General features: G+C 35.4%; 9 protein-coding genes across 11 annotated transcripts in view; 4 read left to right on the top strand and 5 right to left on the bottom strand.

Annotated features, from left to right (window-relative positions):
- LOC120629815 (microspherule protein 1) overlaps window positions 1–25156 on the top strand; it is a 38901-nt gene extending 13745 nt beyond the window's left edge. The window contains exons 7-8 of the mRNA XM_039898874.1: window positions 22472–22687; window positions 25040–25156. Coding sequence (XP_039754808.1) covers window positions 22472–22687; window positions 25040–25129 — 306 coding nt within the window. The 3' untranslated portion in view covers window positions 25130–25156. The remainder of the gene's footprint in view (window positions 1–22471; window positions 22688–25039) is intronic.
- Window positions 25157–29944: 4788 nt separating this feature from the next.
- On the bottom strand, window positions 29945–38219 carry LOC120629291. Its single transcript, XM_039898193.1, has 2 exons — window positions 38136–38219; window positions 29945–38001 (listed from the first exon to the last, which is right to left on the bottom strand). Exon 2 carries the CDS (start codon window positions 37890–37892, stop codon window positions 30360–30362), a length of 7533 nt encoding a protein of 2510 aa, XP_039754127.1. The 5' UTR covers window positions 37893–38001; window positions 38136–38219; the 3' UTR covers window positions 29945–30359.
- Window positions 38220–38550: 331 nt separating this feature from the next.
- On the top strand, window positions 38551–49359 carry LOC120632520 (cleft lip and palate transmembrane protein 1-like protein). Its single transcript, XM_039902341.1, has 8 exons — window positions 38551–38889; window positions 39008–39197; window positions 39900–40036; window positions 40846–41128; window positions 42815–43003; window positions 44371–44582; window positions 45602–45853; window positions 47090–49359. The coding sequence occupies exons 1-8, from the start codon at window positions 38621–38623 to the stop codon at window positions 47181–47183; spliced, it is 1626 nt and encodes a 541-aa protein (XP_039758275.1). The 5' UTR covers window positions 38551–38620; the 3' UTR covers window positions 47184–49359.
- A 2782-nt stretch (window positions 49360–52141) lies between these two features.
- Window positions 52142–74973, top strand: LOC120633424 (putative phosphoenolpyruvate synthase). Its single transcript, XM_039903635.1, has 23 exons — window positions 52142–52161; window positions 52528–52639; window positions 56171–56425; window positions 56977–57145; window positions 57493–57603; window positions 58384–58626; window positions 59256–59383; window positions 60266–60436; window positions 63038–63219; window positions 64033–64181; window positions 65175–65311; window positions 65669–65810; window positions 66698–66845; window positions 67546–67812; window positions 68449–68730; window positions 69187–69351; window positions 70633–70858; window positions 71388–71629; window positions 72015–72163; window positions 72959–73186; window positions 73637–73826; window positions 74118–74235; window positions 74401–74973. The coding sequence occupies exons 2-23, from the start codon at window positions 52528–52530 to the stop codon at window positions 74559–74561; spliced, it is 3975 nt and encodes a 1324-aa protein (XP_039759569.1). The 5' UTR covers window positions 52142–52161; the 3' UTR covers window positions 74562–74973.
- On the bottom strand, window positions 53744–54880 carry LOC120633435. Its single transcript, XM_039903646.1, has 2 exons — window positions 54558–54880; window positions 53744–54078 (listed from the first exon to the last, which is right to left on the bottom strand). The coding sequence occupies exons 1-2, from the start codon at window positions 54664–54666 to the stop codon at window positions 53876–53878; spliced, it is 312 nt and encodes a 103-aa protein (XP_039759580.1). The 5' UTR covers window positions 54667–54880; the 3' UTR covers window positions 53744–53875.
- Window positions 74974–75465: 492 nt separating the features above from the next.
- Window positions 75466–115308, bottom strand: LOC120630273. The gene is made up of 58 exons (XM_039899443.1): window positions 115230–115308; window positions 114338–114494; window positions 113151–113325; window positions 111932–112035; window positions 111102–111248; window positions 110474–110591; window positions 109864–109939; window positions 109370–109558; window positions 108725–108792; window positions 107516–107534; window positions 106798–106909; window positions 106510–106634; window positions 104878–104989; window positions 102927–103051; window positions 102479–102529; window positions 101902–102013; window positions 101157–101281; window positions 101027–101077; window positions 100264–100366; window positions 99819–99943; window positions 99193–99243; window positions 98707–98827; window positions 98238–98362; window positions 97269–97319; window positions 97064–97166; window positions 96795–96919; window positions 96226–96334; window positions 96040–96152; window positions 95575–95625; window positions 95394–95496; window positions 95057–95181; window positions 94389–94439; window positions 94059–94131; window positions 92805–92882; window positions 92293–92346; window positions 91841–92004; window positions 91770–91784; window positions 91116–91236; window positions 90153–90295; window positions 89478–89528; window positions 88932–89043; window positions 88286–88473; window positions 87318–87398; window positions 86427–86535; window positions 85671–85804; window positions 84700–84750; window positions 84223–84334; window positions 83754–83884; window positions 83339–83389; window positions 82313–83077; window positions 81413–81562; window positions 80771–80889; window positions 79655–79768; window positions 79358–79413; window positions 78161–78270; window positions 77648–77783; window positions 76690–76780; window positions 75466–76045 (listed from the first exon to the last, which is right to left on the bottom strand). The coding sequence occupies exons 1-58, from the start codon at window positions 115306–115308 to the stop codon at window positions 75782–75784; spliced, it is 6774 nt and encodes a 2257-aa protein (XP_039755377.1). The 3' UTR covers window positions 75466–75781.
- A 2535-nt stretch (window positions 115309–117843) lies between these two features.
- LOC120634677 lies at window positions 117844–124108 on the bottom strand. The gene is made up of 6 exons (XM_039905438.1): window positions 123906–124108; window positions 121846–121879; window positions 121574–121707; window positions 120332–120584; window positions 119547–119785; window positions 117844–118507 (listed from the first exon to the last, which is right to left on the bottom strand). Exons 2-6 carry the CDS (start codon window positions 121859–121861, stop codon window positions 118115–118117), a joined length of 1035 nt encoding a protein of 344 aa, XP_039761372.1. The 5' UTR covers window positions 121862–121879; window positions 123906–124108; the 3' UTR covers window positions 117844–118114.
- A 1766-nt stretch (window positions 124109–125874) lies between these two features.
- LOC120634652 lies at window positions 125875–136643 on the top strand. 2 transcript variants are annotated; one of them, XM_039905387.1, is made up of 5 exons: window positions 125875–126012; window positions 126731–126864; window positions 127715–127979; window positions 129831–130072; window positions 136175–136643. In XM_039905387.1, exons 1-5 carry the CDS (start codon window positions 125994–125996, stop codon window positions 136484–136486), a joined length of 972 nt encoding a protein of 323 aa, XP_039761321.1. In that variant the 5' UTR covers window positions 125875–125993; the 3' UTR covers window positions 136487–136643. The 2 variants fall into 2 exon arrangements, with proteins under 2 accessions (XP_039761321.1, XP_039761324.1); XM_039905390.1 differs by lacking the exon at window positions 125875–126012 and adding an exon at window positions 126132–126356.
- A 5562-nt stretch (window positions 136644–142205) lies between these two features.
- Window positions 142206–144179, bottom strand: part of LOC120627904 — an 8988-nt gene continuing 7014 nt past the window's right edge. For both annotated transcript variants that reach the window (XM_039896035.1, XM_039896027.1), the window contains one exon: window positions 142206–142833. In XM_039896035.1, coding sequence (XP_039751969.1) covers window positions 142456–142833 — 378 coding nt within the window. In that variant the 3' untranslated portion in view covers window positions 142206–142455. The remainder of the gene's footprint in view (window positions 142834–144179) is intronic.

Raw genomic sequence — 144179 nt, 5'->3', positions numbered from 1 at the left:
AGAATACGCGAAATGAGAGGGTTCCGTAATCCATTAGCATTAGAGGTTACAACAAACTAATATTTTGCTGTTAATTGTACGAACAGAAGTTTTAGTATAAAGATTCAAAGAAATTTTCGTTCTTGTCCGTTTCAAAGTAAACTTGTCGAAATGCACAATAAAAATAAATTTACGATCCTGATAACGAAACGTTGCATTATACGGTTGAACATTAACATTGGTTTTATACTTATATATACCAAATATACTAACAGATGATATATTGTAAATACATTTGAAAACCCAACTTCACTACGAGTTTAATTTATTATTTATTAAGACCTTTGTTATGAAATGTTTAAAAATTTAATTATCTTCCTTGGTGCCCTTTGATAATCCATATCCTTTTCCTTTAATCTTAAAACATATATGTACATACAAATGAACCAGTGAAATTACTCGAAACGTCCGGGTAATCAGTCCGATTCAGTAGTTTGGATTTTTAATTTCAGTTTACTAGAAAAAATGGCATTTTTTACTTGGTTGGCACCAAGTAAAAAAAAATTGCGTATTTTTTGTGAAGTCCCATTTATATTTTTTCCAAATAGATACTACTATTTCGTTACGACTCCAAGAGATTAATCATCTCTACTAATCTTGATAACTCTCTTATTTGAATAATTGAAAATGATCCAATCTGTAATTTGTATTCATATATTTATTCTTCCTTGATGGCCTCCAACAATAAAAAAACATTCTTTTTTAAACCTCATTCGAACCAAATGGTAGGAAAATGTAAATATTTATGTATCCATGTCTTATCAAGATCATCCTTAACCTTTTTTGTTAACAAACAAACGGCAAAAACTCGAGTGTTTTTTCCTTCAACACGATTATTGTTTGTTAGTTTTCCAACTTGCATCAAACGCGTAAGTAGTTGGTAAGCGTCAAAAATTGTCTGTGTCGGTATTAATAATATGATTTAAAAAAAAAATAATCCTAATATCTTTATACCTACTGTCTTAACTATTACACTGAATGCGAGCGATTTAATATGCTTTGACATTATTATTTAAATGAGAGTAACTTTGCAGTATGCGGTGAAGTATATGCAATCGAAATAGTTGTAGTAGATCTTTTTATGACAGCTGGTCCGGGAAAGTACGCCATGCTTATTTCTGCCGCCAAGCAGCATTGTTGCAATGCTGTGTTCCGGTCCGAAGGGCGTGGGTGCCAGACGTCAGTGTAATCACACGCACATGAGGATTAACACCTACGCCTCACGTTGATGGACACGGAGTGCTAATTTGTTGGACGTGTTCCTTGCATGCCCTGAATTTCTCCGATTATGGGCGGTTGTTTGTACCATCGGCACGTATAGCATGGGCAGGAGACAATATCTCCCCGGGGAAAGGATAAAAATTTACAATCCCCCACAGCTTTATCAACTGTCAGAGCACTGGTGCACAAGTGGAAATAATATCCAAATACAGTCAAACCTGGGTAAGTGAGAACTGGATAAGTGAGAGTAATAGCCAGGACCCGTCATTTTAAGCTCCCAAAACCTCTATTAGCGATAAACAGAAACCTTTGTAAGAGAGAGTCGTTTTTCCCTCACGGACCTCCGTAAGTGAGACTGCTACTTATCTATACCTCTACTAGCTGTTGCCCGCGATTTCGTCTGCGTTTGATTTTGTTTTTAAAGTATTCAGTATCGTTAAGCCTTAAATGAGTATAGTAGTATATATATGTATAACATGTGACTGTCAATTAATTAAAGACAAATAATTTGCAATAAAATAAAATTGCGACTATAATTAAAGATCTAAGCTATCCTATCTCTTAAGTTGGAGCAGACTGCTCATGGTGTGCCAATTTAATTTAAAATCGGTTAAGTAGTTTAGGAGTCCATCGCGGACAAACATCGTGACAGGAGATTTATATATATACCTCTATAAGCGTCAGTCGAGCAAGCAATATTCGACAAAATTTATGAGTTAGAGAAAAACATTCAAAATACAAAAACAGAAACCCAAACGAAATTCACGGATTTTTTTAAATGTAAATAAGTTGTAAATAAAATAAAATTACATAGTGCATGAATATATGTCTTGTTATTGCTACCTCTATAAGAGAGAAACGCTACCCATGTACCTGCATTAGCGAGAAACTCGGGTTAGTGAGAATCCTCTATAAGCGAGAATGGGATTGTGCTCCCTTGAACTCTCGCTTATCCAGGTTTGACTGTATATTATTTGTAATAATAAACGGGGGTGAACTTCTCCTATTCCATGTTCCCGTGCCGAAGCAGGTGGGCACTCTAATTATATCCGGTCTCAGGGTGCATGTATTTTTTGTCCCCTGTCTGTGCTAGCCCTGAACGTGGGCCATCTGATTGGTCTGTCAATTTTTACTATAAAAAAAAATGTAACTGATCACCTCCTAATATTCGATATCAGTTGAAAATATCCTTCTGCGCTAAGGTTTAATAATTTGGAGGCCCCAGGTTCGATTGCTAGCAGGCTCCGGTCTGGTGTTAGACTCCGGTCTTTGAGACATCAAATATTGTTTGTAGTCGGACTATAGCTGGGGTATTTAAAGCTGTTTTCGAGAGTCATTACAAATCGTTCATCTCGTAGGTTTGACGACTTCCAGCCTCCCGAACAAGCCGGTTTCCGTAAGGGCTTTAGCCATAGACCTATTCATACGCTGCGGCAGGTTATCAACTCTCAGAGCACTGGTGGGCGCACAAGTGGAAATACTATCCTAATAAACGGGTAAACTTCTATCCTCTGTTCCAATCCTTTAAATTAAACTTACAATATGTTATGTTTGTTGAACAAACGTTTGGTTTTTCTGGTAAACGTTATTTCTTGTGCTCTTCCTATTAGCACCTAACTGTGGTTACTGTGTGGTAAGTGGTTTTGTCGCAGTAACGTAGAATAACTGTCGAGTCTATTAGACATGCTCTTCTAATTCGCGGATGCTCTCCTTACCAGCGACTTGACAATTTACTAATTTCCTATGTATTATTCACCGTTTAAGAACAGTTCGAATCCTATATCGTCGTTTAGCTAACAATAACGCGCATGTCCTATGATCATTGTTTTTGGAGATGCAATAAACAGTTAAAAAAATCGCATGATAAAACCTGTCTATAATGTAAATAAGAGGACTTGGTAAACAAAAAAGAACGACTTCTATAATTTATTTTTTTGACTGCCCTTATTTGTCTATGTTAAACTACGTTACGTGGTTAGCATGTTAAACTACGCATCACGAGGTACTGGGTTCGAGTGTCAGGTCGGGCTAAATTATATAATGTGTTGTATTTTCTATTAAAGAATTTTTGAAAAGTCTGCAGTGTCGGTTTTGGAGAACACGTAAAGCCCGGTTTTTGTCACTTAATTGTGGTAATAGTCGTTAAAGCCTACCAACCCGTATTAGAGCAGCGTGACGGGTCTATGCTCTATAACCGCCTTTCCTATGAGAGACGAGGCCTTTGCCTTACGTTGATAGGCAGCGGATGATGATAATACTTTTTTTTCCAAATAAGAAGTAAATAGATTTTTGAATAAATCAAGCTATGTAACAAATACTTTTCAGTCGTGTCGATAAATATTTTCTATTTATAATTACTAACCTAAATGCGAATTTTTGTGTCTCTCACTTCAATAACGTAGGACTTTCATACAAATTTCCAGCCCCTATTTTACCCATTTAAAGGTAGATTTGATTAAAAAAAAATTAAACTGATATCTAAGCTTTAAAAGAATCCTATTTTCTGAATTTCAGGCTTGTCAACTTTAAGGTGGAATTATACAAAATAATTTATATAGATTTTCATTTTTTAAAGCTGAAATAACGCATTTATGTTACATATTTTTGCGTATCTAACTTCGAAAACATAGGACTTTAATACCAACTTACAACCCCTCATTCCCCCCTTGGGGGCGTAGTTTCTCAAAACCTTTCTTAGCTAGCACCTACATCCTAAAAGGAACATACATTTTAACTTTAAACTAGTACGCTTTATAGTTCTTGAGATCTCGTGATGAATCAATAAGTCAGTGAATCAGTCTGTGACCTATCGCTTTTATATAACGTATAGAGAAGCTTCCTTTGGAAAATTTATAATTTGTCGCTTATGCTAATTCGGCGATATTAAGCCGTAGCACGTTGAAATACATTTTACACATTACCATGTGTAGTAGTGTTCGGCGATAATTTGATAATTAATATGTTATGACGGCCGGTTGGCGCAGTGGGCAGCAACCCTGCTTTCTGAGTCCAAGGCCGTGGGTTCGATTCCCACAACTGGAAAATGCTTGTGTGATGAACATGAATGTTTTTAAGTGTCTGGGTGTTTATCTGTATATTATAAGTATTTATGTGTATTATATTCATAAAAATATTAATCAGCTATCCTAGTACCCATAACACAAGCTACGCTTACTTTGGGGCTAGATGGCGGTGTGTGTATTGTCGTAGTATATTTATTTATTATTTAATGATGATGTTGATGGACTTCAATTATAAATTTAAAGGGATTATTAATGGCAATGGGCGGTAGAGATGGACGTTGGGTTCCCGAAGTGGTTAAAAACCGATCTCGTACCGGTAAACGCTACTTTGGCCCGCGGCACCCAACGCATTAGACAAGCGTTCAGTATGTCTCTCTCTTATACAAGAAAGGTTGAAGTTCTAGTTTTCATACAAATTGATGAAATGAGGTTTCATTATTTAAACTTCAGAAGGCGTGGTACACTGATCTATATTAATGTCATGGATTTAGCGCATTATTATAATATGCAGTATTATTTGGCTACAATTTGTTTTTGCAGAACATAATACCAATAATGAGTTTATGTATAATTAAACTATTGATTGTTTAGGTATAAATTATGTACCTACCCATATTTGGAACCGGTTACCGTGTTGTTATTATCTCTTCGAGCGCAAACAGATATCGATCTGTGTTGTTCTAAGTTATATTTTATCCAACTACAGTCTGCAGCAAAGAAAGGTATGGTTATGGATAAGTAGTCTAATTGTGATAGAGCTCATTCGGGGAAGTACTAACGCCATTGTTATTTCTGCCGCCAAGCAGCATTATACGGTCTGAAGGGTGTGGTTGTCGGTGTAATAACTGGCACATGCGGCTTAAATCGATGGACACAGTGAGGCACTTTGTAGAATATGTCTCTCGCAGGTACTGCGAAGTGTTGCTCTGTTTAAAGTCGATGTTTTCCTCTAACCAGCAGGTGGGCTATTTGCTTGGTCTGTCATTACAATAGAGGGTTCTTTTAGCGTAGCTTTGAGCTTAGTTTACGAATGTAATTATCACCATCATTTCAATACCATCTATAATAATTTACGCATCAAAAGGGCCTTGAATCGGCCTAATCAACTAAAAAAAAAATTTACTTTGACTTTGGTTACAACTAGTCAGATTTCGGTCAGACAGGTAATTTTAGCTCGTTTTCACTGATTTTTAAGTATGAGGTAAGGCTTTAGAGCCTTTACAGATCACATCCTATGGCTTTACCTTAGGGTAAGTTCGGAGAGAAAGGAAAAATGCCCTAGCAATTTACTGGCTTCGATGGAAATAGGACTGTATTACAATAGCCTGAAGGTACGTGTCGGAATCGCGAGAATGCGTGAGCTGAACGTATCAATATTTGTACAATTCCTTTCTTTAAGCTATGGTAATCATCGTAAAACCAATACCGGTCCACTACAGGAAAAGGGTCTTCTTTCAGAATGAGACGTGTATATGCCGTAGTCTATCACGCTGGCGATGTGCGGATTGGTAGACTTCACACGCCAATGGAAAGATTATGGAGGCATGCAGGTTTCCTGACGAAGTTTTCCTTCAACGTTAAAGCAAGTGATAGGTATTTAAATGCTTAAAACGAACACTACTTTCAAATGGGATCGAACTCGGTCCCCCAAAAGTGCTTCCGCTTCACCTACGGCCCTATGTGTAATGAAATCAGTGAATTGCTCAGGAATTTTTAGCTCCGACCGAGCTAAAAATAAAAATAACAGATTTTTCATTATTGAAATTGGGATCCGACGCGCGACGTCATATTCGAAACTATTGAAAGTTCAGACTTTACCAGCACACACGGCAACCAACCAGCAGGGCTAATACAGGCAGGATACAAAAATTATGTTTCCCAATTATATCCCCTGACAGGGGATACACTTTTAGTGTACACTACATAAACATAATATAGTAAAATTATAAGTAAAAATTTAACAAAAAGTATACAATTTGGCGGCCTTATCGCTACATAGCGATCTCTTCCAGGCAATCAAAGGCGTTATATAATTAACGTGTCCTCCTGCTAAATCACGGAAACATGGAATAGGAGAAGTTTATATTATTTGGTTATTATTTCGACTTGTGCGCCAGTGCTCTGCAAGTTGATAAAGCTGTGGAGGAATATACATTTTTATCCCTTCCCCGGGGATATAATTGTCTCCTGCCCATGCTAGCCGTGCTTGGAGGTTAAACTACAATTTATATGGTAGTTATTATAGTATTGAAGGAGCGCCATCTAGGTAAAATATTGAAAAACCGTGCTGTCGGTGTAGCTGTGTCGGGTAGGTGGCGCTCTTTAGATCTCATATAAATCGCAGTTAGCCTTCACGCGATCGAACAAGTAAACGTAGGTAGAAATACTCGCACTCGACACTCAGGCTCGGGCGCCACTGCTATTAGGTACCTACCTTGGTCGCACGGTTTATAAATAAATTGCAATTCAGTAACATAAGCGTTCTTCGAAGAATCGCGGATCGGGTTGTGCTAATGCTGAATAATATAAATACAAGTCTTATATTTCATCTAATAAGTAGGTTAGGTATTTATTTCACAAAAAGCAGTCTATCTTTAATACATTTTATTTTATAAATTAAGTATTGTTTTTTACAGAACGCATTTATTATTTTATATTCAAATAAGTCGATGTTGTGCAAACGGCCGTATTAAAAAACCAAGTTTAGCTATGAGAACTTACTTGCACTAAAACATTTTGTTATTTTTATACACAACAGTGTGGTATAGTATATTTTTTTATAAAATGTAACTATAACAAATGTGGCTCATTTCGTCCAATAAAAAAAGCTCCATTTTTATGCTACATAGGTATCTTATTTTAAAATTATTAATCGATTTCCATAATGATACATTGTAGGCAAATTTCATTTTCCCCGTATGGGCGTGTAATAAATTGATATACTTAGTTTAAAATATATCTAGATGTAGCAGGGAAACCGATACAAGCACAATTCTGTTACTATCCCATCATACTAAAATGACTTTGGTACTTACTTCGTTTTAAGGATAAACCAAGGAATTATCTATAAATTATATTTATACAAAGGAAAAGCGTAAATTAACACAGGATACTTTTAAACCCTCCACAAAAAAAACCTACATGTATTAGACAAGAAAGTTAGTTTAGGGTTGTCACGAAGATAATTTCGTATGATCTAGCACATTTAGTGTGTTACTTTTTTGTTCCACTATTACCGCTGTTTCACTTGGCATTGGTTAGTGCAGATGCAGTCTTACATGTTAGCGAGCTAACCTGTAAATACGTTTGCAGTTTAAATAAACCCACATCCTTTATCAGTGTCTAGTACGGCAAAGCACCGAAACGCTAAAATAGCTTGGCAAGTCTTAGTTGGTAGGGCGGTAATTAGCCACGGCCGAAGCGCCCTACCAGACCAGACCAAAAAAACTTCACAAATGGAAATTTGCCGGGGTTCAAACCCGGAAGCTCACACTTATAAAACTTTAGCGCTCGCCACTGTGCCAGGGTGTAGGGAAATAGGTTTACGAAAACTTATCCTTCTTACGCTGTTATTATTAATTAACGAGGCCTATTATATATACTAACATTTTTTTAAATTCCTCTACAAGTTAGCCCTTGATTGCAATCTCAGCTGGTGTTGATGCAGTATAAGATGGTAGCGGGCTAACCTGTTAGGGAATATGGTAGTCATACCCCTAATCGGTTTGTACACGACATCGCACCGGAACACTAAATCGCTTAGCGGCACGTCTTTTTCGGTAACTAGCCTCAGCCAAATTTCCCACCAGACCAGACCAGAGAAAATTCAGAAATTATAAATTCCCGAATTGCTCCTGCCGAACCCGGGGCCTCCTGCCTAAATTCGCAGCGCTCACGTTTGCGCCAGGGCCACAAACAAAACAAAACATGTTATATTAAAGCGATAAGTGACAACCCTATTTACAATCTTTGCCTACCGAATTAAGTAGTTATCTAAAGATATCACTGTTATCTCGACTTATTTCTTCATATCTACATTTCCTAATTACATACCATTGTGTATGAACAAAAGATAATATATGGATTACGGAGTGATATGATATCGTCATTTTTATTTTTGTACGATTCATTGATTAGGCAACAATGTTTTACGTATTAACGTTTTGTAAGTAGCCGATTACCTATATCGAATATTGATTCGGCCTAATTAATTAGGATTGGGCACAGGCAGTGGCGTGCATACAGGGTATGGACAGGGTATGCAGATGATATAAAATTAAGAAAATCTCCAATACGAGTTATAAATACTTAAAGGTAGGCTTTTAAAACTCTTACTGGAGGTTTTCTTCTTTTTATATCACCTGCATACCCTGTGCATGCCATCTGTGCAACCCATTGGGCACAGGGTTCAGGTAAGTAGGTACATTTCTCACAGAAAGAGGTAAATCACCGAATTCAACCCGAATGAGCGGAGTTTTGTCCCGTAGTGCTTAAAAGCTCTACGATACAAAAAACCGGGCATACCTCAAAATATTTAGCCGTGCTTCTTCGCCATCTGATATTTTATAGGTTCTGGCAAAAGTTATTCCGAAGTAACGCCGGATTTATTGAAAATACCCATTACGTTTTTATTTATTTACTTTACTACAAAATAAAAGAACAATGTACATTTTGGACTAGGCAAAAAATAAAGTGCTATCGAGATGAAACCTAAATATAACACAATACAAAGCACACTATAAATTAAAAGTTCGTTAAACGCACACAAGAATAACATTAGGTGTAGCTTAGCCGACACAGATCTTGCTTCCAGAATAACGTTGGTCCGCCTAGAGGGTCTAGCAACGCTGCGTTTTACAGTGCACTGTAACCACTTCAGAATCTAAGGACTTCGACGTCCACAACTGAGGAAAATGTACCCTACATATTTCATAGGAATTCCACTGACAATTTCGATTCGAAAATCGATGAGGTTGTTCGGAAACTTTGATACTTCTACCAGTGGCCGAGATAACTATTATATTAAGGCACCGAAATATATTGGATGGGGCCTCAAGCAGGTCAACATGTTGTATTACAAATTAACAAAGTAGTTGTTAGCTTAAATTTATTATAACTTAAAGTATCAGTTCAGTAAATCCTCAAATAGTCGTCACATACTATCAAAACTAGTCCAAAGATTTATGAAGTGATAAAATATAGATAAGGTACAAAAGCTAAAAACCGACAATCTGATATTAAATTTATTGATATCGACTTCCATCACTGTAATATCTTTGGTAACATACACATTTTCCGGAAGATCAAATCGTTATAATGGCCTCACGCACTTTGCTAACAGAGTGTCTCTAATATAAACTTGCATGTAATAGCTATTTATGCAACTGTTACGTAATGACTAATAACGTACAATTGCATACACGACAAAGTTTTGTCCGAGACCAGACAATAAATTGATATAAAAGTTCAATCAAACTGGTATTAAAAAAAAATATGTATGTATGGGTTTATTCCATGTGGTACAGGCCTCTTATCCCATTGGGGAGTAGACATTTGTAGCAGTGGGCAGCGACCCTGCTTTCTGAGTCCAAGGTTGTGGGTTCGATTCCCACAACTGGAAAATGTTTGTGTGATGAACATAAATGTTTTTCAGTATCTGGGTGTTTATATGTATGTTATAAGTATTATCTTAAAATTAAAAATATTAATCAGTCTTCTCAGAAACCATACTACACGATACGCTTACTTTGGACGATGTGTGTATTATCGTAGTACATTTGTTTATTAAGAGTATGGGCCCTCCTTGCTTCTTAAATGGGTGTTGACGGGATTTACAATTATAATAACTTGTGAGTAACCTGGACGGCATAGCGTATTCTCCGAAGCTCGGCGGCCAATTTCCTACCTCTAAGCCCGTAATTACTCTGAATTTTTTAGCTAACTTCTTAATGCTTTTCTAAAAAAATAAAAATAACCTGAACCTAGCACCTCATAATGCGTTGACCACAAAACCAACGTGGTAGTAAATAGTATTAAGTTTAACACTCGTCATTCAAACTAACCACCTCGTATATGCTTATACAGTGAAATAAGATATGTAAAGTGCTATACCAACATTTTGGTCTTGACCGTGACCCACAACAAAGAGCAAAGTCATCACATCGTCGTCGTCCGCATAATTGCTATCTACGTGTACCTAAACAGATAAATAAAATTAAAGTCGGTCTGTGTTTATTTCTTCAAATTATTAGAGGCGTGACGGAGTGCTTTAGTGCAGTGGTGCCATGAAGGCACGTGGTCCAAATGTACCGCAGTAAGCTACCATGAACTTGATAAAAGTTTAGAAACTTTATTGAAGCTGCGTCTCAAAGCTCAACACTAGTATAAAAAGAAAAAACTATAAAATTGCATATTATATTAAAAAAAGAAGTAAAAAGGAGAGGAAGAGATGGATGGCTTGTCTGACAGAGGATATTCTAAGAAAGAAAGAAAGAAAGAAAGAAACATTTATTTTTTACATTGCGCCACACATTACAATATTCACAACACCACATATGTTATGTGTGGCACAACCTAGAAAAAAGGTGCCAGCTCAGCATTGTGCTGCATGCGCCAGTGGGAGCATACAGCGCTGATTTTCAGTTGGCACCTTGTACCAGGTAACACCACGGAAATACGTAGCCATCTACTGACCACATTTTAAGCTTAGTTTAAAAAAAAAAAAACTAACTAAATAAATCCACAACAATAATAATAATAAACTAAAGTAACATATATTTATATAAACTTGAAAATAAAAACGTACATATATCATAAACTTATTAAGATACACAGTGTAATATAATAGTGATAAAATTATTAAGTGGTAAAGTAAAGTATAGTAAAGTATACAGACTGTCTCTAGAGAAAAGATGACTCCGCCACATGTTCTTGGAATTCCACCTGTTTGGCCAATAAATATTGTTTAATTTGGTTCTTAAATCCAAACTTACTTTTAAAGTTCTTGATTGGCGGAGGAATATTATTCCAACACTTCGTGGCGGAGTACGTGAACGAGCCCCTAAACGCAGCAGTACGATGAAGTGGGATGCGAAGCTGGTTCCGACTGCTTCGAAGCTTCCTTTCATCGTCACTAACCCAATTCAGTTTATTTATTAAATACAAAGGCTTACCTTGCTTTATTACGCCATAGAGAAGACCTGCAAGATGCAACTTCCTTCTAGAACCCATTTTTAACAAGTGATGATTGTTTAAGAAAGGAGTTACATGGGTTCTAGGAGGTATGTCGAAACAAAACCTCGCACATGCATTCTGCACTCTCTGGATGAGACGCTTCGTACGGCACAGCAATCGAGGACCGAACACAACATCCGCGTAGTTTAGTTTAGACAGCACCAAAGCCTCTACTAGCTGTAAGCGCACTTCTACTGAAAGATACTGACGGACCTTGTAGAGTATCTTTAGTCTGTAGAAACAATTGCGAACTACTTCTGCTAAGTGTTCCTCGAACCTCAAACTGAATGATAAACGACTCAGACACCGGGAGGTGTCTTTGCATGTGTAGGACTGCCGTGTATCGATAATGTCATGATCATTGGTTGTTAATCAAATATATTTTTATTTGTTTCTTGAAAACTATTTATTAAATACAAAATGATTATTAACGTATCTGTAAAATCTGGCCATTATAAATGAATAGTTATAATTTTACTGTAACATTAAAGAAGTGTATAGTAAGTAGATGAATGCTAAGAGAAGGGAGAGGAAAGGTAAAAAGAGGTTATACGGGCGAGAAGAAAACCATATTAAGAACATCTTTGAGCCGCAGATTTAGTTACGAAAGTAATAATTGAGTTTTTATTTTGTGACGCAGCTGTTCTAGAAAAGTACTATCGCCATCTGCTTGGTCCATCAAATATATATTACTATAAAAACCAAATATTAAGGGAAATATTTTAGGAAAAAGTTGTGGAACAAAAGTCTTTCACTATTATAAATGTGACAAATAGTTACAGGACCGACGTAGCTAATGTATATCATTAAGGTATATAGCTATACTTAAATACTAATATAATTAATTGGAAAGTAACTCTGTTTCCTAACTTTTTACCAGTGGCGTGCGCTGGGCTTCTTACCAGGGTATGCATACAGCGGGAAAATTGTATAAAACGGCAAAAATCCTCCTGCTATAAGACTTATATATCAATTTTAGGGTAGGCAGTGCTTTTATGCATGTATGAAGTGCACGCCACTCCTTTTACAACTAAACCACCGAACCGATTTCGATTCAATTTGGCCGGGAGATTCGCTTCACCCTGGGAATGGACAGAGCCCGCATTTCAGCCCCGTATAAAAGAAGGCCGCTGGTTTAAAAAAAAACCGAAACAAACGCTGTTAAAGTCGCGGGCAATAGCACGTAGCAATATAAATATAACACTTTATACATGGGGAAATATGAAACAGAAATTCTGCACGGACTAAGTCGTAAATGACTGCTAGTGCATTATTTTTATGTTGTTGAAGTAAAATATGTTTGTACATTAAAATAATGCGAGTAATAATAAATGTGATAAGTATAAAATATAATGTTACATTATTATTATTATTATTATTAACATATATTTTTGCGAAGCATCAATATTATACATTACTAGATGTGTCCCGTGACATCGTTTGCGTTACTTTACCGTAATACAAAGTATCTTATAACCGTCTCCAGGATACAAACTTTAGTTATGTATGATTGAGTATACAATATACATATATAAGTTTATTATTTTATATTTATTTTTTATATTTTTCTTATTTGTGCAATTTTTGTAATAGCAAATATTTGAATGTAGATATGTAATAATAATTTAACACCACCTGTCCGCTACCGCTCATCTGGTTTTCATTCCAAGGTTGCCTGGCAGATATCGCTACTAAGCGATAAGGCCGCCTTTTGTATTCTAAACCGTCTTTGCATTTGTATTCTTTTATTTTCCTAATTCCCTAGTGGTGTAAAAATAAAGAGTTAAATAAATAAAAAACAAAGTAAAACTTTAGTCAAGAACAGTTTTGCTTAAGCCGTACAGAGGCATTTTTTATCGGCCCTCTTAAGGGCACAGGCCTCCACTCAGAACGAGGAGGGTATAGGTAATCGAGTCCGTACCGTACCGTAGTCCACCCCGTTGGCCAAGTGCTTTTGTGCGTTGTGCAAGTGCAATTGGTAGACTTCACCCGCCCATTCTCCCCATGAGAACTCTTAGGCATGCCATTTTTCTTACGATGTTCTACTTCACCGTTAAAGGAAGTGACATTATAAATTCCTTAAATTAAAAAAAAAAAAAGTCATACTTGCTTAAATTAAAAATTCATACCTATTAGGTATTTATTTATTTGTTTTATTTTTTTACACCGAAGGTATATGCGTTTCTCTCGGAAAAGCAAGAGGTGCGTGCCGGGAATCGATTACGGTCCCCCCCTGAATGGATACCAAGTAGCAAACTCTACTTTTTTAATCCAACTGCAAAGGCCCCAGCCAGGGTGCTATTCGTGGTGAATAGTAATTCCAGTTATCCTATATATAACTTTGTTGGAACCGTGCGTCTGGTGGGAGGCTTCTGCCGTGGCTAGTTTCCACACTACCGACAACGACTTGCCGCTAAGCTATTTAACGTTCCGGTACGATGTCGCGTAGAAACCGATTAGGGTTATGGGTTTAATATAACTTTCAACCTTAAAGTTTAGCCCATTACTATCTCGTTCTCTGCGATTCGTTAGTTTTCGTATGAAGCCCATAGAAGACTAGAGACTATGTTTTGGAGTCAAAGTAATCACTAGCAACACGCACTTATTGAACTCGTCGGTCGTTACACGCAGGTTTATAACTATAGCAGTTTCCATAACTGTTGAAAATTTAATTTAACTATTAGTTATGACTGACTATACGAGTTTATTCATGTGTTATAAAATTAATCGTTGTTTGATTAAGTAACCCTAGAATTTATTCCACCGAAAACAAATGCTAATTTGTCGAGGTTATCTTTAAGTTAACACACACATAAATTATAAAATATTATATCTTTAAAGTAAATAAGTGTTTATTTTCCTCAAGAGAAGTCAATTACGTTGGTAGAGTATTTTATTTGTTTGATAAACTACTGTCTTACTTAGATGTATTGGTAATCAAGTTTTGTGTAATTTTTTTTTTTAAACAATTCGGTCTTGATTTTACGTACCTAATGCTTTATTTGCTACTATCATCTCTTAAATCAGTAATATTTTAAAAGAATTGACACGTAGTTTCGGAAATATCTATTATCTTTATTTTAGGGACGTCTAAGTTATGTTACTTAATAAGCTGCATCACCAGTTGAGATTGCTAAGTAAGAGTAGTGAAATAATAATAAAAAAAAAAGTTCCCACATTTGAAAGGTGCTGTCAGTTGAAATCTATTTATTACTGAAGCTAAATAAAGCCTATGTTACTGTAAGATAAAATAGCTTTCTAATTTTGAAATTATTATTAAAATCATTATAGAAGTTCCAAAGTTTATCGATCTAAAATAAACAATTAAAGTTTCTTAAGGCTGCTTTGAAGCAGGCCCCACCGCTGTCATCTCACAAGATAAAAAAATGACTTAAACTTTAAAATGATGTTGGAAAAGCGCAATATTCCGCGTTTCTTGCCGTATTCTTCTTGGTAAAATCTGTCTTTCCAACCGGTGCTAAAGTCATTATAACAGACGTAAATGAATTTTGAATTTTTGAATATATTTTATGGCTTACATTTATCGATTTGGTTTCATAAACGCCAGTGACGTGATGAGAACTTACCCTACGTACTTATCGTGCAGCAAGGTGACTGGGTACTAAAGTTTTTTTTTGCTAATCCTTGTTTACAACGCATTGTTTCCGCACAACCATTCAGTTAACGAGTTACGTAATACCGATAGAGAATCCAAACAAAAGTTAAAAATTTACGGCGAAACACTAACAATGGGCACGGGCCTTCTCCCACCAAGAGAAGGATTTAGGCCGTCCACTGCGCTCTCCAACTATGAATTTCTAGACTAAACACTAAAAAAATATATATATTTTATCTTGTTTTTGCTATGGAAGAGTAAGGCCTCCTGACACAGGTATTTTGATGCTTACTAGGAGGTAGGTGGGTTACACAACATGTATCATTTACAATGTAAGAAACGAAATAAACGATTTTTATTTTATTTATTTTTATAACCTTTTTAGAACCTGGGTAGGTTTATTTAGGTAAACATATTCTTACAAGTTATATAAATTAAAATGTAAACAAATATATAGAGCGTCTTAAATAATTTGCAGTACACCGACAAGCTCTTTCGGAACTATAAAAATAAATAAATAAGTATATACACTTTTAATTATTTCAATTACATTTGTAACAACAAACAACGGAAAATGAAATCCGATGAAATTAATCCCCGTAATTGCGACGCAAAAATACAGTACGTGCCGAGTCTTTGAAGTAGCCGACGCTCGCCTTTTCCATGACCAGTCCATACTTATATTACAGAATGCTAAAGTGTCTATTTGTTTGTTACGTTAGGTTTAACAACGGAAATTTTACACAGAGAAAGATAACTTGCATCCTAGACATAGATAACGGGCATAGGATTGTTTTTTTACTGGGAAAGCAACCAAAGGGCGGAAAGAAACCAAACCCTTTCCGCGGGATTTAATGGGAAAAACCATATCACTGTGCTTTACAGCAAAACCGAAATTGACAAAATGTTATACAGAGTTAGGTCGCATCCTGGAGAAGACGTAGGAAACTAATTAAGTCCAAGGTAAAAAGACCGGCTAAGTTCAAGTTGGACTTGCACACGAAGGGTTCCGTTCGGGGTACCAAAACGCTATAAAGTATTAAAATTATTATGATGAAGCAAAAAATACCTAAATAACCTTTTTGTAATAACCATTTTTATAAGTGATCGATGATCACTAATTAAAAGGTTCTGATACATAAAGTTTTTATTACTGATCTTTGAATTTTCAACTTTTTTATTTTTTTACCAAGCGGCCATAGAATTTCACTTTATTTTCAATCTATCAACTTTATCTATTATGAAGACCGTGTCTGTGCCCGTTGACACACAGACAGCGCAGGCTTCGGCTATTTATCATAATAAATGGTGCCAACGTTACAGCACACTGAAAAACGAAATAAACCAAGTGAAGTCGAGGGCAATAGCTCATTTTTTTTTCTTATTGTTTATCTTTTAAAGAATAAGGTAAATTTAAAAACAAGATAATACTCTTACGGTGCAGCAAAAACTCCAATGGGGTTTTTGGTAAACCAAAATTCTACCACACTTGCTGTGCCCTGCGATTTTACCCACGTTAAATTGAAAAAGGTATATAAAAAGCCTTTCAAGTCTTCCATAATGAACTAGCTATGTTCCGCAAAAATAGTAAGGAAGTTTCAAAGACAGTGTGTTCAAACATTGGTATACTCCTCAGTTTTATAACATTATAGATTACGCATTGTACCTAATTATTTATTTAAACAACTGTATTGCTTACGAAAGAAAAATGTATACAATGGCACTTAAAAATGTCCCATGCAAGATGACCTTATCACAACAAATTCTTTTATTGTATACAATAATGAAATGTTCGGAACCTTGAACATGTTTACATATTTTACACACCACCTGTCAATAATTTTGCAAGAAAGAAGACGCACTATTTTCGACATGTAACGTTTTCCGTCCGAAGCGTACAAAAGTAGAATAACGCCACAACTCAAATTAATTTATATCTAACTGGAATAGTGCACACACTACGACTAGTTATTTAGTTACGAGTACGTGGTACGCTGATAACCTTATCAGCCACATTGGTGCGTCAACAAAATTATCTTGTCTGTTTAACTAATTATAAACGGGTAGTTATTTAACGGTACTGTCAACATGAAAACAATGATGCGGGTATTTGAACAACTTTATTTGAGTTATTGGTATAGTATTTATTTTATACTTTATAGTGCTGAAAATTTCGAGTGTTTTTGTATGTTGATTTTGTCTGTATATGCGGAAATGATAATATCAATGGATGCCATTTTGAATTAAAGGTAAAATTAATTTATTTATTTAAACTTAGATATTTCACTTTTCAAGGAAAATATTTGGATTCAAGTTGTTGTAAGTTATATAAATATAGCCAGATTTTTAACTTATTTTACAATAAAAAAGTTCGTTGTACTTCTTCAATCTTATGACAAGAAATTAAACGAAAGATATTGTGCGCAAAAGAAATAGTATACTTTTTCGTTAAATATACACTTATTTATGAAATACTGAGTAGTCAAATATTGGAATGATGTGCTTGACCGTAACAATAGGAAGATTTTCCTCCGAGCGTTTATTTTTGGAAGTTGTTGAGAAATCATGATTTTTGTAAACCCCGCTATCGCGCTGCAGGATCTTGTGGCGCAATTTAATTAGGTAATGTGGAGACTGCCACAATTTGCATTTTTTCACTTAAGTTATATTTTTTACAACACGAGGATAGTTAATATAAATAACACAGTTTCAAGTGCAAAAGCAGACAGTCAAAAAAAGTAAGTTTTTACTTAAGCACTTCATAATATTATTGTACGAAAGTAAAATTCTAGTTTAATCTTTTGTGATATCAGTTCATAAGCCGTGGAAATGTTTAATATTTACGAAGCAATTAAAACTAATAGCACTTTGAATGCCTTTATCGTATTCTTGTCAATTATAATGATTTTGTATTGTATTCGTGACTTCATATTAATATTTGTGAAGACGGGGCTACTACGTCTTTAAAATATACCTAATATCGTTGGTGACAAGAAGGCTTACTCCTATCGCTTAAGCAATATTATTTTTGACGTTTGTGACGGACGTTTTGTTTCGGAATGAACCTAAACCTTATTTTTAGGATGTCAAAGTATGTCAAATAAACTGTTATGTTGAAATAATACTGTTTTAAACGATGACAGTAACTAATGCGCCCTCATATTCTGCTGTTATTTGAAGCTGTTTACCTGCGATGAAATTAAAAAGGTACATAAAGTTGTTTGCGTTTCTTGTGTTTATGTGTCGATAAGCTCGAAACAGTTGGCCCAGAATTAATAAACCGAGATTGAGCTAAGAAAACCTAAGCTCTTTGTTAATACGGTTCTATTGAGAATAGACCTTGTCCAAGAGAGAAAATTGTCCATCACGGTGAAGATCTCTTACTATTTTTCGCAATAGATACCGGACTTGTTTCGTATACAGGGGTGATATTAATCTCAAAAAAGCTTTTACTTAGACATTTTTTAATGAATTAAAAAAAATCCTCTATTCCGGCATGACTAGTAGAAGAAATGTTAGGTCTAGATATTTATCTTTAGGTAAATAAGGTGTTTTAAAAAGTAATTTCGTAATGTAATAAAAAACTACTATTGTCAGATAGACATGTTAGGAAAGTCATTAGTGGAATGTATTCCTATAGCCGCCAAAAACACGCACACACAGACAGTGCAATATCGATTATAAAGGAGTCACCACGCTACATGCAGTACTGCTACTCCTGCTAGCGAATTTGATAATGTTCATCATTAAAAAAACTTTTTACAAAATGATGTTATCATGTACACAATAATTATAAATAATTCCTTATGAATAGCATAAAATACTATAGAATAATATAACAAAATGCATTTTCTGTACAAGTTTCGCCCGCACGTAATCGTAAAAGTCGATTGTGAGTATCGAAGCGCTATAACCTCAAATTAAAAAAGAATTTAAAGTTACGCGATTTAGAGTCGTTGTATCATTACTAATGATTCTTCTTTTACAAACGTCCCGGTCAAAGCCGCTGTCTGTAGAAGTGTGAACGAACTAAAGCTTTAAATCAGATCAATAAGATCTATTTTACTATGAGGTTAAGTGTTTCGATACTCGAGAACGACTTTCCGATAGCAGGCTTGTAAATCTAAAACTATAACTAATTCAATCTACTTATACATCAGAATCATCAAGCATTTTTTCCTCTTCTGTACCCGTCCATTAAATTGTCCCTCGGCCACATGCCTGTAATATGATTATCAGCAAAATAAATTTCAATGCCCAGTTATATTGTTATTTTATCGGCGTAGGTATATGCAAGTGATCTTTCCTCGACCTTGCGGCTAACATTACGTTCCGATAAAGGATTGCGTCGCTTATTTGCACAGTTCAAACATTTCGTGTTTTAATTAAGCATTTTAATCAGCAGCAGCTGTGTATACTGTATACGTGCAAAATAATTAGTTTAATATCGCACGCGATTACTATCGAACGATGTGTTAGCGAGGTAATGTTCTGAATACCTACTAAGTTCAATAATTGTGACCCTTGTAAACATTTTATGAGAATTAAAGGTAATAGTTTCGATTCAGTGGTCCACATATATCACGATTAAACTAAATTGTCTGGTTTAAAAGTTAAAGTTCACAGTGTTTGCTATGGAAAAGAATGTTCTCTTTTTAAACTTGTCAATTTAGTTTAGCTATGAGATGTATGTGGTACAACAGAATTGGCTATGTCATCATGGATAATGGGGAAAGAAAACATTTCGGTGCGATGCGCGACGCGACAGTGAAGCAATTTCAATTTTTCACAAATTAAATTATGCGTATTGTGTGTAACAGGGAACTGTTAGAAATAATGGCATTACTTTACGACCTATGCATAGAAGATTATTAAACAAATAAAAACTAGTTTGATAGTTCTATAAGTATTGCCATATTTTTCAACAGCGAACGTTTAGCAAAAAATGGTACAATTACTTTTAGGCCTGTCAAATTAGTTTTATGTATTAATTTTAAAGCGAGTCATACCGGTAGCACTATCAAATTAACATTGTTTAATTAGTGGTTTATCGAATTTTACTGGTGGTATTTTTGGTTTACTCGCGGTGTCTTAAGCGCCGCAGATCATTCGCTTTTCAGCGAAAACCGCTAGGTTTATTGTTCTTTCACACGGCTCCTTTTGCTATTGTCCTATTGGCAATCCTTTGATTCTATATGTTGTAAAGTTCAAGTGTGTTCAGTTTTACTAGTTATAAACAAAAAAAAAATATACATTTCTTGCAGTTTTGAAACAACTCATTGAATTAAGGCCATTTTCGAATAATTTATCCGCTACACTGAATTACCGGAACTATAATAATTGATACCGTAGCAGCACCGCGCCCCTCGTATTTGCTTTAGGATGTTTCTTAATGCTTCTAAATTATTAATTTAATTCTTGTTATTTATTTCAGTGACAATGTATTTTTTACCAATTTACACTCTATTACGGCGACATATTCCCTGCGAAATGCCATGCCGTAGTGAAAGGTTGTGTTTGTCTTTGGCAGAAAAGGTTTTATTTACTCTTGATGTACCTAGTACCTACGTCGAACAGATGTTATGCTAGTTATCGATACTTTAGTATGGATTGAGAACGTAATGAAGTTGGCTCCTTTTTTATAAATAGGTACAGGACACAATGAACCCAACACTTCGCGTGATGAAAATTAGTGTATATTTTACTTTCGTTTGTCTTTACTTTTACTCATATGTTTAATTTAAATTTTCATTTAACTTGTTATATAAATATATGTTCGTTTTTATTATAATATCGTAAGAGTAAAATAAGAAAAAAAAATATTCAACATACTCACATAAAGAGTAAAATGCCAAATTCTCCTGCCGGTGTACCGACACTATTAAATTGAACAGACTATAGAGATTATGTTTGTAAAATGATCAAAATCGAAGGTCTATTTCCAATACTGCGTCAAATACTTAGTCTCTACGTGTAGGTACACATGATATACCTGTCCTTGATAATATTATTTACCGGAATTTTCTCGGTTATCGTTCGATACGGAAAATGAATGTAGTCCGTAACGGAAAAGGCTGTATGTAACCTTCTTATTTCTTCAGCAAAAATCCCTGACTGATGTTTTTGAGTAGAGTGTATATTTCTTCTTCGTTAAGTTGGTTGGAAAAGTAGCTACTTACAGATCAGATATCATTTTATTTGCACTCGTTAGATAATATTTTATTTATTTAGGGTTCAGCGGCAGACGAATGCAATGTTATCTTATCAACCTTTATTACGTTTTATATTTACAAAGAAAACACGGTACTTTTAGGATAAGTTTTTATTGAAGCGATCCTTATTGGTCTTGATTAGATCATCGGTATGTTTCGTTTCCAGAAACATAAAGGGGATATTACGTGTCATTGGGGCTACCGAATCCTACCGTGTGGTGACGACAGATCAGAATACAAACATCACCCTTCCTCTTCCCGCATAATATTTTGACGGCCGATGTGCGAAGTGGGCAGCGCCCCTGCTTCCTGAGTCCAAGGCAGTGGGTTCGATTCCCACAAATGAAATTTTTTTGTGTGATTAACAGGAACGTTTTTTCAGTGTCTGGGTGATTATTTGTATGTTATAAGTATTTATGTATATTAATCATAAAAATATTCATCAGTCACCTTAGTACCTATAGCACAAGCTACGCTTACTTTGGGGATAGTTGGCGATGTGTATATCCAAACACATCGCCAACTATCACCCGCTTAATAAATAAATAAAAATAATATGTAGTAGTATATTTATTTATTTATTACAAGCGGTTGCCCGCGACTTCGTCTGCGTTTGATTTTGTTTTTTGATGTGGCATTAAATTAAGTTGAGGAGTTCTGTCCTCTATCTCCGACCACAGTTTGGGCAAAATTAAACACATATTATAACCTCTATAGTACAAAAATAATTATTTAAATCGGTTATAATTTGTCGGAGTTATGGTGTAAAATCGTCAAACACTTATCCCCTCTCCCAAAGGAGCCGAGCTTAATGTCGGGATAAAAAGTATCCTTATATTACTTCTAACACTTCCAAAAATATGTGTACAAAGTTTCATGAGGATCGGTTAAGTAGTTTTTGCGTGAAAGCGTAACAAACAAACTTTCATTGAAAATTTACAATATTAGTAGGGAGTAGGGATAGGGATAGTAGGGATGTCGTAAGAGGCGCCACTAAGAGAATATAACGGAGAACTTATTTTTTACTACTACCATCTACTGCGTTCACCAACCCGTCTGCCCAGCGTGGTGGTAAAACAATAAAAAAAACGTTTCATTATTATAAACTGTATTTATTTGTTTCATAGATAGCGGTCGGCCGTAGCACAAGGGATCACACGATCGACGTCGACCTAAGCCTTGAGGGTCCAGCCGCGAAGGTCTCGAGGAAGCAGGCAATAATCCGCCTCCGAAATAGCGGCGACTTCTTTATGTCCTCGGAAGGCAAACGACCGATTTTCATTGATGGACGGCCAGTGCTTCATGGGAATAAAGTTAAACTGAATCACAATAGTGTTATTGAGGTAATTCGTTTTTTTTTGTAAAAAAAACAGACACGTAAGGCCTGTGTTGGATAATGGAAACAATGGTTTTTTTTTTGTCAGGTTAACACAACATAAGCCTTTTTTAACCCCGACGGAAATACGTTACGGGTGTTATAAGTTTGACGTGTCTGCTGTGTGTCAGTGAGTCTGTGTGAGTGCGTGCGTGCGTGTTCTTAGCCATGTTTGAGGAAAATCGGTCGCAGATGGCCCTCGCCACAAAATGGCGGATTACATATTTTTTTCACAACTCCCACGATATGGCTGTCAAATGAAAGGGCTTGACAAGTAGAATAATGGACAGTATATTGAAGTCAGGTTTTTTTATCAATTTGTAATTTATATTATTTATATATTTATAGAGGTCCTTAAATTGCATGTGAGTAGGTATAATGCAATTGAACGTATCTGTGCATTATATTTAAGGTATATGAATATATATTTATACTTTCATTTATATAATACTAGCTGTTGCCCGTGACTTCGTCTGAGTTTGATTTTGTTTTTTTATGTGGCATTAAATTTAGTTGTAGATCTAAAAAAAAAATATTCAGTATCGCTAAGCCTTAAATGAGGGGTTTGCTACTGTCCGCTGAGGAGTTCTGTCCTCTATCTCCAACCACAGTTTGGGCAAAATTAAACACATATTATAACCTCTATAGTACAAAAATAATTATTTAAATCGGTTATAATTTGTCGGAGTGTAAAATCGTCAAACACTCATCCCCTCCCCCAAAGGAACTGAGCTTAATGTCGGGATAAAAAGTATCCAATATTACTTCTAACACTTCCAAGAATATGTGTACAAAGTTTCATGAGGATCGGTTAAGCAGTTTTTGCTTGAAAGCGTAACAAACAAACTTACATTTACATTTATATTATTAGTAGGGATAGGGATATAAGTCTATTTTTATTTTGAATCTATTCATAATCGCTATAAATTATACGACAGTATCTAAGTTTTTTGACCACACCCTCATGTATTATGTTAGAAAATGTTTTAGCATTACGTCGGATTAGATGGTTGTGCAATGAAGAAAAAAATAATACTCCAAAGGTCGCTTAAAGCTCGCTTTAATATTGTCCAGCTTATCCTGTTTTAGGAACCAGTGAAAGCACAATATTTGCAAACATTTCCATAGACTGTATCGAAATAGCTACTTTAATATTTCTATTCCACCAACATTATAACGCTACAGAGTTGTTCACTAATCCAAAATTAAACTGAATTTACGTCAATTTGCAAAAAGCTATAATAAATAAACATGAGTGAATAAAATTAAGTATCATTATTATATATGTATGTATACATGAGAAATTAACATTACCAGGCCCCCACGTCACGGTTTGCATAATAATTTAATTATTTTTAATTGTGCTTACTTTGCTCGATAGAAACTACTTCCAAACTATTATATTTTCAAATGTTTTTCATAAGACTAGTATAATGAGCAGTTATTTTTATTTAGTTTTGATAATTCTAGATTCGATTTAGATTTAAGAGCCACTCAGCGAGCGATGGAGATATCTATATTAAGAGTATTTCTACGTGATCAAATCAGTGATGAGGAGATCCGTAAAAGAACTAGAGTTTCAGCGAACGATCGAGAAAACTATGCGAGCGCTGTGGATGTATGTCGATGCTAGAAAGGATGCTACTGTTAAAAGCGTGCTGATAAGCGATTAAGCGTTACGGTATGATGTCGCGTAGAAACCGATTAGGGGTATGGCTTTAATATAACTGCTATACCCCTAGCCGGTTAGCTCGTTACCATCTTAGACTGCATCATCACTCCCCAGCAGGTGAGATAGCAGTTAATACAGAAATACGCCTACAACACTTTAGTTCGGGCCTTTGACCGAAAGTTTGTAAAACAAAAATCACGAGTTTGCTACTCTTAAACGAGTGACATACGGTCCCAATGACGGCCGATTGGCGCAGCGGGCAGCGACCCTACTTTCTGAGTGCGTGTGCGTTTGTAATTTCGATTCCCATAGCTGGAAAATTTTTGTGTCATGAACATGCACGTTTTTCAGTGGCTGGGTGTTTATCTGTATAATATAAATTAAAATACTTGTATTATCCCTAAAAATATTCATCACTCATCTTAATACCCATAACGCAAGCTACGCTTACTTTAGGGCTAGATAGCGGTGTGTGTATTGTCGTAATAGTATATTATTTTCAAGATACAGAGTTTGATATGCGAAAACGAATCCTCGATGACGAGCGAGAAATCTTATATTAAAACTACTGCTGAGTTTCTTATTTGTCGGTTTTGCGGTTTTACGAGGTGTCAATTATGCTAATGTAATTTTCTCCTTTGTGCACAGATAGCGGGACTTCGCTTCGTGTTCCTGATTAACCAAGAATTGATCAGTGCCATCCGCCAAGAGGCTGTTAAAGTCACCATACCTGTTTAATAAAATACATAATAAAGGGTGATAGAAAAACAATGCATTTTTATTTAGAACACATTTATTTGGTCAATTTTAAAACAATTTTCAAACTAGGTATCACTCGAAAACAATAATTCCCGTTAAATCATATCCCTCGCACTTACAAATAACAATGATCTCTCAATATGTATATTTAAGAGCGAATGTGGTTAATAATAATTACGTCTATCACGAAACACTATCACGTGCGTTACTGGCATAATAAAATATGCTAACAATTATATGACAAAACGAAAACTACTCAAATATTTTAATTAAACTATATCCGTTACCCTTTCTTAAATAAGTGTTTTTTTTTTAACCACAGTAAAATATTTATACAATAACAATATCCAACAAGTGCGAAAAACTCAACAATCCACTCCATAGTGCATAACAAACATACAAAGAAATCAAAGCGAAACACATAACCAAGAAACAAGACTTTCATTTTTCATCTTAAAACATATATAGGTGTGTTTTACTCAGTAACGTAAATTAACGTGAAAAACATTTTTTTTAAGAATAAGTTTAGCAAGATTAAAATAAACTTTGTACATTTTATAGTAAAATTTATTTTAACTTATACTAATATACCCACCTTATGGAATAGTGATATTTAATATAAAAACTATAATAAAATTAAACAGTCCTATTATTCATTCAACATAGTCATACAAACATTAAAATACACTTACACACTAACATTTATATTACTCTAATTGAAGGCAACACTTGCACATAAAAGCACATTTTTGGTATATATTTATTTAACACCCTGTATATGATATAAAAATAGTATTTCTTTTCATAACTTGTTTAAGGCATAAAAACGCCAATTCTGAAAAAAGTGAGTGCTTTTTTGATATCATAACTACTTACTATTCTTACAATTTTTTGGTACGAATAAGGATCCTTTGCTTTGGTTAGGTTTAACCTGGACTCTGGTTTAAGTGATATTACATTTGTATATATTTTATTTTCAAGGACGCATTATCTAGTCTTATAAATCACGACATACAGAACTATAAACAATTGCAAGGATATATTTTCATGGACTATCCTTTGTTTATTAATATCATATAGAAATATTTAAAATATCAGCTCATTCCAAATACTCAGGCACAAATGTAGTTAGAGAACTAACAAGCAGCTCCGAACCGGTTTTTTATTTAATTATAAAATTTGGATAATAACAGGGTAAAAAATTAATTACCGGTATACTAAAGCGAGCAATATAGATAGTAAATTGGAAAATTTCTGTTAACTGAGGGAAATAGAATTTATACTATTAAATCCGTTTAATAAACCAAACCGAAACGTTAACCAGTGAAAATTCCCAACCGGTTTCAGCCACTAATCGAAGTCATTTTGATTGCAAGGTTAGTGGCTGAAACCGGTTGGAAATTTTTACCGATTTCCAAGCCCTGCTAGCAAGTGACTTATCAAAAGCTTATATTTCAAGATTTTTTTAAATGGTTTTTAATCATTCAAAAGAGCATAAAACAAAAGTCATTCCTTATTCAATGTTTTTTTTCAATGATTAAAAAAGTTAAAATAATAATTTCCTTTACGAAAAAAGTCGGCAGCCGGTAGCAGTGTCGGTAAATAATTAGCTTAACGAGCGCTATGATAAAATTTTTAAAATAAATCTTTTCTAAATTATTTGCTCTTGCATTGAATTTAGTTATTATATGATTGTGTAATTAGTACTAGTAGACCATTAATTTCTAGAAAAGTAATTTAAATTTCGAAATACAAAAAAGCCTGGCTCAGTGCTGGGATACATTTGCGAGACTGAGCAAACGATATATAAAATATCTACCGTTTACACTTTTTTATATTTTAACATCGTGAAGGCGTATATATAGCACTACTTTTTAGACGTGTCAATTTAGAAATATGTGTAACCCCATACTTCCCTAGACTTTGCCCCCATTCTCTTTTACTTAGAATTGTAGGGGGTCTATGCGCACGGCGTATTTTCAGCGCGCAGATAACTCGCGTGAAAGATTTTAAGCGAGATTCAATCACAGTTAACCTTTGCAGATAACATATAAGCGCGTAAATACATCTACACTGGGTTGTCTACGCTAAAAATATTTCTAACGCGCTTCTAAAAAAACGTCGGTATTAGCTCGTTGTACGCGCATTTGTAACGATACAAATGACGTACACACACAACCCTGGAAACGCGCGTTTTTGCTTGTAGAAATAACGCAGTGTGTATAATACGTCTAACCTCATCTGCGCAAGATGTATAATAATTTTGTAATTTCTGTTTTGACATATTTAAACACTGATTTCTATAAAATTTTACGTCGAAATTGTAGAAGTATGTTACGACTGCAATTTAACAATGAATCGTTAGCACACATTTCAAATGAGAAATTATTTCAAATTTGATATGCACTTAACTATATTAGATTTATAATTAAGTTGTTAATGGAAGCTGTGTGGATTAGTTTGTAGCGGCCCTAACTGTAAATAAACTTTTATGAAAACAAAGGCACTTGGTTTGGTGTATTGTAGTTTTTGGTATGAGTGAATAGTTTTTCCGGCAAATTACCAGAATTCTCTTATATATATATATATATATAAGTACTTAATTCTAAACGGAATGATTGCCTTCTCACCTAAACAACAAGATATTAAAAAAAATCTAAATATTAAACTAAACTCTTAACAATTTTATAAAAAAAAACAATAACGGAACGGTAGGTATGGAACGCAAGTTTTTTTGAGTATTAGCTTGGATTATTTTATCCCACATAAATAAACGGCTGGATTTACATGTTTTTTCTTTGGAATATATTTTCCGCTGTCCACCACGCTAGTACGCAGCTGGTACTAAGCTAAGTGAGCATGAGTAATACTTTAACGTTGCAACATAAAGAGACCCAAAAGCGATGGTTAAATCGCCGCGTCCAAACTCCGTCCTTAGCAGCTTCACGTTTGCCTGCGACCAATCGTACGACTTGCTTAAACGTGCCCTTGTTTTTATTGGTCGCACGCGAAACGCAAATTTGAACGTCCTAAGGACGCAGGCTAATCGCTGCGTTTTAACCTTGCCTTAAATAAGACGCTGCGCAAACTACCGGTATAGGACGCAATCGGAGGGAAACCGTAGTTGCTATCGCCTATCCTGTGTCTTGATGGATTATAACGTTAGAAACTATAAAAAGTTGCCATCGCATCATCCGTTAAACAATACTTTTCGTTGCGCTACCCCAGTTGCCAACAGCTGATAAAAACACACGTAATCCGTTATACAATTACTTTTCGTTGGGCTACCCCAGTTGCCAACAGCTGTTATAAAACGAAACGTCGGTAGCAAAATAAGAATTCAAAAGCCGCTTTCCATAATTTCATATAACAGAAATACAAAATAGGCCTGCTGGACATCGTCAACGTTCGATACTTATGAAATACTAAAAATTTGGTTTTCCATTAGTTGCAATCGTTGACAATTAAATTGACGGTTGTGTAGACCAATCTGACAAACACTAAACTCTAATGTAAACTAAATTGACTGGTCTAAAAATAGCACTATCCTATCCCACGGTAAATATTGTAAGCAGGACAACACTAGTTTAAGACTCGTCAATGTAGATATGAAATTTGTGTGCTGTGCCTTGTGTCAGTACAATTTGTTAATTAACGGTCAATAGTGCCAAATTTAGTTTCGTTATAAGATTGTGTGACATTAGGTACACAACCTTACAACTAAAATAAAATGACAGATCTCTAAAAGTAATCTTGTCCATTTCGCGATTTTCCACATGCAAATAGAGCAGCCCTATTTTTAGATCTGTTACTTAATTTCGTATAGAGATTTATGTGCTACAGAATTGGCACCGTGCGTATAGAGTTAAAGCAACTGTTCGTCGAGCGAAAGCAACTGGTACCCATGCTGTATGTAGTTTAAAACCTGGCAAAAGGATAACCGCCATTTTGTCGTTTGTCGATTTCAAAGCTTATTCGATAAAAGACATTAAAACCAAAAAACAAAAAAGGTAAAACACTTTACGAAAATACTGTTTCGGAAAAAATAAATGGCTTTCAAAATTTAAATTATTGAGATACCTTACTAATTTTTTGTTTTTAATGTCTTCTATTAAGTAATTCATCGATGTTTGGACATCGGTTGCAAAATCGAGAAAATACAGAATGGCGTATACGGCAAAGATTTCAAGTTTCACGTTTGCATAGCGCCTAAATTAAATTGGTACAAAGATACATAATATAAATTAACAATACATTAAATGATACCTATAATTTGTACTTTGAAAGTTTCTTTTTTTTGCCTACCTTTTCAAACGATACTTTAAAAGAGCTTAACATTAGGTGAGCAATTGCGACCATCACACACAGTGATGCCATAATAACATTACAATATATATTCTAGTTTTTTTAGTTAGATGTACTAAAAATGTGTGTTGATAACATATTCTCCATAAATCATTACATACTTTTCTAGTAAACCAATTCAGGCGTTAACACTAATATTTATGTTGCTTAATGTAATGTATTAGGTATAGATATAGTTTTATATATACATCATCTTATTTATTTACATAAGTATAATTTTTAGTTGTAAATAATAAATAATACTCAGTATGGCTATCGGAGCATGATAATAAACAATGTATATTATTTTAAGTTATTAACTTAACACAAATTTAATAAAAAAATGAAATAATTAATAAACTACATAATGGAATGATAGGATAAAATAACAATAATAAAATCGTTATAGACAAATTAACAAAAATACAGATCTTAACAAATTACTTTTAAATAAATATTAATTATAATATGGACAGTGCATCCTACTTTAAACAATATTTCTTTGATTTCTTTACATCACACTTTGAATTCATTTTGGTAAAGTTATTATCTAATATATAAATATATTTTTTTGATAGTGAACTTAATAAGGTAACTATATACTAGCTAAATATTTTATTAGCTAATTTGTGTATATGAAAGGTCTACTCTTAAGGCTGAAGACACAATATAAATAGTGTCAATTGCTATTACCTAATATTAATAGATCATCAGATTAGCCCTATTTGAAGACTCGGAGGAATGCAATAGACAAGGGATGAGACCATTTTGTGGTGGGATGTGTAGATAGGAACATGATAACGATCTTTTATAATGTAGGTAAACAAAGAACTGAAATACAAATACAATAGTTATATGTACCTATCTAATTAATATTTTTTAATCTGATAGTGTATTTTAAATTACCTTTTGTATCTGACTTTGGTTGAGATATAACAAAATTAGCATTATAAACTGATTTATATTTACGAAATTTCTCTAAGAGAACATAATTGTTTTTTCTATGACAAAAAACAGCCTTTGCCTTATTTTGAAGTGCCATTCTATCAACAAAGTTATTTTTCTCAAGAAAAACCCATGGTTGCCATTTGCGACCTGTTAAATCAGGGTTATAGGTTTCTTTAGTATTTGTAGTTTTACTACTAGCATAGTGGGCCCCATTTTCGTTTTTCTTGATTATTACTTTAGGGATCGAAGTTTTTCCTTTTTTGTTGATATCTCTATGCTTTTTAAAATTAATTTCATCAATACTCTTAAGAACGTCTTCAAATTTTGGTTTTTGTTTTTTATTTTTATCGTGATTTAGTTTTTTGACAGTACAGATATTTGAAAGGGCTACCTTTGGTTTTACTTTGGCTATCTTAAGTTGTTTTAATGTATGAAGACGATGCTGAGGTAAAGGCAGTTTAACTTTGAGATCATAAGTTGTTTCTTTTAAGGGTGGAATGTATTTTTGAGCTGCTTTTGTAATCAATGTTCGAGATGAAAAATTTGAACTGTATTTTCGATACTCCCCTTTTTCAGTTAGCTTATAACTTAATTTGTTTTGCGAATCAGTACTGACCTCATTTATTTGTGAAACCCTAGAACCATTACAGTTTGTTATTTTTAATAAGATAGAATTCTTTTCTTCTGAAGTTGTTGAAGACACTTCAGGAGAACTAGAACAAGAATAAATTAAATTTTCCTTTTGAAAATTTAACATTAATTGATCATTATTAGGTTTAGATGAATGAATTTTTAGTTTATCTTCTTGTTCTTCAGTACAAAATTCTTTGAAATTGCATTCCTTATTGTGAATTAGGTTTTGATTACATTGTTTAGAGTTAAGGGATACATTTTCTGACATATTTTCTTTATTACCAACGACTTCGTAAGAAGATTTTCCGGTTTCGGAAATGCCAGTGTCATTATCATGAGCTTTGCATGGTTCTATACAATTCTCAATAATAGCATCAATACATTCTTTTGGATCTTGAGATTCAATATGGTAAAGCGTTTTATTAACATTCATCTGTGGTGTCCTATACAAAGTTTCGATCAATTCGCTATTATCATTACACATACTGTGGCCGTAAATACTTTTGATTTTGTCTATATGATGATCACTATCAAAGAACACGGTGGATTCTTCATCAATAATTTTCGGATCTGAAAATTTTACTTTTTTTGGCGATGGCTGGACATCAATAATAATATTCTCAGCAACATCTTCACTAAACACTGTCTCTATGCAGGCAACATCCTCAACCCACGAATCTTCAATAGACCTTTCTTCAATATGTTGAAACGTATTAGAGTATTCACAAATTTGATTTGGCTCATCTGTGATTGAATCATTTCCTAAATTAAGATTTATTTCGCAGTTTATTGACTCTATACTTGTTAGAAACTCTTCAGTACTTTCAGTAAAACAAATTTTATCTCGATCATCATGTTCCTCGGCTAAAATTAAATCATTTTCTATGACAATATAAACATTATCTTCGTTATAAAATGTAGATATGGAATTTCTTCGATTAGTTTGAAAGATATTGCAAATATCTTCGCCTATAATATGAGAATCTAAAATGCTTTGCTCTCCGATCATATACTTCTTCCGCTTGCAAGCTTGCACCAAATTTATATCGTCATTATCCTTATATGATTCTAAAGCTGATTCAGATAACGATCTTTTAGAAATTTTTCGCGGTTTAACAATAGCGGTATCATTTAAAACTGGAGGAATTTTGTAAAAATCGTTTTTAATATTTTTAAATTTGTCATTTATATTATCACTATCGTGTAAAATATCTTGATTTTCGTGACACTCATGCGGCGAAACTTTATTTGTAACAAACCTGTCATGGTTATTTGACAAGTCCGCTTCTTTATTTATAGCATTCAATTCATAGCGTAACTTAAATTCTTCAATATCATTTTGTGGCATAACTACTTTATCGTTTTGATGGAATAAGTAATCAATTTTATCTTTGTCAAAATTATCTTCTTGATTAAAATTTTTGTTTTTAATTGATTCGCAAACTCCTTCAGTAAACATTAAAAGTTTCTGAAACCAAGGAGAGAAAAGTTCTTTTTTACAATACGTTCGCTCATTGTGTACATAGTCTAAATTATGTTGGGTCGCGTATGAATTTACATAGGTTTTACAAGACTGTGTAATTACTTCATTTTTTATGGTCAACGATTTGGTTTCATCCTTAATCACAGAATGACTATCCTTGTATTTGAAACAATTGTCCATATCTGGTCCAACATTTGAGCTATGTTTATCCAATTCCAATTCTTTGTCGATATTATTATCTTGTCGCTCTATCATTTTATTTAATTCCGTTGTTTTAACAGTAGAACTTTCTTGAGTATGTTCATTACTAAGGCTAAAAAATGGTTCTAGATTTTTTATAGGGTCGGATAAACACTCTGAATCCGTTATAGCTACATTCGCTTCAAAATCCGTCTGTATATTACCATCCAACTCTATTCCTTGACTATACTCCTTAATATTAACTGTTAAATTTTCGCCAATTATTTTGTTATTTGAAGGAAAAGAATTCTTAACGGGTTCAATAGCATTAACGTCAGCTATATCAGATAAAAATTTAGATTCAACTGTATTAATGTCTGTTTCATTCTTAAGTTCTGCATTGTTATCAGAATGATTTTCAAAAGAATTTATATTTTTGTTTATTAAACAAGAGTCTTCAACGGTAATAGATTCTATGCAATATTTATCACATAAGCAATCGGGTATTACTGGATCTAAATTTGTATGTAAATTTCTATTGGGATATCTGTCTTTATCCGTTTCATGCCTATATTCAGCAATTATTTCGTCAGGTATTTCACCCGATATCTTTGCCTTAATAGCATGTATTTCAGTTTTACCAGATAAACACTCAGACTCATCGACATCCATGTCTATTTCGTGATTTTTTTCTCGTATTGTTGCAGATATTTCTCCTTTAGGTTCTAAAAGTTCAACAAAAGATTTCTTTATATTTTCCGTCTCATCTATAAGAAAATGTGTTTCATTTTTAAGATCACACGTTCTGAAAACAGATTCATTAGGTAAACTTTCAGCTGTAGGTGTATCCAGTTTTGTCCCACAGCCAATCTGAGCCGACTCATGTTTAGAGTCTAGTGTCACTAAACACGTTATAGCAGGAAAAACTGTTTCATTACATTTATTTATAACACTATTATCAGATAAACATTCCAACGCAGATATACCAATTTTTATTTCACTGTCTTGATTTGGTATTACTTCAGATAAGTTAAACATAGATTCTGGGTCACATCTTGCTGTAATTGTGAGATTTGGTTCATTTTTAACGTAGTCAATTTCTAACGAGGTACTAGACATATTATCAGATGTATTCATCATTTTTGTTTCAGGGTCTTGTTGACTTACTACTGTGGCTAACTCTTCCTCAGTTAATTCATTTTTAATATCAATTGCCTTGGGTACACTGGTGACTGATTGGTCAATGTCAGTTATGTAATTTTTTTCTAAAACTACACCAATTTTTTTATAAGTTTCACTAACAAGCAAAACATTTGATTTATTTTCTGTCATCTCTTCATTATTTTTTTGGGAATTGTCTGAGTTAGCCTCAGAATCTTCAGTGATGTTACTTTTAGCCGTGTGGTATGACATGCCACTTTCGTTGTTCAAATTTACAATATCCTGGCTAGATATATCCTTTAAAACATCTTGTATATCTTGTTTCTGTGTAACATCCATACTATAATTATTTTCAAAATAAGCATCGCAAGATTTCGCATCAAATGACATTTCAAGCACCATATCATCACCACCAGAAATGATTTCATTTTGTTTTCCTTTCTCAAATTCGTCACGATTATATTGTTCTCCATAATCCGTATCAGAATTTACAGACCTGAATATACCAGCTCTTTTGCTTTCATTATCCGATTCAGGTTTATCTTTTTCAACATACATTTTTTGATTTGAGTGTATTCTATCTATTGAATTTTGATACAAATATTCTTCTTTTGATTCCTGGCATTCACTGTTGATATTTGTAATGCTAGGAAAAGACGATTCTATAGTTTTTGTATTCTCGGAACTTGTAACTTTTTCAGGTATTTCCCGTTCAGGTGTGGTCAATTTCTTTATGACTAATACATTATATTCCTCATTTTCTTCATTAACTTTCGGTGACTTCTCTGGCACTTTTATGAGTCCATCATATTGGTTTTCAGTAATTTCTTGGCTTGTATTTTGCTTATCATTTTCATATTCATCAGTTATTTTAAATGGTGAATTTTCACTTTGAGATCCAGTAAGGACTTCTGCACAAGGAATACTATTATTGTTTGTTGGCGCATTCTGTAGTTTACTACCGCAAGATATATGATTCTCTACATTTAATTCTGCTTCGTCAAATCCTTCGAGCTGCGGTAAGTTTTGATTTCCATCAATTGAATTTAAATACCTTACAGCTGTTTCATCTTCAGATCTGCTTAGGCTAAAATCGATTGCAGTTTCAGTAGATAAATCACGTTTTTCATCATTTTTTTCATATTTTAAATAAGAATACGATTGCTTCGCATCTTCTTGATATTTAATATCACTGTTCGAATCACTACTTATTTTCAAAGAGTCATTATAATGTGACTTCATAGTATCTGGATTTTTTATTATTACACTATCTATTCTTTGTAACACTCTTATTGATTCACCAGTCTTCGTGAGTATCATATCTTGGTTCGGTATGTTACGTGAGCTAGTGAGTTCACTTTTTCTACCTTTTCTATATTTACTTAGTTTAGAAAATTCTTTATCTCCCACAGAAGCCAATTGACGAGATAAATTGTTTTGTTGGGAATCGTTTTTTACTTCATGGGACAAACATTTATGTGTTGTGTCTAATCCTATATTTAATAAATTTTGTACAGCTGGTGTAAAATTAGATTCCATTTGGTTTGCTTTAATAAATTGTTGATTAATTTCCGGAAAATTAAGTTCAATGTCATTATCAAGCTGCGGTAATGAAGCTAAACATAAGCCAGCATTACTTTCCAGATCTTGCATACTATAGTTACTTGTCTTTAATGAACCTTTGGACGAATATTGTTCACTCATCATTTTACAACTTGCTACTTTGATTTCATCATTAACTGTGTTCTGCGATTTTTTATTCTCAGTTCTTATTAAATTGGGTGACTTGGTCATAATTGGATTTGCAACTTTTTCAATCATTCTCTCACCAAGTATATTTTGTACTGGTGCAGCTAGTTCTACATTTAACATTTCTGGACTACATGGTTTTATTTCAAAATTACATCCAACTTCTTTATGAATAACTGACTGACTTATTTTTGCTTCCACATCTAAGGGTGACACTGGACGCGGCAAGTTGCTTATGATTCCTTTATCTATCACGCTTTTTGGAAATGAACTATACTCTCTTGATTTGCTAAAATTATTAACATGTGGTGCTTCTAAGAGTTCTTCATATTGATTTAAAATTTCTAAACTGTTATAACCTTTAATATTTTCTGGTAACTTTGATATTTTTTGAATATGGTCATATTTACCAAGCTCTTCACATGGTACAGTAACTGATCCAAGCACATAAAGTTGTTCCTGATTGTTGATAATTTCATTTTGAGAAAGTTTTTTGGTATGATTTTGAGTTGCAGCCTCTTTATTAGCTTCACTGACTTCTTCATCACCTTCATTCCACATTTGTAAGAATTGTCTGACATCAAGATTCTTTTTATTTGAAGAGCTAATTCTATTTTTGGAATTTTGTATAGGACCATTAGGATGAAATGAGCTTCGAAACATATCATAGTTATTGTAAGTGTGTCTTCTATAAAGTTCATTATGTGATATTGGCATGTTGGCAGAATCTAAACTTCTTATGCTTGCTGTGGATGATTGACTCACATATCCACAATCTTCTTGAGATGTTCCTATAGTGTGTATAGTCTCATTGCTTGTATTTGAGTCAGATGAAGATATAGTGTTTGGTGAAAATTGCAAAGGTAGCCTTTGCAATGAATGATTTACATGATCAAACATCCTAAAGTTGGGGTTATAATCATAAGGTTTTAAAGGAGTATTATCTTTTCTGTAAATTGAGTGTTGAGGCACTGGATGGATGTTTACTGTTGAGTGGGTTGGTAATAAAATTTCACCTCTCATAGCTTGAGAATGGTTCATGTCAGTGTAATAAATATTTTCTGGTACAGGATAATTTTTGTTTCTAGATTCAAGGTTAAGATAAACTTTATTATTGTTTTCAAATTGCATTTTATTAACATTCATAGACTTAGAAGAGGCATCTGAATATGTCTTGGTTTGCATACAGTTCCCTGGTATTGGCCCATAAGGTGGAGGCACAACTTGATTATGTAATGCATTAAAATTAGATTGTGGATTGTGGGCCCTGTGATAACCATCAACAAAAGGTTCATGTATCCTCCTGTCTAAATATTTAAATGGAACTGAGGGATACACTGGATATGGGTGTCCATGAATTGTTTTCTGCAAGTCATATTTATGGGGTGGGATTGAGGCAGGTGGATGGAATGTACTAGGGTAATTACTAATATAATCATACCTTGGTTGTTGTTGCTTTTCTTTTCCAGTTGGATATGGTTTAAACCGAATGTTAGCATCCTGATATAAGCGTTCAGAATAAACTTGAGCACTTTCTTCATGCAGAGGCCTGTGTGGTCGGATCATTGTCATTGGTCTAGGACCAGCGCAACTGGGAAAATCTTGGTACTGATAAAACTCTGGAGCACCATAGGGCCTCAGAGACCGGACATTGACATTGCCAGGCCACCCATAGGGTGGAGGCATATTCCTAGTATAAGAGGGATTCACATTAGACATTGGAATGTCAGGATTCCTAGCACTTTTGTGTTCACTGTTCACAGAATTTATATTATAAGGCACATCACAGAACTTAGCCTCTTGAGGCATGTTAAGTTTAGTATTTTTTAAGCTGGACTCATCACTACTTTTCATGGAACTATACGTAGGTGGAACCATTATCCGCTGCATGTTTTCTTGGAATGTTTGTCTTGGCGATATATTTCTGGTAGGCTGGTAGTCAGATACTTTGCTAGGATAATCGGGTGGACGGCGATAAATATTTTCCGGGGGTGGCCATGCTTCTCCTGGCACCTTCTTTAAATACATAGTATCGTCAGGATTGGGAGGCAGCACTCGGTCGGGGCCTATTATAGCGCAGGGGCGCGCGGCCGTCGTGTCCACTTTACCCAACGAGTTTGACCCCACATCGTATGATTTACTTCTGCTTGAATGTACCGTTGGGCTGTTGAGGGCAAATTTAGTGCTGCCATCACTAACGCTTGTACTCACAGATGAGGTCGTGCCTAATTCTTTATGGTCCATGGCCACCTGTTTCGGGAGGTGTTAGATGCTGACTCTTTACCATTGTTTTATTCTTGAGCGATATTCGTAATCAACTAATCTCCGGGCATTAGAAATAGGGTCGCCCATCCTGAAATATAAACAAAATATCAAACATCTTCAATGACAACTGTCAAAACACTGCCACATAGTACTGTGAGTGAAACTAAAACTGAGTTTTAATTAATTGCAACCGCGAATACATCAATGGCGTAACAAACTTACCCTACATTTCCCTAATTTTCCAAAACATCAATATTATTTCCTTGGAGACACCGATTTAATAGTAACGTTCCTAACTTCCTACGCCGTCCACTTTGTAAAATTAACAGTGTTGTTTACCTAAAAAATAGGATTGACCATTTTATTTATTGCAATATTTAAAACAAAATTGCTAACACAAAACTAAAAGAATTGCAAGTGCAAACATAAAGAGCAGAACAATATGGTTCTCTGGCATAAAAGATCATTGAAATCATCAATCACTTAATAATATAAAATATCTCGGAATAAGAATTGAGCATATTCTTTTACCTGTGATCGGTATTGATATTCTATGGCTATACTATAGACAAAATGTGTCAAAAATGTCAAAAAATGCGTCAAATAAATGTCAAACTTATCAATTAAATTTCGGTGATCGTTCGTGGTTCAGAATCAGATTAAAATTTAAATAATTTTCCTAAAAGTGTACTTTAATAACTAAAGTTATGAAATACATTTCAGTGTCCTTGATAATATCTTTAATTTTTGCCGTTTACGTGATTAATACGATATGGACTTTAGCTGAAATCTTCATACCGCCGGAATGTAGTCGTGGCGACCGATGTTTAAGTAATTATTTAGCTTTAAATCCAGTGCAGCATTTAGTGCTGTATACTTCAGTTAAGGAACATCCTTATAGAAATGGAATGTACGAAGGATCGGTAAACAAAGTGCATACTTCCCTTAAATTTGACTACCTTAATCCAGCAACAATGTGAGTGCTAATTTCTTATAATTATAATAGGAATTAAATTATAAATAAAGCTACTGTAAAGTTTTATCAATTTTACTATTAATATTACACACAATCAATTCTACTTTTACTATTACAGGACTGTGACATTAAAAATACCTCGTAAGACCCGCAATAATGGAACTTTATTCATGCATGCGGTTCTGCTGGATGAGCGGAGACTTTATGATGACTTTATAGATATTTTTCGCTCAGAGTCTGTACATACATTATCGTTAATCACACACACTGAGCCCCAAGCAGCAACATTTAACCTGCTACAGTCAAATGTGAGTGATTAGATCATAATCTCATATATATGTAGCTAGTACTACTGTATGTAAATATTGAACAAATATAATTTTTATTACATTATTTGAAATATTTTCTTATAGAGTATTATATTAATATCTGCCAATCATTAGTGGGCAAGCAAGAATTAGTTTAGCATTAGTTGGCAGATGTTAATAACCGATTGTTGGTTGCTAAACATTTCATATTAAACTATATATAATATTTATAGAAGTCTTTAATACTTTATCGTTTAAAGTCTACTTTCAAAGCTTCTACAGCTGGGCTGTGGGTTGACTATACACAAATGTCACTAAAGAAATTTTTTGTTCAGTATAACAAAAGTTCAGAATACTGTTGGGCTTGCTACCGATGTTTTCAGTGTCACAGATGTTATGCTCTTACATGTGACGCTCAGGAATAAACCAATGATTTTAAAGAAAAATTCTTCATCCTACCTGACAAGGCTGTGGTTGAACAGTATATTGAACATGTTAACAGGAAAGTTTGGCTCACCTTTCATTGATCACTGAATTTTGGTGCTTGAACGGTAACCCTAACTTTGTCTACTTAACTTACATCATATAAGTTAATAAGTTGTATTACTAACAAATGGGCCTTAGTTGTTATAATAAATAAATGTGTTACTTACACTATTTCTAACATTAATAAAATTAACCCTATGTATTTGTATTTTACAGAGTAAAGGAGAGGAGAAAACAGACAAAAGTGTGAAGCCATATGCACATATTGCCACAGTAGCACCCCTGTCTATTCTGATTGATAACTTAAATTTACCTGTGAGCAAAATACCAAGTGAATTGTATCCATATTTGAGGTAAACTTTTGTGAATGTCATTTTCGTAAGAATATAGGAAATATTTGGATTGACCGATTGATCTTGAAATAGACCCTAAATAAAGTTATAAACCATTAGTTTCTGAGCTGTATTGTTCACTCCAGGTATAGATCCTGAATTCACCATTCCTTATATTTACTTTTAAGACAGATAGACCAACACAGAGTTTTAACAACTTAGATGTGGTAAGCTTATTTATGGTTAATTAGTTGTTTCCCACATTCTTCATCTGTAAGTAGTACAGTTTTTTCAAACCCAGGGAACTGTTTGATTTCCAGGTTTAAAAAGTAGCATATGTTACTGTCTTGTCCTTGTAACTTTATGCCAAAAATCTAGTTAACCGCTTAGTTAGGGTGTTAAGGTAGGGCAAACAAACAAATACGATTATTGTCTGACTAAATAAATTATTGCTAATACACTACTAGTTACTAGATCTATTAATTTATTATGTGATATTTATTCCTAAAAAAAATCATAAAACTTTGTGACACCAGCGCGCTTAGTCAGGCTGTTCTTGGACATAGGCCGGTCTCTGGCTATTCTGCGCCATCCTTTTGGCAGGTCATCTTTCAACCTTTTTGTGGCTATCCTTTTTTCCTCTTGCCATCTCTAGGGTACCAAATATAATGTATTTAGTCCATTTTTATTTATAATATTACATAAAATATTAATCTGTCAAGTGAAACAAACATAGAATTTTAAAATTTGCTTTAATTTTAAGCAAAGAAGTCCTATAGTGGTGGTTTGTTTGTTGAAGTGTTCATAATGACATAAGTTTTTTCTTGCAGAGTCCGAGATGAAAAATTTCTTCCAATCATCCAGCACAATGTATTAAAATCTAGAATTTCTCATTTACAAATGTTAAATAGCAGTACATCAGAAGTTAATGTGACAGTAAGCGTATCGCCTGCATCATATGGTTCTTTACGCTTAGCCATTCATGTGCGTTTGGCATTGGAGCATTTTCACGTCCTGGGCTTCAGTGATAAGGATGTAGATGATGTCAAGGGAATATTTGCAGACACAAATTTGTACTTGCTCTCAGCTACTGTTTTAATCGCAAGTTGTCATGTAAGTTACTTATCATTATCATCATCTTGCTTATCTGCCTGCTGAAATCCGTGGAGGTAGTTCCCTTCCGACATTTAAGAGTCGTCTGAAGGACTACTACCTCTCTTTGAGTGATGGAATTTGAAGTAGATTCTTTATATTTCTTTCTTTTAAATTGTGTGTTAAAATCTACTTATATATGTAATATTTGTTATATATTTATATATTACATATATTTATTTAAATTATATATGTATTTGTATCTTTACATTTTGGTATATCTATCAACACTCTTGGCACTATCCCGTACTCTAGCTGTAAGTCCTATCTGCAAAGGTTGCCTGTAAGAGATTGCTTGCAGCAATAAGGCAGCCTTTGCATGTCCTACTCCTATACTCCTTACTTTTTCTTCTCCTGTATGTTATATGTGCAATAAAGTTTTTCTTCTTCTTCTTCATATTTTATTTAAGTTAATGCCTTACATATGGGCATGAAAGTGGTGATAGCCCTAAAATATCACTTGCTTACATGGTGAAGGGAAACACTGTGAGGAAACCTGCATGCCTGGGAATTTTCCATAAAATTCTCAAAAGTTTGCAAAGTCCAACAACCTGTACTAGCCAGCGAGGTTGGCTACCCCCCTTCTCACTGTGGGGTAAGAATCGTGCCTTGTAGTGGGCTGGCAATAGGTTTTTATGATTATAGCATGCTGAGCGTGATTTGGGGTTGTCCTTTGAGGAGATCCATTCCCTTTTATCTTTTATATATCATTTTTCACTTATAAAAAAAATTCATATTAGTTTATCCATGAAACATACAATATATTTTGTATGTTTTGACGGCCGATTCGCGCAGTACGCAGCGACCCTACTTACTGAGTGGCCGTGGGTTCGATTCCCACAACTGGCAAGTGTTAGTGTGTTGAACATGAATGTTTTTTAGTGTCTGGGTGTTTATATGTATATTGTAATTATATATGTATATTATTCATAAAAAAATTCATCAGTCATCTTAGTACTAATAACACCAGCAACGCTTACTTTTGGGCTAGATGTGTGTATCTATAAAATATATAATCTGTATGTAAAATATATATTTAGTGTATATTTATATTTTTACTAGGTGTTGCCCGCGACTTCGTCTGCGTTTGATTTTGTTTTTAAAGTATTCAGTATCGCTAAGCCTTAAATAAGTATAGTTGTATATACATATAACATGTAACTATCAATTAATTATAGACAAATAATTTGCAATAAAATAAAATTGTGACTTTACTTAAAGATCTAAGCTATCCTATCTCTTAAGTTAAACCAGACTGCTTACGGTGTGCCAATTTAATTTAAAATCGGTTCAGTAGTTTAGGAGTCCATCGCGGACAAACATCGTGACAGGAGATTTATATATATTAAGATAGTATATTTTTATGTATCTTGTATGCATGTCAAAAATCAAGAGCATATAGAAGTTTAGTTACAGTAATCATGATAGTGAAAAACTTGTTACCCAACTTCTTCCTGGAATCACTCGTCATCATTATCAACTCATTACCTTGGCTGAGTTTAGGTTGTAGTCAACCACGGTAGGGAAAAGCGGGTTAACTTCACACACCTTTGAGTACATTATGGAGAACTCTCAGGCATGCAGGTTTCGACACTATGTTTTCTTCACCATTAAAGCGAGTGATTAAATAGTTTTTTTTTTTTACAGTTGCTATTTGACTTCTTGGCATTCAAGAATGACGTTTCGTTTTGGCGCCGCAAGAGTTCGTTTGCTGGATTGTCGGCTCGGACCGTGTTCTGGCGTGCTTTCTCTCAGCTTGTCATCTTCTTTTACCTCCTGGATGAGCAGACGTCATTGTTGGTGCTGGTACCAGCTAGTATTAGTGCTGTCATAGAGGTACGGATGACGATTGCAATGCCAATGCATTGGCATTAGTCCTAGTTGTTTGAGTCTTCAGTGGGTATTTTGGCATATTTTCTTTAGTAAATTCCACATACACTTCCTGGAAATGAGAAGTGGTTCTTTCTCACTTAAAAGCAACTCCCATTGTTAAAAAATATTTTTTTTAATTGTCCATAGCAATGGGCAGGTTAATACTTAAAATCAAAGATAAAGAGAGTTCTGCCTTAGCGAGAGAGAGAGAGAGCTGTGCTTATTAAAAGGTCTTTATGTTTTCATTTTCAGTTAATGTATTGAAACTATCCCTTGTTACACATTATGCATAATCACATAAAAAAAATATTCACTGGGTAAATTACTACTACTGGTTTGCTAGTATTAAATAATACTAGCTGACCCATGCAACTTCATTGCACCAAATCGGTTATTAAAATACAAATAAAATAACATTTTCTAAAAATGAATCCTAGCTAGATTGATTTATCGCCCCCGAAACCCGCGTATACTAAATTTCATGAAAATCGTTGGAGCCGATTCCGAGATTCCGATTATATATATATATGTACAAGAATTGCTTGTTTAAAGATATAAGATTGATAGTTTATATTTAATTAAAAGAACAATGCTTACTTTTATTCTGGACTTTAAGATCCCGTATCCTGATATATGTACCACGATATATCTATCGATATGTGTAAACTTTTTTTTTTTATAATAACAATTATCAGATTAACATTTAACCGAACAATTATATGACCCACGTGATGGTAAGTGGAAAATCATCGCATACAAATAGCAACACTTCACAGGGCATGCAAGGAACCCATCCTACAACGTGTTGCCCCGTGTCCATCAACCAAAAGCGAAGCCTAATGTGTCTGTAATTACACCGGCAACCTCGTCCTTCAGACCGGAGCACAATGCAAAAATGCTGCTAAGCGGCATAGATATATTATGTATTATTTTATTTGTGTAATCTAGTTTAAGTATTAGTATGTAGTTATTTGTATGTATTTTTTTTAAATATGCACAACCTGCACTATGTTATCCTTTTGTTTTCCTTATCCTAAGGTTGCCTGGAAAAGATCGCTTCAAAGCGATAAGGCCGCCTTTTGTATACTTCTTCTGTCTGTGTTTTCTTTTATTCTTCTAAGAGTATAAATAAAACTAACATTTTGTAAATTTATTCTTTAAAATAATTGTTTTATAAATATAACCTAAAATAAACTATTTAAAAGTAAATAAAATCTAAAACGTCCTCGAAACCACCGCAGCGAGGCAATAAATAAAATAAATAAATAAATAAGCATGGTGGTAGAACTTCCCCGGACGAGCTCTGTCACAAAAAGCTCAACTTCTTTCAGCTGTGGAAAGTGACGAAGGTGCTCCACTTGCGAATTCTGTTCCCCGGATGGCGCGTGTGGCGCATGCGCGTTTGCCGCGACGGGGGCGCGGACGCTGGCGAGCGGAGCACCGAGCGGGCTGATGCGGAAGCCATGCGATACCTCTCCATGCTCCTCTACCCCTTGTGCATTGCCGGTGCTATCTACTCGCTGCTCTACGTCGCTCATAAGAGGTAAGTTTAGGATATCTATCTAATAAGCATAATCATCTTCATCATCTTTGTACTTGCGTGAGGGCATTGAAAGTGCCCACTTATAACTCAATTTTTTTTGTCATTTGCAGTTTTTGCCGCGCGACAATTGCATACTCTTCCACACAATATTATTTGTGATAACCCATCCCCAAGTGTGTTTCAGTAAAGGCTGAAGCATTCTCTATATTATAAGTTTATTAGTATATATCTTTCTTTCTGTATTTCATATAATATTGTATGTATTTATACATTATAGTTGTCCCGCTTGTGCTTTCTGAGGCCAAGGCTGTGGGTTCGATTACCACAAATGGAGAATGTTTGTGCGATAAACATGAATGTTTTGCAACGTTTCGGCGTTTATTTATATATTATAAGTATTTATGTGTATTATTAACAAAAAAATATTTATCAGTCATTTTTGTACCCCTAACACAAGCTGACTTTGGGGCTAGATGGCGATGTGTGTCGTAATTCGTCATCATCATCATCACATCAACCCGTTACCAGCTCACTACAGAGCACAGGTCTCCTTCCACAATGAGAACAGGTTGAGTTCACCACGCTGGCTCAGTGCGGAATGGTGGACTCTACACTCTTTTGAGAACATTATGTAGAGCTCTCAGGCATGCAGGTTTCCTCACAATGTATTTCTTCACCGTTGAAGCAAGTGATATTTTATTTTAATTTATTTTAATTACTTAAATCGCACATATAAACTTATAAAACTTAGAGGCTTCGGCTTAGAACTTAGAGGGGATTCGAACTCGGCCCCCCGAATGCGAAGTCGAGCTCCTACCCAATGCATGGCGTTTTGGCACCGCGTAGTATTTATTTATTTATTATTATGGATTAACTCTTCCGCGTGGAGAGTAATTTAGTTCAGCAGTGGACGGCTAAAGGCTATTTATAAATTGATTGTATTCAAATGCCTAGAATCTATGCGCCTATTAGAATGAAGAATTATTTGACTTGACTTTGACCTGTCTCCGTCTTAACAGCTGGTATTCGTGGGCGTTGAAGAGCGTCGTGAACGGCGTATACGCGTTCGGCTTCCTATTCATGTTGCCGCAACTATTCGTGAACTATCGCTTGCGCTCCGTGGCGGCGCTGCCTTGGCGGGCCTTCATGTACAAGGCGTTCAACACTTTCATCGACGACGTGTTCGCTTTCGTCATCACCATGCCCACCGCCCACCGAGTCGCCTGCTTCCGAGACGACCTGGTGTTCCTCGTATACTTGTACCAGAGATGGTGAGTGCCCTACCAATACCACATAATACCCATCCCACGCAGAAGACATGAAGTATAAAGTCGTAGTATATTTATTTATGTATATTATTCATAAAAAATAATTATCAGTCATCTTTCTAACCTAACCTAACACAAGCTACGCTGACTTTGGGGGCTAGATGGCGATATGTGTCATTATCATATCAAACCATGACAGGCCGACTACAGAGTTAAGGCCGTAGTTCACCGCGCTGTATATTGGTAGACATCAAACACCTTTGGGAGACATTATGGAGAACTCTCAGGTATGCAGGTTTCCTCACGATGTTTTCTTAGAAAAGCTATAGGTGTGTACTGGGATTCGAACTCGCCCCCTCGAAAAGGAGTCCTACCCACTCGTCTATCACCGCTTGCACAATTATAAACACAATTCTTAATACCACATAATAAACATTGTAAAAAGAGTTCAAGGGATCGACTAGCGCAGTAGACAAGTAGACAGTGTTTGATACCACATAATTCATATTGTATTACGTATAAAGAATTGTTAAGATCGACCTGCCCAGTAGACAGTGTTTAATACCACATAATATACATCGCATCATGTAAAAAGAGTTCTAAGGATCGACCTGCGCAGTATACATTATTTGCTTCCACATAATACACTGCACCATGTAGAAAGAGTTCTTAAGATCGACCTGCCCAGAACACAGTGTTTAATACCACATAATATATATCGCATCATGTAAAAAGACTTTTTAAGGATCGACCCGCAGATAACACATTGTTTTATACCACATAGTAGACATTGCATCACGTAAAAAGAGTTCTATAGATCAACCTGCGCAGTAGACAAATTTTACTAAGGGGAAACTGTCAATTAGTTCCGCGTAGAAGGCGCCGATTATTTGTTACAAACTAACTTTCAATCTCCTTAGAATCTGTTTTAAGTATATAACACAGTGGATCGTACATTGCAACAATATGTTACCTAATAAATTTTAATGGAAAAAAACTAAAAATTGTATCAAACAATTCACGCCTCAAACACTTCAACTGACAGCACCTTTAAAATGATCCGCCATTGTGTGATAAAACACTTAATAACTATTTCCACGTTATTACACGTTCATTTATAGGGCCTAAGATGTAGGGCCGTAGGGAGACATGCAGTAGAATTCAAATTATAAAAATAAGGAATATAATGGAGAGTGCCAAAATCTCTTGTTTGTCATATTAATGTTAAACTCTTGCCAGGTTATACCCTGTGGACCAGTCTCGCGTGGACGTAGCGGCCAGTATGGATGAAAATCCTGAAGAGTTGCAGCCAATCAAGGATAAGGAAGAATAAATAAAACTCCATGATTCCGTAAAAGGCCGTTGTAATTTCTTTGATAAATTTATCGAGCGTGCTATGATTTATTGAGTAATAATATACCACATACTAGAGCAGTCCTATAACAACGTCGAACACTGTCTTGACGATATCTGTATTTAGAACGATATCAAAGTCGTCGAGGTATAGTATGTCTTTTTTATACTGGGTACTTTCCACTTGTAACCCAAAGCACCACAAAGTGTAGAACAGCAACGTTGGCAATGACGACTCTAATATGTGGTGTATAATTGGTCAAATATTTCTCCAATTCAGTGTCCCTGTTTGTCTATGGAGTCTATGCTTCGATGTATATAGATATGCCTAGTCAGTATGTGTTTATATAGCCCGCGTCAGAAAAGAAGTTATATCCATCTCATTCGTACCATATACGGGCGTGCGAATACATTATTTATCAACAAATAGGTACGTTAAAATATCGAAAAATGTGTAGTTAATAATGACTCCATTATATAACTCTTTACTGTACGTAATTGGAGAGTAAATTAATTAAGATTCTCCTTTTTTTAAGTCGACTAAATATTTAAAATAAAAAAAACGACGATATTTGCTTTCCTATCGGATCTTTTTTATGAGCGTTTTTAATATCTAAGAAGGCCTATCTATATACCTATATCGTATCATCTGGTATGCAATATTTTGTGAAGACTCATTTGACAGTTCTGTATTTAAACTGTCAATTTGACGATAAACATTTTGAATTGCGGGACTCGAATTATCTTCTCTCTTAATTAGCCTCTATCTGGTTTGGCTGCTCTAAAGAAAATAACAGCTTATGGGCGTTCAAACTTTATTTATGGAAGCTGGTATAGTAAGCCCACCGCAATTTAGATATTTGGTCATTTTTTTGTATGTATAATACAAACAAAAAATAACCAAATATCTTGTTTACGTAACAATGGGGATATTTTTTCCGTCTATGTGCCCATACATAACACTTTCATCGTGCGCCGTGATTTTGGAAAATAGTCAAAATGGCGCCGGGTCACTATGTTAGATCGGTTGAATTTCTTTTTTTCTTTATTTAAAGCGCCAAATTTGATATACGAGTGTCTCTGAAACCAATGTTATATTGAATTCGGTTATTCAAATTTTAGTTCCTTGGACACACGTATTACAGAGGGATACTTACAGTCAGTGATTAAGGAATATAAAGGAACTCCCTTAAGACACTATAGCTTGAGCTTACTAATTCACCATTAAAGTGACCACATTTTCTGAGTACAAAAAGTGGTTTGTGGAAATTGTGACACTCAAAAAAATCATTTGCAACAATGGAATGCACTAGATTAAGTCGTAATTTTAGTATTTACTGCATACAAGTTGACAAGCTTTTTTCTTAGTTATACCAGATCCTTTTCTTCCTAGTCATTGATTGGAGACAAAAGCAAAGTAAAAGTGGCCTGTCCAGTTGTAATGTTAGAGATCAGCGATGGGAGGAAATTACGGTGTTTTTTTTACCTATATTTTTGGTATCCGTCCAAATACCCTGGATTTTAAATCTTGGTTTTCTTATACAAGTAATTTTACAATAAATTAGTAGAAACGCATTTAATCAAATTATAATACAAAAAATTATTTGCTTTTAATATATTCTGAACAAGACGAGCTGTTTTGATACTTTCTTCCAATTATTTATTTATCGAAATAATAACAACGCCATGTTCCTTGTTTGAAGATAATATTGTTCTTGTTATTGTCTATGGTTACAATATAACAACTATTATTGTGCGTGAGTGCAATTATATATATAATATCTATAATATTCATTATCTGTAAAGAACATTGAGTAGTTATTTATTGATTATTTTATCTATGAAATACCTTGGGTAATTATTAACATTGTTTCTATTTTTGGTTTACGTTGTCATATAATTGTTCAGTTGGTAATTGTTTTAAGACACGTGACTTGATTCGGAATTGAGGCTTTAACATTAATAAAATAACTAAATCCATGTTTCCTAAATGTATTTTGTTTTACTATATGGTTTGTTTTAATAACATATATGGTTTGTTTTAACTTTTAGTTACGTTTTTGGCGTTGTCATGGGCTCCTGAAGCCTTGAATCTAGGAAAAAAAAAAGTTGAGTTTATGTAATTTATTTTTATCTGTTTTACTAGTGCAACGAAGATATTAATTGTTTTTACGCTCATCGTTGAATGATTTAATTTTATTACTGTTATTTTTAATTATTAAATCGATATTATTTACGCTATAACAATGTAAATTATAGTTTTAATATAAATGTGTACTACCTACAATGTGCTACGTTTTAATATTATATAAATTTAGGCTGGACTATGTTTGAAATTATAGTTAGGTTGAGAATATAAATAATGCTAACTTATTTTTATATTACTTCATTCACACACCTTCCTAACATAGGCTATGGATTTCGTATACAATGATGTATAGAAGCCAAATAGATAATAAATTAGAATTAGGTAACTTCACTTGTTCACTCATATATCTTATCGACATATTTACTCGCTGGAAGAATCGCTTCTAAAACTTGAGATTGTGCGTTTAAACAGACAAACATATAGCAAACTTCAGGTGTTTTATTATTATAGACAGATGTTCGTTATACCAACCGACGGCCAAAGAAAGGGGTTGCGTCAATTTCCTAACTTCAGGGGTGATATTAAGAAATTAACCATTAACGATCAACTTTTGACCCGATCCGGTAATCGAATCCAGGACCTCGTAGTAGAAGTAGTAATAACTAAACGAAACACTCAATTAAAGTGATATCGGCTTAAACTTAAAGCCACTGTATTTTGACTGCTTTCATTCGACTCCATTAAATTTAAAGTTTGTAATCTTTAAAAGTAATGCTAAGTTTTTTAAAACCTATTGTTCAATTGTGTCAATAAACGCCAAGCTTTATGAATTTATTTGATAAGAAAAAGTTGAGAAACTAAACCCGACTACCACTGTCTTCCTACATTCAAAAATGTATTACCGCGAAAGAGCAGTTAATTTTTCTTAGGATGATTTCAGAGAAATGTCATATAATATGTAAAGCGCATTTAGTTACTCAACTCTGCATTCCTATATGCGAAAACGATCCTGTGGCGTCTTTGGATGACGAAGGCAGCCCCGATGGGTTTTAGTCGGTATTCAGAGTGCTAAGTGAGATGCAAATCTCACCTCAATAAGTAAACATAGGTACAATTCTATGTTTACTTATTCGTTATCGTGTAATTTAACTACGATTTATATGGTACCCAAGGAGCCGGAAACCGTGCTGTCATTATTGGCGTGCATAGAACCCATGCACAGGGTAGGCAGATGTTATAAAATGAAGAAAATTTCCAGTACGTGTTATAAATACTTAAGTGTAGGCTATTTATAACTCTAACAATGCCTACCCTTTAGTTTTTCATAAATCGTACTGAAGATTTTCTTTTTTTTATCATCTGCGTACCCTGTGCATAACTGCATACCCTTTATGCACGCCACTGGCTGTCACTAGACTAGCATTCCTTCGATACTATATCAATTGTAGACTAGCATTCCTTCGAAACTATATCAATCGTTGTTAACATTCTCTTGCCAGCGACTCCCTCATTCCGTTACGGAAACAACTAAGATAATTCCTGTATCGTAAAAAAGAGCGACTAATTATTGCGGTGCGTAATGCGTACGGACTCTACGCATTGCTCTGTGAACCGGAAATATTTTAAAGTTTCCCAATCTACAAAAACATACGATTTATTTAATTAAATACAAAATTTTCGATATAGGTTTTTTTTTTTTTGCATACTTCCGTCATATTAAATTTGTATTCCTATACATAAACACGCAGAGTGCTTAGACAATGACATCTCGCTAAGAAAATCGAATAGAGGCGCCGCTACAGTAGCTCATTTATATAAACATAGACTGCTAAATAAAAAAATCCCTGTGCTTCGCCGTAGTCGGGTAAAAAATACCTAGTGTAGTAATAATATTTTTAAATTGAATGTTTGTATTGTAGTATTTGATAAATTAATAATAAGCATTCCTTAAGACAGGGTCGTGCTCAATTTCAAATAAAGATGTTTACATTTTCTAATTGTATTATTTTATTAACACCCCACACAATAAGAGTTTGAAACTCTTAACTAAGAAATTAAAAACTTGATATCTTTACTACTAGATATCAAGAATTTCAGGTGGTGTAATCCGCATATACATCCAAATTAACACGCGAACAAAGTCGCGTGCAACTACTAGTATGTGCTAAGATGATGAAGAGCAACTGACTCATTTTAGTATTTAAAATGGGAATGACGTCATCAGCACGAATATAACACATTTAAGAGTCGCCAGGGTCATCTGTATTTTTGCAGCGTATCTGTTATAGAATTGACTCCGCAGCAGCAGAATCGCTCTCAAGTTCCAGCTATTATTTATTTTGGTATCAAACCGCATACGAAGCTTTAAGACACGTGCTTTCAATGTTAGTAATCGATATACGACGAAATGATCATAGACTTATTAAGCTCGGCCGCTATAGATAAGGTTATCGTGTCTAGAGTGTTGAGGGAAACCGACCTACTCTTTTTGGCGTTGGCTCTACATTAAAACCAATTATCCGCAGTTACTCCCTAAGGCCGAATAGCGCACATACAGTTGTCGTATATTTAAGTGCTCCCACTTAGCCAGTTGAGAAACACACAATATCTAAATTTTCTCTGGTCTAGTCTGGTGGAATACTTTGACCGTGGTTACCACCCTACTGACGAAGACGTGCTGGCAAGTGGCAAGCAAACTAGTCTTCCGGTACGTCATTCTACGATTTGGGACTTTATTTGCTTTGTCTATAATTGATTATGTTTATGAAGGTAGGTAAATAATTTTCTTCTTACTTCATTCACTTAGGACGTCTGTCCATCTCAGTTTCTCGCAGATTCCATCTCTGTCCCAGCAGGGAAATCTAGATAGGTACGTATCGTTTGACGTTTCAGCCTTAATACTTCTATATTTAAAAAAACAAAATTAAATACATGGTACGTTCTTTAGAACACTTAGGAACAAGGTGTTATTAATAATTTGTTGACATTATTATCTATTATTATTGAGTAATTTCGGCTTAATCACGGCGATAAGCTACTACTGATTATTCGTCGAGTGACATGTCCCCTACATACAATTATTATTACGAACAAGGCGCTTGCTCAGTATAGTTGTACGAGACCAATTTATGATTGAATAACAAGTTTCCACTGACCTTCCTAACGTTCAATTACCATTAATAAACATTTGATGTGATTCTGAAGATTACTTTACATAGATACGTAATCGTTTTAGATGGATTTATTCGATGTATTACTCCAAGCCGGTCTGTTCACTACTGCTGTGGTGTTTTATTTATTATTCGTAAGAAAGCCGACGAAAACGAAAAGATACTATCGAGAACCTGGTGAGTTTACTTTCCTAATAAAGAAACTTAGTATCTTTGCAAACCGTTAAGTAGTTTTTCAACTACTTTTTTTTAACCTAAGTACATAAAAACACATTCTTACTTGATTGATGATTTTAATTTCACTAACATTCCACCACTACCTAGAGCTTTAGGCGTGTGACCCAAATTGATATTTTAACAAACAATAATAAGCTGCTTTTTACTCTGACGTTACAGTGTTTTTATCTCGAAAAGGATTGTTCGATTACTAGAGTGCAAATCTCATAGGGGTAGTCTCACATTTCTTTAATAGATCCCTAAAATCGATAAAAATCTAGGTACGTTACGACCTCTTTTCAAAAATGTAATATCACACGGTTAAGAAAAATATGCACACGACTCAGAATACCTACTACTTATTATAAACTCGCTAACTAAAACCTATGCTAAAACGATGATGCAAAGTAGGCAAAGAGGATATGCATGTACAAAGTTAGGCCTAGTCATGCAGATAAATCTTAATTTAATTACGTTGATTACAGAGAACGCAGATTACAGATAGTAGTACCTATGTACTACTTACCTAAATATATATCTTTCATAGATTATACAAGATAATGATGTAGACAGTTGTCTAGAGAATTAAGCGTTTCAATTAATAAATAGGTATGGGCGACTTAATACTGCAACTATATATAAGGCCTGCAGTGTCTTGTGTTTTGCCAGGGACTTTGCACACATTTTGTTTATCGCGATATTAACCACTGCATCGTTAACAGATGCATCTGGGAGCTCAGCCATTTATTCGGTTGACAGCATTAGTGTTGCCCAAATTCAGTCTTGGTCTTGCAGTCTTGGTCTTGTTCTTGCGTTTTTGCAAGACCAAGACCAAGAACAAAACCGCGTATTTTTAGCAAGACCAAGACCAAGACTGACCGTGCAAGACTTGAGCAAGAACAAGACATAGCCTGCAAGACTCTTGCGTCTTGCAGCTAGGACTTAGCGCTATTTCACGGAGTAGTTAGGTGTAACAGTTCGGTGTATAGGTAGGTAGGTACGCTTAGGAATTCTATGAGACGCAAAAAACTATATCAAAGAATGTTAACTTATTATGTCGTAAGACCACAGCACGCAACCTCAATATGAATTAATTAGGCAGTTAAATGAGACAACGTTTGAAATACTTAATCACTCATTTAAACGAAACAAATACAGTTAAACAAATTCAATATGTAACAAAACTATCGATACAACTTAAAACACTGCGCTTGCGCCGGAATCTACCCCACAATAATCTTTTTCTTCGCGCCCGCGCCCTCTTGACTCCAGCGCCGCCGCCGTGGCGCCGCTTACGTCATCGGGGTTGCCAACACGGCCCTCCTGCACCGTGCATGTCCCCAGGCACGTAGTAAAGTCCAGTAGGTTCCCATCACTTATTTGTACTATGAAGGACGTATCTGCAATTAAACATTGAATATTACATATCAGTATAACAATTACATTTTACACCTATTCATATTCCTTTAGTCTTAGGAATATTTGCTCTATTCTTTGCATCCTATAACAGCATCCTTTTCAAAGCTCTTTTATGCTTAAGTAACTTTATGAAATCCGCTGTTTTCTTATGCACTGAACTGCCTGACTCAGAATCATTGTCTTTATGCTTAGACAAGCTGTACAGATACCGTTCACTCCTTTAGTCCGGAGCAGTGCCTGTTCCAGTTTATCCCTTTATACTTAGGGAGTGACTGCTTCAGCTCACTACTCCTACCTTGGAAAATGAACTGAACCTGTATAAACATGCATTAAGACAGATCAGCACACTCTATGGTATAAGTATATAAAAAATATAAATAGCGACTCATTAGACTATTCAAGAGATCAAACTTTATTTAATGGTTAAGTAATTTGCAATGAATTTAATAAAATGCCTTACTCAATTTTGCCAACACGCATGTTACTTGTTTAGGATCCATTTTAATCAATGCACCAATCATCAATTCTGATCCACGGTTTAATATTTTCCGCAGCGGCCACTCCATCATATTTCTTATTGCATCTCTCACTGCCTCTCATGTCACTGATTTGATACCTATCTCGCCCCAAACACTTTCCTATTTGGAACGGACCCTTGAATGCTGGTAGTAACTTCCTACTCCGTCCATCATTGGTTTGGCTTTGTATTTTTACCAATACTAAGTCTCCCTCATTATATGTTTTGGCTTTTATGCGGTTTCGATCGAATCTTTGTTTCTGAGATATGGCATTAATATTTATATATTTTAAAACTTCTGTCATCAAACATACAAACGAACTCTTCAGCTTTATTCAAATAAATGATAAATCGTAAAACTCTTTTATTAAATTTCTTATAAGTTGAGGGTTCAATCTCTTTCTAGACAGATAAGTATTGTTCTTTAAAATACAGTCAAGTTATTGTAATTAATTTGTTTTTTTACATGTTTTAGCAAATGTAAGCTTATAAATCATAAATGTTTATTAAGAAACAGTTACTTCCATGGAAAACGACATATAGGTCAGTTGATTTTTCGAATTTCTTATCAAATCTTCAGTTATTTATTAATCTGCTTGATCTTTACTATGGCTATGTTAATTCAAGCTCACAATGTTCCAATTCTAATACGTTTTTCTAAGATTTAAAGTAAACTTTAATAAATAGTAATAGACTAATAGGTAATTGCAAGACTTGCAAGACTCTTGCTGCAAGACCAAGACCAAGACCAAGACTGGGAGCGCAAGACCAAGACCAAGACCAAGACCAGGTGTATTGGCGCAAGACCAAGACCAAGACTGGCTAAGTCTCGTCTTGTTCTTGCATTTGGGCAACACTAGACAGCATAGGTAACTTCGCGAGAAAAACATTTTCTGTCGTAACATAAGACAATTCTTCATATTAATATGCCAAATTAGATGTCTCGAATGAGATTAATGTTATGGTCCGATTTCACGTGGCACCTTAGTTAGCTAGTGAGTTAGATACCGCCGCCCACGCACATCTATAGCAACAGACGAACTGAATTCCCTCAGTCCCGCTCTCCGTTATATTCTCTTAGACGCGTCGTCCGACACCCGCGCGAAAAGGTGTGGTGGTGTCAACTGTATTCTGATCTGCGGTCACCACAGGGCATAAGAAGAAACGGCAAACGGCCAGGGGAAACACCTCAGAAGGAAATTGGTTCCGCATTGTCCATTTACGTGGATAATAAATACCTCCGTAACTTTGCAATAATTGCATCTTATTTATCTACTATAATGATAAGCTGATGTAATATTTATTTATACTCTGGTATTTAGCATGGTCGTTCGAAATTCAAATCTACGAGTATGTCGGGACAGGTTGAATCTTTCAATTTGGAAATTTTCAACCAGCCCGCATTTATAAAATTGGCGGCTAACACAATCGTGGAGAAACATTGCATGGACTTTCTCATTGGCCGATGAAGATGATGACAGTGGAAAATCATTGCACTTATTTCCTCTTCCATGGCTGATGATGATGGTGATAATGAATAGTTCTTTTTTTCACAGGATGGAATTATCTTCTGAAACTATTCTTGGCTCGTTTTGCTGTAAGGCGATGGAAATCAAAACTGCCTTCACGAGAATTAAGTGAAACTCCCCGAAGGGAACTGAAGCTTGGTACGGATGATATCACACTACGAGCTTCATCATCTGACGGATCTTCTATTTTATTGAGAATACGCAGATTGTGTGGCCGAAAAAACATAGCCGAAGTTGTATTATATCTTCAAATACATGATGGCACCAGATACAAATTACCGCGTAAGTTCAAAACTTTACTATATAAAGACAGTAGTCCGCAATCTTTTTGGCCGCCATAAACTACGCGGCAGCTGATTCCAGGCCAGATACTTACGCCAAAAATTTTGGAGACTATCTACTGTAACTGTTGAAGCAATAACCCGTGAATGTGAAAATCGTTTTACATATTCGCCGCGTCTTGTGTCCTTTAGTCGGTTATTGTCTCGCGTAAGGGCTAAATAAACTTGAAGTAGTAAATACATAATTATCACACCCGACTCAGAGTCACACACCGGGCGATTAAAGTTGCGCTCGCAGTTTTCTGTACGTGTTAAAATGAGGAGTTCCAGGCCTTTTTTGCGATGCTAAAACAATTGGCAGAGCAGGTAGCAAAGAGGAATGATGTTAATGTCTCCCGGTGCAGAAGTGGCGGCCTTATAATTAAAGCGCAGTGCTGTTGGACCCCGCCAAAAGGTGGACGAAAGACATCAAGCGAGTCGCAGGAAAATCCGGCCAAAGATAGCGAAAAGGCCTGAATGGAAATAAATAACTTTTTAATTCATATATTACAGAGCACCCCGAAACAGCTATTGCTGAGTGGATCAGTACGCAAGATGGATGGAGTGCTGGTGGACTGAAGATACAAATATTAGAATCGCAGACGAATATAAGGATCATCTACAATGGGCTTCTTACACGACTTACTGACAACGTTACTCAGCATGTTAAGCTCAATCTCCTGTAAGTATAACCGACCTTTTGCCATAGCTACCCGCACCGGTAAACGCAGCGATGGTTCATGGTTATGCAGCGGCTCCCATTTTGGTGGACAGACAACATTAAACGAGTGGCTGTGACTTGGGACTTGGGACTTGGGAGCCGCTGGAAAGCGGCCGAGGATCGTGAATATTGGATCTGCCTACTAAGCACATATATTCAGTAGTGCACGTCAATCGGTTGAAGTGATGATGTGGATGTTGATAATGATAAATAATCTTTAAACCCCAACAGGATTTTCATACTTCTGAGGACCTACGCTCGGAAGTGGGACATTAATGTCCTGTGTATAATCATAATAAATATTGCAGATGGGCATCAGCAACTAGAGTTGTGCGACACCCAGAGGACTGGAGTGTTCAGCTCGCGGCAGAAGCATTGGCTCTGGAACCTTGGCAGGATGGCAGTTGGCCGCAAATGCTGTAAGTACTTATTCTTTATTACGTAACTGAAATAAGATTGAAACGTAGGTATTTGAGTACCTACCTGCTTAATTTATGATTCATAATTCACCCACAAACCATATACATGAACTAACTGTGCTCCACAACTTCATCCACGTACAATTTATTATAGCCACATAAAATTCCCCCATAAAAACTTAGAGAAATGTATTAAAGAAGAGACTCTTATTTTTTACGAGTCCACTACTGGACTAAATGCTTATCCCAACAGGAGGGTTTACCTTATCACCAAGCTAAGGAGACGGGCTGGAGACCGCGGTAGATGGTAGTAGTAGAATAGAGAACGCTGCTGCATGTTTTCCGTTATATTCCCAGAGTCGCCTCTTACGACACCTGCGGGAACAATAGGGGTAGTGTTGAATGTATTCTTGTCAACAGACAACACGGCACGGCTTTCTGCTCGATCTTAATTTTGTTGATATTTTGTACCAAAATCAATATTCATCTCATCATAATAATCATCATTATCAACCCACTAAGGTATCCTTTGCGAATGAGAAGGGTTTAGGTTGTAGTCTACCGCGCTGCGGGTTGGTATCGGGACTACAAACGCATTGGAGAACATTATGGAGAGCTCTCAGGCATGCAGGTTTCCTCATGATGTATTCTTTAACCTTCCAAGGTTGTGATATTAAATTGCATCAATTAATATAATGTTTCAATACTACGTATATCAAGTTTTACTTAGTCTGCAAGTCAAACTTGGACTAAACCGGATTTATTTTGAAATATTTGTAGCAACAAATGCGTCGGAGGTTCTGGCAGTTGGATGCAATGGGGAGCCATTCAAGGTCGCTTTCAATCGTTTGATGCAAACGGCGCTATAGACAAAAGCGAATACCTACGTCTACGTGGAGCTAAGGAGCGGAGTTGGTCCCCTGACAGTAAGGTTCTAAGGCGGAAGGTCACATTGACTGCATCTGCGAGCGATGGGACCGCGGTACAGATCCGTGCCTTCTCGTACTATAAGAACTTCACACAGTATGTATATTTTTTCGAAATCTTGTGAGAAACAAAAGGTTTTTGATTTTGTTTAAGCTAAGTAATCTATGTGTAAATAGCAGCAGACTCACTGATTATTTTTGGTGATCTGTCCATTTTCATCTTCATAAAACAATTACGATGCCCTTATTACAACCGCTGCGCCGCCATCAAATTGTACGTTTTGCATAAAGACAACCTACCAGAAAAAATACGGGACACGGTAGAAAGGTCTTCCAAACTGACTTTAAAAATCTTACATCATCATCAACGGGTGCCATCTTCTTTAAATTGAAGTTTGGCGGCAAACAATCGAAAAGCCTCCCTATTAAGTGCCGCTTTCTTTATATCTCGGTAACAAAGTCCGGTCAACACAGTTGTTAATCGACACTTGATTAAGATTTTTTGTTGAATATTTGCAATGTTATCCTGATTCCCCTTCAATTTAATGTGAAGCGATATAAGATTTCTAAATAAATATATTCAAATAACGCTGTCGGAATCTGTATTGCCACTGAGTAGAAAATAGAGACAAATATATATTCTTAGTTTCGCTTTTTATCTTATAAAATATAGCTTAAAAATATGTTTGTGTGTAAATACAAGTACAAGTGAATTTATTTCTACAGGTGCATTTCAGGAAATGTGCGTTTCCCCAATTTCATGGTGAAAAGCATAACTTCAACCGACTTGGTCTTGTCTGATTTTTGCGAGGGTGCCAATCAAATACCAAACACCTATACTATTAACATTTGCAGTGAGTTTCGCTTGATCATTCTAATCCTATTGAGGTCCCATTTCTCAGAGAAAGCTGAGCTGTTTAATGATAACCTTATAAATATGAATAAGCTGTAAGTACAAGAAGAGAAAAAGATAATGGTTAAATATTATTAGCTTGTAAGTAGCCACTATAAAAAAAGTAAGACTAATATGTAGGTAGTGACAGATAAGAATGTACACCGAATGACAAATGTGCACCTCAATATTTATGAAAATACATAACAGAGCAAATACAATAACTGAGTGAAATTGTAAGTACCTAGAACAGTCTCCGACCGTCATGTCGGAGGAAAATAGGAAATAACACATAAAAAAAAAACCTTATAAATAATATAAACCAGACTTGTTTTATTATCAGATATTTGAGATTACAACCGAACTCCCTGGCAGGGGATATTTATTAATTTATAATTTCTGAATTTTCGCTATGTTTTTCGCGTTGTAAGTTTCGTATGTCGTAGTCTTGTGGGATTTCGGCCGAGGCTAATAACCTAACCTAACCTTACTTTTGACAAATATGTGCGTTGCACTTTCTTGTGAATGAAATGAAAACTGCGTAGTTACCTAAAGTTATTTCTTAAAGTATTCCTACCATCTATCCCACAAAAAAATTTCATGAAGAATTATCATTGAACTCTAATATTCTGTTGTCATATTTCAAACAAGCAAATAATATAGATTGTATCGCAATGCAATGGAGCGAGCTGCACTGCAGCGGAACAACGCGTCATTGTGCATTAGGTACCTACTGTTGCATACATTTAAATGGCAAAATGGCAATGACAGAATAGATAATTATTTTATTTTAACGATATAAGTATTTGTGTAAATTAATCCAATTTAATTAATCAATTTACAGCATCAGACAGCCGCACTTTCAAAGTAATACTTCGGATAAGCAAGGATGGCGGGCGTACTTTTAGTGGTGTGCCACGCCAACAAGAAGAAGTGTACCGGAATTGCGCTGTTGAAATTAACGGAGAACACGGAACTGGAGTTCTAGAGCTTGCATATGACAAATTAGGCACAGGTAGGATCTTCAATATATTTTTGCACACTAGATATTTACATACCAGTGGAATAGAAAGCGGTGATAGCCCAGTGGTTAGGACATCGGCTTCAGCGACTTCGAATCCCAGCACGCAATTCCAACTTTTCTGAGTTATGTGCGTTTAAAGTAATTCAAATATCTCTTGTTGTAAGGAAACCTGCATGCCTGAGAGCTCTCCATAATGTTTTAAAAGGTGTGTGAAGTCCACCAATCCGCACTGGGCCAGCGTGATGGAATACTGCCTAAACCATTCTCATTATGGGAAGGGAGTCGTGATCGCCGCGCCCAATAGTGGGCCGGTAATGGGCTGATATCGGCCATGGAAGTCAATCTCTTCCAATTACGCTGGAGATATTAAAGTGTGTGCGCAAACACTGGTGCACTCTCTATCCCCTTATCCTCACAGTCCGCAGCTGCTCCGACATGACTGGAAAGAGACCAGGCCCAAGACTGACAGCTTAACTTGCTCTCCGAGGCACGGGGGTCAATCAATTCCGCCAATTTCCAAACTCAAGATTGGTATAACCTTGTACTACTTATTAACCTAAGAATTAGTAAACCCACTTATTAACTGTCCCGTTCGGGAATTAAACCTAGAGCTTCGTGATTTGAGTCGAATATGCTTACCACTAGATCAAAGAGGCATGGAGGGACATTAATATAACAAGCATAAAATTAGTAATTCATTTAAGGGTAATTGTATATCTTTTTATAACAAATTACCAGATGAAATCCTTGAGATGTCTCTCAATAAGTTCAAACTTTATATAAAACTTAAGCTTATAGAAAAATCCTATAATAATATTAAGGATTACATGTATGATAAAAAGCTTGGGTTTGAATTGCTCTTACTTCATAGCTCAACATTAACTAGACTGTGAGATGGTGATAAAAAAAAAACCTGGCTGAGTTTGTTGTGTGCTCTTCTTAGACCAGTGCGCGTTTGGAACCCTCCTAGCTTTAGTTTTAAGTTAACGAATGCAGTTATCACCATCACTAACATTAGTGTAACATGTTAAATGTATGAACGCTTCATAAGTGTCCCTAATAAGGTCTGCATGAATAAAACGTTTTTGAATTTTGAAAATATTATCATGCGTCTTATAGCTAATGAGTAAGAGTTATTTTTCCTCTGAGGATAAAAAAACGCCGAATTAATTCTATATACTATACATCTATATTCTATATACTTAAACAGAATTTCGTATCACTTGAACTTCGTAAAACTCTGCACTTGATATTTGCGTATATAAATTCTTTTGTGATTTAAAACTATCAGCTGTTAATTTTATTTCTTATTAATACCGACATCAATAATCTTTAGCTATGGGACAAGGAATTACTAAGGCAGATAGTTTTAATTTGTCAATGCCGTCACGAGTGCGGCCATGACTATTATTTAATAAAAATATTTCTATATATATGGGAAATATTTTTATTAAATATAACTTGCAATTCATACCAAAAAAACCTTTAATTTCTACAACAAAAAGAGATTTTTGGATATAGTAGATACTTCCAAACATCACAGGGCAGGTTTTCAAAATTATTCATCATGCCTAGTGAGGGCCGAGTAATATCATGAAGACAAAGCAAAACCAAACCACTTCCGAAGTGGTTTTTACACGCTTATATTAGCTTCACCTGTATGTATGTATGTAACCGACCCCTTTGAGCTCGATTTTGACCCACTTTACACGGTCAGATTTCTTTCAAACTTTTTAGACATATCGAGGACCGATGACAATACACTAATCTGAGAAGATTATTCCAATTTTCAATATTAAAAAAAAGATTTTTTATTTTTTTCGAACGATTAATTGCAATTACTACAGCGCCATCAAAATGTAAAAAACCTATGGCGTTACCAACAGATGGCGTTCGCGTACCTAACTAAAAAAAGCGTAGCGTAAATTACTAATTCCACAGAAAATTAACGAACAAGGCTATAATACTATAAAAATAGTTGCCAAAATGAGGCGAAAAAAAGTTTTTGATCGTAAATCACTCTCTGATGTTTTGTATCTCATAGTCGTGCAATAGTTTAAAATGAAAAAAACATATATACCACGCATTTTTTTACAATAAAATATTTTGTTTTTATTCACACTATTATTAATTTATATTTATTGAAATTTTTAACACTATTCTTAATTTAAATTTATTAATATTTATTTTCTATTTTTTAGTTCGGTTTTCTATAAAAAGCGTGTTTTTTAGTTTTTTTAAACTATTATTTTTATGCATAACGAAGCTTTTTAAAGTTTAAGTAGTAATACAGTTTGTGACTACTGCCGTGCGTATTTCTGCCGCAAAGCAGTATTGTTGAAATGCTGTGTTCCGGTCTGAAGTGCGTGGTTGCCGGTATAATTACAGGCTTAACCTACAGCTCAGGTTGATGGACACAGGGCGACTTTTTGTACGACATGTTCCTTGCATGCCCTGCGAAGTGTTGCGCTGGGTACAGGCGATAGTTTTCCACTTACCATCAGGTGACCCTGCTTCATCTGCTTGGTCCGTCAATAATTACAAAAATAAAAATGGGCACAAACTCTGACAAATGGTTTTCTATGATTGTAGAATCCACATCAGCGACACCGCCTCATATTATACCGCTTCCCGTATTGAAGTGGCTTGACGAGGTGGAAGCTGGGAATACAGATTATTGTCTGCCCTTCGATGCGAGAGCCGCTACTTGTACTAACTACGTCGGAGGAAAAGGAGCATCGCTTGCTCTATTGGCTTCAGTACAAAGCAAAGAGGTAATACTATTCCATCTTGGGTGTGTCGAAGTAGAGCAATTTCTTGAACTGTCCAATCACAGATTACATACGGAAAACATAAGTGTCAGATTAACAAGACGCAAGATGCCTTTGGGTAGCACACACAAATCGAGGTATAAATAATGGAACAGTATGCACACACAAAAAGAAAAGTCTCAACCAGTGGCGTGCACTTTATACATGCGCAAATACATTGCCTACCCAATTTTTTTTTTATATAACTCGTATAGTATTAGGAGTTTTTTCATATTATGCCATCTTCCTGCTTTACGCATACGATGGTCAAAATGCACGCCACTGGTCTCATCCTTTCCTTATATTTCCACTCGTGCACTTTCGTCTTTATCTCGTGCACCCCTTGAACTATCAACAGAGAGATAATTTTGTTAACAACGATGTTACAATTAAAAGTATACAAATACACACACACTTATATTATAGTATAGAGTAATATATTAATCAAAATAATTATTTCAAATTCATTTATTTGCCTTAAATATGAAAACATAATATTATACATGTTTAGACACCGTCTTTGACATGAATATCTTAAGGTATACATTTATTTTGCATGTTTACCGCTCAGTTCAAATATAAATTAAAATATATTTTAAGTATTAAAATAAAAAGAAAATGTATCGGTTATATACCCATATTTATTCGGTGCATTAAAAACCATCCTACGCGCCAGAGAGTTTAACCATTAGAATTTAGAACATTCACTGTGCAAAAATATGCGGATATTTAATTCAAACTAATAATAACATATTTAATCTGTGGATTTTATTTAAGGGGTACACTGTCCCGCCCGGATTTTGCGTTACTAATAATGCCCTTAATAAACACCTTGAAAGAAATGCTACGCTAGTAAAAGCTATCTCGGAAATAGAGAGCGCCAACGAGGATTATAAGGAGAGCGTTTTTAAGGAAAAATGTGAAAAGTGAGTACATACCTATTTTTGTGAAATATCTATTGCAAACATGATTGTGCGCAAATCATAAAACGAATTGAACTGATACGAGTAGCTTTAAAAAAGTTGTTATGTTTAATTTTTTATAATAATATATTTTATTTTATTAGAAATAACTACATTCATATCTTAATTATTACGCTGAGATCTTCTTTTAAGCATATAATATACTTGTACCAGAAGGTCTCGCTCTTCTCTAACAAAATGTGTACATAGATTGAGCGAATTTATATTTAAATAAATTTTTACTATCTAAAACTAGAACCAATTATGGAAAGAAAAGTATACTGTGTGAGGGAGTGCTGTTGTACAATAATTTACCTGAGAGAATCATTAACACTAAAAGTTTACCAATGTTTAAAAAACTTGTTCTTGAACATGTACAAAATACCGTTCAGTTAAGTTAATGTGACCTCTTTCCTATAAAACGATTTGTATTATCGCTCGCTAACTTTTTATTTAACCACCCGCAAAAATTTTAAATTAAATAATATGGTACATCTGTAAAGCACTTTGAGATTTTGCATCTACTAATTTTAAAATGTTATTGTATTCTCGATGTAAGTGAACTATTGTGTTCTTTTTTGAGAAAATAAATGTCTTCAAGCTGAATTTTTCTAATTTAACTGTATATTATTCAGATTTTTTTATGCTTGCATTGCATGTTTTACAACTGCTGATTGAACTTTAAAAATCAAATTAGTTCAGTTTAAAGACTTGTGTTGGTACATCTTATTTAGCGTCATTGATGTTAATCTGGATCCACACAAATCTCTTATTTCAAAGTTACAACCATTACTTTAAACCGGGAACACTGTAACATTATTTATCAACTGTCAATGTAGAGTATTTTAGATCTTACAACAATTAAACACAATTTTGTAACACTCAACTGAACACACATATAAAAGTTTGATAATCATACATAATAACAATGAATTACTTATTATTAATATTTTTCAGAACAGTTAGCTTATTTGTGACAACCGAAATAGTTGAAGATGTAAAAGCTAAAATATTAGAATATTTGAAGGAACTAAGGGAGAAAGCGTCGGATAAAACCTATGGCCCTCAATTACGATTTGCTGTAAGATCCTCAGGTAAATATATAAATCTTTAATTGAATTACTATCTGGCAATGTATTTTACAAGAAACTTTTACATGTGCATAAAGAATTTTTACATATTGTAAAGTCAACATCTCCTGAGGTTGCTCCGGTTTAGGAGCGAAACGTGTGTAGAGGGTAAATTACCGAAGATCTGTTTGGTGTGGAGTATAAGGATTGGAGAAATTATAAATTACAGCATACAGATTCTCTTGCTTTTCGCGGAGTATAGCAAATTAAGCTTAATTTTCATAACATATCATATCCGCAAAGTAACGCCTGCTTCTAACTAAGTTTATTAGTTTAGTACAACAAAAATCTAAAATCTAATTATTTGTTACTTGGCGATAGCGATCGGCGAAGACAGCGAGGCGCTATCGGCCGCCGGACAAAACGAAACAGTACTAGGATGTGTGAGCGACGATGACGTCATACGCGCCGTCCAAAAGTGCTGGGCATCTATGTTTGCTTTTACAAGCGCATATTACCGCAGGTACGATAAAGATTAGAATGAATATACACGTATTTACTATGAAAGTACAATCATGTTAAATAAATATGTTTTAATTTTTTTGAACCCTCGTTCCGAATAACCTGCGAACTGAATTAAATAAAGCTCGCTACAAACTTCGCCGGTTATTCCTTTTATTACCACCACCATACGTACCGCGTCAATTTTTACTGAAAATCATCATCATCATGTCTTCCGATGGATACAATGGACATTGATATTTTTTCTGTAATAAAAGATTTTTTTTTGTAGTAGAGGAAATTACGCTTATCTTACTTATCTTATATGTATATACAAATCTCTTGTCACCATTGTGTTAGAGGCGCACTCTTTCAAAACGGCTCGATCGATTTTTACTAAATTTTAAAGTAAATTTGGTAGGTATGAGGTATATAGGTCGTTAAGTATATTTGATACCACACTCACATCATATAGATTGTTATGAAAATACATGGCAATAACTAAACGGCAGAATGTTTGCCGTTTAGGTATTTTAAAAATTACATTTAAGGGTTACAACATCACTGAAATCTTTAATAAAGTCAAATCTGACATCAACAATCATCAATAACATATAACATTCCAAAGTTGGACTCAGGGTCTCACCCTACCAAGGTTTGCCCATAATTACCACGCTGGGTAGGCGGGTTGGTTTGCAATAGACGCTAGTAGATAGTAGTAGTACTGACGACGCCTCTTCTGCGTTAGTCGCCTCGGACGACACCCGACGACGCCTACGACAACGAAGAGAAGGGGTGGTGAAAACTGTATTCTGATCCGCTGTCACCACACGGCACACGCCCTATTGTTATTGGATTTGTTAGGATTGTGTACAGTCAATTACCCCATTGTTTTTTTGTATTGTAAAGGCAGAATGGTCAGCCGTGCAAGTGCGGTGGTGGGGTGGTGGTGCAAGCCTTGGTAGCGCCACGATCCGCCGGCGTCATGTTCACCCGGCACCCGCACCACGGAGATCCCTCCAGGATCCTTATCACGGCCAACTATGGCTTGGGAGAGGTCAGTAGAGAAGATTGACACTACAAAGAAAAAGTAATTCTATAATAGATTTAGAAAAGTGATTATAACGTAAAAAAGTGAAGAGCAGAGTCTTCTGATACGGATGTAGTCCTAGTAAATCTAAAAGAAGGTTGAAATCGTAGTTGCAATTGTAATAAATTTTAATGAAACAATTAATTAATTGAATTCCAATTCGAAAATCATTTAATTCAAGAAGGCCTAATAGATAAGAACTTTTGATATGTCCAGGGTGTCAGTTTGTAGTGACTCTACCACCGGTTCAGAATGCAGATTCTACCGAGAAGAAGCGGGAGAGAAACTCAGCAGTTGTTCTTTTCCAACAAAATTTTACAATCTATCAATATTTTTGCTATATTGCGCGAGATGAAAGCGGAGCTACTTGCTTCCAAGCAAACTTACCATCAAGAAATTCTTTAATTGTATAGTACCTCGATTTATACATTCTTGAAAAAGTACTAAGTAAAAAAAATCGACATTTCTGTTTGAATTATGCCATAGTAATCCGTGACCCCATTTGACCTAAAATGTCAACGCTCAGCTGATATCATGTTTGTCACCGCGTATTTTCTTAATGAAAACTTGGTAGAGGTAGTATTATATAAGTATTGATCCTAAGAGCATGTGGTGGAATAAAAGTAAGATTATAGTTAATAAATGTTCAACTATTTAATTTTTTCAGAGTGTGGTATCTGGATTAGTCGAACCGGACACCATAATCGTAAAACGTGGAATAGACGCTAGCTTATCAATTGACAAGGTCGAACTTGGTTCGAAAACACACAGAGTGACCACGTGTAAGGATGGCGTTAGTTCGGAAAGTATTCCAGATTCTGAACGAACCAAAGCGTGCTTGTCAGAATCGGAGATAATGAGACTAGCTCATATTGCTGTATCCCAAGAAACACTTTGGGGTGCTGGAAGGGATATAGAGTGGGCTATTAATGATGTAAGTATTATTAATAAAATATATGTTCAAAATTTATTTTTACGGGTCGCAATCCTTCTATGCTTTGTCTTCAGGGTAGAATAGCTCCCTTTATAATATTTTATAAGATCGGTTTTTACGATACGTACAAGCACAAATAAATAGTGCTCTTCCGCTTTCTTTGCTTTCTTCCGCGGGAATATTGTACAAAGGATAGCACTACTTTGTATCTATCTGTGTTCAACTGAATTGGAACCAATGTTTATTTTTCAATACCGGTTAAGGACTCTAGTTTCGATACAGCAGCTCCGATATCATAAAAATATGCAGACTTGTGTGAAAATTTTCAGTCAGTTCTCGATTACATTCGCGAATACAAATACAACAAACGAAAATTAAGTTGATATGAACATTTGTTCAAATCTATAAATGCCCACTTCTTTGCCTGCGCTGGTTTAAGTATTTTTAAATCCCACGTGAACCATTAAATGTACTGGGATAAAAAGTGTTCTATGTCTTCTATTCCCTTATTTACCACATTTTATTAAGGTCGGAAGCAGCGATTCCATCGCATCAACAGTTAAGCTAAACCTACAAACATAATAGTAAAAAAGCAGACAGACTTTCATTTTTATAATATTAGTATGGATTAAGCAGGACGCAATATTCCTTCTGCAAGCTCGGCCCATCACATCCCTGGAGAGATGGACGGAAGAGGAGTTGCTGCATGAATTGGACTTCCCGATAATGTCCGACGACGAGCTCGTCACTTTCGCAAACACCGGAGAGGTTCTGCCTAAGCCGATGACCCCTTTGAGTTACGACATGGTATATCGTCCTCTGGAGAGAGGCATTGCATCGTTGATGATAGCAAACGGCGACGGTTATGATAAAAATATTATTATCACGCACAATCGATGCGCTATTGCATTATACAACGTAAGTTATCACAGGTTGGAAACCTGTAGGCTTCTTTTTTAACTTAAAAACGCTGGAGTCTCTTGATTTTTGTAGAATTCCTTATTTGTAAACCGACTTAGATTTTTTTTTCTTTAATTTAAAAGGACATACTTTGTGATTGGTCTCAAATATATTTTACTTAGAATGATGTCGGGTTTATATTTTATTTAATCCCATTTTTTTAATAATCCAATATTAGAGCCGTTGGCATGTTCATTTTTCAAATACTTTGTACTCAAACAGGTTCCCGCGAACACAACTAAATCAATTTATTTATAGTACTTCTTTGTTTTATGCCGGTGTGTTCGCCTAATTACAAGTTTATTATAATTTTTACCAGCAAAAACAGTGCAATCAACCGGAAAACGTAGGAAGTAATGCTAATCATTATAATTTATCATGAAATTATTACCAGTAAAAAAATATCTTTCACAGTCAGTGTATCGACGAGTTACTAAAGAGATTGATATTAACATGCGAATGTTGGAAATGTCCATCCACGGGCACAAGGTAGCTGATGATGAAATTCACCAAACAGCGTTACACAGAAGGCAACCTCTTTTTACGGACAAATTATTTACTATTCTGGATATGATAAAGGTGTGTAGGAAACTGGTAAAAATCGTAAATGGGATATTCATCGTTATTATACCCCATATCATACAATTAGTGACCACTTAATGTTCCGATGGACATCTTCGGCTTATGGTGATTCGGGTTTATTGGACTAGGGTTTATAGCCGCTTCTCGTCTTGCGAGTCTTATATAACCTCTCGAAAACGGACCAGATCACTGGCTTTACTGGCTTATTTTTGGGAGAAACACGTTAGAAAAAAAGAAGATCATGGGGGCGTACGTAGTCCGTACGTACGCTCCCGTGAATAAGTCCGGTCGGATGAGATTACAAATTTTGGAAGACGCTGTGCAAGGATTGTATCTGTGTGTTCCATAGTTTTACTACTACTTCGTCTTGAGATCAATTTTCTGACGACAATTGTTCGTGACTCCTGATTAGGTTGGTCGTGATTCCGACCATTAACCACGACGCCTCAAGCAAAGTAAGATTTTATAAATTTTAAATGCATATAAAAAAATTCGGAACCGACAGGATTTGATCCTGCGACTCTCTGGCAATCGCGGCCTGAGCGCTTTCTCCAATTAAGCTACGGCTCTCCTACCGTCGATGCCGAAATTAGTATATGGCTTTCACATAAGTCTTATAGCGTCTGTAGCGTCATCTAGTAGGAAACGTTGCAGTTTCAATCTACTTTTCAAAGGTCCATATTACAATGAGACACGTTTGAAACAAGAGATGACACATTGCTTTTTTATATCTTTTTATAAAACTGATAATTCCTCCAAGTGTAGGTATAAACACTAATAAAAATTATAAAAAAAGTAAGATTTTGATAGTTTTTTCAACTATTGGGCTATGGCAGAGATCGACATCTAGGAGAAAGTTTTTCAATGTAGATATAAGAAAGTTGATCTAGGTAACTGGCATCACTTGAAGATGCGAACATAAGCCACCCATAAGATAGATAGATATAGATGCTAGAAGGTAGATAGATGCTCTACCTGGCATGCTTAATGCATGCCAGGTAGAGCATCTATCTTGCAGGGAAGATGGACGCTGGAGTTGTTTCTTAATAGCAACCGCAAAATCGGTAGAAGCATCTGCCGACCACTTGCTTGTAGTTGCAAATTGAAGTGAATTGCGTGCAAAAGATGATGCCTTAGTCTTCTAGCTGATGATAAAGAAAGTAAAGAATCACCACAGTACAGATTTTTGGCTTCCCAATCTAAAGAAATCTATGATAATTACTTGAAAAATAAGTCTTGCATACATCCGATGTTGCAAATTAACTTGTATGATTGCAGAGCATGATAATTTCAAAGCGGGCGATGAATGACACAATCAAGCGTGTAAATAAGATGAATCTTAAAGCCGAAACGGATGATCCACTGGAATTGTTTAACAAGATAATGGGAGCGGAGAAGGATATGATGAGGTACACTAATAATCACGGAATAACGAGCGTAGCTAGCACTTTCACCCAGTTTATAGCTATGAGTGTGCTGCTAGAAGATAGAGAAGATAAATTAGGTAATTGGTAACTGTGCTTCTGTGCGTTTAACAAGCGTCAAATTTGGATTGTAGCGTGATTTTAAACAGCCGAATAGCCCTAAAGATATAGCTTTAACACATTTTTTTTTAATTCAGCTTCAAAAAATACGCATGAAAACCACAGAATTAACAACATACGGATATCGTGTACACGACTAATATTGAAGCATAAAAAACCACTCCACTTAAGTAGTTTTTAGCAGTTGGCAGTAATTATTTTACCACTAATGTTTTAAAATGTTTACCATAAGATGGGGAAATGGGAAAAGTAAACTAGCAACATTCCGCGGGTGTGAAGTGAGAGATGCGCCTGGGTTTTGACTGTTATTTAACACAATGCACTGCATACAATAATGACTGAATGAGGGTTCTGTAAGTTCTCTCTCGTGATGAAAATATGGTTTAAAAAGGAAACTACGCCATAAAATAATAAGGCTACAGGGACAAAAAGAAAACAATATAAGTAGGTAAGCAAGTGTATGCATTTTTGAAAGGGAACTATTTGTAGATTTCTCACCTGAGGCGTGTTACGAAATCGGCAAATTATTAAGTTCTGGAGACGTGTTGTCTGCGGAGGTGCCACACGCATTGGCCAAACTTGCAAGCGACCTGGAAGAATCCGGTAAATTAACGGAATTCCGAAATCAGGATCCGAACACGGCCATGGCGTGGCTTGAGCACAATTTACCAAATGTGTACGACGATGCTTGCAAATTCTTGGACCAGCACGGGCATAGAGCTATTATGGAGGTGAGTAGAGCCGAAAATGTTCTTTATTACATTTATTTGTTTATTAACTTTTCAAGGGAAACAAAGTGTTCGGGCACAAACAGTACTATTATACATAAAAGTAATGTCGTATTTTTGCTTAAAATGTACCTCGAAAAAGTACAATACTTTTATAACCTATTGTTAGGTATCGATAGGTCAACATATAGAATTATATAAATTCTTTGGTTAAATACCGGTTACATCATCGTTATAACCGCCAGCCTATTAACGTCCCACTGCTGGGTACACCGCACAAGCCTCCTCTCTCTTAGGAAAGATTGTTTTAGGTTATGGCATTTAACACTATACCGGAAGCAATCGGATGAAATTTCATAATTGTATATTTCCTTTAACTGTATTGTAGTTTGACTTGGCAACGAAGCCGTGGATATTGGTACCCGCTGAGTTAATGAAAGTGCTTATGCACATAAAACCAACAAAGGAAGATCGTCAAAACAAAAGTAGTGATGAAATCATTGCTTCTCTAAAAACACCAAAAAAGTCCAGCACGAGGTAGGTGTCGAATTTAATTTATTTATTGTAGCGGATATGCAAATAAAAATATTGTTACAACAAAACTATATACTATTCAAAAAAATGGCGGGCTTTGGCTAGCTTGACGTACCAAACCATAATGGCGGCATTTTTGGCATGGCGGTGAGGTACGACAACATGGCGGCTTATAATCTGTGGTCGGTGCACTGGCACGTCTTATCCGTTACATTATCATTCTTAAAAATATATTTTTTGATTGTGCCACAAACACTAACTATTCATCTAATAGTTTTAACCCCTATAATTAAATTCGCCTTGTAAGTATTTAAATTTCTCATATTTAACCAAATTTGTGGCTCTTGGATTTTCTTTTTTGTTATTTACGAACGAAGCAGATGGCAGATCTAATGGTAGTGGAAAATCTTCGTTTATAAGCAACACTTCGCAGGGTATGCAAGCAACACATCCCACAAAGTGCCACACAGAGTCCATCAACCTAAAGCGTAGGTGTTAAGCGTCATGTCCCTGTAATTACACCGCAAACCCTTCAGACCAAAATACAGCAATGCTACTTGGCAGCAGAAATGAACACGGTTGTAGTACTTGCCAGGAAGAGCTCTGCCACAAAAAGTTCTACTAATAACATGGATGCGAAGTCAATTTTAGCAACCAAGTTGAGATTACACATCAATGATGATGTCGATGATGAGCACTGAGAGCTAACGTTTCATCTTTCAGTTATTAGTTGGCTTGTTTTTTAGAATAATTTGAGCACTAAGATTTTATACTTAATAATATTTGTGTTTACTTTAGAAAAGTCCTGCGATGGATTCTTCCGTTGTGTCACCGTGCAGTACGCCACCGGGAGGCCACGAAAGCGCATTTGATCCTTGCTGTCCACAAGGTTCGCCTGGCAGCTCTGAGCCTCGGTCGATTACTCGTACAGAGCTGGTTCTTACCACATCCAGACCTGGTGTTTTACTTTCGAGTGCACGAACTTAGGGAATACATCACCACAAGAGATCCATCTTTATTAAAAAAGTAAGACTTATTTCTTTAGAGTTGTTCTAGGATTCGATTGTAGACCAACGCCACCTCAGTTATGACCGCAAATGTTTCGGGTTTCTTAAAAATATTGAAGGAACCGCTTGTTATTCTGCACTGAAAAATATTTTGCGCACGTTTCCACAATACAAGCCGTATCAGACATACGCCAAATATCTTCAAAATCGATTCGTTGGTTAGTCACGAGTATTAATTAACAAAATATGGTACTTTTTTGATCGGATGGGAAGGGTTCTTGGGTACACCCAGGATAAATTTTCAGGATAAAAAATATTGCCCTTCTCGGCTATCGTAGTACCAAAGTTCGTAATATTATTTCAGCCGTAAATACATAAATAATACACAAATAGACACGCCTAGTATGTAATCTTGATTTACATCCTATATTTTAATAAGTGTTAGTTAATTTATATATGCCTATTTCAGAGCTTTCCAACGTCAGCAGTGTTATCCAGGATGGTGTAGACTGAAATTCCCAGAAATTATCAAAGGTTGGCCTCAGCCTCTTACCATAGAGAAGCCACAAATTACAACTGGAGAAGTGAGATTAGAAGCGACATCTGTTTGTGGAGGAGAGGTTATTGCTAGAGCATGTGTTGTTAAGGATCTTTCAGAGGTAAATTCACATTAATAATGCTAAAACTTTCGATTTTGATCCTCTAAAATTTATTTGCTTTTTTTAGTCTAGTTGTGTCTATTTACTTAAACGCACTCTGAAGTTTTTACCGAGCTTTTGGATCGATAGTTGCAGCTATCTTGACATTATGAAACCTACTACCTCTAGAATGTTAAGCTTACAGCCATCTCTGTACTTATTTCAACTGATTGGAGCGCTAAGAAAACTATGTCCAATAATTATTTAATATATTACACCAAGATAACGGCGGTTCGTCATATTTTTTTTTAGATTAGCCTCTTACAACAGGGCGATGTGCTCATAACGCATGCGACGGACATTGGATGGTCGCCGTACTTTCCCCTATTATCAGGCATCGTTACGGAATTAGGAGGACTTATATCACATGGTAAGTATTTAATAATCGTTTTTATGTAACATTTTAATACCTCCATTTAGATGGAGTACCTACATTTTTATTTGTGCCACAGATAACTAACGGTGAAATACACAGAGCATATAGTAGATATAATAAAATAGTTTAACTATAGTGACCACGATCTTATGTTCACAGGAGCAGTAATAGCGCGTGAGTACGGTTTGCCTTGCATCGTTGGCGCAACGCACGCGACGGATTTGTTCAAAACGGGAGACATGGTGCGTCTCTCAGGAATCGAGGGGCTCGTGGAGGTCATCAGTATAACAGAGAAAGAGAAAACTGATGCCCCCAAATAAGATACTCACACAATTTGCAAAGACCCTCTAGATGATATAATTTGATAACGGACCAACCTTGTCATTCTGGACTAACGCGGAACGCCGCGTTCAAAATGTCGAAATCCGGTTAGAGACCTATTTATATAGTCGACGAAATATAGACAAAACGTTTCAAACTGGCTTTACGTTATAAAGACGTTATTAAAAAGGTACGTTTTAAAAACAGTGCCATCTGTGTGTTAGCCTTAAAAGCAACACAAGCTAAGTATACTGAATATTGTAGATTTTTAAACCCACAGAAACACCTGGCTGGGTAAAGTTCTAGTATTATACAAAGGGCAAACATAATTGATAGATGATTGTCCGTTCACATAATATTGTAATATTAGTATTACCATTTTTAAGTAATACATATTTCGTATCATTTTGACTGACACTTTACGATGAAGCTATTTAGGAGAAATCTGTTCACGAAGTACCTACTTCAGAAAATATTTTAGTGTGTAATTTTTATTATTATCATAAAGTGAAGATTAGACTATACTTGTGTATAATTAATACCTTAGTTACCTAGTAATTATTCTAAGAAAAATATTCCTATTAAGTATCTATAATAAAATAAAAGTATAAATAAAATGAAGTATTTATTAACTCCCCAAAACATAACTCCAAAAAATACAATTCAAAATAAATTAATTAAATAAACGCAAACAAAATTATAATAGTTAGGTACTTAAGCGTGCTACACACATATTATACGGTCGATTGGGATCAAATATGATGAGAACGCGGTCGCTTATGTACCTATTCGCGCTTAACACTGTTTGGCCTGATCGAATGTTTCGACTCGATGAAGACACATAAACACTTTTAAAAGTGGATTTGTATAAATTATAAATACCTTTTAAATATCTTCTCAGCATTATAACAAAATACAATGATTTAAGAAAACTAGAAATTCCATAAAGATAAAGTTTGAGTTCATCCTCAAACGTCAATTTTAACTTTATTCCGACGTCAACATTATTTAAAATTTGATTCTCGATCATCTAACGCTCTGTTAAAGATGCATGCATTTAATTTAATAACATGAAATGAATTTCAATAGCCTAGTTAATATCTCAGGATTTTTTCCTAGCTAAATTTCAATCCAATATCAATCTACAACATCGGGATTGAACGCACCAAACTTCAAATTTCAATTCATTCGCCATAATTTTTTTCAAGCTTAAGGTAGATTATCTGTCGCTTTGCGCAAGAACGAGTAACTCGTAGCAATTGAAGGCAAAAGGTCTGCCGAAAATGACGACGTGGCAGCAATACATGGGTGCGTGTACAGCGCCCACGAGGTGTGAGCCGCGGTAGTGCACGCGGCCCACATGGACGCCTGGCGCTACCCTAACCGCCCGTGCGCCTATCTTGTCCATACCACCCAAGCCGCCTGCACTAGCCAGCCCGGCAGCACGGCACGCCACCCACGACACTTCAGCGTTACACATCACCTGATGGTCCAAATTGTTATTTTTAACATTTTATATCAAAACTTACTGAACTTTTTCTTAACTAACTACATACTACACATTGCCTATTTTAATCGCACATTATTATATAACGTAGGGATTTTTATAAGTTACATAATATTTTGTCCAGTTATTCAATAACTCGTTTGAAAGTGTTATTATGTGGTGTGCAATAAACAATGAAGTTTTTACAAACAAATAGTTTTGACAGAAATGTTAACAGATCATAAGTAACTCAAGTTAAGAGTAACTAAAGACAAACGCGCCACCCACGACACTTCAGCGTTACACATCACCTGATGGTAAAACTTGTTCTTTATTAACTAAGTACATCAGTGCAAGGCAATGTGTGATTTCAATATATTATGTAGTTTGTTTCTAACGTACGTTTTTTATTAGTTACATAATATTAGTCCAGTTATTCAATAACTTAAGTTGCTCTAAAATCTAAATGGACCCTTGTGGCATACAGTTAGTATAATGTAGTGGGCAATAAACAATGAAGTTTTTACAAACATAAATTTTTTTAGATTTAGCAGAACTGTTAACAGGTCATAATTAACTCAAGTTAAGAGCAACTAAAAATGAACGGATTGAAGTAACCTAGTGTCGATTTTGTTATTCACCTGATATTTAGTATAATGATGCACTGCACCATCACTATACACTATGCAGCAGTGCTTTGCTGGGTGTAGGGCTGCAGGTAGGACGTTACGTCTGCAGAAGTTAATATAATAATTAATTAATAAGTAATTGTTGACCGTAATATATTGATGCTTTAAAGATTATTAAAGAAGAATAGATAAGACTGAGTGGAGTGTTCTCTGAAACGCCTAAGGGCACAACGTCTGTTAGTGTATTTTAGCTGACTATGGTTAGATATAATAAAGTACCTACCTGTTAGTGCATTTACTGTTTTTGCCTTACAAAGTGGTGGTAAATACACCTAAAAGTTTGTTCATTGGTACATCGTGCATGGAGCATTTGGTTGGTTGTTTTGTTCATTGGTACATGGTGCATCGTGGATGGATGACATCATCGTGATGGTATGCTAAGAACCAGTTAGTCGCTTTGGATGCCGTGGATCGCTGAGCCAGGAGAATTATAGGCGAGGTTACACCTCTTTTGGCTAAACTCCAAAGTTTTGATCATCGCCGTAAGGTAGCCAGTCTGTTAGAGTTTCATTGGATATAGTTTGGAGAGTGTGCTCAGGAACTATTCGATCTCATCCTCTCCTCACTATTTGACCATCGCACTGCAAGGCACCGGGTTTTCACCTCTACGTTGTTAATATCCCAAAAACTCACACGAAGCGATTAGCGTCATCTTTTCTTATAAGCATGGTTAGGGTTTGAAACACCCTTCAGAGTTCCGCGTTTCCTAAATCTTACAACCTGGGTATCTTTATAACTAGAGTGAATAGGCATCTTCTAAGCAAACGCGTCCCACCTTAGGCCACAGCTACACTTTCCATCAGGTGAAAATTGTGGCCAATCGCTAGTCTATTACAGTTAAAAAAAACAACAAAAAATTGGTCCCGCACAACACATCACGCAAGTATAGGGTAGGTTCTAAAGCAATTACCTATGCGTGGTTCTAGCGACCCATGTGACTTCACCCTCATATACGCCGGCGGCCACGGCGCCACTCGGCACCGCACCGCACGCGCTGACCACCCACACTGGTCCGGGCTGACGCCACGACGCCGTGGGAATCCAATCTACAATTACATCATCAGTCTAAATTAGAGATTTGATTGCCGTTAATTCCGGCAGTTGTCGATTTGCAGCAAAAGGATCGGCGAAATTTGCTTAAGTTGGCGGCAGTCGTTGTTTTAAATTTGCAAAGAGTCGGCAAGCCGCCCGCGCCAGTCAACAGTAGTCTCTGACTTTGTCAATCAATCACGCAATCATATATTCCTCATAGTTTGCTAGATTTGACGCAAGAGAAACTATACGCCATACTTGGTCTATGAATTTCATATCTCCCACCCTCGCTACTTTACAAACCCAAACGCCCCATGTAAACCACGCCTAATGGCATAATTTACGAGCTATGGAAACAGATTTTTTTATGAGAAAGGTAGGTAATGTTTACCTGATATAAGTGACCTGTACTTCTGCTCCCAGCACACCTTCAGATGAGTGTTATACTTGTCCCAATCGTCTAAGTACTCTTCCACTTTCGTTTTAAAATACTTCCATTGCCTACATTAAAAAAAAAAAAGGAAATTATTTGTGGTAAGCAATGAAGCACAGGTATATTTCTTATCAGCTCAGCACGTAGTGCTTACAAACAAACATATTTCATTGTGTATATTTGGAAAATGTTACAATAGAATCCTCTATGTTTTTTATATAATCTGCACACGGACATGGGGCTTATTAGAGATTAAAACTAGCCAACAGCATAATTGACGTGCAAATAACAGTTAAAATAAAAAAATGACAAAGAAGAACCGGCGTAAAAAAAATAAAAACTTTTTTTAAGTCTTTGCCAAAATGTTGAAAACTACTAAATCTTCCCTTACTACATTTTAATTGGCACCAACTTAAAAATGTTGCTTTGTAGTTGTTTTTGTAGTCTGTTCTTTTGTTGTCTAAAATTTTTATTCACGCTTTTTAGTGCGTAGTTTTGCGATTACATCTAAAATTAAGTTAATATCCAAATGTCAACTGCTTATAACCTTCTACAAAATATTGCTTATCCCGGAGCCGGGGCAATAATGGTAGAGGAGTTCTCCCGGCAATTCACCACCAGCTCCTTTATTGTGACGAGCATAAATTGCTTGCCTACGCCATACTATAATCGGAGCACAATTAGTTCAATACTTATTATTGTATAGTTTCGGTGACCATACTTGGTCTTCATCATCAGTTTGACTTGACTAAATGGTACATTTCCAACGAAAATGCGACATAAAAATATCTCAAATCGCTGTATGTATAATATTTGAAGAGTTCCCTCGATTTTTCCAGGATCCCTCCAATAGATCTCAAAAAATTAAAATAAGACCACCTCTAAGACATGAAATACCAAACAAAAAAGAATTATTAAAAATCGCTTTAATCGCGTAAAAAGATATACAATAAAGAAAATACAGGCAAATTGAGTACCTGCCTCCTCCTTTTTTAAGTCGGTTGAAAATAAGTCTTACTAGGAAATCTATAGAAAAATGAATAAAAAATAACTTACCGAAGTAGGTAGGTATTACTCGTATTGTCGATTTCCTTTAGAACATATATGTTTTAAAGTCAAATTAAAATAATAAATTTAAAAAAAAACTAAACTTACACTTCGAATGCTGGCTTTTGAGAATCGGACAGCGGTATAGAATCAGTTTCCTTTATCTGCACAGAAAATCAATATTTTGATTCAGCCGCTCACAACTTTATACATTTACGAACATTAAATGTAAAATAAAGTCTAATAATAATAAATAGCTTTTTTTAAGAAAACGTCGAAAGGTTTTTTTAAGAAAAAGTCCGAGACCCGAGCAAATTTTATGGTTTCAGAAATACCTAGTCCAAGATTGATATCTCACAACATTTATCTCTGATGTTTCATCCAAAATCAAACTACAATACTTACAACCACGGCCAACCATCGTGTCCAACGATTGAACATGTCAATGATGTCCAACATTTCATTCTGGCACTCTATGTAAATGTCGGTTTTAACCGTAGCCCGTGTTGGGGACACAATCTGACAGAAATAAAAGAGAAGATAATATAAAGTAAACAGTTCCCGGACTGATTTCAGTCACGGTTATCAATCTCCAGAGATTTTCCAACTACGCGGCATATATAATAGTGCACAATTGTGGGCGGGAACACAGGTGCACTCTCTATTGATCCCTCCTTCTCCTACTTTCGACACACCGGAAAGAGATCAGGCGCAGGACCGAAAACTTAACGTGTTCTCTCGGCGCGGTGGGTGAATCACTGCAAATTTTCAGACTTCGGGCTGGTACTAAGAATTTCTTGGTACAAATACCCAATAGACATTGGTCTGACCCGGGGATCGAACCTAGGAGCTGGGGATCTGCAGAAACACTAGACTAACAAAGGCAGTCGAAATTGAATTATATACTTGGTATATGTTACAAGTATATGTTAATACTGAAGAGATTTTTGAAAAGACCACTAGGTTACTAATACAAGGTCCAGATCTATGGTTTGAACATTGTAAAACCAGCTTTCAAGGAGCTGACAACCATTTCCAAACCATTGGTAAAAAAACGCCTTTTCAGGTGCAACAGATGCTCGAGGTTAGTTTTAAATACGATAGAAAACTTATAAGATGACCCGCATTCTTGTTTCTTCATCATCATTCTCGAGCCATCGCCGTCCTACTTCAGAGCACAGGATGAGTAGGGTTTAGACTGTTTTCCACCGCCAATTGCGGATTGGTACATCTCGCACGCACAAGAAAACTATGGAGCACTCTTAGACATGTAGGTTACCACACGATGTTTTCAATAGCCGCTAATGCAAGTGATATTTAATTCTTTAAATTCATACACACATACTTAATACTCAAAAGTGCGTGTCGGGGAGCGATCTCGGTAGGTACCCCAAAAGGAAGACCGAAGCCCAATCCAATAAATAGGCTATCAGCGTTTCATGCTTGGTCACTTACTATTTTGTTATAAAAATAAGAACTAGGTAGGTGTGTATATTATAAAACATTCAAAGTTATATTTACTTTCTTATCTCGATATCTTAAAGCTAGGCGAAGCGTCAGTTGGCGACTGAAGTTATTGTATTGCCTCCATTGCAGAGCTTCTGTAGCCACTCTTCTTGAAAAAGTCGTCCAAGATTCTCCTAGAACGGTATTTTGAATGGGTAGTATTAAAACGAGCGATTTTTGTAGTAGTAGAGCTTTTTGTGACAGAACTTATCCGGGGAAGTAAGGCTTATTTCTGCCGCTATTACAGGCACATGAGTCTTATCACCTATACCTCAAATTGATGGTCACAGGGCGGCATGTTGCAGGACGTGATCCTTCTATGCTCTGTGAAGTGATGTTCTGTTAATAGGCGATGGTTATCCAATTACAATCAGGTGGGCCTTCTGCCTGGTCCGCTAATTATTACCAGAAAAATAAATCTAAGTGAGCGCATGAATTGTGGCGTCTCAAAACGGCAATTAACTACCCATAAAACCTGTGAATAAATATGTACTTATGATCTAATCTAGCTTCAGATACTTATTAGTAGTAGTAAAAGGAGATATCATCAATACCAGTAGGAGATATAAATATGTGCTCCATAAATACTTTTTTCTCTTGCCAGTTTTAATATATTTTTTTTAGTTTCAGGTGGAGGGTAGTCTACGTTTATTTTACCTTGGGATTCATTTTCTCTGGGAGAAATATACATAACTGCTCGATTCATGTTATCCTGAATCCAAATCCGCCATGCTTGAACGTTCCACATCAAACTTATCATCATTGCATGCCAGTCTGTCATTTGATCTGTCGTTACGATTGGTGCTCCTACAATTGCATCATCAAATAATTTTAACCGATTCCCTTCATAAATAGTAGGTTATCAAATCTGACTCCGTTATTTACAGACGGATTTGCGAAATTATTTTTATTTATTCATAAGACACACCGGTAATTAATTGTAACAACATTCATAAAAAAAATATTGCTAAAATCAATTAATTATACGTGTACACAGAATTATCATTATTATCTCCGGTCAAGATTCTATTTACTCGGTTTTTATGTTCGAAAGTTTTTTATTTCAAAATGGTACCATTTAAAAGAAATTCAGATCTGATGAGGACTTTCGGAGACAACGGAACTCTTAAAAACATACCGAAAAATCAACGCTACTATCGTATAGGTAAATATGATTTGTTTACGCACAGGTTACGTAGATGTATTCAGCACATCCAGATTGTCTATCAAAGTAAATAGTAGGCATATTTTTACCGACTGGACAAAAATTTATTTGCTTTTTAGTTGGTTCTTAATCTTTATTTCAAAGGTCGTATTTTTGTTAATGAAACACGCGGGAACAGTCTTTGGGAACTGCCGTTAGAAGTAAAAACTAAATCTATATACATAATATATGCACATATAGCTCATGGGAAGGGTTCGATAACGATGACGTTGGGCACTTTTTGTTGAGCTTTCCCAAAAAATGGCGCGCCTAAAGAAGTTTTCACTTTAAAAAAAATTTATACCTAACCAATTTAGTTACATAGTTAAAAATAAAAATGTCAGTATAATTACGAGCAGTATATCCACGTTTCACTGCAGCCATTCTTCTAGGTAATGTTACAGAGGTAGGTGTTGACTCGTCTGGTGATCTCTCAAATGGAGTATTCACTTTAGTAAACATCGTAGTTGGTGTTTGCCAAAATGGTTGTGCAGCATTGAAGGAATCCGAATTCGTACTCCCAGGAGTGTAAAAAGAAACAGGTGGCGATGAATCACTCTCTTTTTTTCGTTCCTCTGGTAGACCAGGCGGCTCGCGTCTTTCTAATATAGACAGTTTTTCGGGTTGTTCGTTGAACAAAGTAGGGGAATTTTCCGTAGAATCCAGGAATAGCATCGAAGACGATAAATTGCTAGGTAGAAGTCCCTGCGATTGTATTTTCTCGGAATCCAAAGAAGATTGTAGGATCTCTGGACTGGTACTATATGGATATCGGTGATAGTAAGAGCTTGAATATAAACAGTATGAAGGAGTTGTACTTCCTTTACATCCATCGTTTGGATTTTCGGCTGGACATGGTTGCCTCTCTTGGTTTAAAAATTTATTGGGTCTGGATGGACAGGGTTTTACAGAAATCTCGATACCAGGAGCATATGCTCGAGAACAACTAGGACTGACTAATATCTGTTGTCCTGGACCAGCTAGATCGGCTAGAGCTTGCGCAGAAACGTGCCTGGAGCACGTGCAACATGGACGAGCCATGCGGCGTAATATTTCGTCACACCAAAGCTCACACTGGACGAAAACATTTTTCATGCACTTGCAAACTTGAATGACTCCTTAAAATAAGAAATTTATGTGATTATGTAAGTATTAATTTATGTTCAAACATGAACAGAATAGCAATCTTAAGCCTGTGATATACCAAACATACCAACAAAAACACAAGCACACGCACGTGAGTCTGTTGCGGTTGAGATATATAAGACAGCAACAAGCCTTTTGCCGTTACGACATACTGATCGATTTTACTACCAAAACGTGCCAATAGATGTTCACATATAAAGAATCGTTTAAATTGTTTCAAGAAAAGTACTTACGTGGTTGTAAGAAGTGTACGGCGAGGTACAACGTAGCATCCTCAATAACATCTGTAAAGGGAAATATATAATAATAATAATTTCCTTATTGTGGTAAAAACCCAAAAAGCACCAAAGTAAATAATTAAACATTAATAATTAAAATTTAAGAATAAAAGAAGAAGAAATGAATGAGAAGAAAAAATAAATGGCATAAATACTTAATGTTTATAACGTACAGTTAGCACAATCTTACTTGGCCAGGATGAAGTTCGCTCTTCGAGACATTTGCCTACTGCCATAAAGATAGAAATGCCACCTAATATAACGAGTAATTTACTGAAATTATACGCACTTCACCTCGTGACTCAAACCGGCCAAACCGGCTTCAAACCGGCCAAATTAGATCGCGCGTTTTATACTCGAAGCTTCTTACCATCCATAAGCGTTAGATATTTATCAGGCGTGCAAGAATACATTAAATTACGAAGTTTAATTTGAATCTTTCTCGCCACTACAGGATCAGCGCTTAGCACGCCTAATTGATCAGCGTTCTTTGAACGTAATCTGAAATTTAATCAGTAAGTTATAGGTCACCTAGAACAGTCTGACGCCTACACACATAATAACTCTTTTTTTATCAATTGCCATTGTCTTGCTGTATATCTAGGATATTTGGAGGTAAAATATCTCGGTAACTTGACACTTTGGGGTACTATGTTAAATTTTTTCTATTTGCCTATATGGGTAGGGCCCATATTTACATACGTACAACTTTTATCGTGCGCCGTGATTTCAAAAATTAAATAAAATGGCGGCGAGTCGCTATACAAAAAGATTCGAACCCCTTCATATGTTGGGTTTTTATTTTTTTATTCTATCTAATGAGTTTATTAAAGACTTACATATCAGAACCATCTGAATAGGTTTTACGGAGTGTTCCATGACGCAATAAAACGTTCTGTCCATGTCTGTCCATTTGCTCTATTAGGACTTTGAGAGCCTCAGTTTTTATTCCTAAAAAAAGGTTTTGTTTTTGGTGAAGGGCTTGTGAATGGCCGCTATGTTCAATAGCTATCTTTTTTATAAAAATATTATGTGCGATGAAAATACTAATACTGCAACTTCGCCTACTACTAGGTAACATTACTATTTTTCTTTTAAACTGTGTATCTGTTAAACTCCTTGCGATTAAAGGTTCAAAAGCACTTCTTTTGAATTACAAAATCTTTAAAAATGAATTCATCACTCATTCATTCAGTCTGCGGATGTAAAATTTAATAATGATATTTAAAAATTTTAATTGATACTTTGTTATTTTTATTTGTATAATGATATATAATCCTTTGTTTTAAAATTGTCAGATGTATAAAATAGCTTACCTTGTAGTACAATATACGAGACCAACAGCCTAGTGGATTCAACTATAACACCTGAAGTACAACAATTAGAATTTGTTAAAAAAGCAACTTAATATGTTTCACAGGTAAGTAACTATTTACTTTCACTACCGGTCAACTACAGTCTCTTGCCCGTGCTAGCGGCAAGAGACAAAAATTATATCCCCATATAGATATAATTAACGTGTCTACCTGCTAAAGTACGGGAATATGTTATTTGGATATTATTTCCACTTGTGTGCCAATGCTCTGACAGTTGATAAAGCTGTGGGAGAAGAAACATTTATATCCTTTCCCCGGAGATATATTCAAATTTCAAATTCAAAATTTCTTTATTCATGTAGGCCTATCACAGGCACTTATGAAGCGTTCATACATATTTGTTTACATAATTGTAAGGGGATGGTGATAACTTCGTTCGCCAACTTAAATCTAAAGCTACGAGGGTTCCAAACGCGCCCTGGTCTAAGAAGAGCCCACGCCCAGAGATAAATAAATAAATATACGACGACAATACACACATCGTAATGGGTACTAAGATGACTGATGAATATTTTTATGAATAATATATATAAATACTTAGAATAAACCTATAAACACCCAGACACTGAAAAACATTCATGCTCATAACACAAACATTTTGCAGTAGTGGGAATCGAGCCCACGGCTTGGACTGAGAAAGCAGGGTCGCTGCAAACTGTGTCATTCGGCCGTCAGATGCTTGCTAGAGATCGAACTGGATCCCTAGATAAAGATATGAAACTACTTATGTTGTAACAGTTTATTGTTTAATAACTTCCATTTTAGATTGATACAACGTAAGTCGTTTCATCAGTTCTTTGTGATAACCTAGATATATGAATAATCGAATTAAAAGAACCTAACAAAACCAAACAATGGATATATGCGTCGTTATTAAAAGAACATTCATATTATAATATAGTTTATATTACCACTCATAACAGACTTGCTGTATCCTCTTGGAGTGACTGAAGCCATAAGGCTATTTATTTTCATTACAGTGGCCGATTGCAAAGAAGAATTTGATAGTGATATCTCATCTTGAAACGTTGTCAGTTGTCTTAGACTAAAATGATTTTATACATAGATAAAGTTTTATACATAGATATTTTATAAAGAATATAAAAAAAAATGAAAAACGGATATACATTTCCGCAGATAAATTCTGATAAGAACACTTTTCCCATACAAACTTTCACCCGGAATACTATGCCCTGACTCAACTGTTAAAACCATTACCGTTTTTATATTAACTTTAATGTAACGTAGGTACAAGCAGGTTACATTTTACAATGCCTCACCACAGTCTCAATTCACCTCTTATTCTCAGTGAGTATACCAACATAAATGTTGCTACTGACAAGGAGTACCTATATTAGGAATTTATGAACGATTATTGTAAGGTGCCTAGTTGTCACTTCACCGCCAAGATGTGTCTCCAGGTGCCAAGCGATTTAGCGTTCCGGTACGATGCCGCATAGAAACTGTTTAATGGTACTTAGTCTATGCTGTGGTATGCGTTTGGATCAATTAACTTCCTCACCTCTTAACAGGTAAGCCCGGTACCATCTTAGACTGCATCATCACTTTACACCAGGTGAGATTGCAGTCACACTACGAGTTAGCCCCCGTAAAAATATATAACAAAACGTATTGTTAATACAATTAATTACTGAAATTTAACTTACTATGCTGCAGAATCCTTAAAAGATTTTGGTATGTCACCTTCTATTAGTAGAGATTCACCTTCCGCTTCCATTTCATTAAGCAGTGTAACGTATGCTTCGATTTTTTCATCTAAAATTTAAACAATTGAGTAAAAAAGTTTTGTAGTAGGTTCTTTTTTTGAGTAGATCTAGGTACCTACTACACGATTTAAACAATGAATATAACTTTATTGCTAAATATGGTGTACCTAAAACTAAGGTTGATTTTATATAGGTTTTGAAAAAACCGTTTATTTCGTTTCTTACATGGTAAATGATACAAGGCTTTCTGACAAGTATTTTGATTGTTACTACCTAGTAAGAAACAAAATACCTGTCAGAAGCCACCTGGTCGCAACGACATGGATCCTACTCTTGCACAGCAAAAAAAAAAACAATATTAAAAACAAATATTGAGTTAAGTGTCTGTGTCTAGTGTGTAATTAAGTACTTAGTTAAACTTTTTTTTATATTTCATCATCATCATCATCAACCCATTGCGGTCAATCACAGGGCACGGGTCTCTTTCGAAGAATGAGAAGGGTTTAGGCCGTAGTTCACCACTTCGCACGCCGTTAAGATCATTATGGATACTTCACAGGCAGGATGTTTTCCTTCGCCGTTAAAGCAAGCGATATTTAATTGCTTTAAAAAAAGCACACAACACCGGTTAAAGTTAAGAGTTGCGTGCCGGGCATTCAACTCGGTCCTCCCCAATAGGAAGGCCAAAGGTTTGCTCACTAGGCTATAACCGTTTTTAATATAACCGTTTTTTTTATATTTACATCAACTACAAGTCACAGTTTTTGATGTTTTTTTAAACATCGAGCTTTATTTATTTGATTTATAAAATTAACTAAGCTTCTAAATTACCTGGTTTCGTTACGTAAGCTGATAAACAATCTGCTGCATCGTGGATGTGATCTGTGTTCAAAAGGAACAATAAGTAGATACCTAATAAGCATTCTAAAGTTTGTATTAAACGTAAGCTTAAATAAAGGTCCTATTATAGTATAAAGGACTACATAATTGATAAAAAAAGCTTGGGTGTGAATGATTTCTCTAACCAGGTTGCTCTTCTAATCATTTTATATGACAATGTGAGATGGTGATATCAAAAAAAAACGCTGGCTAAGTTTGTTGTGGGCTTCTTCTTAGACCAGGACGCGTTTGGAACCCTCGTAGCTTTAGTTTTAAGTTTACGAATATGGTTATCGCCATCATCTCACTACCGTGTAATACTCATGTAATGGACGCATCAAGAGGGCCTACTTGAATAAAGATATTTTTGACTTTGACATAAATGATTAACGATTAAAAAAGTAAATGGTGATTAACGATTATCATACACTAATCGTAATCAAAAGTTTTAGGGTAACTTTATGATTGATAATGGCTGGTAAAAAATCGTGATTAAAAATGAAACTAAAATTTTCTAAACATTTCGATTATATAATCGATTCGATTGTCAGTAGGCAACTCATATAACCAAACTTTTCTATGGTTCTTGCCACAAGGTGTGGTATTTTGTGTTTGTTTCATCATATACTCATCACAGAGTTCGTTGAACGTTTTTTTCTTTAGGAATCACCTTAATCACTAGGCATCAGATTAAAGCTAGGCATAGGTTTAGTGAACAGACATAAGAATCCTACGCTGTGCGCACTCGTAATATTTAACAACCGTATAACCTTATTTCTTACATTCATTTCAATACAGAAGCAATTCATAATCTAAATATTGAGTATTATTTTACAGTCATTCCTCCGAAACGGAACGCACCAATATACACTGCGGGTGTGCAGTACATACCGAGTCTTTGAAATAGCCGGCGCGCGAACTTCGGAATAAACCGTAGGTCCCTTTGAAAGTGCATAATCTGCGCACGAACTTATACTTAACTTTCATAGCTGGCGTTAATTTCCGAGCCATAGACCGACACCTTATCATGTCTTCTAACTTCTTTGTTATACTGTAGGCCACTTGTGAACACGGTTCTGATACTTCCAATGAGTCGGTCTTTTTCAGTCTGTTTGAAGAAAACGCATATATTTAAATAAGCAGATTCAATAAAGATCATTGCGGTAAAGAACGCTGTTTCTTCTTTCATCGCCATTATAACTCATTACCAGCCACGACTCGGAATGGCAAGGATTTATCCTGTAGTTCACTACGATGACAAGTGCGGATTGGTAGGCTACACACGCCTGACAGTAGGTAAATTATACAGAACTCCCTTCCTTTACCTAAATCAACAACACATTACTCGGAAAAATTAGATGTACCTACCCCCTGAAAAAGAGGCCGAAGCCCTACCCCTATCACCGCTCATTCTTCATTCATATATAGTACTTTTTATTTCGTCCTATGCATATTATAAAAACTCTACGTACTTGTGAATAAATTATTATTATTATTATAATATTGTCTTTGATAAAAGAGATTTATAAAACTGTTTAGATGTATAATGGAAAATTGATTGTTTACCTCTGAGCTGCAAAAAAATATGTCTCCACAGCTCCGTCGACTTCTATCAGTATCTCATTGCCACGCTTCTGCATTTCAGATATCAGACCGATCCGGACAAGTTCCTTGTAGTCTACAAAATAGGCGTTCTAAAATTATACATAATCATTTCATTACTACTACAAAATTATTAATGCACTTTTGGAATTGCCGGCGTGCAATTTTGTAGCGAGTAATATCACTAAGTAAATACCACGGTGCTCTATCATTACTTATGGGCAGGCTGCTGTCACAAAACTTTTGTCTAAAATTGATTGACGCTATTTTGTCGCTGTAAGTGTGACCAAGAGTAACCAAGGAACTAAAATGAGAGTTGGTAAAAACATTTTTTAGTTCCGCAGACACTCCTATGTAACATATTATGGTGCTTTAAATGAGGTTACAATTTATTTCTTTTGTATAGCCAGTCTAGTAATCGAGGTCTGTGCCAAAGATTCATTAAAGCAATTTCCAAGCAACTGGGAGAAAATGTGTTTTTTATTTATGATGCAAACAGCGACTACTCACTTTTGGATACAAAATATTCCGAAAGGCACCTTGAAGACTCAATTATCACGTCTGAAAACAGGTAAAAAGAAAAATGAAACTTACATAGTTGATTTTAGGACGCCATTTAAAAAAAAAACGGGCGTATAGCAAGTATGATTAACGCACTAAAGTTCCATACATTGGAAAGAAAAAAAACAAAACGAGGAAATAAGGGTGAGATGCTGTATGTAATGATAAGTCTAAAACTATTTGGTTTTGAACACCCCATATTAAATACTTTAAATTTCAACCGCCTTTTTAACCCATTTAGCTTAAAACTTATTCAAATTGCGATGTTTAACCAGTATTATAACCATTTCAAATTCAAAGTTGATGGCATCGGTTATTACTGAATCATTTACAGACGGACCAAGTCGTCTCAATAGAGTTCGTTTTACCTTTTTCATACAGAACCCTATACAATAGGTTCTGAATTCATAATACATTTATTTCGAGTAGGCCTACTTTATAAGCACTTCTGTTTTTAGTGATGACGGTTCGGACGGCACATCCTACCAAAAATAACTTTCCCTATTACGTTATTTATTAGACAATGACATTTATAAATGACCAGCCAGACCAAACTTGTAAATGTCACATTATACCCAAGGGGGTAAAAGGTATCTCACATAGATACTTAAAATACTAAAATACCTTGCATAGTATCAATCATATAGGGAGGAGTCACTTTGTTAACAAGAGCACTAAGTTTCCTTTCGAACTTCTTATGAAGGCGCGCTGTGTCTCCAGATTCTTTAACACTCTTGTCCACTTTCATGGGCGGTTTCATCGAAAGCCTGCGATGGTTTATTATTTTATTGTTGTTCAATTGCAAAACTTTTGTCACCTACGACTTTATTAGTCTAGTGCGTACAGACGGCCAAGTGGGTGTGGGAGAGAGATTTCGCAGGCCGACGGCGCCTTAACGGTACAGAGAGTTCATTAAGTCTTCAAAAAATATTTAGCTATTCTTTGCGCAGCGATAAGCTGAAATTAGTTTTGCCACACTGCGTGGTTGCATTATATATTACTTTGTACTACAATAGTGCAAATTAAGGGCTTATATGAGATAAACTAGCTAATAACGGACACACGTTCTTGACGCTGATGGCACCATTGAGGGAACCGCGGTGACCATTGCTCGCCGGGCTGTACAGAACAATGTAACTTTTTGGGTTCATGCAGTAAACTCAGGACAATGGAACATTAATTTTGATAGCCTATATTCATTCAATATCTGTGCAGAGGATGCCTACAAGCAGAAACACCGTTACACTTCGCAAAAAACTACAGCAAACAACGCACAGCTTGGCTCAACAGTAACACTCCCTGAAGCATTGGATGATTAGAGTGGCCTGATACGCTGGTGGAGTGAGCTCGGCTGGCTGGAGTGACCCGGCGAGCATCAGTGGCTCTACTTGCAACAGATCCGTAAAAGGTAGAGGTTTACCTTTTTAGTTCATTACACAAGGCTTGAATGTGGTGTTTTTTTTAATATTACAAAAAGACGCTGCGACGACGCAACGCAATAATATGACAAAGCTCTAAGCACGCATACAGGCCCAGAACGGAAGAATAAACCTTTTTATGGACGAAGATGTTACGAAACAAGCTTACCATTCGGATGCCTGCATGAGAGTCAATTCAGTATGCGGTTGTTTGTATAATATTTCGCGGCCACGCGCGCGTAGTTGTCCATGCAGAATCCGCATCGCTTGTTCACGTTCAGGATCGAAATCTACTCATTATGCAATTTATTAGTAGGTATTTGTTTATTAACTCTAGTTCCCTACTTGTTATGAATGCCTGGTTTTTGTTACGTTATCCTTCTTAGGATCACCTCTTGTGCCTTGGCAAAGGCGGAAAGGTTTCTAATGCGATTGGGTATAATGTAAGGATTTAAACAGCATACTTGACATATGAATAAAATACACATATATTAAAAAATATATAAATAACTGACTTTGTTCGTATCCTATATATATCGTATTTATCCTCTTTTCATAGAGATACTATCTCATTTAACTAACTTTTGTAGGGATGCTTAGTTAACAAGTCGAGAGAGCTACTTAAAAATAATTGTCAGTTCAGATGAAAAATGGAATCGATGCACGTACTTCAACCGAAAAACTGATACTTACGAGTACTATTCTTTGAAATTGTGAAAAAGACTTAGACATGCTTCACTCGCCATTAATATATGAATTCATTTATCAACTTCCACGTGTTCGCATAAACCTTGAGCCAATAAAAATTTGGAATCATTCCTACCTTGTGCTTGACCACCTGAAATAAATGTTTTCTTTTTTATCTTTAAAAGCAACAGTAGCATTGCAAATTGCGAAGTTGAAAGCTACCGGCACTGCGACGACGTTCTTCTTCTCCAATTGCTCGTGTTTTGCTCTGTGTCCTTAGTTCTTCTTCATTTCTCCTAGTGACGCCAGAACTTCTTTCTGCTTCTGCCCCGCTGGCGGCTGCAGACGAGGAGACTAGAGCTGAACGCGAACTATCAAAAGAATTGTTATTATTAATTCTCAAAATTCCTTACTAGGCGGCTTTAAATACAAGGTTATGTCAAAAGCACAAGACAAGAGTAATGATTCGAGTCAACATCATCAATAGCTTTAAGCCTCTGTACAAGATTTGTTCACTCGCAATCCAGGAGTCAAATCAAGTTACTTGAACATCGAAGTAAAATGGATCTTATTTGCTTCTATGTTTTTTTGTTTTGCTAACCACCTTTCCAACTAGCCTTGTATGTTTAAATTCAATATAATAGTTGTTTGTTTATTACCTTGCACCAGCACCAGTAATTCTGGAAACACCAGAGTCTGCACCTGATGCAGTTCTGTTAAACGTTAAACTTTCATTGATATTAAATACCTAAGCAAGAAATTATTTGAATGAAATGTATTTATAAATTCTACAAATGCTAGATCAACGGCAATTTTTAATTTCAATAAACTACAACCTCCAAAAGGCAACAAACACTGCAAATATTTCAAAGATGGAATACCTATGTATTTTCACACCTATAATAATTTCTCATCACCAAATAATTCGCCTAAAACAATAACTCTTCTTTAACTCGACATAAAATCATCATTTATTTGAAGAATAATATTTAAAAGCATTATTTTTACTTTGGGACCGTGGGGACAAAGGGCTTGAGATCTTTTTAAAGAATTGACAAAATGGTTAACGAGACAGCCGGTGATCCTAAAGCGGGCAGTTGTTTTTTTTGCAATTTTGTTTTTTTTTATTGCTACATCTTACAATCTATCAATGGATGTTATAGTTGGTTACCGAGCATCAAATTTTCCGCCTGTTCCAGCACTTCCAGCACTTCCAGCTAAACCAGCGCCTACTCCACCGGATGCAGTTCTGTTAAATATTCCAAGTAAATGTCATAAAGCATTTGGAGAGAAAGAAAGAAAATTCCATAATAGATAAGTATATGAGGCAACATCTGACAAAACTTATAAAAACGTATCTGATATTACTACTGAATAAAAGCATTAGAGGTATTTTTTTTAATATTTCATTAATTTAATCTGGCAGAGGTGGTTTAATATTTTTATTGAAATTAATTAATTTAATTGGAATATTTTATTTTTTTTGCATATTCTTATGGACTTTGTGGAGTGCTAATTTTGATTAATTTATTTTTATTTCCTTCTGGAAAACGCCGTTCTTTTTTTCATTTTAGTGTAGCATATACTTATTTTTCTTCACAAGTTTGCAGATTTCAAAAATTGGGACGAAAGAATTAAGATGTTCAACTTTTTGAAATAAGGTTGGCATGAGTCTTTTTCATTTATATTAACTACTAGCTTTTGCCCACGACTTCGTCTGTTACATTAAATTTAGTTGTAGATATAAAAAAAATTAAAATATGTAGTATCGTTAAGCCTTAAATGAGGGGTTTGCTGCTGTCCGCTGAGGAGTTCTGTCCCCTATCTCCAACCATAGTTTGGGCAAAATTAAACACATTTCTATATCATACCTCTATAGTACAAAAATAATAATTTAAATCGAGTATAATTTGTCAGAGTTATGGTGTAAAATCGTGAAACACTCATCCCCTCTCCCCCAAGGAACCGTGCTTAATGTCGGAAGTAATAAGTATCCTATATTACTTCTAGCACTTCCAAGAATATGTGTACAAAGTTTCGTGTGGATCGGTTAAGTAGTTTTTGCTTGAAAGCGTAACAAACAAACTTACATTGACATTTTTAATATTATTAGGAGGGAAGTAGGGATTATTCGTATGCATTTTTTTGTAATAAGTATTTTATTTCCCCACAAAATAACGCCATATCTTAGGTAATTATTGGCAAGTCAAAGGGGTCTCAAATAACACATGTGTTGTTAAACTATACCAGCCATCATTACACTAGTGAGTAAGATTCTCATAAACCTGCTTCTTACCTGTAAAAGGATCTGCTTTGAAACTAGTAGTGCTTAAGCAAAAACAATATTTGTTATGAAAAGTAACATTGTTATCATTAAGTATGCTAAGGGGCTCCTGATATTATAGTTCTATCGAAGATTACCCACCGTATGTTGGCCTTGATCTCTTTTCCGCCTTGACTTGCATATAATGCTGCGAGGGCCTTTTCATCTAATCCACCTAAACAAAAAAAAGTGAAACCAAAATGTAGGTGCACTTAACGACGCATCTGATAAAACAACAACCTACACCTACTTTAAGCACTTCTTAAAATTTTATCATACCTTGAATATAAGAAGCTTAACGATTCCATTTATAAAAAAATCGCTGCCTACTAAAACATAACCATACTTTGAATATTCAATTTAGTGTTGAGATTTGTCTATTACAGGGTCCTGCAAATCCGACCTAACATTAGAGTTCTATATTGTGCTTACTTTCTTTTGTGGCTATTCCAGCGAGGTACGACGCTGTTATACTAGCGGCATCTGCAAAAAGAGTAACTGGAGTCTCACATACATCTGAAAATCACATTGTAGTGAACGGTGGAACACCGATCAGATAATATACTTATACGTTTACATTATTATGTAAAACCATAGACGCAGTATTAATTCAACATTATAGAAATAGAGAAAAATTTAATAAACGAATGTAACGCATTTAATTTCTGTTTTTGTTTTACCATTATATATCATATAAAGAAGTATCCTGATATTAAAAGATATCCTGCGATTCATAGAATATCTCTTAATATTATTAATTAATAATATTAAGAGATATTATAAACAATAATTTTATTGTTTTTTTTTACTAAATCAGGGATGGGATCCTCTTTTGAGAAACAAGCAAACTTCTATTTTTTATTGAGTTATGATGAATAAAATGTCGAAAACTATAAATTTTCGGCTCATTTCATTATACTTCACAAGGACTCTGGTTCAAGTGTCTAATTTAGGTAAATTGGTTGATTGTGCTATAAAATAATTACAAATACTATAATAACCATATAAATTTCAGTTATTAGACAGTTTTCTTTTACTTTTTAGTTCTTTTTATGTTTGTGAACATCTAATTGACTTTTCAGAAAAAATCAATATGGCACCTGGTAAGTGACGCTTTGCTATTTCGCAAGCTCCAGTTGTCGGTATACCATTTATGCGTTTGCCAACTTGATCTAATAGTACAGGTGAAGGATGCAGTCCTTCAAAATGTGGTGCTTTTTCGAGCCTGATTAAAAAATAAGTGAAAGAAGTTAAAGTTCGTGTTAAATACTTAACCAATTAATCATCGTTTTATGTTTCACGTATTCAGTTTTTGTCTCCACCCCTTTACTTTTATTTAGGCATGTAACTCAAATAGTTCGATCGTACATAAACAAGATTCACATTAAAATGGACTTTGACTTATGGAAAAATAACTATGAAAAAACTATGTAATACATTTCAGCTGCTTGTATGTAGGTTTTCGAGAACTTTCCAACATTCAAAAACTCTTTATCTTTTTCTTTTGCCATCCTATCATGTAAGACCTGCATAGCCGCTCCTAGAATTTTTAAACAGCCAGTTATTACAAAGCTACTTTTACAGAAATCTATTGAAAACATTATTTCTTTTTGATTACCTCTTCCTTTGATAATATCGTCTAAATGAGCCGCTCCTTCATTAACAGTATCTGCAACACGAGGGCGTTATTGAGGGCGTACCTTGACAAAAACCTTTTTCGATTGGGAAAGCCGTTTGTCCTATGTCATGCCGGAGACATTTAATCAAATATTTTATTCAAACAATCCAATTGAAATTCAATTTCAAAATCTATTTTATACAAGTACTTTTTAAAGGCACTTTGAAACGTTAAATCTGTTTTTCGTGACTGTTCTGTGCGCAAAATTTAAAAAGCAGAAGCCGCCAAGAATCTTAGTAGTTTCCCTTTTCTAAAATAAACATTTTACCAATCTTTATTCAATCTTGTACGAGGTCAAAGAAGTGCTGACCAATTCCAAGCAATCGAGTCATGAGGTAATTTAATCAATTGTAGACTTGATGGTGCTCTAATACATAACTTATGCAATAGAAAGTCCACTTTTACCTTTCAGTAAATCCTGCAACTTTTTCTCGGGTATTACAGCATTAAGCTTTTGAACCATTTCCTGTCTTGCGTTGTCTTGCGATGGTGTTATTGCCACAGGTGCTTTCATTATTCTAAACAAATATTCAAAAAAGATTTAACAATTTTTTTCTAAACTTTATATGAACCAGTTTATAAAATACTCACTCTTCTCCACCTTCAGCGTATGTTATTTTATAGATACCATCTTGACCTAAAATTTGATCTCCCTTACGTGCCATTAAATCAGCTAACATCCGAAGTTTTTCTTCATTACCTGTAGTAATTAGTAAAAGATTATTTCGACTTTAAACAATAGGTAGTTCATTTCAAATTTAGGTTGTTTTCCGAGTATCGAAAAACTAACTGGGTAACTTCTTATAACTCCACTTTTACCATCACACATCATCAAACATCATCTAGTTTTGATGCATCTCACCTATTACCAGTGTCCTGGTGGCAACTTTATTAAAATTGAAGAACTTTAAGAGAACAATCATCGTTCTCAGTTTCCCTAGACGAAGTAGTGTTTCGATACGTGAAAGCATCCAGCATGCCAGGTGTGCAATCTCGTATAAAATAACTTAAAATCTTACTTTCTGGGAACGGTGATGCAAGAAATTTGGCACATTCGTCCACAATCCCTAAAAAAACATAATAGGCATTATTTGTGTCGATTTATTATTATCAGCTTTCCAATATAATACAAATAGGTATTGAGATGAAATTTCACGTACCGGGCAGTTGCTTTGCATGCTGAGGTGATCGTTTTCTCTCTGTTAAACTTGTAAGTTTTTCTCTTACAGATTCATAAGCCCCTTTATCAACCTTTTCAGTAGTTAAACTAACAGCTTTTTCAATCCTGCAAAAATATCAAACAATTTTAAAATCCAAACTCCTAACGTTCAGAGCAATTTAGTATTTTTGTATGTTCACCAATTTAGCATCTATTTAATGTCAGACCAAATTTTAGTTTTTTTTTAAATTAAATATAGGTAATTTTTACTTTCTAGCCCCATCAATGTAACTCTGTTCATAGCCTTGTATCAGACCAAGTGGTGCATCGCCTTCTTCCTTCATCAAGTTAACTAAATGTTGCAAAGCTTCACCTAAAATACATTTATTCTTTGAATAATGTAAGTACATACATAGATTAACACCAGGTTGAAAACTATCGATAGCAGAAGTCTTTAAATAACTGTTGTGGTTACCTTTCTCAATGCCGATTTTGGCTAAATGCTTCGATGCATCATCCATTGTAACTGAAATATAATTATATAGTATATAAGCAGTTATAGCCTAGGGGTTAGAGCTTCGGCTTCCATTTCGGAATGACCGAGTCTGATCCTCGGCACGCACCTTCCGCTGAAGCAAGTGATATTTAATTGTTAATGACGCACATAACTCTAAAAATTTAGTGATGCACGCCGGGGATCAAACTCGGTCTCCCTGAAAGTCGGTATCACTGCTTCCATAATTATTACCAAGGAGGCTGAATACCATGGTTTAAAGCAGTATAATTTTAAAATAAAGGGCAGCCAAGGTATGCCATATAAAAGCAATACTGTGTTATGCGATGCAGTGCGTGATTAAGCAAGCGCGGGGCCCGTAGCAAATTCTTTCAAGGAGCCTTTGATTGGCTATGGGTTCTTAAGTATAAAGTGGTAAAAATACTATTCAATACTCCATACGTTTAATTGCTATCTATTACAATTTTGTGGGTTATTAATAGTGTAGTAAATTACTAAAAGCGATGTCTGTGCGTGAGGTAGATCAGGCCGACTAAAATTCTACACGCTTATACAAGCAATTCTCTGTAAATTTTGTGCGTTTACCGTAATTCACGCCAAGGAAATAGTCGGATAGCGGGTGTCTTAGTAGGAAAGTTAAGTTGTGTAGCGCATCACGTTTTTGTGACATCAAAAACATTCAACATAACATCTTAAGCTTCACTATTCACATCATAAGTTTCACTTAAAAAATTACGCTCAGGATGAGTGGTATTAAATATGTGGCGCCACCTTTCGCGCGGGGCCCGTAGCAATTGCTACTCTTGCTACGTGGTTAATCCGACACTGACGCGATGGTAATAAGACTCATGTTACATGATAATGATACATTACAACTCATGTTATTGATTACAAAAAGATTTAAAGATTTGTAATTAAAAATATTAGTACCTTCCAAATCATTTATTAAAGTCGGAGATAACCTCTCAGGTACTCCTTGCTGCATTTCAGATAAAATTTCATGATGTAGCTTTTCAGCCCCAGGATCATATTTAAGCAGACCAGAATACTTTAATCTGATAACAATTTAACAATTTAACGTCCATTAAAACATATTTTTTTCATAATGGTGTTCATGAGTTTGATCCGTATCCTTTTTATCATGCATACCAGGGATTCATTTTGAGCTCCACCTTCATTTTGAGCTTATTGAATTAATCTACGCCCTCTTTTTCAGCAGTCAAGTCATTACTTACTTCACATCTGACTGCTACCTAGTCCAAGAGAAGCGCTAGCAAACAAAAAAACAAACAAACTCTGCAGCTTAAGATGATAGATGTCGGCATTTACCACGAGATCAAAGGCGACGAATTACCGCATCTCTTTTTTATTGTAATGTTCTACATTTTAAAGTCCTTACACTTCGCCGGCATCTGCATAAGTTTGACCATATGCCTTGTACTTAAAAAGAGGTCGTCTTCCCATTGATGTCAAGACAGCTGCCAATAAATCCACTGGATAGCGTTTGCCACCAAGGCCACCTGTTAAATTGGCAAACATTTGTAAGAAGTAAATAAATCTTTAGAAATAAATAAAATTCTATTTTATGGCAGTTATTTGGTTGTTTTATGGCCTGTTATACTATTATGTTTGTCCTAGTATTTCTGGACAGTATGTTGTCAAAATTAGTTTGGTTGTTTAGTTGCCTATCTGTGTGTTCAGGCCCCAGGGTCGTTTTCAAAAAGGGGTAACCGACGTTGAAGGGCCTTTCACAAGCAGATAAGGTAGAGGAAGAAAATATAATCTAGGGTAAGTTTTGAACTTTTAACAGAACTTTTCATTTATGATGTTAATACCAGGAGAAACGGAAACAAAAACATACTAAATAACAATAGGTACAACTTACTTCTTAAAGCAAAGGGTTGAGATAGGTATCTTGAAACATCTTGAATCAAAGCTGAAAAGTTTAGAAAATGTATGAATTAAAGCTAGGTCAACAGAACAATCAAACCTGAAGTCTTAAGGTTACGCTGTCCTCTTATTTCACGATACTAACGTGATCGGATTGTCACTCTAAAATGTTTGTTATAGATCTTAAATAAGCTAAATATTGTTCATTAATCTCATTCTTTACAACCCTTATCACAAATCTAAGTAGGCACATAATAATAAAGTTATAAGATTTACTTCTGAATGAAGTATAGGTATATCGATGTATTATTAATTATTTCATAGATCTCAAAATGGTCTAAGCGCATAATGATCTTAACAAAATATCCTACCTATTCATGTTATTTAAATGGTCAACGAAACAAGGGTTAGGTTATGTTACGGTTAGAAGTTGTTAAAATTAAAGACAGCGGCAATAGGACAAATCAAAACTTTTTCGTAAGACCTTGCGCAAATTTTTATAATAGACATTTTGAGCAAGGAAATTATGTGCCTAGACGGCAAAATTGAGACGAAAAATGTTACATCATAAAATGCATTTTTAGGGTTCTGAGATATTAAAGATTGAATTAAAAAAAAAACCTTTCATTGACAATGTCAGCTGTGGTGGCGTTACGCTTTGCATGTCTCGAGTTAAATTAGACTTTGCTTCATCTGCGATATCTTTGATAGGCGCAAAAGGGACAAGGAGGGGAGCGGCTTCAATCCTAAGAATAATAAAAAGTAGGTATATCACTTTTGTAGTTTTATCTGTATTGGTATTAAGGACGTAATATTTTCTTTCTGGCAAATAAGATTAACTATGCACCGCTACAACCGCATTGTACGTTGTTGTATTTCCTTACGTTTGAGATGTGGGTTATAGGAAGACTATAACAGACAATTGAATTTCGGTAGCTTCTTCTTAAAAATGTAAAATTAATCGCGGCGGTGCGGGAGGCGCTTAACGTCTACGGTATGTTGCGACTTCCGACCGCGAGAAACTGCTAGTGGATTTATTGAATGTGAATTATTATAATAAGCTAACTCAGCTGCACCGGTTCCATAATTCATTTCATAATTTTCTCTTTTACATAATTCTTTTCTTGGGTTACTTTTCATCATCTTCAGAAGTGTTTGCAACGATTTATCTAAAAAGAATTCATGCGAATGTCAATCATAATCCAATATTGTTTCATATTACCATAATATAAATAATACATACTATAAATCCATAACATGAATATATTATTTAATATAATCGATTTGGTTTGGTTAAAACTTGTAAAGTTTAACAACCAGCGTAATGGCGCATTTGGCAAATTTGTAACAAAGAAAGTCTATACAACAAATTCATCTCTTTCATTTTAATAAATGAGTAATAGTGATGAAACTTTAATTACTCCCTTAATTTATAACAAACGGGTCCTTGATGAAGATCCAACAAAGATTTTTAATTGCTAACCCAACAATCAAAGTGGGTAAGTTTATATAGGTAACTAGCTCTTGCCCGCGACTTCGTCCGTTTTTGTTTTTGTTTTGCGAAATGCGCCTCATGTGCCTCATAAATATGGCAGCACTTTATGTATTTAGGATAGCTAAGCCCGGCGTAAAATCGTCAAACACTTTCGTCCCCTCTCCCAAGAGAACTGACCTTAATTTCGAGATAAAAAGCATCCTATATTACTTCTAATACATTCAGGAATATGTGTACAAAGTTTAGTGATGATCGGTTAAGTAGTTTTTGCGTGAAAGCGTAACAAAGAAACTTACATTGACATTTATAATATTAGTAGGGAAGTAGGGATTACCTCTGTCTCTCACAAATGCAGATAAGTAATTCGAGCATCTTAGAATAACCTCTGAAAAAGAAGAGAATTAATTCAACGAAAGGCATTCAAATAAGTCCGTTTTTAAGTATGCTGACAACAAATATCTCACCGTTCATATCTTTTATTAGTGATTTAGGTGTAACTAAGTCGACTGCTCGATGCAATGCATCAACAAAAATTGGAGACGTTTTCTGATCTGGTGCTACTCCACTAAAGCCGGGAGCCGATTTTAATCTGTACAAAACAAAAATAAATATGTAGAAATGCAATTACCGTCTAAATAGGTTAGCAGGGCACACTAACACAGATCAGACGAAACACGGTTTAGGATGCAAGCCTCTGGGGCCTTATTATTAAATATTGGAATAGATAATATATACTTCTATAATATGCATGTATTCTACATATAAACATTCATCTTTAGTCACTCTATTATTGCTGAAAACTGCATCTAAAGCCATTGAGCAGTTTATAAACTACGTCAAAGTAAAGATTTTATTCTCTTGATAGTTTCGTGTTCGAAAACTATCGACATTTTTGCTTAAATCTAGCACGTTCGCACTAAAATGACACAAACTTATCGTGAAAACACGATAAGCAGTATTTTACACGCTCTGACATTTGATAGGTGCTGTCAGTTGAAGTGTGACAAAACACTGCTTATAAGTTATATATTCCGATTTAATATTTACAACTAGATGATTAACAGTGAATCCAAGCGTTTCATTTTTCGTATCAATTAACATCAAGCATTTCGATTTAATTTTTCCATTTTGCACCTTTTATTGTTTTGTTTTTGTAAAAACTAGATCATTATGAATTTAGAATTAGATATGTTCAACTATGTCGCTTACACATAAGCTGTAGGAAATTTTGTAGCCACTGGAGGAAAATCTGGCGTGAATGGATCTGCCCCCTGCTTTTCTAATTCAATTATTAGAAGGTCAAATGCCGGACCACGTTCAACTGTAAAAGATACCATACTTTTGATATATTATATTTACATTTAGATATTTAATATTGTAGTTTATATAAGAGATAACACTCTTATATAATCTTCACGTATGAAAGTGGAATGATGAAAACAAAAATAATACCTCCCTGACTTTGAAGAACCCATTTCCTTTAAGTAAATCCTTATGAAAGGAACTGAACTCCAAGAAAATTTTCTTTATAGAATTAATACTTTCCAAAAAGTATGTAGCTTATGTTAAATTTAAATTTGTAGTTTCCCAAATCTTACTACTAGATTGTAGAGTAGGGGAGACCGGGGGTAGTTAAAACAGTTTTGATATTTCTTTTAGAATCGCACTCCGTTTTGGCAATGTAACAGAAAAATATGTAGACACATACAAATTTATACATTTCACATGTAACTGTAACGAGACCTATTTCATTATGAACGTATTACTGCAGGAAATAAATGCTTACTCTCACCAATAGCGGACTGCGATAAATACTTTGAACTTCTATCTACGGTATCTGTAAAAGAAGAAACATTAAAAAAAAATCAAGTTCATAGATTAAATTTTTACCAATCTAGAGACTGCCTCGTTGGACTACGAAGTAATTCGTCAGATGGAAGTATCAGGCTATCTGACAAGTGCCACAGAGAACACGACAAGCACAAACATTGGTTTCTTATATTGTAATTTCCGCTATTTTTCTTCTATGAACGGGCGAAACGAAATTGCTTCAGTCGGATAGTCGATACTAGTAACGTGCGAATCGGTATACTTTACACGTCTTTGAGAACAAATTTTTAATTAATTTTTTCCTTCGCCATCACATTGAATTAAGATTTTGCCGTTGATTTTAGTTTATTAAGTTTTTAGCTATGCATCAGTTCATTTAAGCGTAAGTAAAAGATCAATAATACCGGTCATTTCAACTTTTAAGTTAGCGGGAGTCTGCGTTTCAACCAGTTTTGTGAGCTTAGAATGAATTTCTTGTGACAAGTTAGGGTCGTCATGATCGCTTTCCAAGCCCCTAGCTTTTTCTAGTCTAAAAAAGATTAATTCATTAATTAAGTGCATTCACGTTTTGCAATGGTATTAGTACGGTAGTACACAAAACTAAAGTAAACTGACGGAATCCAAAGCTAGTGATACTGCAATCTAAAACGACAGCTCTAAATAGCAGTGCTTTCTTTTATAAATAGGAACGTTAGTGCTACTCGGTTTAACACTCCCTATACTATTGACAGTAGTGTTGCCCAAATGCAAGAACAAGACGAGACTTAGCCAGTCTTGGTCTTGGTCTTGCGCCAATACACCTGGTCTTGGTCTTGGTCTTGGTCTTGCAGCAAGAGTCTTGCAAGTCTTGCAATTACCTATTAGTCTATTACTATTTATTAAAGTTTACTTTAAATCTTAGAAAAACGTATTAGAATTGGAACATTGTGAGCTTGAATTAACATAGCCATAGTAAAGATCAAGCAGATTAATAAATAACTGAAGATTTGATAAGAAATTCGAAAAATCAACTGACCTATATGTCGTTTTCCATGGAAGTAACTGTTTCTTAATAAACATTTATGATTTATAAGCTTACATTTGCTAAAACATGTAAAAAAACAAATTAATTACAATAACTTGACTGTATTTTAAAGAACAATACTTATCTGTCTAGAAAGAGATTGAACCCTCAACTTATAAGAAATTTAATAAAAGAGTTTTACGATTTATCATTTATTTGAATAAAGCTGAAGAGTTCGTTTGTATGTTTGATGACAGAAGTTTTAAAATAAATAAATAAATCCTGAACGTCACTATACCTCCAAAGTTACTATTCCTCGTGGACGAAGTCGCGGGCACAGCTAGTAAATACTTACTCTCATCATCTCTCTCAGAGATATTCGAACACTTTTTTGCTATTTTTTCTTGTAAAAACTTAAGAAATATAATGACTAAATGTACAATAATAGTACCTAAGTAATTAGTTTAAAACCATATAAGTAATCAATATTATAATTACTTACTAGAATGAATTATTATGACATCTACTACCTATCCTCACCATTTTATCCTAATCATAATACTACTTGCGTGATCAGTATAATGTATTCATTTTCATTCTAAGCACTCTGAAACTTATTTATTCTTTGGAACACCTGTAGGTACTCTTAAAATTCGAAATTATTTTGCATGAATAGTGTCAAATGTTATGATTTCGGCGCGGCGGCAACGATTGTTTTAGATTTCAAAAGAAGCCGCCGGCGCGTGTATCATAACCATGTACTTCCGAAAAGCGGCAAATTTCTTTGAGAAGTAAGTACAAAACCTTTGATGCCGCATTATCAAAGTGCCGATGGTTAAAACATAACTATGCATGCACTCAGTTTGATTTTAATAGATATTTTTTTATTCGCTATGTTTATGGTATTAGTCGTAATGCGCATAGGTCCAGTTTTTCATATTCTTTGATATAGTTTTTTGCGTCTCATAGAATTCCTAAGCGTACCTACCTACCTATACACCGAACTGTTACACCTAACTACTCCGTGAAATAGCGCTAAGTCCTAGCTGCAAGACGCAAGAGTCTTGCAGGCTATGTCTTGTTCTTGCTCAAGTCTTGCACGGTCAGTCTTGGTCTTGGTCTTGCTAAAAATACGCGGTCTTGTTCTTGGTCTTGGTCTTGCAAAAACGCAAGAACAAGACCAAGACTGCAAGACCAAGACTGAATTTGGGCAACACTAATTGACAGTAAGAAACGAAGGGTCGTTACAAAGTGTAATATTGGTGGCGATTAAGTTTGTAAACAAATGTAAAGACTAGTACCATTATTTTAACGAAGTTTCTAATAATTACGAGTAATTTAGCCAATCTTACAGTGTTGCAGCTTTAGTATAAGTTTCATTCGCTTTTCCCTTTATAAACAACGGTGCATTGCCTTTAGCATGCATAGCCTTTACAAGTAATTTGAACGCCGGCCCTTTATCTTCTGCAAATAGAAGGAAGGTGAATGATATATAATTTTTTTTTTTTTTTTAAGTTAGCCTTAATAAACCTTTACTGCAACCTCACCTGATTAAAAATGCGGTCTGAGATGGTAACAACCTAACTTGTTAGTGATATGGCAGTTATTTTAAACCCCTAGGTACTTCTAATCAGTTTCGACGCGGCATCGTAACGGAACGTTAAATAGCTTGGCAACACTTCCTGTCAGTAGGGTAACAACTAGCCACGGCTAAAGCCTTACACAAGGACAAGACTAGAGAAAATTCAGCAATTATAAATGCCCAAATTTTTCGATTTTGATCGAATCCGCTACTTTATGAAAATTAAAGCCCAAGGAGATGTTGACTTTACAATTATTCATTGTAACGTCAACATCTCCTGAGGATGCTTCGGTTTTGGAGCGAAGCGTGCGGCGTAGAGGGTACATTGCCGATGATCTGTTTGGTGTGGAGTATATGGATTGAAGAAATTATAAATCACACAATACAGATTCTCCTGCTGTTCGCGGGGTATATCAAATTAAGCTTAATTTTCATAATATATTGTGGATTTCCGCAAAGTAACGCCTGCTTCTATCCAATATTCGAATCCGCTGCCTCCTTATAATATACTTATAATTAAAGTAATAAAACCACAAAAATATTACTTAAATCGTAACTGGACGAAAATTGTTTTGCATTCAATTCTCTAAAATATGTACTTACTATTAAACTCTGCATGCTGCGCAAGATAATTTGAACAAATCTCAATCATATCTAAAACAAAAAGCCCACAGTTAATTATTTTTTCAATTGTAGATTTAATATTACCTATCATCAAGCCATTGCACAGTTAGAAGGATTAAGGCACTAGTTCACCACGCTGCCCAAGTGCGGATTGACGGACTCCACACGCCATGCAGGTTTCCTCGCGATGCTTTCCTTCGCCGTTGAAGCAAGTGATATTTTAATTGCTTAAAACGCACATATTTCGAACGGGATTCGAACTCTGCCCCCCGAAAGCGAAGCCGAAGTCTCAACACTAGGCTATTACTTATATATATTATATTAGAATTGTCGCATGGGGTGTGATGATTTGAGTACTTACCTATATATAATAACGTCTTATGAAGACCTATAGTGCTGTAGAATGAATTAATAAATAAATAATTCATACAACAATACACATATTGAATTTAACACATATACGACAATACACATATTGCCATCTAGCCCCGAAGTAAGCGTAGCTTGTGTTATGGGTACTGAGATAGAGCTGATGAATATTTTTATGAATATAATACACATAAATATATTTAATATACAGATAAACACTCAGACACTGAAAAATATTCATGTTCATCTCACAAGCATTTTCCAGTTGTAGGAATCGAACCCTACGCGCTGTGGGCAGCGCCAGTCGGCCGTACAAATAATGAATGTCCAAATGAATGAATACGCCTTTTTGATGATGCAGAAATTATAATGACGATGAATATTTAAAGTTTCATAGGAATTCCATTACCTTGCATAGGACGAGCAATATTACTCGGTGTGTCAGGTTTAGCAGTGTCGTCCAGCCCTTTTTTTATTTTGGTTGCTAATGTTGCATTAAATTGCGTCGCAACAAAATCCTGCGCTTGTTTTAATCTAGAAGGAAGATTTTTAAATATGTTCCAAAATCAAAATTTTTTTTTTATAGTTTACCTACTTTTAAGATCCTTGTTTTGAAATCGAAAATCTAAGTCGGTAAGTCCGTTGTACGTTTAAATCGTTTTTTTTATTAAACTTCACCTCTAGATATTATACTCACTCGTCAGCTGCTTCCTTATAAGTTTGATTAAATTTCCCATGAGTAATCAACTTTTCGTCACCCTTTTTAAACATAGATTCGGTCAAAATCATAAAAACCTCTAACATTTCACCTGCCAAAGCATTAGAAAAACGGTAAGCACAATTAGAAATAGTAAAAACTATGGGTAACAATAAATAAGTGAATATCTGAATAAAAACGTAAATTATAATTTTATGCGGGTGGACTTTTTAGTTACTATACAAAAAACAAAACAACCACTCGTTTTTTTTTATTGCTAAATTATTAAGACACACAGTTGTCTTAATAATTAAACTACCTTTGTAAACACCATGCGCATTACGAGCTCTGCTAACACCCATACGATACAATGTTCTAAAATATTGTTATCAAATTAAACTAGTATTGCACATTGCATTAATATTCTTTAAAAAAAAATATATGACCTACTTATCAATTTTTTTTTAAATCTTATTTTATTCAAGTCTTTTTATATATAAGTGATGATGATTACAGAAGATTAGGACCATAAATATAAAGTCTCCCTGTATAAGTTTTAATAATTGAATAACGTACCGGTAAAGTTTAAGTATGCTGACTTAGCTGCAATAAATGTACAAAAGAATTATTAACTAAAAATCCTGAAATAATGATAATATAACTGTATTCAGCAATTCTTCTCTTTGTGTAAAGCGTAACAAAAGAAAGGAATACGAACGTCCTTCAAGTAGTCCACCCTGAAAAGACAAAACATTTTTATAATTTCGAAGAAAAAGATCATATTGAAATAATAGTGCGTACACACTAATGCACAAAAACGGTCGATATATATAAGCACGCTCATATAAAATGCATAAATGCAGTCGGCATAGATTACACATGGAAATAGCACAGTTTCGTCTTTCCAAAGGTTTAACTCTCTCAGAACGTTCTAAAATGGCGTCAATAAATGTTACGGCGTCAATAGGTGTAAAGGCGTCAAAAAGACGTGTTAATCGCAAGAAGTCTTGATAAGTGGCGCGCGAGCCCGTTTATTTCTACGCAGTTTTGTATTTGCGTCCGTAGACCAGAAAAAAAAAGTAATCCAATTTGTCCATCCTTGGATCGGTGTATAGGCATCATATCAAATGTACATAACTAAAATCACGAAACTGAACTGAAAGAAGCAAATAATGAAGGAAACAAAGACATTAAATAGTCAGAAAAAGAATAATACTATAGAGTAAAACTAATCCTTAAAACCATCCTTCACTCTCCAATTCGACACAAATGAACACGATCAACGACTAAACCCGACGTATTTAAAAAATAAAGGAGGATGAAGAATAATTTATTTAAGCTAGATAATTAACATCTCATTTCAAAATAATATGTGAATAATAATTTCGTAAAAATGTCTTTACACTTAGGTATCTACAACCAAGTGACACTAATTTAATGGATTTTTATATAATATAAATAATGATAGAAGGTTTAATTTTTTAATAGATTTTAAGCAATCTAAAAAGTTTAAAGTTAAGAACAGAACATTTCTGAACTATAATTTTGTACTAACAATATTCAGTAAATAAAATAATCGTTACCTGGACCGTGTTCATTTGCATTAAAATTAGAGTTTATAGGTTTAATAAATTAAAAGTCCATAGACAATTTAAAGTTTTACTATTTTTTTAGCTTTTCAATCTAGATATCCAAGTCCGTTTTGAAAGGTTTTATTTCTCAAACATATATTTCAAATATTTCAAGTAGGCGCCGTCGGTTCTGGTTTTATTTTATTGTCGTCTAGAACTCTTTCGAAAGTAAATTTGATCGACGAGGATTGCTCGGGGTTTGTTCCATCCTATTTAGTTTTAATAATAGTGTTAGATATAGCTTCGTATGGGAGCTTACAAAATATTATGCCTCTAAAATACTCGATAATACTTACATCGCCCATCATGTTAAGGAAATCGTCAGCAAAGCCCATATCACCCTTTTCATCAGCTCCTGTAACATCTGCAACCAAAATAAATTCTAATAAAAAAAAATTAGAAACCCGTATAAATAATGTAAGTCAATATTTTACCGCAAAACGTTTAAACGTTTAGATTCTGCTTTATTTTTATTTGTTTTTGACATTCAACGAACCTGCATATTTAAAGTGTATATAAGAATAAAAAATCATAGAGACACTTTATACAACATGTACATGAAAACCAAAATACTACTACACAGGTTTAAGAGGTACATTGTGTACTGTCTCTGAGACTTATCTGTGAAACCGAAAACCTAATAGTTTTTGAGTAAACCACTGCCATAGTTTTTAATAAAAGAAATCAGATACAGTTCTGACATCACATGCAAAATTAAAATCAAGTGACTCCTGTCATTTAATTGGGTACGCGTTGCGTAGCGTAACGTTGTATAAGAGAATTAAGATAAAGAGAAAATATTAAAATTTAAGAATTGTTTTCGGCCTTCGGACACTTTAAAAAATAAAAATAAATATTGCAAATTAGGAAGGTTCTACAACAAGACTAAGATTAAATTAACGAAAAATTTATACCTTATTCTGCCTTTCCTCGACTTACCTATTCTTTACGTAAGGAAATATTGGAAGGCTTTGGTGTATTTGCTGGTGTCACGACAGGCGTGGCAGCTGGAGTTGCGGCCGGTGTTTCGGCAGGTGTGCTGGGAGGTAAGGCGGTCGAAGTCATAGTTGCCGTCAAACCACTACCACCTCCTTCAGGCTTGTCGTCATCACCAATTCCTTGTTCAACTTCTTCTCGAAAATGTAACCATAGAAAAATGTTCTTCCTTCATTCTTATTTCAGCAAACGTTGGTAATAAGTTAATTCAGTCAGTTTGAATATGTCAACAATTGTTCCATCGAAATATTTCATCTAACCAGTCATACCCAAATAAAGTTAAGAACAAGTGACACAATTTCAAAAGATTCTTACCTTTCGAATTGTAGTTAGATATGTAATGTAGATTTTCCCGCTGAAATTACTGCCAATTGTTCCCCTTTTTAAAATCCTTTAAAACAATATACGTTCGTAATTTATTTAATCACAACTATCTTACCGTCGTCCTCATCGAAGTCCATCATCAACATTCGGTCATCGCTTTCTGCAAGAATTTCATCAATCCAAACTGCTACCTGAAGCAATAAATATGAGTCAAAGTAAATACTATTTTCCATATCGATTTGTTCTAGCTCGCAGTACTGCCAAATGGCTAGCATCTTTAAGTTCAAGGTCACATTCATCATGTCAACCTCCACGTCCAATGTGGAACAAACATCTTCGTAGATTTTTTGTAGAGATTTCATGGTGCTACGATTTATGCCGCTTGTGTCCAACGACTGCTCGTTTCGAACGATTCGTTTTTTGTCGTCTGTCCACCATGAGGAGGTTATACTAATATTTTGTTTCCAGTGCGGGCTCGTTAGTCTACCTTCCCGGGACCCCAACTTCCATCGGCACTCGGAGCTGTGTGTTCTGCTCACAGCCACTTTAGCTTTTGTTTTCTCGCAGCAGAACCAGAGTCACCCGCATAGCTATGTCGTAAAGTTTCCTGAACGGTGAACCAGTAGGATGCTGCGGTTTAACTCTATCTTTAATTTGAACTTGCCTAGATTCAATCATATCCTTATCTTAATTATTACGGAGAAATTGTAAAATAAACTACATACTTTGTCTGACATTTCCATCATAAACTTAGCTTTAGGATGCGTGCAGCGCCTGGATGGCGCCTTCATATTCATACTTCCACAAATATCTTCCAGAATTATGTTGGACAATCGTAGCATCCTGGAAAAATACGTAACAGGTGGGAGATTTATACTAGAAGGCAACGCAGTCCTGGTATCCTAATCTATTCAGAAACAAAAGATTTCTCTCGTAATTTTAGCAAATACATACTACTATTTATCTTTTGAATCAACTGATTTCTGTGTGTTATTATGGTTAAGTGCCAGCTGCACTGATAGCCAATGATTGATGTTGTAAGCTAAGGAGTTGCGTCCTCAAACGCCGTTCTCTTCTGCATATAATTTCATCATATATTGTACTTACCACTGCTGGGCACCGGCCAACGCTCTTATTAGAAGTTAAGTTTAGTTAAAGAGAGTTTTAGATCATTGGTCCACAACTCTGCTCCAATAACACTTTATATCACTTGTTAGGTATAATCTCTAAGAGGATTCTTTTTTTCGGTTCAGAAATTAACGAAAACTTTATTGTACAATAATTGTTCTCCGTGGAGAGAAAATTTCTTTGTGGGTCGTTTTATATCGATAGAATTGGTACATAGATGTCTACCCGTCAGCCAATGCGTATGCTCCAGGTCTTGACAGCCGCTGTTGGATGCCTTTAGCAAAGGCTACTGTAGCGTTGCGCGCCCATAAAAATCGTTTGTCAGCATACATCGCAACCATGTCTTTTTTCAGTTGATTCACTCCACGAGTGCTAAAAAAAATTTTGCTAACTTATTATTGATCGCAGCACGCTATGGGCTGGGGACAATTTTCATCCGGGAAAAACATGAAAATTTATCCTCTATAACCTTATCAACTCTCCGAACAAGTGAAAATAATATCCAAATAATAAACGAGTAAATAACGAGTAATAAGCGTAGGTTGACTTGTCTTGTCTGTTGGCGTCTTTTGGCTCCTGCCTATCCTAGCCGTGTGGGGGGCCAATGATCATCAGCTCATTTCCTACTTCACAAAAGGGTTTTACTGATTGTCGTGGTGCCGATTGATTTAAATTTGGTGAACTTTAGGTACTTCCGTGGTATTTGTAGGGATTTATGAAGAAATTGTTAGTCATGATGGTAACTTAAATGCTCATTTACGGTTGATAATCAATCAGTGGTGCAAGTTACCGAATAGGGCAGCAGGTAAGTGGACATATGTCCCCCGCCCCCTCCATATTTACTTTCAGATAAGATATGGCATAATTCGTTATCGTAATGTGTACACTCGCACCTACTTTTTTATTAAAATTAAAGATTGATTACTGCTACCCCATTGGTTTCTTTGGTTAATTTTATTTATATTCAGTGCTACCTCCTTCTTGGAAAAGTTCGTATTGACTATTTCAGCTAATACCTACTAAGTAAGCATAGGAAAACCAAATAGGAAACTTACGTGGTAACCTTTTTCTTCGTCTTCCGAAGATTAACAAAGTATTCGTACGCTTGATCAGGTTTAAAGGGTTCGTCAGCGTCTAACATACATCGCAATCGAGCAATCTACAATACAAAAAAAAAAAATTGCTACCAAAACCACCGAGTTGCTTTTCTGTGTTCTCTCTGGGTTCATTCTAAATTATACCTTAGCGCTAGGCGGACTGATTCCTGTGTAAGTGTACCATTTCACTATAAATTTATGTATAGTCTCAAGTAATTGTTTTTGCATAGATAACCACAACCAGTAGTTTTTTAAAATGATTTTTGTAAAGTATTGTTTTTCTTCAGACAAAAATCGGATATTGACTTGCATGCACAGAATTAAGAATAAACAAAACCCTCATTTACTCATTATTGCATCCAGTGCAACAGTGAAAGTGCCCCACGCACATCTGTACACCTAAGGAATGTTGCTACACACGGACTTTTCCTATTTACTGTCACCTGCTAAATGGAATCAAGTGATTAATCGCCTGTTCTTAAAACACTACTAAAGTGGAGTGGTTTTTGATGCTTCAACATAAGTATTGTACACGGTTTCTGTATGTTCTTAAATCTGTGCTTGCATCTATTCGTAAGCGCAAGGCAGCCCCAATTGTTAAGACATTCGGCTGCGAACTACCGGTGCTTAAAATAAAAACGCACATAACTCCGAAAAATTAGAGGCGCCTGTAGGTCAGAACTCGGTCCTCTCGAAAGAGAGGCCTAAAGCGAACCACTGAGCTATCACTACTATTAACAGTAATAGTGCGCTCCGCATGCGTAGATCCAACATGATTAAACGTTGGCCGCAACTGAGATGGTCTGCTTGTTTTTTCATTCCACCAAAAATGCGTTAGACATAATATGTAGGTTTGACACAGGTTTACTGCCTCGTTCTCGTTGGTCTAGTGGTAAACATGTTCGACTCGAGGACCGGGGTGAATTCCCAGGTCGTGCCAATGAATAGAATTGGGTTTTTCTTTCAAGAAATTCTTAGTCCCAGCCCAGAAGGTTCAGAGAGTGCACCTGTTTCTGCGCACACACTTTGTAGTATATCTCCGACGTATTTGGAAAATCTCTCTGTAGACTGACCACCATGGCAAGAATCGGTCAGCAAAACTATGTGTGTTGCAATCCAAAGAAATCCTGCAGTGTTTTTAGTTGGTACTAAGCCTTCTCGTGTTTGATATGCTAACCGTTTCAGCTGGTAATGAGTTGGCATGCTCTCGCCACAGATAAATAATAGTTCGACGAGGTGGCTTTGACATGCGCTCCAAGCGGTCGGTTAGTACTGTCCCATGACGCCGCAAGCATCTCGCATGTGCTCGCATCGCACGTTTATTCATCTTCACGTCTGTAGCCTTCGGGCCTCTGAAGAAAAAGGGCATTTTATGGATCATTAGTAGTCTACAACAGGTTATACGATTAATATCATGTCTATTAACCTATGCTCTCAAAATGCGTTTCTAATCAGAAAAAAAAATAATAATGATTCTCAGCTCGTAACAGCAACGCGCCTCGATCATTGATTGATTGATCGATTGGCAAAGTTTGACTCTTGCCTGAAATTGCTTATCAATCCTGTCCAATATATTCGGATGTCAAAATAAATAATTAATCAGACTGCTTTCTTTTAGTATCATCAGCACGGCTAGCATGGGCGGGAGACAATTGTCTTCCCGGGGAAAGGATAAAAAATTATCTTCACTTAGGTACAGCTTATGCTCTCGGAGCACTGGCGCACAAGTGTAAATAATATCCAAATAATATACTTATTTGTAAAAGCGGGGCTAAACTTCTTCTAGTTCTCGCGCTTGCAGGTGGACCCGATATTTATATCCCTTGTCAGGGGATTTAACTTTTGTCTCCTGCCTGTGTTAGCCCTGCAGGGGACGAGTATAGCACATCGATAAAACTCTATGGACTCATTGGGATAGCACTACTAAATCCAATCTGTAGTTTCAAGATTTAGGATTAGGTAGATTGCTTATTCATTGTGCGCGTATATGATTCAGATGAAGTGTATTGGAGACTCTTAGTAAGCTTTTAATCCAGTCATAAAAAGGTCCTGGGTTCTCGGGTTAGGCCGTAAATACTGAGATGTAAGTATTAAGATCATCGGTCCTTAAAAAATCCAGTTCAGCCCGAAGTTAGGCAATCGGCATGTCCGAGAGCACGTTAAGCTGCTATTTCCGGTTATTTGACACTTAGGTACGTTTATAGTGATGGAACGTTCAAGTCTGGTCAGCGCGGAGGGTCGAAGCTATAAATCTCTCTCTTTTAGATAAGATAAGCTCTGTGGAACAATCGGTCAGCACTGTAGAAGATGCGTATCGCGTGATATAGCCAGAAAAATCCCTTAGTTAATAATTTCATAAAATACCTAGGCCTCGCTGGTTTCGGCGGTTTCCGCACGGACTTCTTCGGCGTGGATTTGTGTTTAACCCGGAGGTCGCGTCCAGCTAATATAGTGTCGGCGACGGACGGTGGAGCTTGTTCTGTCTCGTAGGGGGGGTACGGGGGAAATGCGGCTTGTTGCACTGGGGAGGGAATTAATTTATCATCATCATCATATCAACCGATAGACGTCCACTGCTGGATATAGCTATTATTAATGTTAGGATTTTAATTTAATTAGCTTTGTAATTTCCACTTATTTGTTCGTTTTTTTTTTTTAAATCTTATTTTTGAACGAGAAGGTCATTCTCCGATTGGTTAACGCCAGTAGACGCCGGATTCTGGCTGGACGGCTCTGAATTTTGGCGGGAAAGGGGTTTTGCTTCTTGGCGGGTTGGTTCGTTCTGGCGGGAATCGAAGGGTGATTTTGAGAGGTTGTGAAGAAATAAGTTCATGTTGTTAACAATTACGACAGTTTTAAATGTAAATTAATAAAGGGATAATTATCAATCTATTTGCATCTTTTCTTGGTCTCATCGCTATCTTACTGCAACTCTAATAGGTATTAAGAATTACTTGATACCAACCTGGAGTTTGGAAATTAGCGGTGATTCAACCCTTGGAGAGCACGTAAAGCCTTCGGTCCTGCACTTGATCTCTTTTTAGTCGTGTCAGAGCTATAGTCTCATCGGACTTTTAGAGTGAGGGAAAAGAGGGTATTCCTGTGTTTGCGAAGTAGGTACACACACTCTTGCATATACACTATCTATCGCGTTGTCGTAAAAACGGTCGAAAAAGACATCGGTCAAGGAAACTTTTGTTGTTGTTCAATCATCCTATCCATACGCAGTACGAAATAAAATAAGTCCTTGACTTACCTTCCCCTGTTTCAGAAAATAGCATCTCACTTGCAGCGTACTCTGTAATATCTCCAAAAGTAGCAATAGTATCGGCCATGTTTTTGACTATATATCTGTCGTGTACTTATTGCTTCGAAAGAGTCCTTTTTACTATTATTAGTATTGAAACATTACAAATCAGAAATTGCAGATTTAAATTGTGATTGCATTACGGTGGCATCCAGTTTAAATTTCAAGAATGACATTAAGAATAAAAGAGAGTCTACGGCACCAGAGAAATATTCTCATTTTTTTTAAAAAAACAGTAAGTATAAAAAGAAACAAGCCAGCTTTGTTCTAAATGAAAAAGTTTGAATGTCAATTTATGACGGACATAAATTGTGATACCTGCATACATTAGTGTAATATGTTCTTACTGTATTAGTAAGCTCACTGCCTGCACACATTGATTAAATCGTTCGTGGTTTTTAGTAGGTGTATGCTTACCAATTTCTATGATATACCTTAATAACATGACACACACGACTTGATTGTATAAATAAATAAAATACATATTAAAACATATTAAATCAATGTTGCCAATGATTGTGGAATGCGCTTGAATTGTAACGGTTTTTACTGTTTTTTTATGTATTTACGATACGTTAAAGTAAATATTAGTTTATATATTTATTTATTCACTTTATTGCACAACCAAATAAATACGGTTTACAAAAGGTCGACTTAATGCTAAAGCATTTTCTACCAGCTAACCTTCGGACGTGCAAGAAAAACTAGTGAGGGTGTGGCCAATAACTTTAGGAAGTAAAAAAAATCGTGTAAAGAGGAAAACATGGAGCCAATACATTTATTTTATCTTGTAGTATTTTATTTGTGTCATCTAGTTCAAGTATTACTACTGTACTGATTCGTATGGTTTTTTTTAGTCATGCACAACCTGCAGTCTGTTTTCCTAATCCTAAGGTTATCTGGAAGGGAACGTTACTAAGTGTTCAGGCCGCCTTTTGTATTCTGCTTCAATGATTGCTGTGTCTTCAATGATATTAAAATATACCTGATCTTCACGAAACTTTGGGCAGAGATAAAGAGATAAAAGTTTTCGCAATTAAAAATATTTATTAAAATCTGTTCAGATATGACTGAGAGCTCTAAAATCGATAAAATCTTTCATCGCTAAACCCAAAAGAACCTTGAGATTTTCGGGTAAAATAATTGTTTAAATGTTTTCCCGGAGTATCGGCTATAAGTATAGAAAGTTCAAAAAAAATCTAATTTGGGTGATCGATATTTATATTCGATATTAGATCGATATCGATATTTAAACTACCCCTGACTAAAATTTTCAAAAAATATTAATTGTACAGGAATCGTTCCGATACAGTTTTATCATAAGTAATGATAGATATTAAATTTTAAGGTAATGTTTGTTAAACATGCGTTTTACCCTAGTCTGACCAGTTGATTTTTTCCCACCCACATTAGTTGTTATGATATACATATTTTATATATATCCAAAATTAAAATGATGTAAAATTAGTTATCAATTTTATACATACTTACGCATTTATAAATATAATCCCTTAACTCATAACCTTTTATTTTTTTATTTAATAACCGCGATAATGCCCGCGACTTCTTCTGCGTTTGTTGTTGACTTTCGAAAAACAAAAACAAACGCAGAAGTCGCTTCTGCGTTTGTTTTTGTTTTTCGAAAGTCATGTGGCATTCAATTTAGGTGTAATTCTACGCACTTTACGTATTTAGGATAGCTATGCCTTAAATGACTGCTGTTGGGCTGGGTTGGCTGCTGTCCGCTGAGGAGTTGTGTGTCCTCTATCTCCAATCACATCAGAGCTACATGAAATTTGGGCACAATTAAACAGACATTATAACCCCTAAAGTACAAAAGTAATTATTTAAATCGGTTATCATTTGACGGCGTTATAGTGTAAAATCGTCAAACACTTTCCTCTACCCCTCTCCCAAAAGATCTGAGCTTAATTTCGGGATAAAAAGCATCCTATATTAATTCTAATAACTTCAGAAATATGTGTACAAAGTTTCATGATGAACGGTTTAGTAGTTTTTGCGTGAAAGCGTAACAAACAAACTTACATACACATTTATAATATTAGTAGGGATAGGGATAAGTATGTCATATTTTTTGGTAGGACACTTTTTTATTTCTGGTATCACCGAGGCTGAGCCACTCAGCGAGCGATGGAAAGAGCTGTGTTAAGAGTATCTCTACGTGATAAATTGTCGTGGAAAATCAGAAATGAGGAGATCCCTAGAAGAACTAGAGTTACTGACATAACTCAACGAGTCGCGAAGCTGAAATGGCAATGGGCGAGGCTCGGAGAACCTATTGACGTTGGGTTCACCGGATGGGGTTCCAAGGTGTTGGAGTATCAACCCCGCAGTAAGCGCAGCGATGGTCGACCCCCAACCAGGTGGACAGACGACATCAGAGTCGCGGGGAGCCGCTGGAGCTTGGATACAGGGGTCCTAGAATCGTGGAGTTTGGAACGCCCTACAAAATACCTATGTCCAGCAGTGGACGTCAATCATTCGATTTGATGATGATGATCACCGAGAAACGTTACAATTACATGGAATTAATAATCAGACATAAGAGAATTAGAAATAATAGGATATAAGTAAGCTTTATTATTTTTTAAAAATCTTAAACATTATTTAATAAATTATTATTAAAAATCGAGATGCAATGTATTTTTTCTCATTCGCTCCTATCCATTTATGTGTTTCATTCTTTCGTCGTGACGCATTTTCGTCTTTTCATTGAGTTTCATATCACAACGATTTTATAGAAGTTTCTCTTAGGTAATCTTATTTTTATGAATGTGTAGGATAAGCAAGCAAACGTAGATATTATGATTTCTTTATTCTGATTCTTGTTCTGATTCTGAGGTATCCTCATCATCATCATTATCCCGAAGGGCAAGAAGGTATGCATCATCTGAATCTGCTTTAGGCCTATTTTCTGCTAAATTTTCCATATGAGTTATAAGATATCGATTTGTACGTAAAGAAATTTCAGGATCAACTAAAATTTCATAATTCTTTTTAGCTATTTTTCTTCCATTGTAAGTAATGTAACAAACTGGATGATAGTGGGTTGCCATAACTTTTCCTGGTATGAGATAACCATCTTCAAATGCTCGACCAACGTAGTATTTATAGTCCTTATTTTGTAGATGGCCTCCCTCAATGGCACCTACAGGTATCTGCCTGTCGCAAGCTGGTACCCAAATGCAATTGTAGCCACATAGGACCTGAAAACAGAATTGAAATAAAGGTCATAACATTAAATAAAATATTAATAACCCGCGATACAAAATCGTTCCCATTCAATCCTTCTAATATTATAAATGCAAAGGAAAAGTTTGTAAGCATGGACGGATGGATTAATGTTTGTTACTCTTTCACGCAAAAAGTACTGAACGGAAGGACGGAGTGACTAACTGACGGACTGGCTAACTGACTGACTTGCTGACTGAGTGATTGACTGACTGACTGAGAGACTTACTTACTGACTGACTGACTGAGAGACTTACTTACTGACTGACTGAGTGACTAACTGACTGAGAGACTGACTGATAGACTGACGGAGCGACTGACTTAACGACTGACTGAGTGACTGACTAACTGACTGGCGGACTGACTGACTGACAAAGTGACTAAGTGACTGACTGGCTGACTGAGGTCCTACTTTGCTGACTGAGTAACTGACCGACTGAACGACTTACTGTGTGAGTGAGTGAGTGACTGGCTGACTAACTGTCTGACTGGCCCATGAGGCTTAACAGCTATGGCATGTTGCATGAACGACTTACTTAGTGAGTCGGTGACTGACTGACTGAATGATTGACTGATTGACTAACAGACTGACTAACTGTCTGACTGACTGATTCCATGACTAAGTGACTGACTGATTGAGCGACTGAATGAGCGACTGACTGAATGACTGACTGAGTAACAGACTGACTGACTGACCCATGAGGCTTAACAGCTATGGCATGTTGCAGGATGTCTTTACTTGTTACCTATGTTAGGGTAAACCACTGTACTAATCTTGCTTTTTTTATAAAATATACATTGCAAACTGGCAATGGACAAAGGTTACTTTTAATCTCCAGAAAAAATATAATTCTTGCAGGATCTTCGGAGGAGATGAAAAATACCAGAAAGTCTTGGGCAACAACTAGTTGATACTATCGGTAAAGATGAAAAATGCCACTAATTTAGTGGATTGTTTGAAACATTTCACATTTATAACAGTAAGGATTAGGTTCATTCAATAATACTACAAACCTCAAAATCTGCTCTTTTTTCTTGTTCGAGCCATTGAATGTATCCTAATGAATCAGATGGTAAAAATTTTCCAGGGGTCAATGCCCTATTTTCATGATTGAAAGCCCTCATAATGTACAATAGCTCTCTTTCATAACCACCAATAAAAGCTCCGTCAGGAAGTGGATTACTTCTTTTTATCCACTCCATGCCACCTTTTTTAACCTCCTTTAAAACTAGTTTTGGTAATTTCGGAGGCACTGTAACAACAGTAACAATTTTAATAATACTGTTGTGATGAATATTAAGCTTTTGCATATTAATGCAATACCCATACTTCTATAATAACATTAAACACGTGTCCTTTGTTTATTAGTTACCTATTTTCGGCTCAACCACATTGAAATGTCAATAGCCTGTAACAGTATTTTAACATAATTTTCATTATATTTTATAACTAACGAATTAAATCTCTCATTAGTACATAGGTCCTTTTGAAGTGTATGCAATTGATTAGGGTGTAAACCTGTAGAACACAATATCACAAAACTAACTGCTGTGCACTTTGCTAGTTTCTGTAGTAAACCCTCCAAGTTCTTTTTGCGGTCAAATGTACCTTGAAAATGTGTGTGTGTATCATTTAGGTTAAGGTTTCAGTTTACTTTTTTTAACCAGTTAAACAGAGAATACAGTTTCTATTTGATCTCATTCAATCAATTGAAATAAACTGGTTTTACAAAGTTAGTTCTTTTTGCAATTTGCGCTGCTATAAGTACAAGTAATATGAGTGTGGGTGAAAGTCTTACCATATAGTTTCCAAAGTAGCCTCCCTCTCGTAGCATAGGTAAAAAAAGTTACATATTGTATATTTTTAGCAGATATTTTTTTTGATATTACGGGGACTCCATCACTGGTTTTGCCAAATTTTAAAAAAGCACTATGCCAAGAAATCCAGAAGCTCCCATAGACATCATATGAGAAAATATTACTTATGTTACAGAGATAACTCTTATGTGCTCCATCTCTTTCCAACCAACACTGGTTATCTCCAATTACAATCTGCAATAGAATAATAAATAATGAGAAATACAAAAATGAAATAAATATCTATGAACATCTCAAGAAATTTACAGTCATTCATTTATATTTAAAAGTTATCCCAGTTGCCACTAGTGCCGGACTACAATATGCTCAATATAAACAAAGGTGAATCCACATGATTTCGAGCAACTCTCTCGATTGATTATTAGCTCCTTAAACCTTGGTCCTTTAATTACGCATGGTCCTTTAATTACGCCAGCAACAATGCCTTTCAGACCAGAACACAACCTATGCTGCTTAGTGGCAGAATTTTGATACATTTAACATTTAATGCATTTATAAACATTGTAGTAGATGGTCACAACATTGTTATCCAAAATTTTATAGCTGAGTGAGGTTGTTACAGTTTTTTTAGTTTTTTAGACTAATATTTAATCTTTCCAAACACTACTTACTATATTATTATTAATTTAATGCCAATGAGTGTATTCATTGGTTTTGTTAAAAAAAACAAAGAGTTCAATGTGATCTTCATTTGTTTGAGTGAAACACAATGTGTGAAATTAAGTTTTATTGCATCTAAATTTGAAACCACTATTTTTAGCACTTTAGTTGAACATTTAAAATATCCATGATTAGTGTCCATCTAAAAAGTAACAGCTTAATTACATATGCCTTATTTTAGCCCAAAAAATGTAAAGCTGTTTGTTGATAAATCAGTCAGTGAGTTTAAAAATTTATTTACCTAAAAGTGGCTATGTCTCCCTTCTAGACCCATAGATTTTGCAACATAAAAAAAGCAAATTCAAATTCAAATTCAAAATTTCTTTATTCATGTAGGCCTATCACAGGCACTTATGAAGCGTTCATACATAATTGTTTACGTAATTGTAACAGGATGGTGATAACTTCGTTTGCCAACTTAGCTTAAATATTAGCAGCTTTTGTCTACAACCAGAGAATTTAAGAAATAACAGTATTGAAGGAGTTGGCTAAATATGCTTTACCCAATATTCACATTTATCACCTGGCTTCTTAGCCAGACCCACAACTGCATGCCCATCACCTTTAACAGAGAATGCTATTGATCCGCTTGTTATTTTATAATATACATGTTGATGCTGAGGCAAAGTTTCGAATTCTGAAACAAGAAACATTTTTAAATTTTATAATGAGAGTTGCTCAGTCGATCGATTAGTGCCCGGACTGATAATTGAAGGAAGGATCCGAAAGCTGTAAGTTAATTTTCAGTTTTTACCTGCCTGCATAAACGACTTACCTTGAATTTCACCCATTGTACTTATGATATATATTTATTCAATTCAATTCTTGTTTATGGCTTTTGTCTGCGCCAACTGGGCACAAGGTATTTCGCCAATGTCTTGTAGATGAAGAAGGCACGAAGGAGATTGATCGGTGAAACTAATGAAAAGTTAATTTTGAATTTGTACCAAGAAATAGTTGTTATTAGCTAGTTAGCTCTTTAACCTAAGGACACAGACAACATATGCATATATATCTTACACGGATATTTTTTGTACATTATACTTTAATTTTATTACTTACTATATATTTACATAAAAATCTACAATAAGGACTGAAAACAAACATTAAAAAACATTTAACACTCAAAGGACGGGGGACTTTGGGAGGAAGAATGGTGGGATTATGAAGGTTAACTCATGTTTCTTGGGACGTAAACTTTTACAGTTCCACTGTAGCAGGGTTATTGGGCCCATTTTGGAGTAGTTTAAAAAGTTGGCTTAAGTTTTTGGCAACGTTGGGCGGTAAGGGAATTTCACTACATGGAGCGACAATACTAAGTAGAAATTCAGAGATAAACTCAAGCATTTTACCTTGGGAGGGAGGGTTCTCAACATTGTTGTTGAGAGCGCATCCATTAGGAAGGGATGAGGAGTAATCACCGACAATAGTCTGAACAGCTTTTTTATCGTAGCCCTTTGCTAGAGGAGCTCGGGGACGAGGAGAGCGGAAAACTGTTTGCCGGTAGGAGGTTTTGGAGGAAGTTACATTAGTAGGAGTAAACATTTCTTTTGTTATCTCAGCATAGGACCTGCGGACAGGAGGAAACTGAGATGATGCTTCAATGTAAGATTTATTATTCTGAGACATGACCATTTTAATAGATTGCTGCCTGGAGAATTCTGGGCAGTCTTTATCAGTAGCAAAATGACTACCAGAGCAGTGTAAACATGTAGATAATTCCTTGATGACCAAACATGAGTCACCTGTATGGGGCTGAGCACATCTGTAGCATCTGGGCTTAGATCTGCAGATTGTTTTAATGTGGCCAAAACGGCAGCAGTTCTGGCACTGTATTGTTGGAAGTTTATATGTTTCAACTGGCAGTGAGGTGTGGTATGAATATACCTTAGCAGGAAGCATTTGCCCCCTGAAGGTTAGGACAACAGATTGGGTAGGCACCCAAGTGATGACACCCTCTGTGACAGATTTTCTGTTCAGTCGCCTTGATTTCAGAACCTCACCACAGCCAGGCGGGAGCTCTAGCGAATCAACAAGCTCGTCCATCGACCAGTCCACGGGAACTCCTTTCACCAGCCCCATTCTGGTTATGTTGTATGTGGGAATTATAGCTCTATATTTGCATAACTTCAAAACTGGACTAACCAGAAAGTTGTTGGCAGCTTGGGCAGAAGTAAACTCTACAGTAATTTTGTTGCGGCCTATATTTTTGACGCCGTCGTGGATAATTGAACCAATTTTGTGTTTGTGCAAGAATTGACCGAAATTTATAGCCCGTAATGACGCTCCAGAGGATGGGTCCTCCACTTCCCGTGAGACTTGGACGATAAAAGGCCCATTATCATCGTCAGAGTATGACTTGGCGCCTTCGGTGAAGGAAGGATGTATGTAAAGGCTTTGAACGGATGGGTTTACCAGAGTAGGATCAGTTATAGTTTTTTTGGCCGCATATACGTTGGTATCCTCTCCTTGTCGTTTGCGAGACGAGGCTGATGCCCCCGGGTCGGGCGGCTCAGGAGGTGTATCTAGATCCATTTTACTGGAAACACTATAACTACAGACACATAATAAATATTTAACCAACACCAAATACGGTTAGATTTATACGAATATCACCAATAACAACTATTTCTGCTGCTGTGTAAATTCACATAAAACACCGAAATTACACCGGAATCTCACTAACACGTGTGCACAAATTGACAGGCCAAGTTACAGTTCAATATAAACAACACCAAATCCTTTTCAAGACGAGTTTACAGTAAAATCAAAGAAAAATTTGAGAAAACCGCGTCCGCCATGTACGAAGTTTCCCGCCGAAAAAACGATATATATTTATAATAACTGCTGTAACTGTTTTTTGAATTTTATATCATATTATATATTTATGGGAAAATATAGTTTACACAAAATTCTATAAATGTTGTGAAAAATGTCAACTTATTTACTGGTCTGTGATGTCAACTTGTATTGACATTGCTTGTTCAAATTCTTCATAACTGGTATGTAGAATATACGGTCACGGAATGTAAAGATTCGTCACCCTAGTGTCGGTTTTCGCTTGTACTTATATTATAATATATATATTTTTTTTTTAACAGCGCGCAGCGTAACACATTTTTAGATATGGTACCAAGCTGTTATAATATAAATTATTTGCTGCTGTGATTATGTTATAATTAGTTCATTAGAAATTATTTCAGACGGAGCCACACTTTGCAACATTTAATATTTCAAAACGTTATTACTGTTTCAGTTCAGCGTTCGTTGGCGCTGTCTTCTAATCTTTACTTGTAATCTTTATTACTTTATTAATTTTATATATCTATTATTTATGTATTTATTGTGAATTCGTGACACTGTTGGGGGTGTCTCTGGATCAACTGAACCAATTTTGAATTTTTTTGACGTGACGACGTCTTATAATTCGATGGAGCCAAAAAACATGACGTATGCGGCGTTACCTCGCTTTGGGGGGCGTTCCATTCAAGGCTTGAAGTGCAAGCGAGAGTGCGGAACGAGCGACAAAGAGGCACAGTCGGCCTCCGCGTTCGACATCTGTCTCTCTCCTACTTGAGTAAGCGATGCGTCCGCGTGGACAGCTTCTATACAATAATACATTTACATGTTTTCGGCAAGGATGAAGAGCAGTGAAAAGTGAATGTGGTGTCAATTGTTTATAGCAACGATAATATCAATCAAACAAATAAAATTAAAATTTTCTTTTTTGAAATGCAACCATTCCATCAGTATTTTCTTATGACGTTGTCACGTTCAACTATCGTCAGTAAGCCGACTTTACAGACACCCCATTTTTTTTTACATTACATTTATCATTACAAAGTAAGTCGGAGAAATAACGGTCGAATGAAATCGTTACTTACGAACGCTGTCAATCATATCTTGATCTTCTTATCTCATCTTGACGATGAGATATATGACTGAGTTTTGTAGAAAAGTTGTAGAGCTTGATAATGCCTACACAAAAGTCTAACTATTTTTATAAATATTATATATACAATAAAAATTGTGAAAATTAGTAAATAATGTAAAAAAAATTACATAATTTATTCAATGATAATCATTTCATCCAATTCTTTGTAACCTGGTAATGTAGCCAAATTGACATGCGATTACATACGCACATATGAAGTAAAAATATAAGGCTCCTTTTGGAAGTCAGGAAATAAATCATAGCGCTCGGTATTAAACGAACCACATTCATAATATCAATACAAGTAAAAATGCTTAGCGCCCAATGAAATGGGCACGGGTCAGCTATATAGCTAGGGACTATCGCACGCATCGGACCCTAGCTATGCAGCTAGGGTCCGATGCGTGCGATGTGTGAACGATAAACGTTACGCCACAACGACGGAAGTAAGTCGCAATTGTCGGAATCGTTTCTTTACAATTCTAAAAAACAGTCCGCGACAACATATGACTATTTTTGGCGTGTGAAATATACGAATCCTATATAATAGTTCTAATTTTGAGAGGAGACCCGTAACTTGTAGTTGGCCGGTAATGCTTTTAAATGATGATGATGATGAGGAATATAAATATATTTCTACAAAGCTGTGTTAAGTTTGCCTTATATCGAAAAAATCATCGACACATTGGTTTTAGACATCACAATTTCTAATACATTCAATTCTGTGTCAGCTCATATTTTATATCGGTATATCGATTATACAAATATCGCCAAAATGATCGCTATATCGATAATTTCTGCAAGCTTAGAAATGACTATAGATAATCACCTTTAGCCTTACCTACCTCTTTAGTTTTTAGTTTGAGCTGATAGACAACTGACAAATTAAAATGTAAACAGGCCTTTGAAACTGATATAAAATTGATTCTATTTCCATTATTTAGTGCAAATTTAAGTATCATATGAAATAAAACTTGAAATACATAAACATGGAAACCGTTTTGAAGTGTGAGTTCCTTATGTACCTAGTACTTATTTCTTTATACAAATAAATGAAATTATTTTTGATTGTTTACATATTGGAGCGGCTACACCTCAGTTTTAAGATAGTTGAATAAACGTTGAATACGTTAATTCCTTTTTTAAACTGTTGGGAGCGTTAAAACCAAATTATATGACGACGAAAAAATAGAAGAGAAGCTCATACACCAAAACTGTGCTCATACAAATTATATTTATGTAAAATAAACTGAACAAGTAACAATAATTATTCAGTCAAACTAAATATAAAATGATTTGCTGAAAGTGGGTAATAATCTGAACTGTCCCTACGTTACTGCTCATATCTGAAGGTTAGGTTAGAAGATTTATATTTATATTCACATAGGTTTTACAGGGTAATAATTGGTGACAGTCTTCAAGATTTGTAGTTGCCACTATATATCTGCACTTAGTTTTTAGTTACTGCTACTTAGTATTTCAATTATTGAATATGGTTTAGTATTTATGTAAGCTATATTCATTAATTATACCTAATACCTTCAATATACATTTCAGCAGTTAATTAAGATGGAATAATGCTTTATTATTGTTATAAACATACATTCATAATTATGTTTCTTTGTAGACTATCTATATGAAGTTATAAAAATGGCAGTAAATGTTGGTGTGTAAAACTTTATCATCACCGTTTGAAACTTTTTGAAATTATGCTATTTTTTTCCAGTTTCCGACTTAATATTGCAACAACCTTATACAATTTCTAAAGCAGACAGTGGTGGTATGATATTTTTTGTAAACTCTCGTTTATGGGAAATTTTCTTTATTGAGAAAGATTGTCCACACAGAACCATTTATAGGGTAAGACTTATGTATTTTATAGTTCTATATCTTTTTTTTCATCAGTTACTTCTTCATAGTCATAATATTTATTATTGAATACCAGATGTGCCCTGCAGTTTCGTTGCATCCACCATGAGATATAGAGCAAGTTTCACCATCTTATGATAAGTGAAAAAATATTTATACACACTAATAATTTACTTGAAATAAAACATATTATGTGAGTGATTTACTGTTGGTATGCACTATACTAACCCATGATTTTTACAATCACTAGTATTTTACATAAATACCTATAAATTTTTAAATAGTTACTCTGACTATCATTGAAAATACAAAACAACATCATCATCTTTAAATATTTTTATTAAAATAGCAGGTTATTCAAATCCCTGCCATTTTTCTTTGATATTTTTATTGTTATGTTTACAAAAAATGATCAATTCAAGTTTTTAGAGCACACTGTCAGATATTTTAAATAAATTTTTATTTATTATTATTCTTTTCGAATTTCATGGAAAATATAAAGAATTAAGTGGTTAAAATAAATATTCCGCCGAGAATAATTATCTCATTGGTACCTACTTTAATTGTATATAGTCAGTAATTGATGATATTGGGATACTAAGACTGGCTGTTTTAATGTTAGCAGTAAGATAACTGTTTGAGAATCTTTTATAGAGGATTCATATAAGGGAGTAGACAAAGCCTTGTATGTAACTTGATAACACAATGTGTTTATTAAAACATGCATGTGATACACACATGTGTGATGGGATCACACTTGGTTTCTCATGTGATAGATCCACATTCATGTTTTAATACCCCTTTATTATACAACAGTTTCAAAAATAACTAATCATTACAGGTTAGGTCTGATTGTGCTATCGTAACATTGATAAAAGATGGAGTAAAGATGATAACATCAAGTATTGTATATCATTCAGCAAAAAGCAATCGAAAGTGCTGGTTAACTTGGTACAATGACACAATACGAATTGGATTTATGTCATCTTCCAAGCTTCTCAAACCATTCCTTGAGTATGAAGAAATATTCACAGAACAGAGCCCAAAACAACTTATAGGATTTATAAAGTTTTCAGCTGATGAACGCGTAAATTTTACGGTCGAGTGTAAGTTTTTTTCTTTACTTTTTGATGTGAAACGTCGTATTCCGTCACGGCACCTGGCATAGCGCTCTCTGATGCCGTCATGCGATTAAATTAACTTATTTTTTACTATTTTAAAGTAATAAAGTAAACATGGGGATATTTACTTTATTGTTTTTTCATCATCATCATCATCATCATCATCAATTTAACCAATTGACGTCCACTGCTCGACATAGGTCTTTTGTTCCCCAATCCACAGTCCTGGGCCGCTTGCCTCCAGCGGCTCTCAGTGACTCGCCTGATGTCATCTGTCCACCTCGTTAGGGTTTACCGCTGCCTACGCGCCGTTCGAGCACCTTAAGACTTCAACTTCCATCGGTTCTCCGGGCTGTTTGCCCTGCCCATTGCCACTTCAGCTTGCGAAACTGAAGTGTAGTAACTCTTTGTAGTTCTTCTACAAATCTCCTCATTTCTGATTTGAGCTCTCTTCATTGCCCATCATGACTTATGAGGCCAATAGTAAGCGACCACGTTCCGGATCCGTAAGTCATCACTGGCAACATGCAATGATCGACGACTTTAGTCTTCTGGCACTGGAGAAAATGATACGGAGTTTCCCGAACGCTGCCCATCCGAATTGGGTTGCGCGGTTTACCTCTTTCTCTAAACTTCTTGAGGACATCATCGGCAAACCGAAGTTGAGTGACGTACTCGCTGTTGATGTTGATGCCAAGCCCGTTCTAATCCAGAAGCTTAAAAACGTTCTTTAACGCAGCAGTAAACAGTTTCGGGGAGATAATATCTCCCTGTCTTACTCCTCGCTGCAGTTGGATCGGTCTCGTAGTCTGGTCCTGTAGACGGACTGACATAGTGGCGTTGTTGTACAAGCACTTCAAAACTTCGATGTACCGGTAGTCAATTCGGTATCTGCAGTGATCTTAACAAAGCCTAGGTTTCCACCGAATCAAAAGCTTTCTCATAGTCCACAAACGCTGAGCAAAGTGGCCGCTTATACTCTTCGGTCTTCTGTATAACTTGCCGCAGCGTATGTGGTCAATGTTACTTAAGCCCTTTCGGAAACCGGCTTGTTCGGGAGGCTGGAAGTCGTCGAACCTGTTCGCGAGACTTTCATAATGACTCTCGAGATCAACTTGTAGACATAATGAAATTATATAAAAATATTTCCCATGAAAACGCTCGACGGCTGTCATGGCCGCACTCTTGACGTCATAGGCAAATCAAAGAAAAGCATATTGTGTGAGGGAATGCTGTTGTAATACTAAAAGTTTACCTCTCCCTTATAAAACGATTTGTATTATCGTTCGATAACTTTTTCTTGAACCACCTGCAAAAATGTTTACTTTTTAATAATATGGTACTTACATTTGTAGACACACTTTGAGATTTTGTATTTACCAATTGTTCTTTTTGAGAAATCCAATCCAGAGTCAGAGTTTACACGAGAGAAAACCAAAATCAGAGTTTTCAAAAAATATACTTAGCAACTGATAGTTTGAAATCGCAAAATACTTGATATGTTCAAGCAGTACAAGATTATGTTTATATAGACGTGACGTCATAATTTTGAATTCGGCGTTTCACCTGTCATGGCGGATCGCTATATTTTGCAGTTCATCAACAATTAGATAATTACAATATTTTTACTATTTTTTGTTACAGTCATTATGTTACTAGCAGTTCCTCGCGGTTTCAACAGCTTTAACTTTAGTAGTAACAGAGTATTATATGGCAGAGCTCATCCTGGTACTGTTATTGAATGTTTGCATATAGGAAATTGTTTTACTATTTGTTTTTTCAACTGTGATCATATTATAAGCATTTTACGTTATAGTATAGCTAATTTCTTTTTAGCCAGCCCTGTTGTCTTGGACCCTTTCAGACTTAAAGACGTAAAAGGAGGCCAATTAAGATGGGTTAAGATGATGGACGATAAATTGCCTCCTGATGCATTGATAGGTGGATTTGAGAATGAGCCCCTATACATTATTCGTGCACAGCACGGTAGATCAATGTGTCCTGGAAAATATATAGCATCAAAAAATAAAGCATCTATTCCGTGGGGCCATATCGAACACCAGAAAAAAGATTTTGAGGCAAGTATTCACAAAACAATTTTTTGATCTGAAATTGGGTTGCCCACCGTCCTCTTAGTTAGTATTGTATTTTTTTTAAACAGTGGATTTTATAATCTGTTATACTAATATTCTTACTATACCTATCTGTCATGCATATCTATTATTATACTTAACTCAAAAAATTAACGATAATGCTTTGGTTTCTCAAACTTCTCAATTTCTTTTTTTCGTTTCTTCTTCAAGTTTCTCTCAGCAAACTTCAGTCGCGTTAAAATGCGGAATAAGATGTTCGGACTTTGGAAAAATACCATGTTTTAATTTTGAAAAATCATGTAGCACCACAGTAGCACAAAATAATTTTTCATTTACTTAACAATTATTGATTGTAAAGTCAACATCCTAAGGATGGTCCGGTTTCGGAGCGGAAATGTACGTAGAGGCAGTGGCGTGCACTGGGTTTCTTACCAGGGTATGCATACACCAGGAAAATTGCATAAAACGGCACAAATTCTCCTCCCATACGAGTTATATATCAATGTTAGGGTATGCAGTGCTTTTGTGCATGTATGGAGTGCACGCCACTGCGTAGAGGGTACATTGCCGAAGATCTGTTTGATGTGGAGTATAAGGATTGAAGAAATTATAAATTACACATTCAAAAATAACGATTTTCCTGCTTATTGCGGAGTATAGCAAATTAAGCTTATTTTTCATTATATATGCTTCTATCCAAAATTTCAAAGTTAAGATAAATATTTCCTTTATAAAAGTTTGTAGCTGTAATCTTTTTTTACGCTTGAACGACGAGCCAGCATTTCTTTTGCAGTTTCAACTCTATGGCATACACTTTTAGAGTTGGCCTGATTATATGAAAACGATTGTGAGTTTTAGTGCAAGGAGATAACATCGTCTGCCAAGTGATCTGTCCTAAAGAAATTAAAATCCAGACGCTTGCACACTACGCGAGCCTCCAAGCGTGGCTTCGTTGACGAAACTTTTAAAAGTTGCTAATAATTGCATTTAAAATTCTTTCTCCGCTGTGAGTGGAATGTGACCATAGGCCCCGAGTAGTGTTGCCCAAATGCAAGAACAAGACGAGACTTAGCCAGTCTTGGTCTTGGTCTTGCGCCAATACACCTGGTCTTGGTCTTGGTTTTGGTCTTGCGCTCCCAGTCTTGGTCTTGGTCTTGGTCTTGCAGCAAGAGTCTTGCAAGTCTTGCAATTACCTATTAGTCTATTACTATTTATTAAAGTTTACTTTAAATCTTAGAAAAACGTATTAGAATTGGAACATTGTGAGCTTGAATTAACATAGCCATAGTAAAGATCAAGCAGATTAATAAATAACTGAAGATTTGATAAGAAATTCGAAAAATCAACTGACCTATATGTCGTTTTCCATGGAAGTAACTGTTTCTTAATAAACATTTATGATTTATAAGCTTACATTTGCTAAAACATGTAAAAAAACAAATTAATTACAATAACTTGACTGTATTTTAAAGAACAATACTTATCTGTCTAGAAAGAGATTGAACCCTCAACTTATAAGAAATTTAATAAAAGAGTTTTACGATTTATCATTTATTTGAATAAAAAATAAAATACAACACAAATCAACAGCTTTATCATTAGGTTATGATACTTTATATCAATTCTTTTGACCAAGAATTAATACAAAGTAACCATCTGGCTGACTCATCACTTAACCTATTTCTATGTTTTCTAATTACTAATGATGCTTTAGAAAATAACCTCGCAGCAGGTACTGAAGTTGCAGGTATTGAGAGAAAATCACGGGCCATTTTCGATAAAATCGGATACTCTGTCTCATGCGTCCTCCACCAATCTAAAATGTCTTCCGAGCTGGCAGTTCTTGGTTTTCTCAGGTACTCCTCCAACTCGTCTATCACTAAGCCTTGAAGACAAGATCCAGATGACGTCGAGGGACATTCATAGAGTTTATCAAAGTCTATTACGTCTTCATCTTCATCACATACTTTATTGTCTTTTTCTGGTAATTCCAGAGATTTGTTCAGTGAGTGTAGACTTTTATATTCTTCATAAAGTTCATTGAACTTGCGCAGACTTTCTGTTTTAAGTTGCTTCCCCCACATTGTCAGGTCAAAAGTCTGAGCCTTATGCCTTGGGTCTAAAATTAAAGAAGTACAATAAATCCAGTTGCTCTTCTTGTAATGTTTAAGCATTTTGTCTCGAGCTGCTTGGAAAGCTAGAATGAGCCTTTCATCCACTTCAGATCGATTAGGTTTCTCATCTAACTGTTTTACCATGGATTCAATTTTATCTAGCAAGAGATTAAATGATACAATGACTAGCGGTAACGTAACATATTTGTCTCCACCAAGTTTTGTACTTAAAAGTTTAAAGTTTATTAGAAATTTATGTAATTTTTCGAGTACCTGCCATTCATTAGCTGTGATTTGAAAATCATTCAATTCGGTGACAGAACTGCACAATATGTCAATGCCCGCTCTCACTTTTAAACCAAATCCAATCATTTCATGTGTGGAATTCCATCTCGTTGGACAGTCAAGAATGGCATTTAGATTTGATGGCACGCCAGCTGCTTCACAAGCAGACTGAAACTTCTTCTTCACTATCTCACTTCTTTTTATTTTACTGGAAATACTGCGTAACTTTGTTACAGATGTACGCGAGTCAGCAATATTTGGTGCAGATTCTTCATCTTCCTCATCCTCAGTTTCGTCTGCATAGTCTTCGTACTGCTGATCTTGCGCGTTAGTGTCAGACTCACAGTGTAATGCTAAGGTCTTTAATAAATCTTGTACACCAAGGTTTAAAATGTGAGCAAAGCACCGGAAATGTTGATTGTCTGAATCAAAGTGTGGCGGCAGCTGTTTGCCCAGTTCATACATAAATTTGGTATTTGCAGTTGCGTTGTCGACCGTGATACCTTGTATTTTATCAATTATGCCATATTCCAATAAACATTCATGGAAAATCGTTGCAATATCTTCCCCAGTATGTCGACCGCGTGATGGTATAAAATCAAGAACTACAGATCGATACTTCCATTCGTTGTCTATATAATGAATAGTAACCCCGTAGTAACTCCTACCAGCAATTGACGTCCACCCATCAATGGTAAACGACATTTTAGATGATAATGGTTAAAGTCGTTCCTTGAGATTCAATTGGAGCTCTTCAAATCGCTCTTTGACTTTCCTTCTAAGTGTAGACCTTTTAGGAAACACCATATTAGGGCAAATACGTCGAAAATATACTTGTGTAGCTTCGTCATCGAAAAATGAGAAGGGAAGATATTTTTTCACCACCCAATCAACTGTAGCTGTCGTGATGTTGTCACTGCTGTTTTCCGACTGAAACAAAACAATAAATCTTGTGTTATTATTTAAAACATACTAGGTTTGAGCGTATAAGAGGAGGAGGTTTGTTGTTGTTAAATCGAGAAAATCGTTAAATTGATATTTGTTATATTAAGGTTGCACTGTACTGTAATTTACCAAAATAAAGTACTTAGTTGTTACTGGCCGATTAAATGAAAATATGGGTGTTTATAAAAAATATTTAAGACGATAATTACATACTTAATATGTCGCACCCCTAGATGAAAACACCACTAACTCAAAAATACTTACGTAAGTTAATGGCGTTTTTGAAAGTATCGCATGAATAGCTACGCGGAGTTAAAATTCTTTTAACTGTTAAAAAAATATTCTTACCTGTCCACTTCTTCCAGCGGTTACTAAAAAGCTTGTGATATCTCCACTTAATTTTGGTTTAACAGGAAGAAATATTTCTGATTCCTTTTTGTGGAAAGACATTAGATGTTTCCTTAAGCCTGAAGTGTTTCTGTTTTTCATTTTTATTTCAATCTTTTTATGTTGGCACAATTTACACAAGGCAGTTTGGGATGCATGAATTATTTCGAAAAACTCCTCAAATTTGCTTTTGGGTCTTTTAGATCTGTGACTCAAACTCTCGTTACTCGGACTAGAATAATTTGAATCTTCGTCACTCATATTAAATTGTACACGTGATACGTTTTTAGAAAACAACGAGAATTAGTAAAAACAATTATTAAGTTAGAATCGAAGCACAGCTCAATTGGAAATGACTGGAATTAAAATAATTCCTTCATTTATAGTACGTTTCCTTGCTTTTTACGGCGCCGCCTCGCCACGTGCCGGCTCTATGAAAAGGATGCCGCCGCAAATCGAACGATGCCGCGTGCGGCGTACAAACACACACTAAATATTACCTACTTGTACAGACGCGACCCGTGAATAAAATATATGTAAAGAATTAGTGCCAATCACTATTCTTTACATATAAGTGAATGTTTTGGCGTGCATCTATACTAATATTATAAAGCTGAAGAGTTCGTTTGTATGTTTGATGACAGAAGTTTTAAAATAAATAAATAAATCCTGAACGTCACTATACCTCCAAAGTTACTATTCCTCGTGGACGAAGTCGCGGGCACAGCTAGTAAATACTTACTCTCATCATCTCTCTCAGAGATATTCGAACACTTTTTTGCTATTTTTTCTTGTAAAAACTTAAGAAATATAATGACTAAATGTACAATAATAGTACCTAAGTAATTAGTTTAAAACCATATAAGTAATCAATATTATAATTACTTACTAGAATGAATTATTATGACATCTACTACCTATCCTCACCATTTTATCCTAATCATAATACTACTTGCGTGATCAGTATAATGTATTCATTTTCATTCTAAGCACTCTGAAACTTATTTATTCTTTGGAACACCTGTAGGTACTCTTAAAATTCGAAATTATTTTGCATGAATAGTGTCAAATGTTATGATTTCGGCGCGGCGGCAACGATTGTTTTAGATTTCAAAAGAAGCCGCCGGCGCGTGTATCATAACCATGTACTTCCGAAAAGCGGCAAATTTCTTTGAGAAGTAAGTACAAAACCTTTGATGCCGCATTATCAAAGTGCCGATGGTTAAAACATAACTATTCATGCACTCAGTTTGATTTTAATAGATATTTTTTTATTCGCTATGTTTATGGTATTAGTCGTAATGCGCATAGGTCCAGTTTTTCATATTCTTTGATATAGTTTTTTGCGTCTCATAGAATTCCTAAGCGTACCTACCTATACACCGAACTGTTACACCTAACTACTCCGTGAAATAGCGCTAAGTCCTAGCTGCAAGACGCAAGAGTCTTGCAGGCTATGTCTTGTTCTTGCTCAAGTCTTGCACGGTCAGTCTTGGTCTTGGTCTTGCTAAAAATACGCGGTCTTGTTCTTGGTCTTGGTCTTGCAAAAACGCAAGAACAAGACCAAGACTGCAAGACCAAGACTGAATTTGGGCAACACTAGCCCCGAGCAAATTTCAAGAGTGACGTTACAGAAAACAAGCTGATAATTTTAAATTTTTCGTTTTTTGCGCCGGCTTATCCGGATTGATCCACAACCTCAAGTCATAAGTGGCGTGATGTATTTCCGCCAAACATTCCACCCGCTTAGATAAATAACCCTCAACTTATTAATTGACAAATATTATTTTAACACAAGACTATAACAGGTCGGAACCGTTGCCGCGCGCATCCAATTAATACCTTCTTCACCGATATTTTGTTATATGAAGGTAATTAATAGTGCATTACTGTAGCGGCCAGCATAAGAGGCATTGATGGACGAACGTGTAAAGCCATCCATCTTCAGCTTGTATAGTTATTCTCGCAAACATGTCTTTCACTTGAGCTAATTTTGTCAAATACCAATACTTTTCAAAAGCCTTAAAGTGATAATTTGTTTTTTTTTTTTAATAAACAGCTTTCCAATTGCAAGCCACTTCGAAATTTAAATAAAACCTTTCAAAAGTTACCTCCTTTGTTGCTATTTAAAAGATAGTTCCATTTTTAAATTACACGACCGACGTGGTTTTTCATACAATTTTTAACGGAAGCTGCTAGCCAGTACAAAAATTTCGATTTATCTCGAAGACGGTTGCCAAATTGATGGTTATAATATTTCCTAGCATGTTTAAGAAATGGGTATTTCGTCTTACGATAATCAAGGACCCGGTATTGGCGTACTTGCAAAATAATTTGGTATTTTTTTTATCTTCAGATTCTTTGTGGATATGACGCAATTTGGGTTAAGTGTAAAGATAATTTAATACCTGAGAATGTGTTCAAAGCTGGAACATCAGAAGTGCGAAATGAAACTGTTTATGTTGGACGAGCGATGATAGATGATGATCTTGTGGTTGGAAAGGTTCATATGCTGTACAAAACATGCTACCTACCGTATAAAGGCAAAGAAGTGGAAAAGCACAGATATGAAATATTAGTACACGGAGATAAGGAAACTTATGGCGTCACAAGAAATCAAAATTGTTCATTGAACCCTCTGAAGGCTTTACAACCATGTATATATTAGTGGTGGAATAAAACCAATATGACGTTTATAATTTTGAGGAGATTACGTCATGAAATGCGTACTAGCTAGCTTAAGTCTTATTTTTTCTTAACTGTCCTATAATGTAAACAATCTTTTTAATGTAAAGTTTATTTTAAAATAATAAACATAATAATAAAAGCACACTTAAAGATAAACTCTTGTTCTTTTTTTTGTTTTTTTTTTAGATTGTTTACATCAGAGCTTCCCAACCTGGCCGCCGCGGGCCATTTATTTAAAAAAAGCTTTTAAGCAAAATTTTGATTAAAAATTCGTAATGTGGCGTACGCTGAGAAAACTAACTAAACTGTTGATAAATAAAATCCACGTACCTACTCATTACCCAAAAACAAATGAAGCAAATGATGAAAGATTAAGATAAGTCTACAAACCTGAAATTTAGAAAATATTTCTTTTCTTGGCAGACATCAAAATCAAAATCTCATGTCTTATGAGAAAAAAATTGATTATTTATTGTTAATATATTATGAATTGATGGACGGGATGCACGTACAACAGACGAGAAGTTTTAAATGCGAAAACCGGCTCGGTAGATAAAGGACGAGATATGTGGTCAAATTAGGACAGCAGCATAGAGATAATTGGATTTCTATAAATTTCGCAATAAGTATATTAATTTAATTAATATAACATTCAAAGTCCTGACTGACTTATTATCAAAGCACAGCCTAAACCGCTGAGGTTAGAAACTTGGAATTTTGAAAGCAGGTTTCAGTCATGATGTGAAGCTATATTTATATTGCAGAAAAGAGCTTTACGGTCAATATATAAACTTAAATCACGTGAATCCTTCGTGAAATATTTAAAGAAATAGGTATACTTACGGTAGCCTCGCAATACATATAACAATATAGTAATTGTAAGACAAAACAGAACTCTTTATGAACGAAGAGTGGCTATAATCAACCGCCTTATTCAAAATGGACCTAAGTTAGTGACATCTGCATATCGTTTGCGAAAGGTGCAGAAGTCATTTGTGGAATTGAGTATATGCCTTTATAACATGATTCCCAACTCCCAAGATAATTTTGGATCTGCCAATGCATAATTATAATTAAAGAATGTGTTAAAATACGTTTAATAAATCGTGGTTACTATACGATTGATGCATTTCTTAGCGACGTGGATGCTTGGAAGCATGGTCCGATCCCATCTCTCAAAAGATAGAAAATTTAAATGATTGTAAACTGTAGAATGATGTTGAAAAAGAGCAATCTGCCGAGTTTCTTGCCTGCTTTTCTCGGTGGAATCTGTGCCTTACGAACCGGTGGTAGAGTCACTACAAACGGACTGACTTTACATTCAAAAGTACTTATAAACTGGGCCTACTTGAAATAAATGAATTTAGAAATTTTTGTATTTTTATAAAACCGGTTTTTTTTAAAATCCACCCCCAAGTGGATTAAATAGGGGTATAAAGTTTGTATAAAAGTCTCAGTTTTCAAGTCATATCTACGAAACTTGGTACTTTGGCTCCTAAAATTGTAAAGCTATTGTGTACCACGGTTTTTAGAAATTCTACCCCCAACGGGATTAAATAAGTATTAGAATACGACTGAAAAATAAACGCACAGCCTAAAGCCTTATTATTGCGGGGTTATGCTGCTTATATTGATTCTATTTTTGTACTGCAGTAGAGGGCTGTTTGTGCAAGATATAAAATGGGCCCAAGAGTGTTTTTTTTTTGTAGTTATATAATGGTAACAATATCATTAGAAGACGAAGGTAGATTTCGCAACCATCTACAAAGTTATAATGAATCAGGTGGGAAATCGAACGGTCTCGAAATCAGAAGAAGAAGAAGAGTCGAAAAAAGAAGAAGAAGACCCGGAAGAAGAGTCCAGATGACTATTTGTACCCTTTTTTTTTTACGCGGTACTTTTTAGAAACTCGACACTGCTTCTTTTCAGGTGTAGTGTTGCGAGGAAAAAAATTGTTTCAGAGCTAAGACGTGTTTATGCGATTTCGAGACATTATAACCCGCAACATAGTCGTGCTCTCTATCGCAGAATATACGGGCTTAAATAAACAGCGATGCGAATATTGTGCGAACGAGATAGTATGTAATCAAGGGGGCTGCGCTTAATCGTGTGACCCAATTTTTAATATTTGGGCCACTATTTAACGGAGGACCTTAAGGATCACGTCGATATAGAACGAGAACGTAGATCACTGGCTGTCAAATGTAACATGTTGGCCCGCAGGTTCGCTCGATGTAGCAATGAAGTGAAAGTAACGTTGTTTAAGGCCTACTGTCGAACCTTGTACCCCGTGTAGAAGGTTTGACAGTAGGCCTTAAGGCATGTGGGTGGGTATACCCAAAGGGCACTGAACACATCACGTGTGCAGTATAATAATAAGTGTAGGAAACTGTTGGGTTTGCCGAGGTTCTGTTCGACGTCTGGGATTTTCGCGAGCAGTCGATGATTTTTACGCCATTATAAGGGAAAAGACGGCATCCCTCCTGACAAGGTTGCGGTCGAGCTCGAACAGTATCTTAAATATGTTAGCGGGAAAGTTTGATTTACCTATCTTGCAACACTTAATGTCGGTGGTTGTATGGTAAACCGAATTGTCTTGTAATTTTTCTTATAATATAATATACTTTATTAAATAATACTAACATAAGTCGTTTAAGTTGTATTACTAACAAAGGTGGGCCTTAGTTGTCTTAATAAAGAGATTATTATTATTACAGATTTGACGTCACTGATGACGTTGACGTCATGTAGGGGTCAAGGTTGCATTAATTACTAAAATAGATTCGTAAACACTTTTATTTGTTTAAAACACATTTTAAGTAGGCACCTGCTGAATTATAGTTTTTTGCATTTTAACGTGAAGGCATTTAAGTAACTTGATTACATTATTTCTTAAATATAGACTGCGGTACGTACCACGATAATATTTTGGATTTATATCGATATTTCGACCCAGTTGCCATGGATCGTGGTCACGACGGGACTGCGTAGGAACGAGATGTCAAGTTGGATGTCACGGGCAGAATCTGACTACCCGCTTTCGTGTTCTGACTGATGATGAACTGTATTTAACTTTATTTTTATTTTTTTTAATACTTAGGTTTATTTTTACCTATTTTTTTTTCATTTCTTGTGTGTTTCGTGTATTGTTTCTAAGTTTGTGCAATAAAGTATTCTAAATAAAAATAAAAAAATAAAATATTATCGTGGTACGTACCCGTTGAACTATATTTAAGAAATGTTGATTAAACACGAAAATCTTAGTTTAAAATCTTGATTACATTAAGTAAAGATTACAGTAATTAAGTACATTTAAGTGCGGGTTTTGAATATTTTAGTATGGGCACTGCACATGGATTACGTATACAATTTTTTTTTTCTAAGTGGCTGCTGTCAACAAATATAATTTAGTAGTATTGAAGCTTTTTGTGATGGACCTCGTCTGGAGAAGTATCACCATCTTGCTTATTTATTTCGCTAAGCATTATTGCTGCAATGCTGTGTTACGGTCTAAAGGGTTGCCGGTGTTATTACAGGCCAATGGGGCTTAACACCAACGTCTCAGATTGATGGGCAGAAGCGGAGGGACCTGCTTCTTCATGCCTCAAACCAAAATATTCAAACCACCTTAAGCTTAAATACATCTTTCATGCATAATCACAAGGAGGACCGTGATAGAATTAACCTTAACAAGGACTTCAGTTTTCTATTTACTTAGTAATAAAATATAGATTCATAAAAAATAACATACACTACACTCTACTACACTAGGTACTTATAATAATTATCTATGACTCTAATAAGATTATGTCACAGATTATGCACAATATACATATAACTTTAATTCGAATCACCAATGAAATCACTTTCTATCACCATATTATATTATTATTGTAATCTTTAGCCTTAGTTAACAAATTGCTTGTTCGCAACCGAGCTATCGAGTACCAAACACGGTATCACAATAAAATGGACCTAAGCCCGAACTATAGAATTGTAGGCATATTTGAGCTTTAACTATGTGTAAATAAGATCTATTTCACTCCGACATTGACGTAATTTTATGCTCCAAAACGACTCTTCGATTGCGAGCAAGCAAACCTTGCTACTGTCTTCTCAACACGTTAATTTAGGTATTATGTACATATTTTATTAGTATTCGATTTCCAAAAAAAAAAAAACAATATAATAATCCATTCGGAATTGCCCGCTCCATTTATTCGCTTAGCGACCCGACCGCTGTGGTTTGTGTGGAAAAAACAAGTGCAATAAAATTAAATATTAATATTTCTAAGAAAAAGTAGTAATTTTTTTTTTTACGTAATACAGAGATTAATTTAGAGAGAAATTTGTAAATTACCATTGTTAAGAGGTGTTAATTTTTCTTTATATACATTATGAAACCCGTTATCGAAATCTGTAGGTATGGTTTCAATAAACAGTCCTTTGAAACCACACTCTTTTGACGACCTCCCTGGCGCAATGGTAAACGCTGTAAATTTAAGTAGTAAGCCCCGGGTTCGATGCCCGGTAGGGGAAATGTGGGAATTTATTATTTCTGATTTTTTTCTGGTCCTGTCTGGTGGGAGGTTTTGGTCGCGGTAGTTACCACCCTACAAAAAAAGACTAAAAGGAGATAGAAGATTTAGTATTTTGGTACAATGTCGTGTAGAAACCGATTAGGGGGTATGACTACCATAGTCTCTAATAGATTAGCCCGGTACCATCTTGTCTGCATCATCAGTTACCATCAGGTGAGATTGCAGTTAAGTCCTAACCTGTAGTGGAATAAAAAAAACAAGAAAACTAGTCACCGCATTTTCGACTTATGCGCTCCATAAACGTGACAGCTAAACCTGCTTCCCACACATGGGTGGCGGACTGGGCCAATTTCAAAACTCTGGGTTGGAGTTTCTTGACAGATGACCCAATACCTTACAACTTTTGGCCCAACTCGGGAATCGAACCTATGCCCTTGCGGGCCTCTAGTCGCATATGAAGCCAAAAATATAATAATTCTTAAATATTTCCTCAGATAATCATTTTTTTGTTGATTTCTGACTTTTCAACACATAATAGTATCAATAAATAATAACCCACGGATCATCATCCCTGGGCAACGTAAAAAAAAAAAAAAATTAAACAATTTTGATGATTACAGAAATAACGAATACTTTTTACTATTTTTATATAAACTGTCTTTTACATACTAGGTTATAAAAAATATTATTAATATAAGATATTTATACATATTTCTTTAATTATATACATTTTGAAAATACTGACTTTTACTAGGTATACATACTGACTAGTTTCGATCGTTTTGTAGACCCCTCCAAAGAAAAAAATTGGAAAATGGTCTTTTTTACATTGCACTTTGTGGTTAGTATTTTCTTTTCATTCGGTTTGTTTCTATTATTTAATATCTATAATGCAGAACTTTCGCTTTGCAACCATTGGAAGTCAATGTTATTTTTTCTGAATACCTAAGAGGTTAAAGAATTAAATAAAAAATAACAAACAAATGAAGGGCTTTCATTAACCTGCATATTACATTTTATAGTTTTTTACCTTTTCTTTTCATTATATGGTATTATTATATATTTTCATATGCTGTGTTTACTTTTAAGAACATTACACTTAAAAAGAATAGGTAAAATTCTAAAAACAGTTGTATTAGTGTAAGTGTTTGTAAGTAAACCTAATAAATAAAATAAATAGTTAAAGAGGGTCTGGTGTTGCCCTTTTCTAATGTATTCATTTTACAATTAGGAGTGCTAATTATCTGAGAGATATACGTTTCTGAAGACGGCCGTATTGAGGTTTCGTTTCTACTTGCTAACAGGATCCTTAAAAAATGATTAGGCCACATAAATCCTTAAATATTACTATGGTCAAGAACCAAAAGGCCACCAATGCTGCGGCACGGATGCTCAGATTTCTTGTTTCTCATTCAGACTCAGAGGATTGTGGAAAATTATCGTAATACTCCATAAAATTTTGCATAACATTATCTGCGTCTTGTTCAGAGGCGTTCTCTGATGAATTTTCCACGTGAGCGAGATAATAGCGATTCGGACTTTCAATGCTGGTATGGGGATCAACTAAAATTTCATAATCCTTTTTACCAATTTCTCGATCGTCGTGAGGTATGTAACACACCGAATGCGATGGTTGTACTTTTCCTGGTATTAGATAGCCGTCGTGTAGAGCACGACCAACGTAAAGTATCTCATGATTACGTTCCGTGTAACCACCCTCAACTGCGCCTACAGGTATCTGATTGCCGTGTGTCGGCACCCAGACACAATTGTAGCCACACAGGACCTAGAAATATTTAAAATTAAAAAATAATAAATAAATATACTACGACAATACACACATCGCCATCTAGCCCCAAAGTAAGCGTAGCTTGTATTATGGGTACTGAGATAGCTAATGAATATTTTTTTATGAATAAAATACACATAAATACTTAATATACAGATAAACACCCAGACACTGAGAAACATTCATGTTCATCACACAAACATTTTCCAGTTGTGGGTATCGAACCCACAACTAGAAAATGTTTTTATTATGTGTGATGAGTTAATAAATTAAAAAAAATGCCTATTACCTTCCACTGCTGGACTAAAGGTCTAACCCAGTGGGAGAGTTTGCCCTAAATAAGCGACTGATTGGTGATCGAAGTAGAATGTAGTAGTAGCATGGAGAACGCTGCTGCACGTTCTCCGTTATATTCTTTACTCTGCGACTTTCTGCTTGCATTGCTTGAATGTGTCTTGCTTGTAAATTATTCCAGGGCCCCAAGTCTGCTATTACAATTGTGTGTCAGTGATCGATCAGTGACTTCATAATTGTCAATTTTGGCATATTTGGTAGTCTGCTAACACAATGGTGTCATTATGGTGTCATTATGATTTTCCGATGGAAGACCACTAACACGTCAATGAACATTTGCTAGTCTGCTGCACAATGACAATTCAATGATCGCACGAATTGGTAGTCTGCTAATATTTTGACAGTTCTATTGATCATTGTAAGACCATTGAGACGCAATTCTGCAGTCATTGCTTTTTAGCAATATTATTGTTGATTACAATTAAATTGTGAAGTGTGAGATCATAATATTCAGATTAAGGTGGAATATTTTTAAGTTGGCTAAGACTATTGATGTTCTTCAATACCATTTGATTGAGCGTAGCAGGCGCCGTCGAGCCCGCAGCTTGCTAAGAAACAATGTAGACTACTTTTAGGATATTCCCGATGCGGAATTTATAAAAAAAGGAGTTGTTTGGGAAGCAGACTGTAATGAGTCAAGTGTGAGAGCTCGCTCCACTTAGGCATTCCCAAACCACGTCGGAATGATGAAATATTGGCGGAGGCAAAGGTAAGAAAAACACTTTAAATTTCGTTGCTTTTTAATTAAGTATAGTACCTATATCTCAGAATATGTTATGATGGCATGGATGTAATGCTGGTATTTCTGTTGCAGTTACTGGTAGCACTAGCATTTTATGCATCTGGCTCTAAAAAATAACGATTGGGCAGAGAGCCCCCCACAATGTTTCTCAGATCACTGCCTCAAGAGCTGTGGGACAAATAACGGAGGTGCTTAACACCAAATTTAATAAAAAGTGTTAAATGTCCAGAGTGATAAGGATGCCATT

This window comes from Pararge aegeria, chromosome 2, assembly GCF_905163445.1.
Source record: "Pararge aegeria chromosome 2, ilParAegt1.1, whole genome shotgun sequence".
Lineage (NCBI taxonomy): Eukaryota > Metazoa > Arthropoda > Insecta > Lepidoptera > Nymphalidae > Pararge > Pararge aegeria.
The sequence above is the reverse complement of the archived record's forward strand: the minus strand, read 5'-3'. Positions and strand labels throughout refer to the sequence as shown.

Coding starts and splice junctions, on each gene's coding strand:
- LOC120629291 (XM_039898193.1), bottom strand. CDS start 37,892: ATGGACCATAAAGAATTAGGCACGACCTCATCTGTGAGTACAAGCGTT.
- LOC120632520 (XM_039902341.1), top strand. CDS start 38,621: ATGAAATACATTTCAGTGTCCTTGATAATATCTTTAATTTTTGCCGTT. Junction 40,037..40,845: donor GAATTGTATCCATATTTGAG/GTAAACTTTTGT, acceptor TTTTTCTTGCAG/AGTCCGAGATGAAAAATTTC. Junction 43,004..44,370: donor GTATTAGTGCTGTCATAGAG/GTACGGATGACG, acceptor AACTTCTTTCAG/CTGTGGAAAGTGACGAAGGT.
- LOC120633424 (XM_039903635.1), top strand. CDS start 52,528: ATGGATTTATTCGATGTATTACTCCAAGCCGGTCTGTTCACTACTGCT. Junction 67,813..68,448: donor TAGAGTGGGCTATTAATGAT/GTAAGTATTATT, acceptor TGGATTAAGCAG/GACGCAATATTCCTTCTGCA. Junction 73,827..74,117: donor TTGTTAAGGATCTTTCAGAG/GTAAATTCACAT, acceptor ATTTTTTTTTAG/ATTAGCCTCTTACAACAGGG.
- LOC120633435 (XM_039903646.1), bottom strand. CDS start 54,666: ATGATGGAGTGGCCGCTGCGGAAAATATTAAACCGTGGATCAGAATTG. Junction 54,079..54,557: donor ATGCGTGTTGGCAAAATTGA/GTAAGGCATTTT, acceptor GTTTAATTGCAG/ATACGTCCTTCATAGTACAA.
- LOC120630273 (XM_039899443.1), bottom strand. CDS start 115,308: ATGGCCGATACTATTGCTACTTTTGGAGATATTACAGAGTACGCTGCA. Junction 101,282..101,901: donor AAATTTCCTACAGCTTATGT/GTAAGCGACATA, acceptor TGTTTTGTACAG/ATTAAAATCGGCTCCCGGCT. Junction 76,781..77,647: donor GTCGCTAGAACCACGCATAG/GTAATTGCTTTA, acceptor TAACTTCTGCAG/ACGTAACGTCCTACCTGCAG.
- LOC120634677 (XM_039905438.1), bottom strand. Junction 120,585..121,573: donor GTGATAAATGTGAATATTGG/GTAAAGCATATT, acceptor ATTCTATTGCAG/ATTGTAATTGGAGATAACCA. Junction 119,786..120,331: donor GCTACTTTGGAAACTATATG/GTAAGACTTTCA, acceptor CTGTTGTTACAG/TGCCTCCGAAATTACCAAAA.
- LOC120634652 (XM_039905387.1), top strand. Junction 127,980..129,830: donor CGTAAATTTTACGGTCGAGT/GTAAGTTTTTTT, acceptor ATTTCTTTTTAG/CCAGCCCTGTTGTCTTGGAC. Junction 130,073..136,174: donor ACCAGAAAAAAGATTTTGAG/GCAAGTATTCAC, acceptor TTTTATCTTCAG/ATTCTTTGTGGATATGACGC.